This window comes from Palaemon carinicauda, chromosome 17 (genome assembly GCF_036898095.1).
Source record: "Palaemon carinicauda isolate YSFRI2023 chromosome 17, ASM3689809v2, whole genome shotgun sequence".
Classification (NCBI taxonomy): domain Eukaryota; kingdom Metazoa; phylum Arthropoda; class Malacostraca; order Decapoda; family Palaemonidae; genus Palaemon; species Palaemon carinicauda.
Genome location: NC_090741.1, coordinates 63,155,410 through 63,299,588, shown reverse-complemented (window position 1 = coordinate 63,299,588; position 144,179 = coordinate 63,155,410). Strand labels below are relative to the sequence as shown.

The 144,179-nt window shown below is 40.1% G+C and overlaps 3 protein-coding genes across 6 annotated transcripts in view; all 3 read right to left on the bottom strand.

The window, feature by feature from the left end:
• Nucleotides 1–2,370, bottom strand: part of LOC137656824 (NFX1-type zinc finger-containing protein 1-like) — an 80,447-nt gene extending 78,077 nt beyond the window's left edge. The window contains exon 1 of one of the 4 annotated variants that reach the window (XM_068391144.1): nt 2,233–2,370. The gene's annotated coding sequence lies outside the window, so the exon portion shown is untranslated. Of the gene's footprint in view, nt 1–752; nt 981–1,214; nt 1,364–2,232 lie in introns of those variants that run through there. The other 3 variants (XM_068391141.1, XM_068391142.1, XM_068391145.1) reach the window with 3 other exon arrangements.
• Nucleotides 2,371–36,346: 33,976 nt separating this feature from the next.
• Nucleotides 36,347–119,120, bottom strand: LOC137656825 (probable cytochrome P450 CYP44). Its single transcript, XM_068391146.1, has 12 exons — nt 118,999–119,120; nt 113,524–113,624; nt 112,274–112,412; nt 110,491–110,719; nt 103,098–103,288; nt 102,286–102,389; nt 101,617–101,711; nt 96,340–96,514; nt 95,423–95,589; nt 62,043–62,121; nt 44,674–44,836; nt 36,347–37,224 (listed from the first exon to the last, which is right to left on the bottom strand). The coding sequence occupies exons 2-12, from the start codon at nt 113,617–113,619 to the stop codon at nt 37,067–37,069; spliced, it is 1,596 nt and encodes a 531-aa protein (XP_068247247.1). The 5' UTR covers nt 113,620–113,624; nt 118,999–119,120; the 3' UTR covers nt 36,347–37,066.
• Nucleotides 71,462–93,576, bottom strand: LOC137655972 (uncharacterized). The gene is made up of 3 exons (XM_068390172.1): nt 92,812–93,576; nt 85,400–85,933; nt 71,462–71,878 (listed from the first exon to the last, which is right to left on the bottom strand). Exons 1-3 carry the CDS (start codon nt 92,956–92,958, stop codon nt 71,462–71,464), a joined length of 1,098 nt encoding a protein of 365 aa, XP_068246273.1. The 5' UTR covers nt 92,959–93,576.
• Nucleotides 119,121–144,179: the final 25,059 nt, after the last annotated feature.

Below are 144,179 nucleotides of genomic sequence, written 5' to 3'. Positions count from 1 at the left end.
CAAGGGGAACTATCCCAGTAAGGAGAGTAAACAATTGTGTCCGAGTGTACCCTCAAGCAAAATTCTAACCCAAGTCAGTGAAAGACCAAAGTAAAGTGCCTATGGCTCTATCCAAAACTAGATAAAGCTTTTATTTAGAGGTGCCCTTCTCAAGTAAGAGGTGCATAAAATATAACTATTGTCTCTTCCACCGTTACCAAGTGAAAAGTAGCCAATAAACATGTAAAGTAGTTGACAAACTTGTTTGATGAAGACATTTTCAGGTGCATGAGGAAAATTAATGTGTAAATTATAGGACTGACTATTCAGTGTATGAGTTAGCTAAAGAAAAATAACAGGTAACCAGAGATTAAACCTTTAAATTAGGATGGACTTAAACATGTATAAAAAATGTATGAAACATCTCAACAACAAAAATTACCGTTATTAATTTACGTGTTAGGTAATTTAAATAAAAAAAGTTAGTTAATTTAGAATAGTCTCCGTATGGGAAACTAAAATTGCTAAAATTTTCGTAACGAAATAATGCAACTCAAAATCAAATGCCAATGACAATAGTTTATGTGTTATATTAAAAATTATTTTTATTATATGCATTAATTGGACAAGAACTACTAATTCTTCACCGGGTATTGGAAGACCACTAGTAACTACGATATAAATATATTTATAAGGAGATGAATATAACAGACAAAATGCACTGTGATCTTAAAAATAACGAAAAAGGGAAATTATACCCGACACATACTTACATCACAAAAACAATAACCGGTGACAAGGTAGAACAAATCTATTTGTCACTAACAATACCATTAGGGGACATTTAAGAAGAAATACCGGAAAATAAACTGGGCTGATATCACCAACAATGCAATCATCGATTAATTTTCATAGTGCAAAGTCCTTCGTCACGTAACCCACTATAACACAGTAATCATTAATAGGCCTACTTTCTTTTTTAAACAGTGCTGTATAGGTCTAGATAAGCAGCCCTTAAAAGTGAAGTAAATTTCAACACAGGAAACATTTACGCAGTCTTAATTTAGAGAGGTTGTTTATGTTATACGCACATTATAAAGCACAACATTTTTCAACTTCACAAACATATAAACACTTTTAGACGTGACCAAGGTTAAGGCAGTAACAACCTTTACAATATAAACAGTTTCACTATTTAGGAAAAATTCACACTTCGGGAAAATGTTCAGTCTTACGTGCCTTGTAGAGTATGACAGCTCTCCTCACGGCTTTCTAAAACGATGATGGCCGAGTGTCGAGGCTTTATACAAGAGCAGGAGCTCACTGGTTGCGCATGTATGCACGATTGCACGTCCCGTCCCGGGATAATCTGTACGTATTTCCTGACATACGTGTTCGGGACGAACACGTCGTGTGAAATCAATACAGTGTTGCCATTCGTACGATAATTATCGTACATGTACGATTATTTTTGGTCCGGTCCGATGTACGATACATACCTTAGGTATATACAAATGTGTGTGTGTTTAATTAAACAATTATACTAAAATATTTTGAAATAAGTCAATCATGTAACTTCCTAATAATTATATTGAAACTGTGAACGATAATTTTTGGTTGAAAAACGACAATCTTAGGGCTCATGTACGACAATCCAGCCGAAATAATCTGGCAACCCTGAATCAATAGTTGCATCACTCCACGCAGACTAGCGGCAACGTTAGCAACCACAGTCGCTATCGTGTTGCAATGGACAATACGTTATAATTCTGGCGAATACTTCTTTTTCTCGTCGTTAGAAGCAGATTCTTTTAATTTTCAAACGAATACTTTTCATGAAATGTGTCCTTTTCTTGATTAATACATTAGAACAACACTTGAAGTATAGAGAATTTTTCTGATTTGGCAACCGGCCGCCGCGGCTACGGCAACCATTCCGTCAGTGACAAACTTTGCTTTACTTATTTTTTGCCTTAATTAAAATTAAACCCGTATTTTAATTCACCCAAATTAAACCCGAATAAAAGACCGTAAATAAACCTATTATCGTTGTAATAACCCTGAGTTGTGGTGAACTGTTCTCTTTGTTTGTTTGGTTTAATTATGGTGTATTGTTCTATTGTTTGTTTTGGTTGAATATGTATTTTGGGAAAGTTTGGTTGAAAATATAAATGTGTTGACGCACCTGAACAAATCTTGTACAACAGGAAGGACAAAACAAAACTCAATACGTGTAAAATGTGGTAGGCTTACTTGGACTGTGACTTGTGAGATGCCTCAGGTACTTCATCCGTGAGTGTCCACTATCGAATGGGACCTGAATCCTGTGACTGTCCTAAGGGGCGAGAATGGTACAAAGTACATTTCCTTGAACTGATAAGCAAATCCAACGGCTTCGAGGATTGGATATAAGATTTTGGCTATAAAGCCTGCCAAATTGGTCACTCCTGTATAAAGGACGCACTTGGTCACTAATAGGTACCGTATGGAGTATGTATGTTGTCCAATGCACTATTCTGGCCGACGGAGCTGCAGCTCAGTGAAGCAGCTACCAGACTCCAGAGTACCAGTCCTCACTCCTGGGCCTGGCCAATGGCCATGACAGTCGGCACCCATACATTACCCAGTTTGAAATGTGGAATTACTGAATTCTGATTGGATACAGGAAATGGCCTCCGGCAGTTTCCCAGGTCAAGTCGGATGTTATTGGGTCGTTTCAAGTTACCCCGGCCGCCGGTAGGCTGATGAATGATGATTTTGATCGAAATATCTACAATGAAATATGAAAACCACGCGAACGAGCATTTTGATGAACTAAAAAAAAAATCTATCTTTCTGGTAAGTAGACCTGGGGTTTTTATGCACTGCTTTGCTTAATATGATCACTGTTAAAAAGCGTAGATCCCAAATTAACGAATCTAAAAGGGCTAAGTGCTAATGGCATTGGGTATTTCTGGGTGGACACCCATATATTTATAAAAAAAAAAAGAAAGATAATGGAACTTGAGGCACAGAGGAACTGAAGTAAAAGTTAAAATACTTTGGCAAGGTGGGAACGGAGGTGAAGAATGCTTAAAGCTGAACACAACCAAGGTCCAATATAATATTACAAAGATAATTTGGTGAAGCCGACAGTAAGGCAGTGTCCATTCTCAGCGTGCCGAAAACCATCTCCATCTACTCCTCGCCATGATTTCATTTAAATTAATGGCACTAGAATAATCTCTTATAATTTCATTTCTAATCCTGTCCTGTAATTTAACTTATAATATTCTTCTGAGGGCTTTACTCTCGCTAGTGTCCACTACATATGCTGATTAATTAAGCTGTGATCGGTTTAATTTTTGAAAGAGAGCCGCCGAAAGTTCTTGGAGTTTTATTTCTCAACATTCAGTCATCAAAATACCGTTTGTCACTGTTAATTTCAACGGGAGTACATCAGGAAACGGCAAATTGGGTTATTCAAGGTTTGTTGCATTTATTGATGATTAAAATTAGCCCATGTGTACTGATCTGGGAAACCAAACAGTTCCAGTAAGAAACATAACACGTGGAACAGAAATATATTGTAAAGGTAGAGCCTTTTTTTTTTTTTTTTAGAAATGCATCCTCACTATTAATTTTTTTTTTCTTTTGGGCAAGCAAATTTTTTGTAGGAATACTTCCACTTCGATTCAAAATATATGTCGTATAAAATTATAAGTGTAGGTTATTCGAAAAACAAATGCAACCGTTTCTACGCTACCTCCTCACGCATGTCCCTATTCAAGTTTAGGTTTGCAACTGCGCATTGTTGATGGTGGGAGACTTTTGTCTGATCGCTCACAGGAAACCAAGCTAGTATCCAGCAATATTTAAATAATTTAAACCCCACCATTATTCTTTACCAAATGACAAAACACAACTAGCTGCCATTTCACTGTTTTCGTATTTAAATGCATTATATAGTAAAGAGTTATTCGGTCTTTTGGCCAGATTACAATGGATCCATATATCTGGTTACGGCTCATTTTCCTTTATACATACCACCGAACAGTGTGGCCTAGTTTTTCCACATTCTCCTCTGTCTTCATACACCTGAAAACACAGACTACCAAACAATTATTCCTTGTTCAAGGGGTTAACTACTGCACTGTAATCGTACAGTGGCTACTTTCCTCATAGTAAGGGTAGAACAGACTCTTCAGCTATGGTAAGAAGCTCTTCTAAGAATCTAGGAGAAGGGTACTCCAAATTAAAACCTAGGCCTACATGGCTGAGAACTATGAAGCGTGAAGTGGGAGATGATTAGTAGAGAAGTAAAGAGACGCCTGGCGAAATCTAACCGAGGACCTTTGCGTCAATGGGCGCAGAAGGAGATGATATATATATATATATATATATATATATATATATATATATATATATATATATATATATATATATATATATATATATATATATATATATATATATGTATATATAATGAGATGTCATAAATTTGGGGTGGAGATACTTTGACAGATTGTATGAATGATGTCATATCATCTAGTCTCCTTTCTCAGAAATGATAAGCCTATGATACCGCAGATAACAACCTCATGAAGAATACTTGAATTCATTTTCCAATTGCTTCCATGATGTGCCATAGGATGCATACTATATAAAACGCCATCAGTTCTTTTGATTCATTGAAGATTTTAAGAATATGAAATTGCAACCCTAAAATACAGGACTAACATCGTTCAGCTGGCAACTCGCATGTAAACAAAAGATTAGTATTTACTCCTAAATTGGAGTAAAAATTATGGTTTATGGGCAACCAGCCATGTGATTATGATATTCCCAGAAAGTTACATCATGACTCTTGTATTAAACTCGAACACACATTATGAAAGTTACATGGAATAATTTTTAGATTTCAACTATTTCGTTATCTCGCAACTAATCTATTCGAACGTCATTTCCTACTTGATAAGTTATTTACATAGCGAGTATAAACGTTCGAATTCTCAGAACGGCGAGACAAACAAAATCTCTCTCTCTCTCTCTCTCTCTCTCTCTCTCTCTCTCTCTCTCTCTCTCTCTCTCTCTCGCAACAATGTAAACACTTTTGATATCTACGATAGGAAGGATTTCTGACAATGCAATACAGTTTATTTATTAAATCTATTAAATTGTAAAGTTCATTCATTTAAATTGGTATTTTTGTATAGATTTGAAGAATGAGATTGTAGATTTATGAGGTTTCGGGAAATCTTTTTCAAATATGTTTACTGAATTCAATAATCAAACAGGAATTACGATTGGCCAGGGCACCAGCCACCCGTTGAGATACTACCGCTAGAGAGTTATGGGGTCCTTTGACTGGCCAGGTAGTACTACATTTGATCCTTCTCTCTGGTTACGGTTTACTTTCTCTTTGCCTACACTTATACCGAATAGTCTGGCCTATTCTTTACATATTCTCCTCTGTCCTCATACACCTGACAACACTGAGATTACCAAACAATTCTTCTTCTCTCAAAGGGTTTCACTACTGCACTATAATTGTTCAGTTGTCACTTTCCTCTTGGTAAGGATAGAAGAGACCTTTAGCTATGGTAAGCAGCTTTTCTAGAAGAAGGACACGCCAAAATCAAACCATTGTTCTATAATCTTGGGTTGTGCCCTAGCCTCTGCACCATGGTTTTCCACTATCTTGGGTTAGAGTTCTCTTGCTTGAGGGTACACTCGGGCACACCGTTCTATCTCATTTTTTCCTTATGTTTAGTAGTTATGTTTTTATAGTTTATATGGGAGATATTTATTTTGATGTTACTGTTCTTAAAAGATTTTATTTTCCCTTTTTTCCTTTCCTCACTGGGCTATTTTCCCTGTTGGAGCCTCTGGGTTTATAGCATTCTGCTTTTCCAACCAAGATTGTAGCTTAGCAATTTATAACAATAATAATAATGACATGAACGTTATTAAAATTAAAACGTAATTATAGCTTAGCAATTTATAATAATAATATGAAAGTTATTAAAAATAAAATGTAATTAACTGGATTAGGTCCTTATTCTTTAATGCAAATAAGCATAAAACAATTTTCACAATATGGTTGAATATATACAATAAAAATGTAAAGGTTGGTAATAAAAAGCTAAGATTAAATATGTTGCCTAAAGTTAACTATTATTATTATTATTATTATTATTACTTGCTAAGCTACAACCCCAAATGGAAAAACGACGCTATAAGCCCAGGGGCCCCAACAGGGAAAATAACCCAGTGAGGAAAGGAAACACGGAAAAATAAAATATTTCAAGAACAGTAACATTAAAATAAATATTTCCTATATAAACAATAAAAACTTTAACAAAACAAGAAGATAAATTAGATAGAATAGTGTGCCCGAGTGTACCCTCAAGCAAGAGAACTCTAACCCATGACAGTGGAAGACCACGGTACAGAGGCTATGACACTACCCAGGACTAGAGAACAATGGTTTGATTTTGTGCTGTTGAGCTGATTACTCCTTACTGGTCAATAAATTAATAATATGTCATTTTTAAATTATGCATAGACACTTAAATTACAGGAAACTAGTTTCGTCAAATAGATTAATTGATAAATATGAATACAGTATTTAAAATGTGACACTAATTTGACCTTAAAATATATATAGTTATCAACCACTTTTTTACTCTAATCATTTTTTCTTATTTTATAAAATTTTAGTTATGTAAGTATCAATCATTCTAAAATCCATTATTATTATTATTATTATTATTATTATTATTATTATTACTACTACTACTACTACTACTAGCTAAGCTACAACCCTAGTTGGAAAATCAAGATGCTACTGTATAAGCCCAAGGGCTCCAACAGGGAAAAATAGCCCTGTGGGGAATGGAAACAAGGAAACAAATAAAGGATATAAGAAGTAATGAACAATTAAAATTAAATATTTTACGAACATTAACAACATTAAAACTGACATTTCATATATAAACTATAATAAGACTTATGTCAGACTGTTCAACATAAAAACATTTGCTGCAAGTGAGAACTTTTGAAGTTCTATTTATTTAACTACCCGATTCAACTAAATTCTTCTTCCACAAATATCCTTTCTTTTCTACTTTTCACATTTATCGGTGGTATAAATACTAAAGACAACAGTTTTGCAATATATATATATATATATATATATATATATATATATATATATATATATATATATATATATATAATCGCTCTCATTAATCCATTTCCTAGAACTCACGTTCTCAATAACGTATTGTCTCTTTCACAGGTACATTACAGGTATGAGACGTAGCTTTCACGTAAACAGTTCCCAACGAACGAACATTCTGTTCCAGGAACCTCTTCCTTATCTCGAAAGATACTTCTGAATTCTAATCTTATTAACCCTGATGTCATTTCTCTAATTATAAACTAAGTTAAGTCACTTAATCATACCCTAACCAATGTCCTGCAGCACCTTGCTTAGCCTATTATTATTATTATTATTATTATTAGCTAAGCTACAACACTAGTTGAATACTAGTTGGAAAAGCAGGATGCTATAAGCCAAGGGGCTCCAACGGGGAAACTATCTCAGTGAGGAAAGGAAAAATGGAAAAATAAAATATTTAAAGAACAGTAACAGCATTAAAATAAATATCTCCTATATAAACTTTAATAAAAACAAAAGGAAGAGACATGAGATAGAATAGTGTGCCCGAGCGTACCCTCAAGCTACAACCCTATTTGGAAAAGCAGGATGCTATAAGCCAAGGGTTACATTAGGGAAAAATAGCCCAGGGAGGGAGGGAAATTGTTAATACCATATGTAATCAACTTAATTCTAACCCTTTCCACTTTCATATCTTTCAACTCTGCCTCTATTCTATCCTCCTAATAGGTTACAAATAATCTTTAAAATATACAATAATAACTATACACTATGTTAATGCTGTGTAATAAATACACATTCGATTACACATATAGACACTCAAGCTTACAGATTGCAGTACTCTCCTTTAAATTTACACAAACTATTCATATCTATTAAACTACTGTACTCGTATTGTATATGTACAGATATTGTTAAATATAGACAAAACCATTGTTCTCTAGTCTTGGGTAGTGGTATAACCTCTGTACCATGGTCTTCCACTGTCTTGGATTAGAGTTCTCTTCCTTGAGGGTACAATGGGGCACACTATTCTATTTTATTTCTCTTCCTCTTGTTTTGTTAGTTTTTATAGTATATATAGGAAATAATATAATTATATTAATGTTACTCTCCTTAAAATATTCTATTTTTTCCTTGTTTCCTTTCCTCACTTGGCTATATTCCCTGTTGGAGCCCATGGACTTATAGCATCCTGCTTTTCCAACTAGAGTTGTAGCTTAGCAAGTAATAATAATAATAATAATAATAATAATAATAATAATAATAATAATAATACATACATACATACACACATACACCAAGGCACTTCCCCCAATTTTGGGGGGTAGCCGACATCAAACAAATGAAAAAAAAGGGGACCTTTCCTCTCTACGATCCCACCAGCCTGACAAGGGACTCAACTGAGTTCACGTGGTACTTCTAGGGTGCCACAGCCCACCCTCTCCCGTTATCCACCACAGATGAAGCTTCATAACGCTTAATCCCCTAATGCTGCTACCTCCGCGGTCATCCAAGGCGACCGGAGAAAGCAGCAGGGCCTACCGGAACTGCATCACAATCGCTCGTCATTCATTCCTATTTCTAGCATGCTCTCACTCTTCTCTCACATCTATCCTCCTATCACCCAGAGCTTTCTTCACTCCATCCATCCACCCAGACCATGGCTTTCCTCTTGTACTTCTCCCATCAACTCTTGCATTCATCCCCTTCTTTAGCAGACAGCCATTTTCCATTCTCTCAACATGACCAAACCACCTCAACACATTCATATCCACTCTAGCTGTTAACTAATTTCTTACACCCGTTCTCACCCTCACTACTTCGTCCCTAACCCTATCTACTCGAGATACACAAGCCACACTCCTTAGACACTTCATCACAAACACATTCAATTTCTGTCTCTCCGTCACTTTCATTTCCCACAACTCCGATCCATACATCACAGTTGGTACAATCACTTTCTCATACAGAACTCTCTTTACATTCATGCCCAACCCTCTATTCTTTACCACTCCCTTCACTGCCCGCAACACTTTGCATCCTTCATTCGGTCTCTGACGTACATCTGCTTCCACTCCGAACCTGTATGTGGTGAATCATACCTGTAGATTACAGCATTAAGATTTAGATCTGAAGACTGTAGATTACAGATAACCATTAATATAAACTATAAGCCCTTATGTTATGGATTTATATCTTTGGAAAAAAAAATAAAATAACTGACACTAGTTGAAGTATGAGATGATGAAATAAAAGTTGAAGATAGAGATAACTGGCGAAATCTAACCGAGGACCTTTATGTCAATAGGCGTAGGAGGAGATGAACACTAGTTGAAATGAATTTTTTTGCATTTCCTTTCAATGAATTATTCTCCAATGCTATATTCTTCAACTTGACTACTTTCTATCTGTCAGGTAACTCACAAATACGTATCTCTATGCTAAATATAGATGTAAAGCACAACATTCTTTAAGTGGACAAAGGCTTTAAGGAGACTAAACTTACCGTACTTATGACCGGAATCTGTAGGCTACTGTATTCTACACTATTGGAATATCTCGACTAAGGATATAGCACTCATGACCAGACAGTACTACATTGGATCCTTCTCTCTGGTTACGGTTCACTTTCCCTTTACCTACACATATACCGAATAGTCTGGCCTGTTCTTTACAGATTCTCCTCTGTCCTCATACACCTGACAACATAGAGATTACCAAACAATTCTTCACCCAAGAGGCTAACTACTGCACTGTAATAGTTCAGTGGCTACTTTCCTCTTGGTAATGGTAGAAGAGACTCTTTAGCTATGGTAAGCAAAGCAGCTCTTCTAAGAGAAGGACACTCCAAAATCAAACCATTGTTCTCTAGTTTTGTGTAGTGCCATAGCCTCTGTACTATGGTCTTCCATTGTCTCTTGGGTTAGAGTTCTCTTGCTTGAGGATAAACTCAGGCACACTATTCAATCTAATTTCTCTTCCTCTTGTTTTGTTAAAGTTTTTTCAGTTTATATGGGAAATATTTATTTTAATGATGTTAGTGTTCTTAAAATATTTTATTTTTTCCATGCTTCCTTTCCTCACAGGGCTATTTTCCCTGTTGGGGCCCCTGGGATTATAGCATCCTGTTTTTCCAACTAGGGTTGTAGCCTAGCAAGTAATGATGATAATAATAATAATAATAATAATAATAATAATAATAATAATAATATCATCTAGAAACAAATATTTATATCATTAAACTACAAATAGTCAAATCTAGAAACCAAAAACTACTTGATCTAGAGACTAATACAGGACTGTAGTAGCATAATCATTCAAATGTAATTGTAGCTATTAATAGTTGTGTAAACTACAAATCCAACCACAGATTATATGAACTAATTATAGACAAGTAATACTAAAATTACTTTGAATTATTACTACTACAGACTAGAGAAAGTACTAGAGTATCTACGTAGACTAAAACTGTTCCCACTCGCACTACGTGCTCAAGTCTGTAGGTAGACTTGAAAATTTTAAAGATTTTTAAGTCTCTTGGCTGAAGATATGTATCTTGTGCTTCTGTTTATGCTGTAACTGTCATACAGTTTACTCTTTACCTCTTGTGACCTTATTTTGGATGCTGGTACCTTAATAGTAGGTTGGCCAGGCCACTAGCCATTAGTTGAGATACTACCACTAGAGAGTTATAGGGTTCTTTGACTGGCTAGACAGTACTACATTGGATCCCTTTTCCTGGTTATGGCTCACTTTGTCTTTGCCGACACATACATCGATTAGTCTGGCTTATTCTTATCACCTTCTCCTCTGTCCTCATACACCTGACAACATTGAGATTACCAAACAATTCTTCTTCACTCAAGAGGTTACCTACTGTAATTTTCAGTGGCTACTTTCCTCTTGGTAAGGTTAGAAGGGTGTCTTTAGCTATGGTAAGCAGCTCTTCTAGGAGAACACTTCAAAATCAAACCATTGTTTTCTAGTCTTGGGTAGTGCCATAGCCTCTGTACCATGATCTTCAATTGTCTTGCATTAATTTTCAGTGGCTACTTTCCTCTTAGTAAGGTTAGAAGTGAGTCTTTAGCTATGGTAAGCAGCTCTTCTAGGAGAACACTCCAAAATCAAACCATTGTTCTCTAGTCTTGGGTAGTGCCATAGTCTCTGTACCATGATCTTCAATTGTCTTGCATTAGAGTTCTCTTACTTGGGGGTACACTTGAGTGTGCTGTTCTATCTTATTTATCGTCCTTTTGGTTTTTGAAGTTTCTATAGTTTATATGTGAAGGATCTAATTTGATATTGTTACTGTTCTTGAAATATTTTATTTTGAGTGTTTATTCTTCTCTTGTAGTTTATTTATTTCCGTTTTCTCTCCTCACTGTGCTATTTTTCCCTTTTTTGGAGCCTTTGGGCTTATAGCATCTAGCTTCTCCAACTAGGGTTAAAGCCTAGTTTGTACTAATAATAATTCTCAAATCTTTGGTTGCTCTATAGCTTTTCAAATAGTTAGGGAGTTCCCCTAATGAGGTGTATATTTACCTTTGCGAAAGATGTGTATTCAACTCTGTTTATTTATTTATTTATTTGTTTGTGAACAACTATGCACAAAAACTACAGTACCGATTTTGAACTTGGTGAACATGTGAACTTATGAACCAAGGACAAATCTTTTAGATTTTGAAGAAAATACATTGAAGTACAAGTACACAGCAGTGAAGTTAAGAGCAAAATAAGACTGTCTGGCATGGCTATAACATCCTCTCTATGGATTGCCCACCTAGTTTATTATGTTATTTTTATTAATAAAATAAATTTTTGAATATACTTACCCGATAATCATGTAGCTGTCAACTCCGTTGCCCGACAGAATTCTATGGAGGGATACGCCAGCTATCACAATACTAGAAGGGGGTGTATTTACCAGCGCCACCTGTGGCCAGGTACTCAAGTACTTCTTGTTGACACCTCCTCAATTATTCCTCGGTCCACTGGTTCTCTATGGGGAGGAAGGGAGGGTCGATTAAATCATGATTATCGGGTAAGTATATTCAAAAATTTATTTTATTAATAAAAATAACATTTTTCAATATTAAACTTACCCGATAATCATGTAGCTGATTCACACCCAGGGGGGTGGGTGAAAACCAGTGTACAAGATTAAAGGATAGCTAAGTATCCCATATTTCATATAATCAGTTATCCACAATAACAATGAAATAATAAGTACCTGGTAAGGAAGTCGACTTGAACCGTTACTCTGCCTTTAATAAGATCGTCTTCCTTACTGAGCGCAGCGTTCCTCTTGGGAGGCTGAATCAACTCAAAGGTGCTAAAGTATACAGGGCTGCAACCCATACTAAAGGACCTCATCACAACCTTTAACCTTGGCGCTTCTCAAGAAAGAATTGACCACCCGCCAAATCAACAAGGATGTGGAAGGCTTCTTAGCCGACCGTACAACCCATAAAAAGTATTCAAGAGAAAGGTTAAAAAGTTATGGGATTATGGGAATGTAGTGGCTGAGCCCTCGCCTACTACTGCATTCGTTGCTACGAATAGACCCAGGGTGTAGCAGTACTCGTAAAGAGACTGGACATCTTTGAGATAGAATGATGCGAACACTGACTTGTTTCTCCAATAGGTTGCATCCATAACACTCTGCAGAGAACGGTTCTGTTTGAAGGCCACTGAAGTAGCCACAGCTCTCACTTCATGTGTCCTTACCTTCAGCAAAGCAAGGTCTTCTTCCTTCAGATGAGAATTTGCTTCTCTAATCAGAAGCCTGATGTAGTAAGAAACTGAGTTCTTAGACATTGGTAGAGAAGGCTTCTTGATAGCACACCATAAGGCTTCTGATTGTCCTCGTAATGGTTTTGACCTTTAGATAGTACTTAAGAGCTCTAACTGGGCAAAGTACTCTCTCCAGTTCGTTCCCCACCATGTTGGACAGGCTTGGGATCTCGAACGACTTAGGCCAAGGACGGGAAGGAAGCTCGTTTTTAGCCAAAAAACCGAGCTGTAAGGAACATGTAGCCGTTTCAGATGTGAAACCTATGTTCCTGCTGAAGGCGTGGATCTCACTTACTCTTTTACCTGTTGCTAAGCACACGAGGAAAAGAGTTTTTTAATGTGAGGTCCTTAAAAGAGGCTGATTGGAGCGGTTCAAATCCTGATGACATTAGGAACCTTAGGACCACGTCTAGATTCCAGCCTGGAGTGGACAACCGACGTTCCTTTGAGGTCTCAAAAGACCTAAGGAGGTCCTGTAGATCTTTGTTGGAGGAAAGATCCAAGCCTCTGTGGCGGAAAACCGCTGCCAACAAACTTCTGTAACCCTTGATCGTAGGAGCTGATAGGGAGCTTACGTTCCTTAGATGTAACAGGAAGTCAGCAATCTGGGTTACATTGGTACTGGTTGAGGAAAACTGCATTGGCCTTGCACCAGCTTCGGAAGACTTCCCATAAAGACTGATAGACTCTGAGAGTGGATGTCGTCCTTGCTCTGGCAATCGCTCTGGCTGCCTCCTTCGAAAAGCCTCTAGCTCTTGAGAGTCTTTCGATAGTCTGAAGGCAGTCAGACGAAGAGCGTGGAGGTTGGGAGTACCTTCTTTACGTGAGGTTGACGCAGAAGGTCCACTCTAGGAGGAAGAGTCCTGGGAACGTCGACCAGCCATTGCAGTACCTCAGTGAAACATTCTCTCGCGGGCCAGAGGGGAGCAACCAACGTCAGCCGTGTCCCTTTGTGAGAGGCGAACTTCTGAAGTACCCTGTTGACAATCTTGAACGGCGGGAATGCATACAGGTTGAGATGGGACCAATCCAGCAGAAAGGCATCCACGCGAACTGCTGCTGGGTCTGGAATCGGAGAACAATACAAGAGGAGCCTCTTGGTCATCGAGGTAGCGAATAGATCTATGGTTGGCTGATCCCACAGGGCCCAAAGTCTGCTGCAAACATTCTTGTGAAGGGTCCACTCTGTGGGGAAGACCTGACCCTTCCGGCTGAGGCGATCTGCCATGACATTCATATCGCCCTGAATGAGCCTCGTTACCAGCGTGAGCTTTCGATCTTTTGACCAAATGAGGAGGTCCCTTGCGATCTCGAACAACTTCCTCGAATGAGTCCCTCCCTGCTTGGAGATGTAAGCCAAGGCTGTGGTGTAGTCGGAGTTCACCTCCACCACCTTGTTAAGCTGGAGGGACTTGAAGTTTATCAAGGCCAAATGAACTGCCAACAACTCCTTGCAATAGATGTGAAGTGTCCTTTGCTCCTGATTCCATGTTCCCGAGCATTCCTGTCCGTCCAGTGTCGCACCCCAGCCCGTGTCCGATGCGTCCGAGAAGAGACGGTGGTGGAGGACTGAACAGCCAATGGTAGACCTTCCTTGAGAAGAATGCTGTTCTTCCACCACGTTAGAGTAGACCTCATCTCTTCGGAAACAGGAACTGAGCCCGTCTCTAGCGTCATGTCCTTTATCCAGTGAGCAGCTAGATGATACTGAAGGGGGCGGAGGTGGAGTCTCCCTAACTCGATGAACAGGGCCAGCGATGAAAGTGTCCCTGTTAGACTCATCCACTGCCTGACTAAGCATCGGTTCCTTCTCAGCATGCTCTGGATGCATTCTAGGGCTTGGAAGATCCTTGGGGCCGACGGACAAGTCCGAAAAGCTCGACTCTGAAGATCCATACCCAAGGAGACAATGGTCTGGGATGGAACGAGCTGAGACTCCTCAAAATTGACCAGGAGGCCCAGTTCCTTGGTCAGATCCATAGTCCATTTGAAAATCTCCAGACAGCGACGACTTGAGGGAGCTCTTAAAAGCCAGTCGTCTGACGGAGCCGGACACAAGATCATGATACTGCTGCACAGTCTGTAAACTGTCAATCATGGGCAAGCGAGGAAGTACAGTGACAACCCGAATCTGTCTAGACTGTCTGGGTCGTACAGACAACTCCTTAACGGGTTGCTGAGGTTGCCCACTGCGTCACAACAAGTCCCTTCTGTTGGTTGTTGAACGTCTTCCCCGTGACACATTGACTCCGTAAACAAAAAATCCTCTAACAAGGACTAAGCTTGGACTGCATGTCATGCAACACAGCTCAAGGTCTATGGGAGCAGGTGTGGTAACAGACGGGATTAGCGGCTGAAGTGTAACCATTACCTTCCCTGTAAGCATGTTATGCTTAAATAAAAGTCCATAAGAGGTTATGCGGCTAAAGGCTCCCTCCAAATGACAGAGTCCTCAAGGGAATATCAGAAGGAGGGAGAAAAGAACTTTCTCATCTACAGGGACCTTATCCTAGAAAAGCTAAGTTCTCTGAGTGAGGGTTCACTGGTGCAAAGCAGCAGACTAGAAGGCAACGTTATGAAACTGCTTGACAGTCTAGTGAGTTGGCAACAACCCAAGATGTGTTGAGAAGCATGCGGTAAGGTATGCAGAGCATGATGTATGCAGAGTATGCTGTATGCAGAGCATGCTGAATGCAGAGCATGCTGTATGCAGAGCATGTTGTATGCAGAGCATGCTGAATGCAGAGCATGCTGAATGCTGAGCATGTAGGAAGTAGAGCCTGCTGTAAGCAGAGCCTGCTGAAAGGAAAGCAGAGCGTGTGCATGGCGTTTAACATTTCTCAGAAATTCCATGACCAGTGCTAGAGTGCTTAATGCATGCTTGCATGGGGTTTAAACCATGGTATGCTGAACAGCAGAGTCAGAACGAGCTGGAACAACAACAGAGGTTTCCTCAACTTGAGGGAAAACCTGAGGTTCAGACTGCATAGGCTGAACAACAGACGGAGCAGAAGGCAGGTGCAAGGGTGAAGGAGGTTGACTCCTAGCAAGAGTTGCACCCAAGGATTGTACCAGCTGAGCGAAGGACGGAGGCGGAGTAGTCCGTTCCTGTTCCTGAGAGAAGAGTGGAGCATGAGAAGGTTGAGGCTGCGCAGAACAAGGTAAAGTTCTAGCAAGCTGAGGCTCCTGAGGCGCAAGTGCATGGTGTAGATGAGCTTGCCTAGATGAGGGTTGAACTCGGTGCAGCGCTGGTTGAGCAGACAGACTCACGGAGGGGAGAGGTTGTTGTACCCCAACCGAGAGTTGCACCACTGGAGGAGCAGCAAGGGGAGGAGGAGGAAGAGTGTAACTCTCCTGATCCCAAAGCAAGGGTTGCCTTAAAGAAGGCTGAGGCTGAACAACACTGTGAACAGCAAACTCCGAAAGTGGTTCAACATCGTACGCCTGGCAGATGGAGCTGCGACTGGGTGCAGCGAGTGCAGGCGGGTCAGGAGGTTGGTGCACCACCGGTGCAGGCGGGTGCAGCACAGGCTGAACGGGTGCAGGAGGTTGGTGCACCACCGGTGCAGGCGGGTGCAGCACAGGCTGAACGGGTGCAGGAGGTTGGTGCACCACAGGTGCAGGAGGTGCAACACTCTCAGCACGACACTCACGCATCAAGTCCGAAAGCTGTGCTTGCATGGACTGTAGTAGAGTCCACAACATCATACGCCTGGCAGATGGTACTGTGATCAGGCGGAGCGAGTGTAGGAGGAGGGAGTGTAGGCGGAGGCGGTGGAGCAACACTCTCAGCCCGACACTCACTCATCAAGTCCGAAAACTGTGCTTGCATGGACTGTAGTAGAGTTCACAACATCGTACGCCTGGCAGATGGTGCTGCGACCAGGCGGAGCAGGTGCAGGCTGGGCGAGCACAGGTGCAGCGAGAACAGGTGGAGGGAGTGCAGGCGGTGCAACACTCTCAGCCCGACACTCACGCATCAAGACCGAAAGTTGTGACTGTATGGACTGCAGTAGAGTTAACTTGGGGTCGGTAGACACTAAGTTCTGCTGAGGTAAAGCCTTAACAGCAGAGATCTGTTGTGGCAGAACCTTACTCCTCTAAGTCGGAGTGTAATCAACTGATGACTTAGGAGAGTCAGAGCTAACCCAACGACTGCATTCGGGTTGTGAACTTTAACTTCGTACGTCTGGCATAGGTCTGGACTTAACGTTTAAGAAGTCTTGAGACCTGAGACCAGCGTTACTCTGCCTTTATTTTCTCCCCTAATCTCTTCTGCAGACGAGCAAAATAAGGGCTCAATCGTCTGCGGGTGGGAGTGACGGTCTCGGTAAGACACGCCCACAACCACCGAGAATACTTCTGTGCGCCGATCAAGGCCTGCTGAACCCTTATGCCCTTCGACATTGCTTCTCCCCTGGGCTTGGGAGCTTGCAAGAGGTCCCGGACTGGGAGGACGACTGGCGCGCACAAAAGTACCCTCACGCACTAATCACTTATCACTTTGATTTCTGTTTGCACTTATTTCACTGAACTCGAAACTTAAGTGGTTTGTACCTGAAATACGCAATTCTATCCTTTCTCAAAGTTAGTAATTGCGAAAACAGAATTACAATGTAACAGAAAAATCTAATGAAAGATAAATCAGTGGTTGGAAAGAGACTAAACACTAGATCACTCTAGAAACGTTTAGTTTCTTCCCCTAAAGAGACTAGGGAGAAGAGCAAAAATCGATAATGACGTTACTCGTACGCCTGGCAGGCTTGAATGAAACGTTTATCCTCTTTCTCCCTCCGTCTCTATCTCTCTCTCTCTCTCTCTCTCTCTCTCTCTTGACTTAGAACCTGAGAGAAGAGCCCAATCATATATATCGTTAAAACATATTATTGTTAAAGGAAAAAACTGAAAAGTTCCTTTATTAGGATCAAAACCATTAAGTTAAGAAAGAATGAACAAAACGCTAGACACGGTTACTCTTACTGCAACGTGAAACCGTGAACATTCTTTCTCTATCGTAACGATAGAGTGCAAGTTGAACGTTCTGAACGTCAACAACTGCAGAGACAAAACAAAACGTTAGTTCAGCTTTGAAAACAGTACGAGACTGTCAAAGAAAATCTTTCAAACTCTGTGGCGGAAATAGCATAATATGTTAACAGGTAAAACCGAAATGACGGGCTCAAAGTTTATTAACTTCGGTAAAAGACCGCCTATTATTAGGAAGGTCGAATATAAACAAATATAAAAATTAATTTTAATGAGTTTATAATAAAAGGAAGTTAATCGAAGAGGCCTATAAGAGGCGGAGAGATATAAAATAAATCTATAACTTTGTTAAGCAAAATTAAGAAAGAGAGTCTATACTCTCTTAGACACCAACACTTCCGTCTAAGGGAAGGGTCGGCCATTGAAAGGTGAACGAGAGTTCATACTCTCTCGTCACCAAAAATAATCAAAATTAATCAAATTAATTCCAAAAGCTAACTAAGCTAATATAGAAGTTTTCCAGTAAAGCGACAGCCGAAATCAAAGAGAAATACTTCACCAAAGTCGTGAAAATACTCCAAGAACATAAGCGTATCCCAGAACGTCTTGCCGGAAGCACGACAGAGGAATAATTGAGGAGGTGTCAACAAGAAGTACTTGAGTACCTGGCCACAGGTGGCGCTGGTAAATACACCCCCTTCTAGTATTGTGATAGCTGGCGTATCCCTCCATAGAATTCTGTCGGGCAACGGAGTTGACAGCTACATGATTATCGGGTAAGTTTAATATTGAAAAATGTATTTAACAATGAATTATCAACTGATGTATAAATTCAGTTCAATGCCTTTCCTTTTATCTCTCTTAAAACCCCTGTTGTGTAGAATTGACCCAGGCAAGGTAATGAATGGCTCTTATAGTTTAGGTCTACATACTCTACCTACCTACTGCCTTTTTTATTAACGGTTCTTCTTGTCTCTTAGTTTAGGTCTATATACTCTACTGACCTACTGCCTTTTTTATTAACGGTTCTTCTTGTCTCTTAGTTTAGGTCTACTTACTTTACTGACCTACTGCCTTTTTTATTAACGGTTCTTCTTGTCTCTTAGTTTAGGTCTACATACTCTACTGACCTACTGCCTTTTTTATTAACTGTTCTTCTTGTCTCTTAGTTTAGGTCTACTTACTTTACTGACCTACTGCCTTTTTTATTAGCTGTTCTTCTGTCTGGTTTTCAGCTGCTGATTCTCATCTTAACTTAATGGACAGGAACTTGCGGTCCATTAAATTTCTTATTCCTGATCTAGATATTAATCTCTGGCACCGTCGTAGTTCATTATGCATGTTGTATGAGATTTTACATAATTCTGATCGTCCTTTACATTCGGATCTTCCTGGACAGTTCCATCCTGTTCGTAATACTAGGCACGTAGTTAATTCTAATAGTAAGGTCTTCTCCATCATGAGGCTCAATACTACACAGTATTCAAGAAGTTTTATTGCACCTGTAACCAAGTTGTGGAGTGATCATTCTAATCAGGCAGTTGAATCAGTAGAACTTCCAAGGTTCAAACTTGCAGAAAATGTTTTCATGTTGAACAGGCTGACATAAGTCTTTATAGTTTATATATGAAATATCTGTTTTTATGTTGTTACTGTTTTTAAAATATTTGATTCTAATTGTTCATTATTTCTAATCTTTTATTTATTTCCTTGTTTCCTTTCCTTGTTTCCTTTCCTCACTGGGCTATTTTTCCCTGATGAAGCCCCTGAGTTTTTAGAATCTTGCTTTTCCTACTAGGGTTGTAGCTTAGCTAGTAATAATAACAATTAAGAGTGTTATTTAGTGACTTTTATTTATTCATTAGATAAATAAAAGTGATCCAGGGATGTCTTCCACTGGTTTTTAAGATTCATTTGCATTCTAGATGTTCAGTGAAGAGGCATCTTTTAGAGAATAAAGATTCGCCTTCCCTTTGGTTTGTGTCGAGGCTAACAATACAATTTAAAATTTAGATGTTCGGAATGTGCGGATTACGGGGGAACATGTCATGTTTCTAAAAGGGTTAGCGATGAGGATGATATGTAAGAGGAAAGACAAAAGAATTTACTAAAGCCTAGGGTGATCATTATGCACCTGAGAAATGGGGGTTGTCAAAGAGCAGTGAACTTGTAAAATCTACCTTGGGTAAAAAATATTACAAATAAAAGATTATCTTTGGAGTCCTCCACTACTGAAAATACTGTAATTCAAAATTTTGTCTTACCATGAAGATGAAATGGGAGGGTATGGCTGTGTTTGCTTCAATTTTTACCCTTTTATTAAAACTTCACGAAGTGAGCTAGAGAGAACTCGGCTGCGATGTATTACTGTACTTAACTGCGTTATCTTATAGATGAAACCAGGATATGATACGAACCTCTGGAATTAACAGATTTTCTAGGTTAACCTTAGAAATACAGTAATAAACTATAGTTGTAACTGGTAAATAGTATATCATAGATCAACAGGATTCAGGATCAGAAGTGTATTTAGAATACTCTAGATAAGTGGTTTCAAATTTGAGTATATTTGTACATACTGTAGTTATTATGCTCACCTGGTATGTAAGAATTGTTAAACATGTTGTTCCCTGATGCCATCAATCAAACTCCAAAAGTTATTACGGCACATTGCAAACATAACAAATTATAATGTAATTATCCATCACTGGTTTCCAATAACTGAATCCTGTCCCTAGTTGTTCAAAACATCAAATGGTCAGCGGCAATTGTACAACCATGTTGCTCTGTGCTCTTCATTATCTGGCTGTTAATAAAAGAAAAATTACCTTTTCAAGGATTAAATATGGTCACAGGAAATAATGTAATAATATACACCACAAGATATGCAATTAAATGTTCTTCATAAAACACTAAAGAATTTGATATCTCTAAAAATGTTATTTTTATTAATAAAATAAATTTTTGAATATACTTACCCGATAATCATGTAGCTGTCAACTCCGTTGCCCGACAGAATTCTATGGAGGGATACGCCAGCTATCACAATACTAGAAGGGGGTGTATTTACCAGCGCCACCTGTGGCCAGGTACTCAAGTACTTCTTGTTGACACCTCCTCAATTATTCCTCGGTCCACTGGTTCTCTATGGGGAGGAAGGGAGGGTCGATTAAATCATGATTATCGGGTAAGTATATTCAAAAATTTATTTTATTAATAAAAATAACATTTTTCAATATTAAACTTACCCGATAATCATGTAGCTGATTCACACCCAGGGGGGTGGGTGAAAACCAGTGTACAAGATTAAAGGATAGCTAAGTATCCCATATTTCATATAATCAGTTATCCACAATAACAATGAAATAATAAGTACCTGGTAAGGAAGTCGACTTGAACCGTTACTCTGCCTTTAATAAGATCGTCTTCCTTACTGAGCGCAGCGTTCCTCTTGGGAGGCTGAATCAACTCAAAGGTGCTAAAGTATACAGGGCTGCAACCCATACTAAAGGACCTCATCACAACCTTTAACCTTGGCGCTTCTCAAGAAAGAATTGACCACCCGCCAAATCAACAAGGATGTGGAAGGCTTCTTAGCCGACCGTACAACCCATAAAAAGTATTCAAGAGAAAGGTTAAAAAGTTATGGGATTATGGGAATGTAGTGGCTGAGCCCTCGCCTACTACTGCATTCGTTGCTACGAATAGACCCAGGGTGTAGCAGTACTCGTAAAGAGACTGGACATCTTTGAGATAGAATGATGCGAACACTGACTTGTTTCTCCAATAGGTTGCATCCATAACACTCTGCAGAGAACGGTTCTGTTTGAAGGCCACTGAAGTAGCCACAGCTCTCACTTCATGTGTCCTTACCTTCAGCAAAGCAAGGTCTTCTTCCTTCAGATGAGAATTTGCTTCTCTAATCAGAAGCCTGATGTAGTAAGAAACTGAGTTCTTAGACATTGGTAGAGAAGGCTTCTTGATAGCACACCATAAGGCTTCTGATTGTCCTCGTAATGGTTTTGACCTTTAGATAGTACTTAAGAGCTCTAACTGGGCAAAGTACTCTCTCCAGTTCGTTCCCCACCATGTTGGACAGGCTTGGGATCTCGAACGACTTAGGCCAAGGACGGGAAGGAAGCTCGTTTTTAGCCAAAAAACCGAGCTGTAAGGAACATGTAGCCGTTTCAGATGTGAAACCTATGTTCCTGCTGAAGGCGTGGATCTCACTTACTCTTTTACCTGTTGCTAAGCACACGAGGAAAAGAGTTTTTAATGTGAGGTCCTTAAAAGAGGCTGATTGGAGCGGTTCAAATCCTGATGACATTAGGAACCTTAGGACCACGTCTAGATTCCAGCCTGGAGTGGACAACCGACGTTCCTTTGAGGTCTCAAAAGACCTAAGGAGGTCCTGTAGATCTTTGTTGGAGGAAAGATCCAAGCCTCTGTGGCGGAAAACCGCTGCCAACAAACTTCTGTCACCCTTGATCGTAGGAGCTGATAGGGAGCTTACGTTCCTTAGATGTAACAGGAAGTCAGCAATCTGGGTTACATTGGTACTGGTTGAGGAAAACTGCATTGGCCTTGCACCAGCTTCGGAAGACTTCCCATAAAGACTGATAGACTCTGAGAGTGGATGTCGTCCTTGCTCTGGCAATCGCTCTGGCTGCCTCCTTCGAAAAGCCTCTAGCTCTTGAGAGTCTTTCGATAGTCGGAAGGCAGTCAGACGAAGAGCGTGGAGGTTGGGAGTACCTTCTTTACGTGAGGTTGACGCAGAAGGTCCACTCTAGGAGGAAGAGTCCTGGGAACGTCGACCAGCCATTGCAGTACCTCAGTGAAACATTCTCTCGCGGGCCAGAGGGGAGCAACCAACGTCAGCCGTGTCCCTTTGTGAGAGGCGAACTTCTGAAGTACCCTGTTGACAATCTTGAACGGCGGGAATGCATACAGGTTGAGATGGGACCAATCCAGCAGAAAGGCATCCACGCGAACTGCTGCTGGGTCTGGAATCGGAGAACAATACAAGAGGAGCCTCTTGGTCATCGAGGTAGCGAATAGATCTATGGTTGGCTGATCCCACAGGGCCCAAAGTCTGCTGCAAACATTCTTGTGAAGGGTCCACTCTGTGGGGAAGACCTGACCCTTCCGGCTGAGGCGATCTGCCATGACATTCATATCGCCCTGAATGAGCCTCGTTACCAGCGTGAGCTTTCGATCTTTTGACCAAATGAGGAGGTCCCTTGCGATCTCGAACAACTTCCTCGAATGAGTCCCTCCCTGCTTGGAGATGTAAGCCAAGGCTGTGGTGTAGTCGGAGTTCACCTCCACCACCTTGTTAAGCTGGAGGGACTTGAAGTTTATCAAGGCCAAATGAACTGCCAACAACTCCTTGCAATAGATGTGAAGTGTCCTTTGCTCCTGATTCCATGTTCCCGAGCATTCCTGTCCGTCCAGTGTCGCACCCCAGCCCGTGTCCGATGCGTCCGAGAAGAGACGGTGGTCGGAGGACTGAACAGCCAATGGTAGACCTTCCTTGAGAAGAATGCTGTTCTTCCACCACGTTAGAGTAGACCTCATCTCTTCGGAAACAGGAACTGAGCCCGTCTCTAGCGTCATGTCCTTTATCCAGTGAGCAGCTAGATGATACTGAAGGGGGCGGAGGTGGAGTCTCCCTAACTCGATGAACAGGGCCAGCGATGAAAGTGTCCCTGTTAGACTCATCCACTGCCTGACTAAGCATCGGTTCCTTCTCAGCATGCTCTGGATGCATTCTAGGGCTTGGAAAATCCTTGGGGCCGACGGACAAGTCCGAAAAGCTCGACTCTGAAGATCCATACCCAAGGAGACAATGGTCTGGGATGGAACGAGCTGAGACTCCTCAAAATTGACCAGGAGGCCCAGTTCCTTGGTCAGATCCATAGTCCATTTGAAAATCTCCAGACAGCGACGACTTGAGGGAGCTCTTAAAAGCCAGTCGTCTGACGGAGCCGGACACAAGATCATGATACTGCTGCACAGTCTGTAAACTGTCAGTCATGGGCAAGCGAGGAAGTACAGTGACAACCCGAATCTGTCTAGACTGTCTGGGTCGTACAGACAACTCCTTAACGGGTTGCTGAGGTTGCCCACTGCGTCACAACAAGTCCCTTCTGTTGGTTGTTGAACGTCTTCCCCGTGACACATTGACTCCGTAAACAAAAAATCCTCTAACAAGGACTAAGCTTGGACTGCATGTCATGCAACACAGCTCAAGGTCTATGGGAGCAGGTGTGGTAACAGACGGGATTAGCGGCTGAAGTGTAACCATTACCTTCCCTGTAAGCATGTTATGCTTAAATAAAAGTCCATAAGAGGTTATGCAGCTAAAGGCTCCCTCCAAATGACAGAGTCCTCAAGGGAATATCAGAAGGAGGGAGAAAAGAACTTTCTCATCTACAGGGACCTTATCCTATAAAAGCTAAGTTCTCTGAGTGAGGGTTCACTGGTGCAAAGCAGCAGACTAGAAGGCAACGTTATGAAACTGCTTGACAGTCTAGTGAGTTGGCAACAACCCAAGATGTGTTGAGAAGCATGCGGTAAGGTATGCAGAGCATGATGTATGCAGAGTATGCTGTATGCAGAGCATGCTGAATGCAGAGCATGCTGTATGCAGAGCATGTTGTATGCAGAGCATGCTGAATGCAGAGCATGCTGAATGCTGAGCATGTAGGAAGTAGAGCCTGCTGTAAGCAGAGCCTGCTGAAAGGAAAGCAGAGCGTGTGCATGGCGTTTAACATTTCTCAGAAATTCCATGACCAGTGCTAGAGTGCTTAATGCATGCTTGCATGGGGTTTAAACCATGGTATGCTGAACAGCAGAGTCAGAACGAGCTGGAACAACAACAGAGGTTTCCTCAACTTGAGGGAAAACCTGAGGTTCAGACTGCATAGGCTGAACAACAGACGGAGCAGAAGGCAGGTGCAAGGGTGAAGGAGGTTGACTCCTAGCAAGAGTTGCACCCAAGGATTGTACCAGCTAAGCGGAGGACGGAGGCGGAGTAGTCCGTTCCTGTTCCTGAGAGATGAGTGGAGCATGAGAAGGTTGAGGCTGCGCAGAACAAGGTAAAGTTCTAGCCAGCTGAGGCTCCTGAGGCGCAAGTGCATGGTGTAGATGAGCTTGCCTAGATGAGGGTTGAACTCGGTGCAGCGCTGGTTGAGCAGACAGACTCACGGAGGGGAGAGGTTGTTGTACCCCAACCGAGAGTTGCACCACTGGAGGAGCAGCAAGGGGAGGAGGAGGAAGAGTGTAACTCTCCTGATCCCAAAGCAAGGGTTGCCTTAAAGAAGGCTGAGGCTGAACAACACTGTGAACAGCAAACTCCGAAAGTGGTTCAACATCGTACGCCTGGCAGATGGAGCTGCGACTGGGTGCAGCGAGTGCAGGCGGGTGCAGCACAGGCTGAACGGGTGCAGGAGGTTGGTGCACCACCGGTGCAGGCGGGTGCAGCATAGGCTGAACGGGTGCAGGAGGTTGGTGCACCACCGGTGCAGGCGGGTGCAGCACAGGCTGAACGGGTGCAGGAGGTTGGTGCACCACCGGTGCAGGCGGGAGCAGCACAGGCTGAACGGGTGCAGGAGGTTGGTGCACCACAGGTGCAGGAGGTGCAACACTCTCAGCACGACACTCACGCATCAAGTCCGAAAGCTGTGCTTGCATGGACTGTAGTAGAGTCCACAACATCATACGCCTGGCAGATGGTACTGTGATCAGGCGGAGCGAGTGTAGGAGGAGGGAGTGTAGGCGGAGGCGGTGGAGCAACACTCTCAGCCCGACACTCACTCATCAAGTCCGAAAGCTGTGCTTGCATGGACTGTAGTAGAGTTCACAACATCGTACGCCTGGCAGATGGTGCTGCGACCAGGCGGAGCAGGTGCAGGCTGGGCGAGCACAGGCGGAGCAGGTGCAGGCTGGGCGAGCACAGGTGCAGCGAGAACAGGTGGAGGGAGTGCAGGCGGTGCAACACTCTCAGCCCGACACTCACGCATCAAGACCGAAAGTTGTGACTGTATGGACTGCAGTAGAGTTAACTTGGGGTCGGCAGACACTAAGTTCTGCTGAGGTAAAGCCTTAACAGCAGAGATCTGTTGTGGCAGAACCTTACTCCTCTTAGTCGGAGTGTAATCAACTGATGACTTAGGAGAGTCAGAGCTAACCCAACGACTGCATTCGGGTTGTGAACTTTAACTTCGTACGTCTGGCATAGGTCTGGACTTAACGTTTAAGAAGTCTTGAGACCTGAGACCAGCGTTACTCCGCCTTTATTTTCTCCCCTAATCTCTTCTGCAGACGAGCAAAATAAGGGCTCAATCGTCTGCGGGTGGGAGTGACGGTCTCGGTAAGACACGCCCACAACCACCGAGAATACTTCTGTGCGCCGATCAAGGCCTGCTGAACCCTTATGCCCTTCGACATTGCTTCTCCCCTGGGCTTGGGAGCTTGCAAGAGGTCCCGGACTGGGAGGACGACTGGCGCGCACAAAAGTATCCTCACGCACTAATCACTTATCACTTTGATTTCTGTTTGCACTTATTTCACTGAACTCGAAACTTAAGTGGTTTGTACCTGAAATACGCAATTCTATCCTTTCTCAAAGTTAGTAATTGCGAAAACAGAATTACAATGTAACAGAAAAATCTAATGAAAGATAAATCAGTGGTTGGAAAGAGACTAAACACTAGATCACTCTAGAAACGTTTAGTTTCTTCCCCTAAAGAGACTAGGGAGAAGAGCAAAAAATCGATAATGACGTTACTCGTACGCCTGGCAGGCTTGAATGAAACGTTTATCCTCTTTCTCCCTCCGTCTCCATCTCTCTCTCTCTCTCTCTCTCTCTCTTGACTTAGAACCTGAGAGAAGAGCCCAATCATATATATCGTTAAAACATATTATTGTTAAAGGAAAAAACTGAAAAGTTCCTTTATTAGGATCAAAACCATTAAGTTAAGAAAGAATGAACAAAACGCTAGACACGGTTACTCTTACTGCAACGTGAAACCGTGAACATTCTTTCTCTATCGTAACGATAGAGTGCAAGTTGAACGTTCTGAACGTCAACAACTGCAGAGACAAAACAAAACGTTAGTTCAGCTTTGAAAACAGTACGAGACTGTCAAAGAAAATCTTTCAAACTCTGTGGCGGAAATAGCATAATATGTTAACAGGTAAAACCGAAATGACGGGCTCAAAGTTTATTAACTTCGGTAAAAGACCGCCTACTATTAGGAAGGTCGAATATAAACAAATATAAAAATTAATTTTAATGAGTTTAAAATAAAAGGAAGTTAATCGAAGAGGCCTATAAGAGGCGGAGAGATATAAAATAAATCTATAACTTTGTTAATCAAAATTAAGAAAGAGAGTCTATACTCTCTTAGACACCAACACTTCCGTCTAAGGGAAGGGTCGGCCATTGAAAGGTGAACGAGAGTTCATACTCTCTCGTCACCAAAATTAATCAAATTAATTCCAAAAGCTAACTAAGCTAATATAGAAGTTTTCCAGTAAAGCGACAGCCGAAATCAAAGAGAAATACTTCACCAAAGTCGTGAAAATACTCCAAGAACATAAGCGTATCCCAGAACGTCTTGCCGGAAGCACGACAGAGGAATAATTGAGGAGGTGTCAACAAGAAGTACTTGAGTACCTGGCCACAGGTGGCGCTGGTAAATACACCCCCTTCTAGTATTGTGATAGCTGGCGTATCCCTCCATAGAATTCTGTCGGGCAACGGAGTTGACAGCTACATGATTATCGGGTAAGTTTAATATTGAAAAATGGGTGCATTCTCTATTTTGACCTTTGAATCCTAAAGTAACAAATAAAATGAAAGCCCTAAAATTACAGAAAACAATACTTGTAAATGTGTAGAAATCTTTGATACAAACTAAGATTGTAACATTCTAACTATACAACAGTGGAGAAGCATTATTAAAAAAAATTTTAATTCTTTTTATTTTTCACTCTTATTGACCAAATAAAACTGCTACCTTTTGGCTAATGTGTTTGACAGCAAGAAAAGCATTGAGAAACTCAATGTATCTCGTTTTTCAGACACCAAACTCATTTCACTTCTAAATCCCAAAATATTTTAATTAGGCCTTAATGCTTCTAGAGGTGTAGACCAAACTGTTGATAAATCATATTGCAAAGTAGGGTTCTTTCTGCAATTTGTTTCTTTCTACTTTCATGTGTTTATGAAAGTTTTAAAGAAACCGTGTTGTACATTACTTATATAAAAAGTCAAAAGTTACCCAAAAGGAAAGGCATTAGCCATGGTGCTATTTAGTTCAATCTGTAAATGGAAATTTAGGGATCCTCTTCAACAATAACTGAAGTATTTTTACCATAATAGTTCACTTAATTTGATTTTCTCTGTGTTAGGATTAGAACAAGACAGCAAAAAGGAAGGTTGAGGGTTGCCTCTCTCTAGTGAAAAAAACACATCATTAAAACTAACAAAAAACTTTATCAGTGAAAGTCCATCAGCAAGTGGTCATAATGAGACTTGCACCCTAATGAAGTAAAGAAATTAAGTATAAATATTCAAGGCAAATAAGTACAGTATTAAAGTAGTAGGTTGGCCAGGCCACCAGTCTCCCATTGTTATACTACCACTAGAGAGATATTGGGTCCTTTGACTGGCCAGACAGTACTACATTGAATCCTTCTCTTTGGTTACGGTTCATTTTCCCTTCGCCTTCACAGAATAGTCTGGCCTATTTTTTACACATTCTCCTCTGTCATATACCTGACAACACTGAGATTACCAAACAATTCTTCTTCACCCAAGGGGTTAACTACTGCACTGTAATTGTTCAGTGGCCCCATTCCTCTTGGTAAGGGTAGAAGAGACTCTTTAGCTATGGTAAGCAGCTTTTCTAGGACACTCCAAAATCAACCAATTGTTCTTCAAGTCTTGGGTAGTGCTATAGCCTCTGTAATATGGTCTTCAGCTGTCTTGGAGTTCCCTTGCTTGAGGGTACACTCGGGCACACTATTATATCTTATTTCTCTTCCTCTTGTTTTGTTAATGTTTTTATAATTTACATAGGAAATATTTATTTTAATGATACTATTCTTAAAATATTTTAATCTTCCTTGTTTCCTTTCCTCACTGAGCTATTTTCCCCGTTGGGACCGCTAGGCTTATAGCATCCTGCTTTTCCAACTCAGGCTGTAGCTTAGCAAGTAATAATAAGGATAGAGATGTAAATAAATAGTTATCCTCGCTTGAATCATCAGTGCTTCTATGCAACATTTTCCCTCTAAGGAGTCAACTTGAAAAGAGTTTTCTTGACTGTCCTCAGTAATTTCTGCCTCAACTTCCACCTAGTGTAAGTCATCTATGCTATTTTTCTTGATTGGGTCTTTGTACTGGTGTTTATCCTGCTACTTCCATTTCTCCAGCTGTCATGATATTTTATTCATCAGCCATCTCATCTTACAAATTCTCTATCTGTACAGTATTATGATCTGCAGACTGAACTCTTCATGAATTCTAGCATTCTTTAAGCATTTCATTAAATACAATACAATACATACCTATGTCAATGTTGAATATCATAGCTAAAAATGAAAATGGGGATTTCATGTTACCTCCATATAATAGGCTTTCATTTTGTGCAACACAATCATTTTGTGTTCAAAGTATAAGTCCTTATGATATTAACAAATGCGTGGAGTCTTCTACCAGCAATGACTCGGGATTCAAGGCTCAATTTAGGCACCACAGAAATGAAAAACCATTATCTCAAAATAATTTTACTTCATACCATTTTAAAACACTTTCAAAAATATTTATAAGTTTTAAAAATAATTACATCTCTATACAAAGAACATGGCATGGATTCCTTGCATACAAACTGGAAATGCTAAAACTACCATATTCTCAATATTTAATGCTACCCAGACTATTCGCTACTTATACCAACCCATATCAATTAGCTACCTGGTAGTTGCTATTTGCTGAGGTCACAATAAACATTTCACGTAAGTCAAAATTTTATCTATAACTATATTACGATTAATAGCTTGATCAAGCATACATGTACTTTTATAAGCCTTATTTGACCTAAAGATTCCTGGCTAGAACTTCTGGATTAGGTCTACGCCTGCTCTAGAGATTAACCCACCAGCAGAACAAAACTCTAATGCTAAAACATTCCAAGTGGCCAACCATAATGCCTCTAGATAAGTAATAAAGGAAATATTGTGCAGAAGATAACAAACAGTATTACATACGGTGCTGAAAATAACCAATAAAAATCCACAACACCAATAAATAATATTGAAAACCCTACCATACTTCCACACTATCTTTCTGTCATTTACATTATTTGTCAAAGGGTTCACTCACACTATGCTGCTGAGCCACAAAAATGGGATTAAAATAATGTCTTGTTCTTAAGGCCAAATACACAGAACTGGCCCACTCATCAATTTACTACACTCATAATCAGTAGATGAAACTAAAAAATCTTCATTTTCATTTATTAGTTTACAAATATCATAGAAGTTAATACATGTATTTTATCACTATAGCTCTGCTAGCAAAAAAATATATATATGCTACAGTATTTTGAAACTCAATTTATTTCCGCAAGTAACTGTAGCAACAAGAAAAACACTGGTGCTGGACAGGAAGTAAAGTGAACACTTCCCCCAGAAGATGCTTATGAAGAAATGTGCAGTGAAAATCCACATCTGCATTAAATTATTTGAACAACTTTATGGAATCGAATGGTTAAAACCACATTAGATTCAACCAAAAATTTCCATGTACTGCAACTGTAAACTGATGTTATCGCTATATAAAGAGGAAGGATTTTATGTTAAAACAGAAGATTAAAATAGCACTCAAACTCCTTGCAGACTTTAAAGACAAAACTAACGAAATCCCACTTTTTAAGACTAGATTTGTTTGGATTGGCTAACTAAATAGATGGATGATAGTGAGATTTAATTCACAAAGGGTGGTAATATGCGCGCTTCACCACTTTACAATTTTGTCGTAAGGTCTCGGAAACGTATTCATCTACAAGCTGCCATATCAATATTTACTGTGGCAAGAAAAAGATGACGAGGAGCATAGCAAAGAATCTAAAGAGAGAAAGGCAACTTCCAGTAATAAAGATCCACATGCAGACTTTCTTACATCAGATCATGAAAAATATTCAAAGCATGATGGTGAAATTATTAAATTGTGATCCTATGTACTTTCCTATTCATTAATATAAAAGAGCGATGGAAGTAAGTGTTGTATCTTTGCATTTTGCCTACCCAGATTGCATGCGCCATTCTCAGGGAGGCATACACAACCTTTATCCCAAAAGACTAACCCATACGACAGTGGGACTACTCGCTTGGTCAAGCCCATCAGATGAGATTGCATGCCTGGGTAGAGCCAGTGACAAGCTTTGTACTTGAGCCAGAGCATGCAATTTCTCCAATAACAAAGGTCTAGATATCCTATACTGTATTAGTTATGCTAGTGAAGTAAGCAATCTTATTTTAACTACTGTACAAGTATTTCCTAAAACTAGCTACTCTATATATATACTGTACTGTAATGGTACATGTCTGGCACTTAAACATAATATACCATATATATTAATGGTTTGATATTGTAACTATAAATGACAATTGGTAACCTACATAGCAGCACCACAGTATAACTGGGGCAAATTTTAGACGACAGTATGTCAGCCTAATAAGGGGGGGGGGGGGGTTGACTAGATGCAGATATCCCTCTGCAGAAAAACAATTTCCCTATTCAGAACCTTAAACCTTTCAAATACATTCGATGAACTACCAGAGCAGTATCTAAATTTGATCAAGGGTATCTTTTGTATTCTGTATCCCCCCTAAAAGATCTAATTGGACTGATACTCCCTAATTTCCAAGGACAATAGAACATGAGAGATGAATTGACCATGGCATAAGAGCAAAACAAGCACTGCAAGTAACTACACCCATTCAAATAAACCAGTCTAAGAAAAAATAATGTTCATGACTAAAATTGTAATTACTGCCCATTTGCCCAGTGTCCAGTTTTCTGAAAGTCTCCAACACTTGAGTTACAGGTAAATCTATCTATCTATTTATCAAGGCATTTCCCCCAATTCTGGGGAACAGCCAACAACAAACAAAGGAACAAAATGGGACCTTTCCTCTCTCTGCTCCTCCCAGCCTGACGAGGGATTCAGCCGAGTTTGGCTGGTACTGCTAGGGTGCCACAGCCCACCCTCCCCCGTTATCCACCACAAATGAAGTTTCATACGCCGAATCCTCTACTGCTGCTGCCTCTAATTTTCCCAATTCCATACCCCAGTGTAATTACAGGGTTATATTCCTAGTTGCACTTGGGGGATGAATGGTCTCACAGGCCCAAGTGCTGGGCTATGTAGCCCAAATTTAAAAGTTCAATCCATGTGTCTACTGACAGATGGAGTTGCAATGCTATGCAGTTCTTTCCCAACTATCCAATATATCTCATAATATTGTCTTATCAGAGGATATTTTTCCAACCGATATACAGATAGCTACTATAAATCACATATAAAGTTGGGTCCCAGATATAACTTCCAAATGATACCCATGAAAAAAATTATTTCCTCTAGGACAAAAGTTACCATAATCTTATAATCGTATAACCTATGATTAAAGAAAAATGCCTACATCTTATAAAACACTATACATAAAGGAAAAGAGTACCGTAAATATAAAAAAAATCAGTAATGAACCATATTTTGTTGAATTAAGGGGACCGTCCGCCATGGTGTTTTGACATAACTTTCAGGAATCGAAAATCATTTTATTGCTTCTATGTACAGTATGTGTAACATATTGTACATGCTCCCCAGAAGTTTCAGCCAATTATTTTTACAAATAACGAAGATATAGCGGTCTTTAAATGATGACGTCATCCTTACTGTGCCGTCTGCATGACTGAGTTTGACAAAATTGTCTTTGTGTGTTATTTTTGCATATTTATAGCGATTTTTCACTTACGTTTCGAGATATCGTATGTCTGGCGGACATGGAAGGCATTGGTAGAGCGTAGTTGAACGAAATCTACTCCTACGAGAACAGAAGCGAAAGCTTCCAAAGATGTATAGAAGTTATAATGCATACGTTTGTTTACCTGAAGTTCGTATGTACATTGTGTTTTCGCAACGTCCTCGGGAAGTTTATAGCAAGGCCAATGGTACCTAAGGTCATAAAAAGAACAAATAGTCAAATCATTTTTCCAAACAATGAAGATATAGCGGTCTTTAAATGATGACATCATCCTTACTGAGTCGTCTGCATGACTGAGTTTGACAGACTCGTAGTTCTCTCTCTCTCGAATTATTTAAAACTGCCCTTTATACAAAACATAATTCTCACTCTCTCTCGAATTATTTAAAACTGCCATTTATACAAATACTATAATAACAATGTTCAACTCTCTCATAGATTCAAATAATGGTTGATCTCTCTCTCTCTCTCTCTCTCTCTCTCTCTCTCTCTCTCTCTCTCTCTCTCTCTCTCTCTCTCTCTCTCTGTGTGTGTGTGTGTGTGTTTCAAAATCTCGTACTTCTAGCAGAAATGAAATGCATTGGTAGAGGGTAGTTAAATGAAAACTACCAGCCACGAGAACATCAGCCAAAGTTTCCAAAGACATATAGAAGTTATAATCCATGTGTTTATTTACTTGAAGTTCGTATGTAGATTGTGCTTTCACAACGTCCTCTGGAACTTTATAGCAATGCCAATGTTACATAAGGTGATAGACAGAACAAAAAGTAAGTGGCGAACAAGAAAAAAGAACCAAGAAAGAGGGAAACATGAATAAGAGTACAAAGCTGAAAAGTCTAATTGGAAAGGGACCTCTGGTAGTGGTTTCACTCACCCCAGTTTTTATATTGACACCCTTTAAGGGTGAGCGAGCGGGGTATATTCCTGGCATTCCATGCAACTTTTTGCTCTGGTATATTTAGCAGTATTTATACCTTAGAAATGGTGCTTTAAGGAGCATTTCACTGGGCGACACAGGTTCCTCGCCCAGTAATAGGTTTTTCCTTCGCCAAAATCCCTTTTTTACGGTATTAGATTCAATACAAATGGTGTTGTATTAGTGGGGAAAAATGTGCCTAAATATTTTTTTAAATCATGATTTTTGCAAATAAATCAAAGTTTTTGATCAAATGACTTGAAATTTTCATGTGATGAAGGTATCATGTATGTCTAAAACATATATAGAAATGGTGAATTTTGGATCATTAGAAAAAAGAATGGCGGACATAGCAGATGGTCCCCTTAAATGAACTGTTCAAAATTTTTAACAAAATATAAGCTTAGGAAAGCCGAGTATAAGCTTTAAACAAATGCATGCATAAAATCAATAACTAATTTATGTGCATTTATTATGTAATAGGATATTTCAAGCATTACTTACAGTAGCATAAAGAACATCATGTGCAATTATTGACAAAATTTTCTTGTGAAACAGTTACTGCAGCTTCTAAGCTTGAAATTAATTGGCAAGAATATCAGAAGTCAACAATTAGTATACTGTATACGGTTTTCTGGAATAGAATACCGATTTGTATTAAAAAATACCCTCTTTGTTAGTACAGTACTATTGTCATTATTAATATTACTAGGCAAACTACACCATGTCAACATATTTACACTCCTACAGTAGCTTGGGTTAGGCTATAATACTTCAGTATTTTTCTTAGCTAAAATTCTAGTTCTGAGCTCTTCATTTTCCATAAATGAATAAAACGGTGCTAGCTACCATAGAATGGCATAGTCCTGGTAAATCTAACCTGTTGAGATAACTATACAGTACTGTAATAAAAAAAATAATCTCAATCAAAATGACATGCAGTAATAAATGCCAGAGCCAAGCCAAGGACACGGAGCAATGACTCTTCTGGGAAATGTTGCGTCTTACGTCCACTTAAGGAGCAGATATAAGGCGACCTTACAATGGTGGATCAGAGTAGAGTAGTCAAGCCGTCGTCCCATACGAGTACCAGTCGTTTCTCCCATCCTTGCCTTATGGTTCCATGACAGACAACTCATTAAAGTTAAAACCCAAGAATTTATCCATTTATTATGAGTGACTCTTAATCAAATGTTAATATATGTGCTAAAAAGATGATTAATTGTACCAATGTAACTTTGAAATTAGCCTTGCCGTATCCTGCCTCCCAGAGGAATACACTTAGATGATTTCTTATTGTACCTAACTTAGTCTGATAATTAACTGTGAAATGTATTGACAATTCATTCAGGCACCTAATAGTGACAAAGATTATAAGTCAATAGTCTATTTGATTCCATAAAAAATCTTTAGGTAATTCTTTGTAAAGGTACAAATATTCAAGAATTGAGTCACTAGATATTTTAAATGATAAATACTGAAATTTTTTGTTATGAGTGAGGATGACTAACAGACAAACAGGTTGAAAGTTAGGGGAAGTCTATATAGTAACTATCAATGGAATATTTCATTGAGAGTTCTCGAAAATTAATGGAATTTTTAAATTTAGCCAAAAATTTTTTTTTACTAAATTCATACCAGTGGGATATTAAATGTGGAAATACAGTTGCTACAACAGATAATCTAAAGTATTTAGAAAATGTAGTTAATATTCTTATTTATGCAAAGTATGCAACAATACAAATTGGACATGAACACCACTGGACTTAGCTAACAAGTGCTATACTCTTCATCTTTCATTAAGTGTCTTCAACCAAATCTGTAAATCTCAATTATTCTACATTTCTGGAAAAGTCCCTGTCTGGTATTCTACTGGACGGGGTTTGAGACCTGCTCAACCCTGATAGTTTCTAGTTGTGTCTGTAACCTCACCGTCCTTGTTATCTTGCTCTTGCTATTTTGCTCTCACTCCTGCTCTCGCTCTTGCTCTCTCACTCTCTAGCTTTTATGCTCTTGCTCTCTTGCACTATCATTCTACAGCTCTAACACTCTTGCTCTCGCTCTCCCGCTCTCAAGCTCTCTTGCTTTCATTCTCTCGCTCTCGCACTCTTGCTCTCTGTCTATCATGCTCTCGCTCTCGCTCTCTCACTCTCGCTCCTGCTATCTCGCTCTCGTCCTGCTATCTCGCTCTCACGCTCTCTTCCTTTTGGGGGAGCCTATAGGTCTACCTGTTAGTCATCAACAGCAATTGCTTGGCCCTCCTATCCCTAGATTAATGGAAAGCGGGCCTGGGCATCAATCATATGAGCATATTGTCGGTCTCTAGGGCACTGCCTTGTTGCTTGCCTCTGCCATTTATGAGTAACCTTTTAAACCTAACTCTAGAAATTATGTATAATCATTTTGGTAATCTTCTGAGTCTAGAAGTGTCTCAACACTTTTGTTAAAACAGTTTATAATACAGTATTGTATTGTATTACCCTAAGAAGACACAAGAAAACAGGAAAAAGAAAGGGGAGAGACAGTCTTGATTCTAGATAATCAATTAATATTTCAGGTCATAATGTAATTCATCATCATTTTAGTAGGCAAAGGAACAATCAAATACTCAATTGACTAATTCCCTCACTATTTTCATGTTATTAATTCTCCCCAAGACATAAAATTTCACTAATCTTCCCTTATCTTTAAAAAGTAGCATTCTTCTCTCCTTTCTTACAACTTAAAGCTATCTTATTTTACATGGAAATTTTCCTAAGATGAATGCTTAAGTGGTTTCAAAACTGGTAATGTACACAATGAACTATGAATTCCATCTATTTTATGATTAAAAAAAAACATAAGTTTACTCTTCAATGAACCACAGACTCTATCTACTTTTCGATAAAAATAAAGAAATGAGTTTACTCCCAATGAACCATGGATTCTATCTACTTTCCAATAAAAAATAAATAAGTTTATTCCCCAACAAACCATGGATTCTATCTACTTTCAGACAAAAAAATTAGTTTGTTCCCCAACAAACCATAGATTCTATCTACTTTCCGAACAAAAAATAAGTTTACTCCCCAACAACCCATAGATTCTATCTACATTCCGAAAATAAAAATACTTTTATTCCTCAACAAACCATAGATTCTATCTACTTTCCGATCAAAAGAATAAGTTTACTCCCTTGAAATGAAACGAATAGGTAAGGGTGTTCTGGGTGCCAGCAAAACTCTCCACTCTTGTTCAGGAGGCTCGTCACTTGTGGCTTCAATTCGGAACTTCTGCAGCAGTCTACACAGCCCAACGTATAAATCCTGCTCAGCAAACCTACGTCCTGTAAAGTGAAAAGAAAAATTAAGAGACAAGAACCAACATATATGATCAAAGATCAAATTCTTACAGATTTTTCCCTAAAAAATTACTTGGAGGTTCTGCCTACAGTGACCCTTGTAAAGCACTCTACAGACCATGCAGAAAGCTCATTGATGTGTTTCTTTAAACCAAAGTTGCATTCCTTACTATTTTTATGATGTCAAGCTGCAACCTGTTGGAGCCCTTGTGCATATACCATCTTGCTTTTCAAACAAAGGTTGTAGCTTAGCTAATAATAATAATAATAATAATAATAATAATAATAATAATAATAATAATAACAACCCTAGTTGGCAAAGCAGAAAGCTGCAAGTTCAAATAGGGAAAATACCACATAACTGGGACTTTTTACAGTTATATATTTCTTCTGTTCTGTTTCTCCTTTACTATGTAAAATCAACTTATAATTCCATGTCTGCCCTTTATTTAAAAATAAAATCTTTAGTGGAAGTCCATGACGAAGGCCAAAAACTTACAAAATCAATTTCCACTAACTAGAATACCCATGTATTACAAAAAAAAAAGGATAATAGCTATTAAATTAATAATTGTCATAGTAAATATAAAAAGATATACAGTGTACTGCATAATAAAAAATAAAAACAGAACCAGCCATCACAAAAACAGGACATTTTCCACAATACAACACATGAAACTCATGGATAAGATGTACTAAAAATTAAATTTTCTAAAAACACTACATCTCTTTCTTCCTGTCACCCAACCTTTTGATAAAAAATAAAAAATATTGTGGAACAATCACTGCAGAACAGCCTTTAATAATTTCTACACACTAAGAAAATGGAATGTACTACAAAAACACTCCAGTTACAACTACAAAGTAAAATGGAGTTTTTAAGATAAAACAGTTTTATGAATACTTACCTGGCAGTTATATATATATATATATATATATATATATATATATATATATATATATATATATATATATATATATATATATATATATATATAATATATATATATATATATATAGCTTAGTCTCTGACGTTTGGCAGAATTTTTTAAAAATCGCGGCAACCGCCGTGTGGTGGTTGTGCGGTTAGGTGGTTAACAACCCTTACAGGGTGATACTTGGAATCATTCCCGTTTTCTGTTCCTCAGATCATCTTTGCCCGACCTGTCTCCTGGGGGGAGGTGGGTGGGCCTTAAAATATATATATATATATATAACTGCCAGGTAAGTATTCATAAAACTTTGTTTTATCATAAAAACTCTATTTTTATGAATAGAGCTTACCTGGTAGTTATATATATATACTGTATAGCTGATTCACACATTTGGAGGAGGGTGACAGACAGTAAACATGTTGGGGAAACAACAAAAAGTTGTAGAAGAAAAAACACCTTGATTCCTTACCAGCTAAGGTAGCTGACTTCAAAGGTTCCCGCCTCTTGAGTCGCTTTCCCTTAGGAGTGTCAGCCAGGAGTGGACCTGTCATGCTGAAAACAACTCAATCGAGTCTGTCAACGGGGTGAGACCAACAACTTGACTAGACTTCAGAGCTACCTTCGCCCCTTACATTAAAAACTGTAACCTTACTAAAACTAACCACCTAACCTTGCAGAATTGGTATAAACTATCTATCTAGACTGAGGGTACTGTACCACAAGTCGACGTCCTCAGACAACCGTAAAAACACCAACCCACACATAGGTATACAAAAACTAAGGTTGAGGGGGAGGTAGTAACTCCTTTGCCTAATACAAAAGCTGTAGCTACGTATGGGACCAAGGTGTAACACCTTTCAGAATCCACTCTTACCTCTCTGAGGTAATGAGAGGCGAACACAGAGTTGCTTCTCCAGAACGTTGCATCCATAATTTGCCTGACATATTCTTACGATATGCCAGCGAACTGCAATAGCTCTCACTTCGTGAGCCCGTACTTTCAAAAGGCCTAAGTGCTCTTCCTCACACAAGAGGTGAGCTTCTCTTATAGTCTCCCTTAGGAAAAATGACAAAGCATTCTTTGAAAGGGGTATTTGCGGATCTTTCACTGAGCATCATAAGGAGTTAGATGCGCCTCTAACATTCTTAGTGTGAGACAAATAAGCTCTAAGGGCTCTAACTGGACAGAGGAGCCTCTCCTGCTCTTGACCCACTAGATTAGTGAGGTTAGAGACCTCAAAAGTCCTCGGCCAGGGTTTTGATGGGTTCTCGTTCTTGGCGAGGAAGTCAATCCTTAAAGCACATACCGCTCCATTCTGATTGAAGCCCACTTGCTTCTCAATAGCATGCACCTCGCTGACCCTTTTAGCTGTGGCCAGAGCCATCAGGAAGAGGGTTTTCTTCGTAGCACCTCTAAGAGAAGCTTGCGAGATGGGTTCGAACTTCTTTGTGCATAGAAACTTCAGAACCATATCCAGGTTCCAAGATGGGGGCCTTAACTGAGCCTGCTAGTTGTCTCAAAAGACTTCACGAGGTCTTGCAAGTCTTTATTCTGAGACAAATCTAAGCCTCTATGCCTACAGACAGCTGAGAGCATACTCCTATACCCTTTAATCGTGGATACGGCCAGTTTAGCCTCCTGTCTGAGGGACAACAAAAAATCCGCAATTTGACACACAGAGGTAGGAAACTTTGTGCTGCCTACACCAAGCTCTAAAAGTTTCCCACTTAGATTGGTAGACCCTTTGTGAAGAGACCCTCCTCGCTCTGGCGATAGCTTTTGCAGCTTGCGCAGAAAATCCTCTCGCTCTGACAAGCTTCTCGATAGTCTGAAGGCAGTCAGTTTGAGAGCGAGGGGGTTTTGATGATACCTCTCTAAGTGGGGTTGTTTGAGAAGCTTTGGACTTGCAGGAAGGCTTCTTGGGAAGTCCACCAACCTGTCCACCACTTCGGTGAACCATTCTCTTGTTGGCCAGAATGGAGCTACCAGGATCATTCGTCCTGATTCAAGGAGAGCGAATTTCCTGACGACCAGATTGATGATCTTGAACGTGGGGAACGCATATGTGTCCATCCCCGTCCAATCCATCAAAAAGGCGTCTACCGCTATTGGCTCCTTGTCCGGGACTAGGGAGCAGTAGTTGGGGATCCTCTTGTTCTGGTTGGTTGGAGGTGAAAAGGTCTATTAAAGGTCTCCCCCCATAACTTCCAGAGACCCTGACAGACCTGCTGGTTGAGTCCATTCTGTGGGAAGAACTTGCCCTTTCCTGCTGAGCATGTCTGCTCTTACATTCCTGTCCCTGTATGAATCTTGTTAACAGTTCTATCTTGTTTTCCTTCGACCATAGAAGGAGCTCCCTTGCTGTTTCGAACAGAGACAGAGAGAGAGTTCCCCCTTGCTTACTGATGTAAGCTAGAGCCGTGGTGTTGTCCGAGTTGACCTCCACTATCTTCCCTGACACTGAGTCTTTGAAGGCCTTTAGCCCTAACAGAATGGCCATCAACTCTTTTCTGTTGATGTGCCATCCGGTCTGACTCTTTTCCCAAGAGCCTGAGACCTCCTTGCTTCCTAGTGTTGCTCCCCATCCTGACTCCGACGCGTCTGAGAACAACACTAGGTCTGGGTTCTTCTTGTACAGGGAGATCCCTTCTCCTAACAAAGCTAGATCCAGCCACCAAATCAGATGATCCTTGACTTCTGCTGGAATGGGGAAGAAAAAGAAGTCTTCCTGTGTCTTCCTGTTAGGATAGGAAGTGTTGAAGAGGTCTGAGGTGCAGTCTCCCCAAAGAGACACTGTTCGAGCGAGGAGAGAGTTCCCAGTAAACTCATCCACTCCCTCGCTAAGCACCTCTGTCTCTTCAAGAATTCTCAGACCTTCTCGAGGCACTTGCTCTGCCTCTCCTGGGAGGAAGAAGCCCGAAAATGAACTGAATTCAGAACTATCCCCAAATAAAGAATAGTCTGATTCGGCTCGGTCTGAGATTTCTCCCTGTTGATGACGAGACCCAGTTCTTGAGCCATCATGAAAGTCTTTTGTAGGTCCTCCAGACATTTTCCTTTCTACTGTGATTGTATCAACCAGTCGTCCAGATAAAAGGATACCATTATCCCCTCTTGATGAAGCCAGCCTGCCACATTCGCCATTACCCTGGTGAAGACTTGAGGAGCAGTGCTGAGACCGAAGCAAAGTGCCTTGAACTGGAAGCACTTGCCCTGGATCATAAATCTCAGGTATTTCCTTAAAGTCGGATGGATGGGGACGTGAAAATAAGCGTCCTGTAAATCAAGAGACACCATCCAGTCCCCTGGACGTACTGCTGCCAGCACAGACTGAGTCGTCTCCATGGTAAATTTCGTCTTTTCCACGAAGACGTTCAGCGAGCTGACATCCAGAACGGGTCTCCATCCACCCGAGTTCTTGGGTACCAGAAACAGGCGATTGTAGAAGCCTAGGGAAGATAGCTCCAGAACTGGTTCTATCGCTCCCTTGTCCAGCATCTGGTCGACCAGATCCAGAAGGGCCTTTTGTTTCACTGCATCTGCGTACTGAGCCACTAAGGCTAGAGGAGTATTTGAAAGAGGAGGCTTCTTCAAAAGGGGGATCTTGTATCCTTCCTTCCTTGATGACCGAGAGGGACCAGGTGTCCACCCCTCTTTTCTTCCAAGCCTGCCAAAAAAGCGACAGTCTTGCACCTATCGTTGTCTGGAGGACTTGCACTTCATTTCTTGGAGCGAGATCTAAACGAACCTCTATTTGTCCTTCCTCCCATCTCCTGCCTTCTTCCTCTGAAGTCTGATCTCGAAGGAGCCCTACCTCGAAAGAGCTGTTGGAATTTTCTCTCCTCTCTCTTCAGAGACAAAGGAGTGACTGGCAATGGTTTACGAGCCGAGCGTAATAAGAGGTCTTGAGTGGCCTTTTGCACAAGAAAAAGCGTAATATCTCTGACAAAGGACTCAGGAAAGAGATGTTGTGAAAGGGGGGCGTAAAAGAGTTCAGACTTCTGCGCAACAGTCACATATCTCGAAGCAAACGAACATAACAGGGCCCTCTTCTTCAAAACTCCTGCCGAAAAGAGAGAAGCCAACTCATTAGATCCATCCCTAAGAGCTTTATTCATGCATGACATGATACTCGTCAGGTCTTGTGTTCCCTTCATTTGAGTGTTTTCCTGGCCAGAGTCCCTAGAGACCAGTCCAAAAAACTAAAAACTTCAAACGCTCTGAAAATCCCTTTGACGAGGTGATCAAGCTCAGACATTGACCACATAACCTTAGCCGAGTTAAGGGCATGCCTTATAGCAGAATCCACAATACCAGAGAAGTCACCCTGGGAGGAGGCAGGAACTCCCAGACCCAGAGGTTCTCCAGTCTCGTACCACATGCCCGCCTTCAAAGCAAGTCGAGCTGGTGGAAAAGAGAAGGTGGTCTACGCTCCTTCATCCATTCGTCCACTTTAGCGAGAGCCTTCTTAGCAGAAATAGAGAGCTTCATCTTGATGAAGGCCGACTGTTTCTTGGCCTTATTCCCGCTAAACTGTGATTGAGGAGAACGAGGGGCAGAAGGTTGAAACTCCTCCCCATACAGCTCAAGGAGGGAGCGAGAGAGAACCTTGTAATCGCCAGCCGCGTCCACAGGCTTGTCTTCGTCCTTCGAGACATCATCAAGATCCTGTCACACCTCTACTACATTTTTCGTTCGAGTAGAAGGACGCGTCCTGTAGAAGAGGGCTGCAAGCAGCCTGACACCGAGAACCGCTTGCGTCCTGGCGCCGAGCGCTGGTATCGTCCTGGCGCCGAGCGCTAGAAGAGTCCTTGAGGCTGTAGGCGGATGCATCCTGGCGCCGAGAGTAGGAAGCGTCCTTGCACCGAAAACTGCAATCGTTCTGGCGACGAGAAGCGGCATCATCCTGGAGAAGCAGGCTGGAATCGTCCTGGCGCCGAAAGCGAGACGGAATTGTCCTGGTGCCGAAAGCGAGAGACGGAATCGTCCTGACGTCGAGTATCGCCAGAGTCCTGGAGGCGAGCAGATGAGGAAGAAGCGCGGTACTGTGCATTTGACGAATCGCGCAGAGGTTCCCTTGGAGAGGAACTCCGTTCCCTCTTAGAAGCTGATTTCTTGACAGGTAACGAGTCGTCCTTACGTCTGTCCGACTGGGAGGGAGGGCGGCTAAAAGCTTGAACTAAAGAGAAAAGTTGCTCTTGCATAACCGTCATAAACGATTTAGCGACTGCTGCTGGATCCTGCGGTTCCGAAGGAGAAGGCTGTCGAGTAGCGCTGGTAGAAGAAGGATCTTTTGCTGGTCTTTCTTGACTTTCGTCCCTTGGTTTCGTCCTTTGTACCCAACTCATCCTCCGAAGGACAAGGTTCGTGGCTACTAGAACAGGGAGAGTGAGAACGAGACTGTTCAGTTCGGTTCCACCTCCTCTTAGTCGGTCTCGAAGCCTCATACTGCCATTTGCGTCTGGGAGAGGGGTTCGGGGAAGACACCATCACATCCGACACACCTTTTCCATGGCAGTCAAGAGCAGCCTGGGAAAATGCAACAGGACTGTCTGAGGCGACGGCTGACCGAGGATACGTACCTCTCACCCCATTCCGGTTGTCGACGTACCTTCTCCCTTGGTCCTGGGAGCTTAGAAGAGGTCTAGACCTAGGGTAATGACAGGTTCGATCAGTCGCCACCTCCACTACACTTTCACAAGCACTAAAATCACTCTCACTCTTACCTTTTAAGGCCGCAAGTTGATCTTTAATAGTCTTCAACTCGGCCGCCATCCTGGCGTACCGAGGGTCATCCGCAGATACAGATCCTGTAGAAGGGGCAGGAGTTACTACCTCAGGGGAAGGATCAACTTCCTAAGAAGAATTAAATAAAGGTTCAATGGAAATATCCAAACTAGGTTCACTAGTAGACTTAGATTTAGATCTGGAAGCTCTCCTTACTTTTTCTAGCTCTAATTTGCACACATAGCGCTTCATAGCTAACCAATCTTTCTCACTCAAAATCTCACATTCTTTACACCTATTATCCAGTGCACAATCAAAACCCCTGCAACCCAAACAAACCGTGTGAGGGTCTACCGAAACTTTCGGTAACCTTACCTTGCATTCCTCATTCACACACACACGAAAATGAAGTTTCTCACTCATATTAAACAAATTCAAAATATCAGAATAAACAGAAACATGATTGCCAAATCCCCAAATCAATGTACTTCACCAAAAATAAGTCCGGTACAGCGACACAGGGAAAGCGAAACGAAAAACTCTAATGGCGGACCAACGATGCTGTCGATCCGGCCGGCAGAGATGATCTGAGGAACAGAAAACGGGAATGATTCCAAGTACCACCCTGTAAGGGTTGTTAACCACCTAACTGCACAACCACCACACGGCGGTTGCCACGATTTTTGAAAAATTCTGCCGAACGTCAGAGACTAAGCTACCCCGGTATATATATATAACTGCTAGGTAAGTTCTATTCATAAAACTACAAACCTGCACACATCCGAGTTCCAATACTAAAGGGCGTGAGTATATAAGGATCAACCACTGGTTCTTCGCTACCCTCTCTTAACCAACGGTCAGGTTGAAAACGTTTTGGATTTTTGAAATATTGCTCACTCTGCAACCACACATATGGATTCAAATCCACGTGAGTCTGAAAATAAAATTTAATACATGTGACTACAGAAAAGCTTGTACAACAAAAGTGCAGGAATAAAAAAAATACAGTACATATCTTAATAGTAGATAAAATAAAAGAAACTCTAAGCAGAGGATAATGAATATGAATCTGTCAAGGCTTTACAATACTGTATCTTAATATACTATTTAATTTTCACTAAAGCTCACCGAGACCTTTTAAATACCACTATCATTATTATTATTAAAACGAGGAAATTTACCAGCTCAATGAGTCAAGCTCGACTCTTAAAGACCTACCGGTAATTCACTGTACTGAAAACTACAAATTTTATACAATTTCTATTTTTCCTAGTTATACAAACAAGAGTCATTTAATGGGGTAATTACTGATCATGTTTTCTACAACCGGTTCAATCAAAACTTTGGTTGGGTTCATCATGCTTCGTGCTGGGTAAACACAGCACAGGCAGAGGGAGCAAGCGGGAGGTTGCTCACAGCGTCTCTTAACACCCCTTACCTGGTCGAAGACTTTCGCCCCGCAAGGCTTGAGGCAGGGCCTTTGGTAAACGACTCAGGTTTGGATAGCTAGGCAAAATACAAATTATATAAAATTTGTAATATATTCCTATGCAAATACAAACTTCCAAGTCATTTAATGAAAGTCTTCCTTAAGAGGGAGGAATCTCTGTTAAGAGATACAGCATACCCTTCCTCTCTGAAATTACTATAAGTAATAGGAAGAGATCAACAAAAATCATATAGGACAGTGTGACTGGCTCGAAAAGAGGTAAGGCTAAACTTCCGATTTTAAGAGATAAAGACTTCTTTGACCTAGTTACTAGTAACAATAGTAAAAGATCCAGGAGAACCGCCAGGGAATATTGAAGTCAGCTCGCACTAGGCAAGGTTGATCAAAGAATAATCTTCAGTACTGTAATATGAACATTAAGTGTTACATAATAAATGACAGGACAATTTAGTACGACAATGAATACTACTTAGATTGCGACACACTTAGCTGCTTTGGGGTGAAGAACCCCAGGACAGGTTTCAAGTGAATATGGTGTCGTTTCTTCTTCCGTGGCCTTTCTAGCCAAGAGAGTAAAGAATCCTGTTCTAGTTAGGTTATAGCCCTAGTACCCATTGAAAGAATGACCACAGACCTGAATGTGCCTGTACAAGGTAATAATCCAGCAGTGTGTATTAGTATCCCCGAGTTGAGGAATGTAATAAAGCGTGGTCTTGCTGAACATTGAGGTTGCGGCAAACCCACATGTATCACATGCTCAGGGGATGTCACTAGAGACACTTCCCTTGAGGGTATGTAGGTTTTTATTCTGTTTCCTTTTCAAACAAGGAAATAGATCTAAATGTCTTGCATCAGAAGGAGACTGAGCACCTGAATGCATTGCCTCAGGCCATGCAAAACGCTCACTACCAACATACCTCAGAAGCTATGTAACTAAGCGATATGTTAAACATTAAGGTTGTGGCAGATCCATCTAAATCATTTGAGCAAGAGGGGGATTTCCTAGTAACACTTCACCTGAGGATGCAAAGGATCTTCTGATATGATATGTTTGTAGTGAAAAGGGAGTCCACAACTACACTCTTCCGGAGCGGAGAGAGCCCTGAACCCTACAAGGAATGGGTGCAGCCTGTTCCAGCTATTGTTTTATTAGAAACTCGCACTGCTTTATGGAAGAAATCATCTAGCTGTTCATGCGGTTCGAAACTCTTTGAGAGAGACTGTCATGAAACAGTTTGTCTGGGGTCCCTTTCATGAGATTGAATCATTCTTGAGTCAGAGGTAGGAGCAAGTGGTAATACTGAAGTCTTGGCAGTAGAGGGGGGGAAATCTTTGCTGACCCCCATCCCTAATGCTAGTAGATATCAAGTTGGTTCTCTGTTCACAGGGATATCTATGTACGGGACAAAGAACTTATTTCTGGCCACTGGAGAAGGTTCTAAGTCTCTATAGTCAGAGATGTCAGAAAACCTGAGTTATTCCTATGCTTTAAGACAAGGTCATGAAAGTTGTAGACGGTGTGTTCCTTTTCAGACTCTGGGAGTTGAACTCACCCAAGTACCGGTATTAACCCTTCAGATCTGATTCTTCTACTAAAAGGAGAATGAGATTGTAAACATCCCAGAAATCTGGAAGGCAAAATCTGCAAGAGTTCTGGCACGACCTTTCCCGATCTGATTCTCATATGAAAGGAGAATGAGATCATCACAGGAAATATAACCTTTCTGTCGTTAGGATCCCAGCACAGGCAAGTTCTTACCTGTGATATGAATATCTTGCTGGCAAGAGGTCAAAGTGAAGGTAATTGCTTCCTAACTAGAGCTCTCCTGTACAATATAGCGAGGATAAACTTAAGAGGATTAAGGCAGGCCCTTCCTCCTCACTCAAAGGAAATGGAAGGGGAAATACTCTCATGCGACCATTTCTTCCACTAATGGCCCTGATAACGAGGTCGTCAATAGTTCCTTTAGGTAGGAAAACCTAACTTTCAGGCTGTAGCCTATTCAAAGACCTTTAATCAGATCTCAACTTCGAAGAAAGTTATAGGAACTGATTTCAAGATGTCAAACACCCTTATTACAAAAGACAGTGCACTCTTGGAAACCCCTCCATACTAGAGTTAATCTAGTATGGCTTCTATATATAACAAGGACAACCTTTTTGCTGATGTATTCTTCTCTGGGAGGACGTTAGGTTAGGATTCTTACGTGACCTTTCAAGCCAACTTATGCGATTGGTTTGAGAATAAACCTTCACTCAGTCCAACAGTCTCCGTTGACTTATCATGAGACCAGGTCCTTAAGAGTTTCCTTAAGCAAAGGAATGAGAGGTATCCAGCTGACTCCCTCACATCTCTTGATCTTATTTTAGAGATGAGGGAGGAGGACATTAGTCACTATCATAGTACTGGCTGACATTGAGATAACGAGCAGTTCGGCATGATGAATGATTCATAGTAGGGATATCATTCAAGGTCCAAGTATGTTAAGAGGAATAGGGAACATAGTTCTTATATTCCCTTCCTAAATAGTACTCATAGGTAATCACAACTGAATCTACTCGGTGCCGTCTCGTCTCTTCTTGGGGAACATCTAAATTTTACCTCTCCGTGGACCTCCATCTCAGGCTTCTTTAATGAGGTAGTTGTAATTACTGCCCTTAGATCATTATTTCTCTAGGAAGTCTTATAGTCTCCTTATACTAAGAAGGAAGTGCCGAAATCCTGTTTTACCTCATGAATGGAGAAAACACGAGGGCAACTTTCAACTTTTCCATGGGTAAAATCTCCAGGTGCTATGTCCCCCCCCCCCCCCAATCATGTCCAGGTCTTTTAACCAAGGGGGGTTCTGTATAGATCTTATGAAGCTAAACATCATTCGTACCGGGGATACTAAGGTAGACCTTGTTTCTCGGGACAGGTAATATCTTCCCGGAGAAAAAGGTACCGACAACAACCGTTTCAGAAGCGAATAACTTCTGCATGGAACAGATAAAATCTGTCTGCTCATAGACCAACTTCTGGTCATCATTGGTTGGGGTTGTCTCCCTACCAAGTGGAGCAGGTAGGGCCCGTTTCATAGGGTAGACTTCCTGTCTTTTCTTGACAGTAATATGTGCTACAACTCGTAGCTTCATTTTGAAAGGTAAACTCTTAACGACTTTCCTGGAGGTTAATTGGCCAAGTAAAGTGGGAGGTACTTCAACCTGAGTAGCCCATACTTCTGTAGCAAACAAAATTACAGCTATGCCAAAAATCACTAAACTAAAAGAGAGGAAGAAGGGCAGGGAGGAGAGGTGAAGGCCCAAAGAAGCTTCCCACCTTCGTGCACGGTTGGGGGACTTGCGCCAGGTTCTACCGCTGCCCGTGATTAGTATAGAATACTCTTGAGGAAGAGAATACAGTATCTAATACTGGGGCTAACAATGATGGGTGCCTGCTTCAACACCTATTCAGTGGAGGATTACCTAAACGAACCAAAATAAGGAATAAACCGTAGGGAAAAGAGTAGGAGCCCTATTCTGGACATGACAATCTCATGTCCAGAGGTAGGACCTAACCGGTATCGTTTCCTCCTCAATACAAAATCTCTTCTCCCTTGTGGTTCCTGTGGTAAGTCTAGGAGCCCTCTTACACTAGTAAGGGCTATTGGGTCTTTGGTTTCTATCCCCATGGGGAGAGGCTCTCGATCCCCTGGCTCGGGTGATTTGAACTCTTGGGTACCTGTACCTGTATATCTTAAACAGGACTCTCTGAAGGCACTGTACAGCAGGTCTACCCCTCGTTGTTACTTCTCTTCGTTAAGCTACTTGTTTTCGTTTAGTGATTCTAGTTATGACTGACTCAACTTCTGACTGGGAAATCAGATATGGGGAGTTAAGTAAGTCTGAATTCCTCAGATTCAGTGTCTCACCCGGGGATAGTTGTTCCGCGCATATGGTTACGATTGCGTCACTTCTTATCAGGACACGATTTCCCCGTACGGGAACTGTCTGAATTTAGCAGGAATTATAGAGGTGTAGTTCATCCTTTAGCCAAAATTAAAAAATATTCATAGGGTATGCTGATCTCTAAGATCTTCCTTCATTGCATGGTAGGATATTGCTCTAGATCAATGGTTGAGCCAAGAACAACCATGTATCGCAGACATGGCTGCTAGCTCCATATCCCTTATTTCTGGGCCTGAAAAGACAGAAGAGAATGCCGTCACGTCCTCTGTTTGGGCGAATGGTACTAAGTTAGGCAAATTCTCTGGTAACTGCAAGAGCAGAAGGCACCCGAGAGGGTAAAAATATCCTTTAGCTCCGGCAGGTTCAGAGGTGGTAATTCTGGAGACCTGTTAGCTTAAAGAGAATTTTCCGGGGCTTAAACCTGATTGCTAAACAGCTTAAAGAGAATTTTCCTTGGCTTAAATCTGATTGCTCAATATGTTTAGCGCCTATTCTGTCAAATCGAGAACTCCGGGCCAAAGTTGGGTTTATAATTCTGGGCCTGCGACTGACTCCTGACTTCCTGATTGTCTTCCATGACAGAATTGTCTGAGGTAGATTTTGTCCTGTTCTTTAGATGAAGGATGATGTCATTAATCCTTTTATCAGGGTTGACCAGAGGACCATGATCGACTCGAACATCATCCCTTTCTTCATTCGTAAGACCATTACGGTGAGGTAAGAAAGCGGAGGCGGGTATGTTGAATTCCTTTTCTTGTTCATCCTGTCCCATTTTGGGATGTACTTCTTCCCTACCTGGTGACTTATAAGTAAGGGGCTTATTACAGAAAGGCTTCTGTTTCATCTTTGGCGCAGGCCTCTTCTGCAACTTTTAATCAGGTTGACTTCCAAGTCAGACTGTACCACTGCAGGTGTAGGGTAAAAGTCTCTTTCCCTGCCTTCACTTTCTATACGTGAAGGGGGGATTCCTGAAAAAATTTATCATTCTATGCTTATCAAGCCTGTTCTTGGGGCCATAATTTTGGCAATCAGCCGAGATTTACAGAGGGATCCTCGACCTTACTGCACTGCCGAGAAACATAAAGCTAGCATATGACCTGTCTTCACAGGGAATACCCTGGGAACAATAGTTGGCTAGTATTGCACATGAAAAAAATTCTTCAATAATGGCAAGGTTGCTGAGCGTGATGACGTCTTCATGCGTTGAGATGGTGGCGCGTACAACGTAATCTGGCTGGATGAATCTCCTGCTTGAATCTTAACAAGCATAGGTATCGGTGACCCTTTTACCTGACTTTCCTACTCTAGGTGGGCTGAAGGAAATGCGGATTTTTGGGAAGCCTTGGGGCGTGACTGCAGGTAAAGCGGTCCGACCGCCCCTTTTATAAGCTTCTCGGATCGCTTAAGACTTTTTAGAGGAGATCTCAGCTTAGGGGCCCCATTGTCATATGGCATACTTGGCTCCTGAGAATGTGTTGGGAAATGAGGGCTCTCCTCATCCCACACTGATGGGTTTTGACTTGATAAAAAAGCTTTCTCGACTCTAGGTTCCCTCCAGCGGGATTTTCTAACAGAACACGTCCGATCATTGATCATCCTGTAACATGAGCTAGGACTTCTCAAGTTCTCGTTGTGCATATTCGATACTCTTGATGAAGGTCTTTTGATGCCATTGCTTCAGCTAGTTCTCGACATGTAATATTACAGTACGCCCCCGCCATATGACATTACTGTAATCCGTTCCGGAGTTGGTATCGTATGGTGAAAATGTCGTATGGCAGGCAATAGAATAGCTAATGCGTGCAAAACCCCAGGTAAAAACATTGAAAATTAGTATGTAACAAAATAGTAAAGCACTGTACTACAGTATACTTATATATAATATACATGTACTGTGCAGTATATAATTAAAAAACATTACAGGATAAATAAAAATTATATACTGTACAATACTGTAAAGGAAAAATTAAATTTTATTTACTTTTGGAGTGACGTGACTTGAGCTGATAGTGGCTGGAGGCAGAGGGGGGAGGAGATGGTAGATATAAAAACGTATCAATGCTAATTATGTTATGTACACTTAATAATAAATTTATTCTTACTATTAAACATGAAGTTTTTATGATAAAACAAAGTTTTATGAATACTTACCTGGCAGTTATATATACATAGCTAATTATCTCTATTTCGGCAGAATTTTTCTAAAACTAGGCAACCGCCTTGTGGTGGTTGGGTGGTAACACCCGTCAAAGGGTGGTAGGAGGAATCATTCCCGTTCTCTGTTCTTCAGTTCATCTATGCCCGACCTGTCTCCTGAGGGGAGGTGGGTGGGCCTTCGAATGTATATATAACTGCCAGGTAAGTATTCATAAAACTTTGTTTTATCATAAAAACTTCATTTTTACGAATAGAACTTACCTGGCAGTTATATATACATAGCTGATTAACACACTTGGAGGAGGGTGATAGACAGTAACATCGTTGGGGAAACAACCAAAAAAGTTGTAGGATAAATAAACACCTTGATTCCTTACCTGCTAAGGTAGCTGACTTCAAAGGTTCCTGCCTCTTGAGTCGCTTTCCCTTAGGAGTGTCAGCCAGGATGTGACCTGCAGTGCTGAAAACACTCAATCGAGTCTGTCAACGGGGTGAGACCAACAATCTGACTAGACTTCAGGACTACCTATTGCCCAAAATAATAAACCGCAACTTTACCAAACCAACCACCTAACATTTGCAAAGTAGATAAAAATGATCTAACTAGACTGAGGTGACTGTACACAAGTCGAAGTCCTCAGACAACCAATAAAAAATACACCAACCTATGCACAAGTAAACAAAACTAAGGTTGAGGGGAGGTAGTAACTCCTTTGCCTAATACAGAAGCCGTAGCTACGTATGGTCCCAAGGTATAACATTTCTCATAATCCACCCTCACCTCTCTGAGGTAATGAGAGGCGAACACAGAGTTGCTCCTCCAGAATGTCGCATCCATAATTTGACGGAGCGACATGTTCTTGCGGTAAGCAAGCGAGGTCGCAATGGCCCTCACTTCGTGGGCTTGCACTTTTAAAAGTCCGAAGTGTTCCTCCTCACACAAGAGATGCGCTTCTCTTATCACTTCCCTCAGGAAAAAGGATAAAGCGTTCTTGGAAAGGGGCTTTTGAGGATCTTTCACAGAACACCACAGGGAGCTAGAAGAGCCTCTCACACTTTTTGTGCGAGACAAGTAGGTCTTGAGGGCTCGTACTGGACAGAGCAGCCTCTCTTGCTCCTGACCCACTAGGTTGGTCAAGTTAGGAACCTCAAAGGTCCTCGGCCAGGGCTTAGAAGGGTTCTCGTTCTTAGCGAGAAAGTCTAATCTCAAGGCACAAACTGCCCCATTCAGATTGAAGCCTACCTGTTTTTCAATTGCATGGACTTCACTAACTCTTTTAGCTGTTGCTAAGGCCAAAAGAAAGAGGGTCTTCTTGGTAACCTCCCTAAGGGGAGCCTGTGATATGGGCTCAAATCTCTTGGTGCACAGAAATTTAAGAACTACATCAAGGTTCCAAGAAGGGGGCTTTAACTGGGTCTGCTTGGTCGTCTCAAAAGACTTCAAGAGGTCATGTAAGTCCTTGTCTCGAGACAAGTCCAAGCCTCTATGCCGACAGACGGAAGAGAGCATACTTTTGTACCCTTTGATAGTGGACACAGCTAGCTTAGCGTCCTGTCTGAGGTACAACAAGAAATCCGCAATCTGGCTCACAGAGGTAGTGGATGAGGAAATCTTGTGCTTCCTACACCAAGCCCTAAAAGTCTCCCACTTGGACTGGTAGACCCTCTGCGAAGAGACCCTCCTCGCTCTGGCGATAGCTTTTGCAGCTTGCGCTGAAAAGCCTCTCGATCTGACGAGCTTCTCGATAGTCTGAAGGCAGTCAGATTGAGAGCGAGGGGGTTTTGATGATATCTCTCGAAGTGGGGTTGTCTGAGCAGATTTGGACTTGCAGGGAGGCTTCTTGGAAAGTCCATCAACAAGTCCACCACCTCCGTGAACCATTCCCTCATCGGCCAGAACGGAGCTATCAGGATCATCCGTCCCGAATCGAGGAGGGCGAATTTCCTGACTACCAGATTGATGATCTTGAACGGGGGAAAAGCATAAGTGTCCATCCCCGTCCAATCCATCAAAAAGGCGTCTACTGCTATTGCCTCTCTGTCCGGAACTAGGGAGCAATAGATGGGGATCCTCTTGGATAAATTGGAGGCGAAAAGATCGATGAGGGGTCTCCCCCACAGCCTCCAGAGACTCTGACAGACCTGTTGGTTGAGGGTCCATTCTGTGGGAAGGACCTGCCCTTTCCTGCTGAGCATGTCCGCCCTCACATTCTTCTGTCCCTGAACAAACCTCGTCAGCAGGCTTATCCTGTTCTCCTTCGCCCAAAGAAGGAGCTCTCTTGCTGTCTCGAAGAGAGACAGAGAGTGAGTCCCTCCTTGCTTCCTGATGTAAGCAAGAGCTGTGGTGTTGTCTGAGTTGACCTCCACAATCTTCCCAGACACCAAGTCCTTGAAGGCCTTTAGCCCCAGAAAAATGGCCATCAGCTCCTTGTTGTTGATGTGCCATCCCAGCTGAATTCCTTCCCAATCGCCTGAGACCTCCTTGCTTTCTAGTGTTGCCCCCCAGCCTGACTCTGATGCGTCTGAAAACAACACTAGGTCTGGGTTCTTCTTGTGTAAGGAGATCCCTTCCCCTAACAAGGTTGGGTCCAGCCACCACTTCAGAAGAGTCTTGACTTCTATTGGAATGGGGAAGGAAAAGGAGTCTTCCTGCATCTTTCTGTTCCATGTCTTCGAAAGAAAGTGCTGAAGAGGCCTTAGGTGGAGTCTCCCCAGAGAGACAAACAGTTCGAGGGAGGACAGAGTCCCCAGCAAACTCATCCACTCCTTCGCTGTGCATCTCTTCTTGTCCAGGAAAGTTCTGACTTTTACGAGACACTTGGCCTGTCTTTCCTGAGAGGGAGAAGCCCGAAAAAGAACTGAATTCAGAACTATCCCCAAATAGAGAATAGTCTGACTCGGTCTGATCTGAGACTTCTCCCTGTTGATGACCAGGCCTAGATCCTGAGCCATCATAAAAGTCTTCCGTAAATCCTCCAGACATTTCTCCCTCGATCGTGCACGAATCAGCCAATCGTCCAGATAGAAGGATATCCTTATCCCTTCCTGATGCAGCCAACCTGACACATTCGCCATTACCCTGGTGAAGACTTGAGGAGCCGTGCTGAGACCGAAGCAAAGAGCTCTGAATTGGAAGCACTTGCCCTCCATTACAAACCTCAGGTACTTCCTCGAAGTCGGATGGATGGGGACATGGAAATATGCGTCCTGCAAGTCGAGGGACACCATCCAGTCCCCTGGACGTACTGACGCCAGCACCGACTGAGTCGTCTCCATGGAGAACTTTGTCTTCTCCACAAATACGTTGAGCGCGCTGACATCCAGGACGGGTCTCCATCCGCCAGAGTTCTTGGGGACCAGAAACAGGCGATTGTAAAAGCCTGGGGAGACTAGATCCCGAACCGGTTCTATCGCCCCCTTGTCTAGCATTTGGTTGACAAGGTCTACTAGAGCCTTCTGTTTCCCAGGATCTGAGTACCGGGCTACTAAGGCCAGCGGAGCATCTGCGAGAGGAGGTTTTTTCAGAAAGGGGATCTTGTATCCTTCCTTGATGACTGAGAGGGACCAGGTGTCCGCCCCTCTCCTCTTCCAGGACTGCCAAAAACCTGACAGTCTTGCGCCTACCGTCTGGAGGAGACGAACTTCATTTCCTGGAGCGAGGTCTGAAAGAACCCCTGGTAGATCTTGGTCCTGAATCTTGCCTTCTCCCTCTAAAATCTGATCTTGAAGTAGTCCTGCCCCGAAAGGGCTGCTGGAATCTCCTTTCCTCCCGTTTCAAAGAAGAAGGAGGGGCTGCAAAGGGCTTACGAGCAGAACGAGATAAAAGGTCTTGGGTGGCTTTTTGGGCCAGAGAACGCGTAATGTCATTAACCAGAGACTCGGGAAAAAGATGTTGAGAGAGGGGGGCGTAAAGAAGCTCAGACTTTTGAGCATTGGTAACAGACCTAGAAGCAAAAGAGCAAAGCAGAGCTCTCTTCTTTAGGACCCCAGCTGAGAACAGAGCAGCCAACTCATTCGCCCCATCTCTGAGGGCCTTATCCATACAGGACATAATGCTCGTAAGGTCCCTAGATCCATCCATCTGTTCAGTTTTCCTTGCGAGAGTCCCAAGCGACCAGTCTAGGAAACTAAAAACCTCAAAGGCTCTAAAAATACCTTTGACGAGATGATCCAGCTCCGACATTGACCACATGACCTTGGCTGAGTTGAGAGCATGCCTTCTAGCAGAGTCCACTAAACCAGAGAAGTCACCCTTGGAGGAGGAAGGCACTCCCAGACCCAAAGGTTCTCCAGTTGCATACCACATACCCGCTCTTGAAGCAAGACGAGCTGGTGGAAACGAGAAGGAAGTCTTAACTGTTTGTCTCCGCTCCATCATCCAGTCATCAATCTTCGAGAGAGCCTTCTTTGCGGAGATAGACAGCTTCATCTTGATGAAGGCCGACTGTTTCTTGGCCTTCTTTCTGTTAAATTGGGACTGAGGAGATTGAGGGGCAGCAGGTTGGAATTCCTCTCCAAAAAGTTCAAGAAGGGAGCGAGAGAGAACTTTGTAATCTCCCACAGCATCGGCAGGATTATCATCGTCATCAGAAACATCCTCGAGGGCCTGATCCACATCTGCAATATCCTTCGAAAGAGGAGAATCCTTAGAACCCGACAAGGGCAAATCAAAGGCATCATCCTGCAAAAGACGGGTTGCATCCTGGAGTCCCGCGCTAGAAGAATCCTTGGAACGAGAGGCAGTATCGTCCCGAAGAGGCAGGGTGGTATCGCCCTGGGACCGAGAACGAGAGGCAGAGTCGTTCTGTCGTCGAGAGCGAGAGGAGGAATCGTCATGGCGGCGAGAATGAGAGGCGGTATCGTCGTGGCGTCGAGAATGAGAGGCGGTATCGTCGTGGCGTCGTGAACGAGAGGCGGTATCGTCGTGGCGTCGAGAACTAGGGTCGGTATCGTCGTGGCGTCGTGAACGAGAGGAGGTATCGTCGTGGCGAAGCGAACGAGAGGAGGTATCGTCGTGCCGAAGCGAACGAGAGGAGGTATCGTCGTGTCGAAGCGCACGGGAGGCGGTATCGTCTTGGTATCGAGAACGAGAAGCAGCTTCGTTCGATAAGGTATCGTCCCGGTATCGAGAACGAGAAAACGTATCGCCCTGGTATCGCGAAGAAGTATCGCCTGGCGCAAGCACACATTCCTCATCCTGGCGTAGAGAGGGAGAAGTTCTCTTTAAAGAAGAACTCCGTTCTCTCTTAGAAGCAGACTTCTTAATCGGCAACGAGTCGTCTTTACGTCTGTCAGACTGGGCGTGAGGGCGGCTAAAGGCTTGTACTAAAGTCAAAAGTTGTTCCTGCATGACAGACATAAAGGATTTAGCAACATCATCTGGGTCTTGCGGATCCGAAGGGGGGGGCTGACGAATAACACTCGTATCTTCGGCAGCAGGCTTCGTCCTTTTCACAGGCACGGAGTCGAAATCATCCTCCGACGGACAAGGTTCATAACTGCTAGAACCGGGAGAGATAGAACGAGACCGTTCGTCGCGGTTCCATCTCCTCTTAGTAGGTCTTGAAGCTTCATACTTCCATTTACGTCTGGACGAATTCGGAGAAGAAAACAACACATCCGACTCGTCTTTCCCGTGACGGTCAAGAGCAGCCTGGGAATAGACAACAGGACTGTCTGAGGCGACGGCTGACCGAGGGTACGTACCTCTCACCCCCTTTCGGTCATCGACGTACCTTCTCCCTTGGTCCTGGGAGCTTGGTAGAGGTCTAGGCCTAGGGGTATGACAGATTCGGTCGGTCGCCACCTCCACTGCACTAACACAAGCACTTTCACTTTCCTTACCTTTAAAGGCCTCCAGCTGTTCTTTAATGGCCTTCAACTCGGCCGCCAGGCTAGCGTACCGAGGGTCATCCGTAGATACGGAACCTGTAGTAGGTGCAGGAGTTACTACCTCAAGGGAAGGATCAACTTCCAAAGAGGAATCAATAATAGGATCAATAGATAAATCTACGCTAAGTTCGTCTTCCTTACCACTAACAGACTTAGACTTAGACCTAGAAGCTCTCCTAACTCTATCGAGCTCTAGCTTACGCACATAGCGCTTCATAATTAACCAATCTTTCTCATCCAAAACCTTACATTCCCCGCACCTATTATCAAGGGCACAAACAAAACCCCTACAATGAGAACAAACAGTGTGAGGATCAACCGCCATTTTGGGAAGTCTCACCTTACATTCCTCATTCGCACAGATACGGTAATGACTCTTTTCACTCATAATGAAACACAGCAAACAAAAAAACTAAGAGAAAACAAAATACAACGATCGCCAAAACCCCAAATCAGAGTACTTCACCAAAAAAAGCAGACTGGTACACCGAGCAGGGAAATCGAAGAAAAAACTCTTAATGACGGACCAACGTGTTATCGATCCGGCCGGCAGAGATGAACTGAAGAACAGAGAACGGGAATGATTCCTCCTACCACCCTTTGACGGGTGTTACCACCCAACCACCACAAGGCGGTTGCCTAGTTTTAGAAAAATTCTGCCGAAATAGAGATAATTAGCTATGTATATATAACTGCCAGGTAAGTTCTATTCGTAAAAACTTAAAATTAAAAATGCTTTTCTTTATTATTTTTGTCTGAAATTTTTTTATGATTTTTTTTTTTTTAGAACTTGAAAAATTACTCTTTTTTTAGCTTTTTTGATAGAATCACTATTATCATCTTTGCTTTCTGACACTTTTCTTTTGGAGAAATATCTATCCAAAGAAGCCTGTTTCTGACAATTCCTCAACATATTTCTAAAATGACTCATACACTTGTCATTAACACTCTCCATAAGACGACTTGTGTGAAGTTTTTCTGGGTGTTTCTTTCCAATGAAACTCGTATGGTTTTCATACCAACCGATAACTTCCCTTATTTCTGCCGATGTCGTTTCTTCAATCTCCCCCCGTCCTCGCCACCACTAGAGCTGTGCTCTTCTTAAATGATGGTCAACTGCATTGCCTCTAACTCCTTCAAGTCGTAGGCTCCTCCCTGTGCTCCTCGATAAGGTTATGGACGTCAGCCTCATCGACAACAAGCCTCATGGACCTCCCGATTGAAATTATTTCCTCAACATCACCCTCAGGGGAAGGATCATCAACGGCCTCGTCTTTGGTTGAGGGATCGAAACCTTCAAAGTCTCGTTCTGCCACAACAGCTGGCCACAGTTTCTTCCATGAGGAGTTCAAGGTGCGCCGTGAAACCTCATTCCAAGCTTTGTCGATCATCCTCAGGCATTGAACGATGTCAAAATGCCCCTCCCAAAATTCACGGAGGGTGAGTTGAGTGCTTTCGGTCACTTCGAAGCATCTTTTGAACAGATGCTTTGTGTAAAGCTCCTTAAAGTTGGCAATCACTTGCTGGTCCACAGGCTAGAGGAGAGGGGTGGTGTTCGGTGGCAGATAGAGAACCTTGATGAAGGAGAAGTCACGATGAATGATGTCCTCGAGGCCAGGAGGGTGAGCAGGGGCAGTGTCCAGTACCAGGAGACATTTGAGAGGAAGATTGTTCTCTTCTAAAAAGTTCTTGACAGCAGGACCGAAGCAGACGTTTACCCACTCAATAAATATGGTCCTCGTGACCCAGGCGTTGGCATTAGACTTCCAAAATACCGAGAGCCTCTCCTTCGTGATATTTTGTGCCTTGAAGGCACGAGGATTCTCTGAGTGGTATGCCAGTAGGGGCTTAATTTTTAAGTCACCACTGGCATTTGCACAAAATGCGAGGGTAAGTCTGTCCTTCATCGGTTTATGGCCAGGAAGTTTCCTTTCTTCAGCTGTGATATATGTACAGCAGGGAATTTTCTTCCAGAAAAGGCCAGTTTCATCACAGTTAAAAACTTGCTGAGGAATGTAGCCTTCTCAGGAAATTACTTTCTCAAACTTCTTGAGGAATTCTTCTGCTGCTTTCTTGCCGCCTCTCTATGCCTGACGACTGAGTGAATACCAGTCCTCTTCCTAAAGCGATCAAACCACCCATGAGAAGCCTTGAACTCTTGGGGGGATTGTTGCGACGTTCTTTCGTCTCCGCCGACTGAGTGAATACCAGTCCTCTTCCTAAAGCGATCAAACCACCCATGAGAAGCCTTGAACTCTTGGGGGGATTGTTGCGACGTTCTTTCGTCTCCGCCGTCTCTCTGGGCTTCCACGAGATCGGCAAAGATGGCGCTCGCCTTGTGCGAAATTACAGATTGCGTGAGTGTATCACCAGCGATTTCCTTCTCTTTAATCCATAGAAGGAGGAGTTTCTCCATCTCGTCGTTGATTGAGGTCCTTCCACTGGCAAGGACAGTCATGCCTTTAAAAGACTTATTTGCTTTAATGCCTTCCTTATACTTGATAATTGTACCAATCATAGACTGGTTACGGCCATACATACTAGCGAGGGTAACGATGCGCATGACTTCTTCATATTTCTTTATGATCTCCAGCTTCGTTTCCATAGTAATCATCATCTTACTTCTCCCTTTAACATCACTAGCAATCTTGGGACCCATGGCTAACGAATTAAAGTTATAATTAAGCACTAAAATGCACAAAAAATACGATATCGCAAGCACTCACACGAAACGCACACGAGATTCTGAACTGAGCGGTCATATAACAAAGAGAGAGAGAGAGAGAGGCAGCATCTCTCTCAGGCATTGTGGGAGGGATTTCGACCAATAGCGTATCGGCATCTTAGTGTCGCCGTGACGCCGACCAATAGCAGACCAGCTTCTTAGTGACGTATGCAGTGACGTATGAGCGTGGTGGTAAGCTAGTGACTCGCACAGTCGTGCGCGTAAAAACCGCCAAGTGTGAGTTTTGGAATTCGATGCCGTAAGGTGGGGAAAAATGTCATAACAAGGGGACGAAAAAACATCGTATTCCACACCGTAACGTGGAAAAAACGTAAGCTAGGGACACCGTACCCCGGGGGTCTACTGTACAAGGAAGTTCTTGTCGCCTAGGAAGATTGTTCTCTAACTCTCGTCAGGAAGAAATTCAGTAATTAAGAAATCTCTTTCAGATTCCTATGGCGAGAGGCAAGGATCTCTCGCTGGGAGACCAATCCTCACAACAATTACATAGAGATTCTCTAGAACCTCACTTATCAAGACAAGAGGCAAGTATCGAGCGGGTCCATGTCCATCTGGCCGTAAGGATGCTACACACGTAGCTATCCTGTCTGGGCAAGGATCTAAATACTGCAATTTAAAGGACACAAGCACTCACTTATAACTCACAGTTGATGAGTAGACACTCAAATGACCGTGAACTATAAAAAAACACAATACAGGAATGCTACACACCAAAAGGGTAGGCGTGTTGAATGGCAAAGGCTCGATCATAGAGAGAAAGTGAGAGATGAGCCTCTTCACTTCGCGACCGGTAGTGTTGTGAAGAAACGCTGAAAGCAACCTCCCATTGACTCCCTGCGCGTGCGGTGTGTTCACCCAACGCAGAGCATGACACAACCAACGAAAAATTTTGGTTGAACCAGTCGTAGAAAACAAAATCAGTAGTAACTTCATTAAATGACTCAGAAGTTTGTATCTGTGCAGAAATAATCACTTATTAGCTGCAATCTCCTCATCAACTTCAGCAATGATGAAGGATTCCCATACCTGCCTCTCCTTCCCCAAGGATTCTTTCCATAGCTAAGGCTTGAGAACAGGTGAAATTAAAAACCCAGCCAAATTAATAGTTAAGGTGTTTTAAACATGTTCTCAAATGAGTTGTTGTTATTGTTATATTAAGAATACGTTTATCTCTGAGGCTTAGTTCTAGGCTCTAATATGGCTTGCCCAAGATTTTTTAATAAATGATGTAAAAATGAATACGGTTTAAAGAGGTTGGATATCAAGGTGGTATGAAATTAAATGGATGAAAAGAAAGACAGAATGTGGGTTACTGTGGTAAAGAAATGTGCTGCGAAGAACCTGTAGTTGCACTGTAGGATGTTAAAAAGTGAAAAGACATTAGCCGACCTCATTTGACATTGAAACCTCAACGGTAATGTCATAGAACCTTAAATGGTTAAGACTCCTTAACTTGTAAAGTAATCATTATTTTGATATTAACAAATCACTATCTCATTTTCAGGCTCATATGGATCATTCAAAGATTCCGTTCTTCAGTGAGGTGAACATTGGAGCAAGCAAGGAAATCTCTAAAGGAGTTTAGCTGCCACTGGCTTCAAAAATATTGAAAGGAATAAATGCCTTGTGTGACGAAAACCAAGATTATCAAAATTGTACACCGGATACAAGTAATCTAGAGAGAATACAGCAAAGCCAGTCATAGGCTCAACACAATACAAATCAATTCAAACTGGAAATGATAATCATTGCTTTTTAGTTATATCGTTTTATGAGAGGAATACATGGAACACAAAAAGTGCCGCAATCATAAAAGGATAAAATTTTGAGCAAAAATAAAAAGGAAATACACCAATAACAAAATGATCAAGACTGATTTTGGGGTGAAAAGGCTTTTACAAATCCTGTTGTACTACAGAAAATTTGACTTAATCAGTCATTACTCACCCCTGCAGGAATATGATAGCCACCGAGTACCAAATCCCTCTGAGGTAACCTCTGCACACTCTCTCCAATGGGGTAAAACCTGAAAGAACAAAGAAAACTGCTCGCAAACTGTTTTAATTGTTTTATATTATACAGTAGAGACTTTCATTAAACTTTAGAAGGAAGTTTCAAATGCTCTTTTTCTGAGATAGCATAACGGGCAGGTAACACTTACATACATACATACATATACCAAGGCACTTCCCCCAATTTTGGGGGGTAGCCGACATCAAACAAATGAAACAAAAAAGGGGACTTCTCCTCTCTACGTTCCTCCCAGCCTGACAAGGGACTCAACTGAGTTCGGCTGGTACTGCTAGAGTGCCATAGCCCACCCTCCCCCGTTATCCCCCACAGATGAAGATTCATAACACTAAATCCCCTACTGCTGCTACCTCCGCGGTCATCCAAGGCACCGGAGGAAGCAGCAGGGCCTACCGGAACTTACACATCATGTATGTCAATTTATTTGTTACTTGTCTATTTCATTTATCACTAAAATAGGGATGGAAAAGGAAGGGCTTCAAGCTGATAAGCACTTCAGGACATTGAAAATAACTTTGACCCCCTGTAATATTTTGAATGCTCGTTAACAACACTTACTAATCCTGAATTATCTTTTGTAGATCTTTAATAAAAACAGGCTTTGAAAATTGGATATTTGTACAACCAAAACCTTTTCTTGATTTTCTGCACATGCTATCACAATCATAAATTATATACATATAATACAGTAACTGCTATGAACTCAAATATATGTAGAACAATCAGTGTTACTCAATAGATGTTCATCCTATCCATGAGCAATGCTTTCTACAGGACATATATTTGGCAATATTAGGTGTGGAAAATTCTTGTTGATCACTAGTGATTATTATTCATTTAAAGGCAGAATCACATTATTGAATTCGCCATACAGTTTTAGCTCCCAAGTTGATAGACTACTAGGAAAAATTGCCAAATTCAACATGTATACTACTTGTTCATGCTAGTCCAGATTAGATGCCAATAGAGAAACAAAGAATGCTGAGCTTAGGATAATTTTAATATTACTAAGTTATAGCACTTGCAATCACCAAAAGAAATAACTCACTTTGGAAGTCGATAACTTTATATAAGAGAAACCAAGTTCACAAGAGAGAAACTCTTGGAGTCGTAAGTCTAACTTCCCTAAGCTCGATTCCAACCCAATTGACACTAATGCTGATCTGATGTGTCGCTTGAACTTCAACATATTTTTCATAGTTTGAATTTTGCAACACATTTCATATTCGAACAATTATACCTCCAAAATCAATTTAGCAAAATTAAACCATCATTTAACAATTATATCCAAATGACATTTTCTTTCTTTTCGCTGTTTCAATTTTCCGTTTTTGTAATTTTATTTACATTTCAAACTTAAAACTGTATGAATTTGCTACACTAGCTGTCCATAAAAATAACAAAAGGTCTGAACAGCAATGACAACATTAGATAATTACATTCTACTTATCTTTGACAGACACAATTATTTAAATTCAACTTTACATCATACAAACCAAATCAACAGTGTAAATTTAATCTAGGTTAGGCACTGAAACAAATGCAAAATGAAGCTTAATAATCCCTCTGGTTAAACCTACTATACGTACAGTAATAGCAAAAATAATGGAGAATAGCCTATTCAACAGCAGTCATTTTGTTCATGAAAATCTCTATAAAAAAAATGGGAAGGAAAGGAGGCTTCACTTATTCTCCTTTGTGATTGCCTATCTTTGATGACAACTTCATGGAATAAAACAGATTGTGAAATTATTTGATACTTCTCTCTAGCTGTTCCCATACACATCTGGGGGTCTATTATAAGGTCTATAATAAGAAATTATTAACTAGTGATGACAAGGAAATTTTCGAAATTTTTCTTTAATAAATCTTGGGGTCTATTATAAGGTCTATATTACAAACATTAACCCAGTGATGACAAGGAAATTTTTCAAATTTTCATTTAATAAAACTGAGGTAAATGTAGAGTGGAAAAAAGCAGATATGAAATGTATTCACAACTGAAGTAGCAATCTTCAATTGTACTTGACTACATCTCTATTCTAATACCACCCTAAGTTACAGTGCAGTCAAACTGATGAAAAGAAAAAAATAAATTTCCAAAAACGGCCTCTAAAAACAGAACTTTATTAATAAAACCTTCATTTCTATACTCACCTGATGTTCATATTGCTTTTTCTCCAGATGCTCTGTTTATCAACATTTGCCCACCAAAGTTTTATAAAAAATCTAACCATTTTCTTTCCTTTAAAAAAATACATAAACCTAGTAAAATAATAAGACAATGTAGCTTTTAATTATTAAAGGTAAGTAGCACAGTAACCCAATCTTCAGTTTTCTCCGTAGAAGTCTCGTCAAAACATGTATCTCCCCGACCAGATTACGATAAGTTGACCATTATGAGGAGTACAACATCTTACAGTCCCTCACAGGAATTATGCTCCAAGTTGGTGTTTAAGGAACCAGAGTGTATACACTTCGCAGTGGTAAAGCTTCTATGTTTAAACAGAGACTGCTGTTGTTGCTCATAATGGTCGAGGAAAGTTGATAATGATAAAACATTTCAATACTCACTAGGCAAGTTAGTGATGAAGCTTGGGGTTTTAACTTCTCGTGGGCAGTAAATCTGTCTTGCCAGCAGAGTTACTTACACTAACCTAACTTCCATGGTTGGGTTTAGTGGTCCTAATCCCATAATGTTCCTTCAGTGAGGGTTCTGAATATTCACTGCGCCATACAGAATAGAGTTCCTCTAGTATGAGTCTCGAATTCTTGAATCACTTTCGTCCTTTCGCAGCTTAACCGATGCATTTCTGCATAACTAGTCACTCTATTAGACATCTAGATTGCGAGGCAGAAGACCAAATGAGTAGCTGGATCTTTACATCACTCCTCTTGCTAAAGGAAGTGCTTTTAAACAATATAGTTTTAATTTGGGAGGTAGTGTTTCATATCATAGATGCTCTTAATTTTTCTTTTTATTGGTGACATATCAGATCAGCTACTTGATTACATCACGTGACCACTCCAGATAACATTGCATTTTCATTTGCTTGCAAGCTCAGCCACTAGCTCATCGTGGGTTCCCTTTTGTGGAGTAATTTCTAACACCCCTCTTTTTATCATCCATACTAGTCTGGCTAAAAAAAGAATATTTATGCGAACTAAGGAGTTTTTAATTTGCAAGAATGACATTTTCAGTAGATGCATGTTGGTTCAGATGTTGACAGCTAACTTCTGTTACTTGTTCTGAAGTGAAGATAATTCAGGAGATAACATTAAGTAAATCAGTAGTGTACACTGTAGGTTACACACTTAAAGCAATAAATAATGTCTGTTCTACACTACAGTACTACAATTTGGATGAAGAATGTAGCAAACTTTATATTACAGTAACCATAAAAATTTTTATACAACAGGAAAAAGTTTTTTTATTTTCTGATGCATATGACAATTTCTACGAAAATTGTATTACTCCTAACATACTTACCATGACCCACTCTTTCAGGATACCTGGAGCTTAGCTAGCTCCCACGGACCAGGAATTCTACCCCACCCAACAGGCCTTATCCACCCTCTGAGCGCGCAGCCTCAACCTCTCTCGTTTACCCATAATACACCAAGAAGAAGCTCACGGAAAGAACCTGCCTACTTCAAAGGTCTCGATTCCACTCCCAAAAACTTCAGATCTCGACTCCTACAGAGAGGGACTAACGTGGGGAAGGATGGGCGGGCAGTAAACTGAGTGGTTTGTGGTAAGTATGTTAGGAAAAATACTACTTTCGTAGAAATTGTCATTTATTCCGACACTGTCTTACCACGAACCACTCTTTAAGGAGACTCAGAATTAGGAGGAGGGTACATGGGACCCGGGCACGAGAGGTGCAACTGTAGGTCGAGAAGAGGGGGGTAGGCCTGTCGAGAAAATAATTCACCAATTAAGGTAAAAGATAAAACTAAAAATAAGTCAGAGGAACACTCACCAAGACAACGTATTCTTGTTTCCTCGTCCAACGCATGATAAGTAAGGGGAGGGGATAGGGATACGAGATGCTCTACCCTTCACCGTTCAACATGGAGTATGCAATGCACAGGTTGCTCTTAGATCCTCTGTTGAGCAACTACGACCGGGCCAAGCTTGAACCCTTCCTGAGACCTGAGGAAACAGTCCTTGAGGTAGTGTTCCGTAAAGGTCGATTGCCTTCTCCACACGCAAGCTCACAACACCTGACCGACTACCATGTTCTTCTCAAAGGTCAATGAGGAGCCAATGCCCCTAATGTCGTGCGGCTTGGCTGATCCAGGTGGGGGCTCCCCTTTCATCGAGTATGCCCTACGGATCATCTCTCTTAACCAGAAAGAGATAGTGTTTTTCGAGACTGTCTTCTTCACCTTCCCCATAGCCACGAACAAGTCCTCATGTCCGGGGCTGGGTGTCCTCAAAAGATACTTGCGCACCGCTTTCACCGGGCACAATAGCAAGTCTTCTGGGCCATTTGTTCTGGGTATGGCGGGGACGGAGAACGCCTCGAATCAGGGTCTGCCACCGCCGGGTTCTGTGTCTTGGCTAGGAAGGAGGGGACAAGGCTAAACACCAACTCCTTCCAGCTGTAAGAGTGAGAGACGTCCGCTGAAAGACCATGGAGCTCACCCACCCTCTGGAAAGAGGCCAGGGCTAGGAGGGAATCCATCTTCAACTTGAGCTCCCTGTCTGCGATCAGCCACAAGGGCTCAAAGGACAGCTTCTTCAGAGTCGAGCACCTTGAAGATGTTCCACGTGGGGCCTCGGGGACCGTTGGAAGTCCCGAAGACAAAGATGTTCCCGACACACTGGGAACCGTCGAACAGGAAGACGGAGGACGAGACGAACTGCCCTTCCTCGAGGCCAACTGTCCTTCTTCGGCTTCTTACATTTCTTAGTGGCCATCTAGACCAACTGAACCTTGTTCCAACCAACACACTCCTCACACGTTCCACTAGGAGAACCCACCCGGCCCCGGACATGAGCTACACAGAAGGTGAGGATCAACCTCTACGTGTGAAAGGAAGGCTGCACACATTTTCCTATTTACACCTGGGCAATGACGCTGCACACACAGACTCCATATTGAACAAACAAGCAAGGGAATGAAAGGGAACAGGGTAAATGAAGTTAACACACGCACTAACACAAGGGAAAAAACTAAGGTCGCGAGAGTAAGCTGGAGAGTTGGCTTCACGCGACAACGACCAGCAGTGGAATAGAGACCTTTAACCTTGGTAGGTTCTTTCCGTGAGCTCCTTCTTGGTGCATCATGGGTAAACAAGAGAAGTCGAGGTTACGTGGTCTGAGAGGGGAGATTAGGCCAGTCGAGGTGGGGAAAATTCCTGGTCGTGGGAGCTAGCTGAGCTCCAGGTATCCTTAAAGAGTGCTTTGTGGTAAGACTGTCAGAACAAATAAAATTTTTAATCGAAAAAAGGGATTTTGACGAAGGAAAAATCTATTTCTGGGCGAGGGACCCGTGTCGCTCCGTGAAATGCTCCTTATAGCACCATTTCTAGGGTATAAATACTGCTAAATATACCAAAGAAAAAAGTTGCATGGAATGCCAGGAATAAACCCAGTTCACTCGCTCTAATTGAGTGTCGGTATAGTAACTGGGGCGTGTTAGAACCACGACCAGAGGTCCCTTTCCAGTTAGTCCTCTCCTTCCTCAATATCCCCCGATACTACGAGGTGCCGTTCTACCTAGCTATACATACCTTAGTCTTTAAATAAGATGTTTTCAGCGTGAGGCCGAACGGCCATTGAAATCATTAGGGAGGTTGTTAAACGATTGATGGTGAGCGCCAATTGTGGGAAGATCAATTTGACCTCTTGGCTCAGAACTAAGAGGGGTGGCTGAGGAGGGAAATCTAACTTATAGGACTCAGGTTTGTATAGCTAGGGAAAATACAAATTAGTGTACAGTACTTTTAAAATTTGTTATTCGTTCTACAAACCTTCCATCCTTTAAATAGGGGGACTTGCTATTATGTGGGGTGCAAGTTCCCCAAGAACTAAACTACATTTAGTTGGTTCTTTTTCTTCCTTGGAAATGTCAATCTACCCAGTCCCGTAAGGGAGCGAAGGAGATGACTCTAGCAACCCCCTATCTGTTTCTCATAGACTGATAGGGCCTGTCCTGACCAATTGTATGCCGTCAACTGACGATTCAGGAACACTAAGCCTAGCATATGATAACCAATGGATTGGTATAAATTTCACCACCCTTCCCCTTGTTAGGGAGGATGGAGGAGATACTCCTTAAGATTGAAGAATGAGCTCACAAGTTCATCTTACCAATATTGTCAGATCCAGTGAGTAAGGTTTTTGACAGCTTCGCCTCCAAGAGAGGAGACAGAAAAAATGAAGAGCCAATCACTCTTCCTTTCATTCCAGACTTACTTCTATACTTTACCAATGAAAAGATGCTTCATCTCCCATGTGGTAGCTGGGCTGGCTAAATAACTACTTGAGCAGTCACCACAGGACCAAACACAAAAATATAAACGGACTTGTGAGTAGGCTCCCATATGTAAAAGGTTATGTAGGTGGTTTCCAAACCTCAGGCTTTAACACCTGGCCAACTGAAAGGGTCCTCTTGAAGTCTTGGGTGGGGCCCATACCCGTGCCTTCATGAATTCTGGTCCAAGCTAGTACCTTGATGCTCTCAGCAGTCGAGGCATAGGCTGTATGGATTGTCTGATGAAGCCACATCATGTTCTTTGACACCTCTTTCTTGGTCCTGCCAGTGATAGCGAAGAATTCCAGACACAAAAGTATCTACTCTCCATCACTACCAGACACTACGTACAGAGGGGATGGAGGTCTCAAACTGGAGGTCATGCACAAACGGGTTCTGAGTTTTGGCCACAAAGCAAGGCACAAAATTAAAGGAGACCTCCTTCCACCCCTCAAGGAGGGGGACTTAGTAAGATGCCGATGCTAAGGCTAGTAAAAGACAGTCTTAAGAGCCCTTACGTGTACGGGGTACACGTAAGGGCCTTGAGAATAAGGGTCACATCCAACTCCGGGGGCCTGAGATCCCTGGTTGGGTAAGACTGCTCGAGGCCCATCATGAGCATGAAAAACTCCTATGAGGAGGAAAGGTTTATACCATTCAGTTGATAGACTATGCCCACAGCTAAACGGCAGCCTTTGACAGATGAAACTAGAGGCGCTTCTCTAAGAGAAGAAAGACGAAGAAATCAATGATCTGCGCTAGAGTTGCTACGACCGGAGAGGTATCCCTTCTACAACACCAATAGCAGAAGATGGCAGGTACCTTTCGCACTGAGGAGAAGCTGGATAGCCTCCAACATGTGAAGTTCCAGCGACTTATGGATTGGTGGTACCTCTGAAGATAAGGCAGACAGAGAAGTGTGAACCACTGTGGTAGCTCTCTAGGAACTTCAACTCGAAACGCAAACAGTTGAGGATGGCACTCAGCTTGATGCCATCTGGGTGCCACCAGGGTCATCCTGAGTCCTGGTGTAATCAACACTCGGATGATTAGCAGATAAATCAGGCTGAATGATGGAAAGACGTACGCGTCCAAGTGATCCCATGGAGCGGGCTCTTGGTCCGCTTCATCCTTCCTTCGCCTCCGAGGAGAGGGAGAGCAAGAGGTCATGATGAATTCAATTGGTGTCAACAGACAATTGTCAACCAGGGTTATCATCCCAGGTGACAGCAATGAGTCTGAGGCCAATGGTAACCTCAAGAGGAGTCTCTTGCCACTTTTGATTTTGCCATCGCAGATTATCAAGCCTTGTAAGCATGATGTCTAGGTCAGAAAATTGAGGCATGGCTCGCTGAGGAGTTCATGCCTTTGTCCTCTTCGGCAAAAGATCTATCGAAAGATCATCTTAGCTGTCACGAGACTTGTATCTTTCCAAAGGAGACCTCTCATTATACGCGTAGGCTTGTGAAACCCATCTAGGTGATGTTTGTTTGGGTGATGATCAAACAGGTGCATCAGGTTGAGATGGGTGTGGTTGAGGCGGGTGTGGTCGAGGCAGGTGTGGTCGAGGCGCATGTGGTTGGAGTACGTGTTGGTGAGGTGCATCTAGGAGAGGCTCATCTGGTTGAGGCACGAGTTGGTTAAGCATGTCTGGTTAGGTCTCGTTGGGGAGAGGCGCATGAAGGTGAGGTGCATCTAGGTTCTTCAACCTCTGGTGAAAAGGAGTTAGGTAAAGATTGCCACTCAACCTTGGGAGCATGATCTGGAGAGCTAGAGTGCACAGGAGAAGGAATTCTTTCTTCAGTAGGAATGATGGTCACGAGTTTATCGGTCTGCATACTCAGAAGCTAGGTCAATCCTCCTCCTGCCATGTTTCCCACAAGGAGGGTGACCACTCCCGACAGTTATCACAGGGGGAGACCTAACTGCAAGAGTGTCCTCTTGTATGGCACATAAGGTGAGGATCTGTTTCACTGAACTCATGAAGGTGCCGCAGGTCTTGTCTAGTACCCCCAGACACTTCCACACATCAGTTGAGATCCTCACAGAAGTTCCAAAATCACTAACACACTAAAAAAAAAAAAAAATTGAGTTTGACAATATTCCAGCCAGTGGGAATGTCCATTGACGACTGCTCTCAAAGTGACTCCTCGGTGAGTAAGCAGGGTGCGGGGCTTCCCCGCTCACAATCGGTAACTACCGACCAACTGTTCAAGTGTTGTGTATTCCCGCTTAGCATTCATCTTTCCTATGTAAAGGATGAATGTTTGCATTTGTGCCACAACAATGATAAGTTCAATTGAGGGCGCAACAATAGGTCTATACTTGTTGCGGCTAAAAACAGTGACGCTCTGACAGGTGGAGAGGTGGGGCTTCTCACCCGTGCTCACTACATATCATTAGCTATCTTGTTAATTATTTCAAAACCTGTTCCATCTCGCCCTGAAAACATTTCCCTATTTAAAGGATGAAAGGTTTGCATACACGTAGGAACAAACAGTATTTGCAACATATAGTCATCCTGTTTTGTTCTATGCCTTGTGAATTTGATAACTACTTTTAAATTCAAATGTGTATACCTGGCAAAATGCTGAAACTTTATACAGCACCATTTTTCATGAAAAGCATAGATTGCCCATGTCACCTTTAATGTTTATGGGTTCCTATCATACATGAGAAAAATACCTGCACATGTATTACTTTATACTAAAACAAAACACATGAATATGAATAGGAAAATGAATTACTTTTGATAAGAAAATGACAAAAAAGATGTAACATTAACTTCATGCTCACCATTCTTCCTAAGACTCATCTTTTCAAATACAATTTCCAATCATGTCACTACTGTTAAACCAATCCAGCAGTTTTATTCAGAGATGTGTAACACAACACAGCTTTTTCAACTTCCCATTTTGGGATCATAGGAAAGTTTCTAAGTAACTCTTCAGTTAATTCGCTTTGTTTAAGCTTCAGTCTGTTTCTGGAATCCACAACTTTTCCATCAGAATCATTAACCCTTGACTTCGATGAAGGACCTGGAATGCTCTCCTCTCGTTCTTGTCCCAAATATCTAATAAGTTGTTCATTCTTTACAGCAATCATTTCTGTTTGACTAAAGTACAGAACGGCATGTAATTCTTGAAAATAGGACGAGGTTGCTTGATAGACATAGATGCTCCTCATTGAGAGTTGGAAGCAACTAAGAGGCTTAGGAACAATGCGAAACGAAAACATAGGGAGCCAACCGTCGTTGTTGACGCACTTCTGCAATGAAAGATTACCCAGTAATTAATTATCATATAATATTTTACGAAAAGAAATTTTAAAAGTAATTTGTATTTTTTCTAGCAACACAAACCTAAATCCTTCAAAATAGGGGATATATTCAGCAAAACTGGAACAGCCGTTGGAATAGTTAACGAGGTAATTAACGACAGGTTGTGAGCATGGGCGAGTAGCACCACCCACCCATCTGTCAAAGACTCTGGTTGAGGTGGGAAGTTTAACCTTAAAGGACTCACATTTGTATAGCTAGGAAAAAGAAAAATTTTTCAACCTTTTTATTTACTCGTACATACTGTATATACAAATCTTTCGTTCATCAAAATAGGAAGACTGGCTTATTGGTGGATAGGAAGTCTCCCATGAATAGAGCTGATTAGTTCTTTTTCTTCCCTGGAAATATCAGCCTCCATTGAAGATGACTCCAGCAACCGCCTATCTGCCTATCTGCCTATCATGGGAATGAGTAAGCTGATAGGGCCTGGCCTGTACTTGGTAAATAACTGGCACATGGTCAAAGGAGAAATCCGTTTGCCTGTAAGGGAGAGCAGCCTGGAATAAAATACCAGGCAAATGATGATCCATCAGTTTTGCCCTGGTAAAGGGAGGATGAGGAAGAACTACTTATTAGAAATCTAGTCTAATAAGAATGGAGCTCAGAAGTGTAGATTACTAGCACCAAATCAGATCCAGCGAGTAACACTACAATAGTTTTTACCCCTTTTAGGAAAGAGGAAGTAGGAGAGCCAGTCAGTCTACCTTTCATTCCAGACTTGCCTCTAAACTACCATAGACAAAATGCATTCTGTCCTGTGCGTGAGCTGGGTTGGCTACACAACTACTTGAGCATCCACCACACGACCAAGATTATGGGACTTGTAGGTATACTCCAGTAGGTAAAAAGGTGTGAAGATCGTTTGGAGTTTCTAAACTTGTGCTTTCAACACCTGGCCAACTGCAAGATTCCCCTTGAAGGCTAAGATGGGGCCTAGATCCCTAGGCATTGGAAGTGAGAGCTCTACAGATTGTCTCACAAAGCCAGAAAGAGAGGAAAATCAACAGTACTTTCTTGGTTTTGCAAATAGAAGGGAAGAAGTGTTAACACTCAGGCCTGAAGTGTCAAGTTCTCTTGGGACAAAGAAGTATCTGTCAATTACTACCCAACACCTTGTATAGGGAGGGGATGGAGAAGGTCTCAAACCTAGGGTCATGTATAGACAGGGTCTGAGTTTTAGCAATGAACTCTTGTCCTGACTAAAAGAGACCTAAGAATAATTGCATGTCCGGAGATGGAGAGTCAAGAGGGAATCTTCTGGTGAGGCTTTCATCATTTAACCAACAGGACAAATCATCCCACACCACCTGTCTCACTGAAACAGGATGATTCGGTCAATCTCCGGAGGTTGATCAGTGACTCTTCAAACCTTACTAAAGGAATCTCTGGTGGAGGCGTCTGTATGGAACAAGGTTCTCCAGCAAGATGTGACTCAGAACGCTCTGCCAGCACTGAGCTAAGAATACTGTCTAAGACGGAAAAGGTTGCAATACCCTTCGGAGCTTGCTGATGTGTTCATCTGATGGAAAGAATCTCACTGCTGCAGCGTCTATCAGCATGTCTAGATACTCCAACCTTTGGTTGGATATGAATTTTGACTTCTCTCAATAACTCATAATCTTGCTTGAGGATACACTCAGTCACACTAGGTAAAGACCTATTTCCTTATTTCCTTTCCTCACCGAGTTATTTTTCCTATTGGAGACCTAGGGTTATAGCTTAGCTAGTATATCTATCTACCAAGGAACTTCCCAAATTTTTGGGGCTAGCCAACATAAAATAAAAAGAACAAAAGGGGTCATTTCTTCTCTTCGCTCCTCCCAGCCTGACAGGGGATTCAGCCGAGTTTGGCTGGTACTGCTAGGGTGCCATAGCCCACGCTCCCCTCTTATCAACCACAAATGGAGCTTTATAAGCTGAATCCCCAACTGCTACCACCTCACAGTCACCAAGGCGACTGGAGGAAGCAGCAGGGCTTACCGGAATTGCATCAAAATCGCTTGCCATTCATTCCTATTTTTAGCATGCTCTTTTGCCTCTCTCACATCTATCCTCCTGTCATGTAGGGCTTTCTTCACTCTATCCATCCACCCAAGCCTTGGCCTTCCTCTTGTACTTCTCCTATCAACTCTTGCATTCATAGCCTTCTGCAGCAGACAGCCATTTTCCACTCTCTCTACGTGGCCAAACCATCTCAACACATTCATATCCAGTCTAGCTGCTAAATCATTTCTTACATCCATTCTTACCCTCACTACTTCGTTCCTAACCCTACCTAATCGAGATACATCAGCCATACACCTCAGACACTTCATCTCAAACACATTCAATTTTTGTCTGTCATTTTCATTCCCCACAACTCCGAACCATAAATCACAGTTGATACAATCCCTTTCTCGTACAAAAATTGCTTTAAAATGACAAATTCGTATGTAATTTGTATTTTTCCTAACTATACAAACCTTAGCTATTTAATAGGGGTATTACTTTCGGCGTAGCTGAAATGAAGAGCCATTAATTTTTAACAAGGGTTTACTACCCACACCTCTAGTTAGCGGGGGTAGGGGAGGGTAGCTTGCTAACCCCCCCTCTCACACACCTGTGCTTGAGCTCACTTTGCTTGGAGGTAGGACTTCAAGGGGGATAGGGCTGGCAGGCAAGTTTGGTTAAATAGCTAAGGTTTGTATAGTTAGGAAAAATACAAATTACAGTATCTACGAATTTGTCATTTGTTCCGTAACTGGAATACAAACCACGCTATTCAATAGGGGTGACTCATCCATTAGGAAGGGTTGACGTCCCAGCCAGTCTGACTTTTGGCTTTGCCCAGGGGCTCGTTATTTAAGTGTGTAAGCACCCAAGAAATAAGGAGTCCCTGCACCTCGCTAGAACCTTGCTACGCAAGGACTGCGGCCTACGCAAGCTGTGTGTGAAGGTATGAAGAAGTGTAACTTGTCCTAGAAAGTTGTTCTGAAGTTCTTTAGATGGAAACTTGTAGACTAGGACTTTCCCAATACCACCTCGTCAGGGTATGGGGACGTAACAGTATTAATCTTAATACTAGGAACACAAAGGAGCATGGTTTACCTGCAGTGGTTTGAGGTCAGCTATGCAGAGAACCCAGGATGCTGCTTTCCCCAAGAGAGGGGATGATGAAGAAAAGAATAAGGGCCAGTCAAACCTTTTCATTCATGCAGACTAAAACTGGGTAACAAATGCCCTCAACCTTCTGCTACTTGTCCAATAAGGAGTTTGAGGTTTTAACCCAGCTGTTGTGCAGCCACCACAGGGCCAATAGCGAACGTATCGAGTCTCCTGTGGGTCACGTCTTGCAGGTAGTGGGATGTGAATGTTGTTTGACGTTTCCACACCCCAGCTTGAAGAACCTGCATAACTGAAAAATTTCTTTTGAAGGCCTGGGACGTAACTATGCCCCTGACATCATGTGCTCTAGGGCAATGTGATGGAGGAGGGTCTGGATTCAAGGCCGGGTCAATGAACCTACAAATCCATGCAGAGATGGTGTTCTTGGTGACCCTCCTTTTAGTCCTTCCTATGCTGATGAATAGTGCAAGCACATGAGGACGGGCTGCAGCTGTTCTTTTGAGGTACAGCCTCAAGCTCCTTACTGGGCATAGTAGGAGATGGTCTGGGTCATCTCTTACAGTGCGGAGACTAGAAATCCGGAAGGAGTCGAATCGAGGATCCGCCACTCCAGGATTCTGAGTCTTAGCAATAAACTCAGGGACGAAGCTGAACGTTACCTCCCCCCATCCCCTTGAATGGGCGATGTCATACGAGAGACCGTGAAGTTTGCTAACTCACTTGGCCGCGGCCAAAGCTAGCAGGAATACCGTCTTCCAGGTTAGGTGGCGATCTGATGCCTGAGAGCAGGTAAGTTCATAACTACGTATGAGTAGAGAAAGTTCTAGCGATGAGGAAATGTCCAATCCTATCAGCCTGAAGGCTAGACTTAAGGCTGAGCGATAGCCTTTCACTGCCGAGACTGAAAGGCGCATTTCTTCACGCAAATACACGAGGTACTCCGCTATTGTTGGATTAGTGGCATCGAGAGGAGAGATACCCCTTCCACAACACCAACCACAGAAGACTTTCCACTTTGCTTGGTAGACTGCTGCCGAAGACTTTCGCAGGTGTCCAGACATCCTGACAGCAACTTGTTGTGAAAATCCTCTCTCAGAGAGGAGATGCTGGATAGTCTCCAGGCGTGAAGTCGTAGTGAACCTACGGCTTTGTGGAAGATGTTGGCATGTGGTTGTTTGAGTAGATTGTGTCGTGGAGGGAGTTCTTCGTAGCTCCTTTAGGAGTTGCAGAAGGTCCGGAAACCATTCCGCATGATGCCATAGCGGAGCTATGAGGGTCATTGAAAGATTGACCGATGTTCTGGTCTTGTTGAGTACCCTCCTCATCTGACAGAATGGGGGAAAGGCGTAAATGTCGATGTTGTCCCACCGTTGTTGGAAAGCATCTTGCCAGAGAGCCTTGGGGTCTGGGACTGGGGAACAGTACAGCGGGATCCTGAAGTACAGGGCCGTTGCGAAGCGGTCCACAGTCGGAGAACCCCACAAAGTCAGGACTCTGTTGGCTACTAGATGATCCAAAGACCACTCAGTACAATACTCACTATCTGAGATGCTCTGCTCAGGTTGTTGGCGAGCACATTCCTTTTGCCCGGAATGAAGTGTGCCGATAGTGGTATCGAGTGGATTTCGGCCCATCTCAGTATCTCTACTGCTAGATGGGAAAGTTGCTGTGAAAAAGTACCTCCTTGTTTGTTGATGTAGGCCACTACTGTGGTGTTGTCGCTCATCACCACCACAGAGTGACTTGCCCGGTACTGTTGGAACTGTTGAAGGGCCAGAAAGACGGCCTTCATCTCTAGGAGATTTATATGGAGGTACTTTTCTGACTCTGACCACAGGCCTGAGGTCATGTGGTGCAGCACGTGGGCCCCCCACCATTTTTTTAAAGCGTCCGACAACAGCATCAAATCCGGGGGGGAGGACGAGAAGGTCCACTCCTTTTCGTAGGTTCTCGTCTGCCACCCACCACTGGAGATCCTTCAGTTCCGCAGGTCCCATAGGGATCTGGATGTCCGAGAAGTCGTACGCTTGATTCCACCGGGACTTGAGTCACCACTGGAGGGACCTCATCCTGAGGCGACCGTTGGGAACTAGACGGGCCAGCGATGAAAGGTGACCGAGGAGAGTAACCACGATTGGGTTGGAAGTTCTTCTTGTCTGAGAAAAGGGCTTGCTCTTCCCTCTCCTGATCGAGGAGGAGGGAGCATGCCAGTCCCAGTAAGTGTGAACAGGGTATCTACCCCTTAATCACCAGCCTATGGGCACTGGCAGAGCACTTAAATAACGATCTACAGAGTTGCCATTTTCTCAACAAGGGATACCATAGTAACTTGCTCAGGACAGAGCGCAGCAATTCCACACACCAGATACGAAAGGAGAAGGAGGGCACATTATGCACATGAAATAATTTGTTACTTTAAACTCTGATAAAATAAAACAATACTTTATGGGGTCTTATAAACGGAAAAATTATATACAATTACTACTAGACAGTAACCAAAGCAACCCATGCAATATTTGAATAAATTTACATAGAAGTAAAGAAAAATGACAAATTTGTAGATAATTTGTATTTTTCCTAACTATACAAACCTTAGCTATTTAATAGGGGTATTACTTTCGGCGTAGCTGAAATAACGAGAGTTTACTACCCACACCTCTAGTTAGCGGGAGTAGGGGAGGGTAGCTTGCTTCCCCCCCCCCCTACACACACCTGTGCTTGAGCTCACTTTGCTTGGAGGTAGGACTTCAAGGGGGATAGGGCTGGCGGGCAAGTTTGATTAAATAGCTAAGGTTTGAATAGTTAGGAAAAATACAAATTATCTACGAATTTGTCATTTGTTCCGTAACTGGAATACAAACCACGCTATTCAATAGGGGTGACTCATCCATTAGGAAGGGTAGACGTCCCAGCCAGTACTGGCTTTTTGGCTTTGTAAGGGGGCTCATTATTTGAGTGTGTAAGCACCCAAGAAATAAGGAGTCCCTGCACCTCGCTAGAACCTTGCTACGCAAGGACTGCGGCCTACGCAAGCTGTGTGTGAAGGCATAACGAAGTGTGACTTGTCCTAGGAAATTGATCTGGAGTTCCTTAGATGGAAACTTGTGGACTAGGACTCTCCCATTACCACCTCGTCAGGGTATGGGGACGTGACAGTATTAATTTGATACTTGGAACACAAGGAAACATGGTTTACCTGCAGTGGTTTGAGGTCAGCTATGCAGAGAATCCAGGATGCTGCTTTCCCCAAGAGAGGGGATGATGAAGAAAAGAATAAGGGCCAGTCAAACCTTTTCATTCATGCAGACTAAAACCAGGTAACAATGCCCTCAACCTTCTGCTACTTGTCTAATAAGGAGCCTGAGGTTTTAAACCAGCTGTTGTGCAGCCACCACAGGGCCGATAGAGAACATATCGAGCCTCCTGTGGGTCACGTCTTGCAGGTAGTGGGCTGTGAAGGTTGTCTGACGCTTCCACACCCCAGCTTGAAGGGCCTGCCTCACTGAAAAAATTCTTTTTGAAGGCCAGGGACGTAGCTACGCCCGACATCATGTGCTCTAGGGCGACGTGACGGAGGAGGATCTGGATTCAGGGACAGATGAATCGCCCTGCAAATCCATGCCAAGATGGTGTTCTTGGTGACCCTCCTCTTAGTCTTCCCTGTGCTAACGAATAAGGCTGGCACATGAGGACGAACTGCAGCTGTTCTTTTAAGATACAGCCTCAAACTCCTTACTGGGCATAGTAGGAGATGGTCTGGGTCATCTGTTACAGAACGGAGACTAAAAATCCGGAAGGAGTCGAATCGAGGATCCGCTACTCCAGGATTCTGAGTCTTAGCAATGAACTCAGGGATGAATCTGAACGTTACCTCACCCCATCCCCTTGAATGGGCGATGTCATACGAGAGACCATGAAGTTCGCTAACACGCTTGGCCGAAGCCAAAGCTAGTAGGAACACCGTCTTCCAGGTTAGGTGGGGATCTGAAGCCTGGCGTAATGGTTCATAGGAAGGTCTCTTAAGAGACTTGAGGACTCGAACCACGTTCCATGGAGGTCTCACTTCCGACTGAGGGCAGGTAAGTTCATAACTTCGTATGACTAGAGAAAGTTCCAGCGAAGAAGAAATGTCTATTCCTTTCAGCCTGAAGGCTTGACTTAAGGCTTAGCGATAGCCTTTCACTGCCGAGACTGAAAGGCGCATTTCTTCCCGCAAATACACAAGGAATAGTGGCATCGAGTGGAGAGATACCCCTTCCACGACACCAACCACAGAAGACTTTCCACTTTGCCTGGTAGACAGCTGCGGATGACTTTCGCAGATGTTCAGACATCCTGACAGCAACTTGTTGCGAAAATCCTCTCTCAGCGAGGAGATGCTGGATAGTCTCCAGGCATGAAGTCGTAGCAAAGCTACGACTTTGTGGAAGATGTTGGCATGTGGTTGTCTGAATAGATTGTGCCGTGGAAGGAGCTCTCTCGGTAGCTCCGTTTGGAGTTGCAGAAGGTCCGGAAACCATTCCGCGTGATGCCATAGCAGAGCTATGAGGGTCATCGAAAGATTGACCGATGTTCTGGTCTTGTTGAGCACCCTCCTCATCAGACAGAATGGAGGAAAGGCGTAAACGTCAATGTTGTCCCACCATTGTTGGAAAGCATCTTGCCAGAGAGCCTTGGGGTCTGGGACTGGGGAGCAGTACAGTGGAAGCTTGAAGTTCAGACCTGTTGCGAACAGATCCACAGTCGAAGAACCCCACAAAGTCAGGACTTTGTTGGCTACTAGATGATCCAAAGACCACTCGGTACTCACTATCTGAGGCTCCTTCCCAAGTCTTGTCGAGGATTTTGGTACCATCTTCGAGTCCTTCGACTCCTAGATGATCCAAAGACCACTCGGTACTCACTATCTGAGACGCTCTGCTCAGATTGTCGGCGAGCACATTCCTCTTGCCTGGAATGAAACGTGCCGATAGTGGAATTGAGTGGACTTCGGCCCATCTCAGCATCTCTACTGCAAGATGGGATAGCTGCTTTGAAAAGTGACCACCTTGTTTGTTGATGTAAGCCACTACTGTGGTGTTGTCGCTCATCACCACCACAGAGTAACCCGCCAGGTACTGTTGGAATTGTTGAAGGGCCAGAAAGATGGCCTTCATCTCTAGAAGATCTAATGGAGGCACTTTTCTGATTCTGACCACAGGCCTGAGGTTGTGTGGTGCAGTACGTGGGCCCCCAACCTTTCTTTGAGGCATCCAAAAACAGCATCAAATCCGGGGAGAGGACGAGAAGATCCACTCCTCTTCGTAGGTTCTCGTCCGTCACCCACCACTGGAGGTCCGTACGTTCCGCAGGTCCCATAGGGATCTGGATGTCCGGGGAATCGTAACCTTGATTCCACCGGGACTTGAGCCGCCACTGGAGGGATCTCATCCTGAGGTGACCGTTGGGAACTAGACGAGCCAAAGAAGAAAGGTGACCGAGGAGACGTAACCACGATTGGGCTGGAAGTTCTTCTTGTCTGAGAAAAGGGCTTGCGACCTTCCTCAGCCTTGCTATCCTGTCGTCTGATGGGAAGGCTTTGTGGAGATTGGTGTCTATAACCATGCCTAGATATACCAGTCTTTGAGTGGGAAGCAGAGAGGACTTCTCGAGATTCACCATGATCCCCAGATCCTGGCAAAGTCCCAGAAGTTTGTCCCCGTGTTGAAGAAGGGATGACACCGAGTCTGCAAAGATCAGCCAGTTGTCCAGATAACGGAGGAGACGGATGCCGATCCTGTGTGCCCACGAAGATATTAGGGTAACCACTCTGGTGAAAGCCTGCGGTGCTGTGGAGAGACCGAAACACAGCACCTTGAACTGGTACTGCTTGTTGTACTTCCTTAAAGACGGATGGACTGGGATCTGGAAGTACGCGTCCTTCAGATCCAGTGTACACATGAAGTCTTGCGGTCTCACTGCTAGTCTGACCTTGTCTGCGGTCTCCATGCTGAACGGAGTTTGTTTGACAAACTTGTTCAGAGTCGAGAGGTCGATGACTGGTCTCCAGCCTCCAGACGCCTTCTTTACAAGAAAGAGTCGACTGAAGAAGCCTGGGGATCCGTCGAGGACCTCTTGGAGAGCGCCCTTCTTCAACAGGGTCTCGACTTCTGCCCGAAGGGCTTGCCCCTTTGCTGATCCCATGGCAAGGGAGCTCAATGACACTGGATTTGTCGTCAGGGGAGGTAGAGATGTTGTGAACGGGACGCGATATCCCTGACTGATTATGGAAATCGTCCAGGAATCGGCCCCGAGTTGCTGCCACCTGTCTGCGCAACTTTGTAGGCATCCCCCCACTGGTGGACATGCAGACGGACTCCCAATCCTAGCATTTGCGGCCTCGGCTGCTCCCTCTAAGATTCTTACCTCCTCTGAAGGACTTTTTGCCTTTCCTATCCTTGATAGGAAAGGGCTTAGACACCACTGTCTTCGCTGCTGCCGTCGGTTTTGTGGTCTTGGTCGGACGGGACTGCTGGGGTGCTGGAGGCTTATAGGGCTTGGATGTCAAAGCCCTATGCAGGAGGGAGTCTTGGTGGGACTTCCTACACCTCTCAGCAGCCTGTTCCACATCCTTAGGCTCAAACAAATTCGTTCCTTCTAAGAAAGAATGCCTGAGCCTATTTATCTCGGTGCTAGGGACCTGCTGATGGAACCTCTCAGCCACCGCATCCCGACGTTTCAGGATGGTGTCTGCCCACAAGTTCGAGACTTGTTGGGCCAGAATCTCGATCGTGCGAGGGCCTGAGAGGAGGAACGTCTCCATAGTTTTCCTGGTACGTTCTTTAGAGAAGTCCTCAGAGCGTATCAGGATACCTAAGGTCCCTAACCAGATATCCAGCCACGAAGTGGCTTGCATAGCACACTTCGCAACCTTCTCCTGGTTAAGGATCTCGGTTGCCGAGAACGAGACCTACCGGTTGGAGAGTCTCTCAAGAGGGACTCCCCTGGTAAGCTCTTCCAACGAATGGTGGAGAGGAAGAGCTAAACAAGGCTCATCCAAGATCTCGAAGTACAGTACCTCCTTTGCTGTACGCAAGGAGGTGGGAGAAGCTTGTTCCCGGCACTGGAATGGTTGGAGGAGGACAACTCAGAGAGCTGAACAGCGATCTTGTCCCTGGTACTCTTAACCCCCTGAGACCAAGGCAGAGCCGCACTGGTCTTAGAAGGTTTTTGAGTGCCAAATACGCGATCCAAGACCGTGTCTTTGCCCTCTCGAGGAGGGATCTCTGGGTCGGCAAACCCATTGAGAGCCCTCATAAGAGTCAGCACCAGCCAAAATGCATGCTCTGAATCTTGTAGTTCTCCTCCAGATGCTGGACTTGCAGCGAAGTCTCCTGTCCCCAAAGGCTCTTCTTGGGGAGATTCGCGGACATTCTCCGAGTGGCTAGCTGGCTCCGTCCTAAGTCTTGTCGAGGATTTTGGTACCATCTTCGAGTCCTTCGACTCCTTCCTGGGAAGGATGTAGGACTCTAACATAGACAGTGGCAAGTTCTTTTCAGCCCCTACCTGGGATGACTTTTCAACGCGAGATGGGGTTTCCCTCATTGGTGCGATGGGGAACGTCCCACCTCACGTGACTCCCCTGAGGACGGGAAGTCCTCGTCCGACAGGGAAGGAAAAAAAGTCTGGGGGGGGTGAAGGAACCTGCCTCGAAGGCCTGCGAGGAGTCAACTTAGCTCTCGGAGAAGTCACGGCGTCCGGAACTCCTCTTTTTCTCTTCAGAGGGGTCGAGAAAGCCAAGGATCTGTGGCCCAACTCAGAGAGAACAGGCTTGAAAGCCTGCATAACTGCTCTGATTAGCGGTCCGAACCATGGCTGTTGACAGACAGCAGCACTGTCAGACACTCCCTCTGGAGGGACAGAGATCGACGGATCCCTGGGAGAAGTTTCCATAGTGGGGGTTCGCCCGAAAAGAAGAAGAGATCCTGGACCTTTCTGGATGTTTCCCCTCCGCCGCAGTGCCCGCTGTTATGCGCTTGAGGGGAGGGGAATGCAGCAATGGCGACCCCGCCGTGCGCTGTCCAGCAGCCTCGCGGGGGGGCGTGCAATGGCGCTCGGGCGATGGAGAATACCAAGGGTCGCGCGCGGGAGACTGCTGATGTGCATGCGTGAGCGCGCGGATACGCAGGAGAGCGACGGCGCGCAGGAGACCGCGGCCACTCAGGAGAGCGCGCAGGAGACTGATTGCGCGCGCGTGGGTGCGCAGGATCAGGACGTTGAAGACGCTTGCGTGCGGGCGAAAGTTCGCGCGCCCAAGCAGATGTCGCAGAGCGCGCGCGTAGGAGAAACACCACTGGCACTCGGGCGCGCAGTTGGAGCCTGCGCGCGTGGGCGCACGTCAGTATGGTGGCGCGCAACTGTAGGACAGAATGGGCACGCGCGCGTATCATCACGGGCGCGAGACGGTGACTGCGCGTGAACGCGTGACAGCGAGCGCTGAAGAGAGCAGTTGGCGCGTTGGCGCGTAGGAGAAGTCTTTGACTTCCCGACAGCACCCAGATCCGAAGAGCGTGGGCGCGCAGGAAAGCGCTGGCGCGTTAGCGAGCGCTGACGAGTTGGAGAGCGCTGACGCACAGGAGGTTGATGGCACGCTGACGCGCAGGAGGTTGATGGCACGCTGACGCGCAGGTGAGCGCTAGCGCGCTACCTCAGGCAAAGCCTGGCGCGCAGAAAAACGTTAGCGCGCATGTCCATCATGGCGCGTAAGGGACGTACAGTATGCTCGCGATGGCGCATACGCCCTTGATGCCCCGTAACAGGGTTCGATGCCTGACAAGCATGTAAGTCAGGTTTCGTAGCCGCGTAGCACTCATCAGCTCTAAGGAACGGCAACGGCAGGTCAGCAGGTCTGTCGGGTGGAAGGTCGACGTGTCCTTTGAAAGGACGACCTTCCACCGAAGGGGATCGCGAACGATCCGCTGAGAGGTCCAGGACCATAGCAGGAACAGTCGGTGAACGCTGACGAGGCTCCTCTGCGGCGGACTGCAACGGAGATGATGAACCAAAGAGGCGGCTCCTCACCGCAGGTGAAGGAAGGCCTCTCTGGCGAAGAGGAAGGCGAGCCTTGCGACGGATGCGCCCTCTGGGGGCCGTTGGATCAGCAAGCAGACCTTCTGCAATCCTCCGAAGAGGAGTCTCTGTAAGTGAACTCCCCCGAGGGGGAAGAAACACCAGCAGGAGAGACTGTTGGACTTAGTTTCTCCCTCGTTGGTTGAGCAGGAACGGGAGAAACTAAGCCTTCAGCTACAGCGGGATGTGAAGAGGCAGAGGTATTAGGAGATACCGCTTTGGATACCTCTGACACCACAACGTCGACAATTGACAGAGGATCAACCTCTGCCAAAGTAGGCGATTGCTTGACGCGGCACCCAATCGGATGTAGTCAAGTAATGCTTCCTTGGAGGGCGAACCCTCGAGCCCCAAGGAAGACCAAAGCTGAAAAAGATTGGTTAATGACACATCCTCCCCCGGGGGAAGAGGTGGAGCTGCCTCGCTAGGGGAGACAACGCCATCTCTCGAACCCCGAGTTTGGAAAACAGAACCATGGTCTACGCTACCACTCGACGATCTCTCGAAAGAGACCGCTCGAGTGGGAGCTTCGGAGGAGGTTTGGGCAACGGAAGAAGAGTCCTTAGGTTTTTCTCCTTTCAAAGAAACCTTCGAAGGAGAAAGCTCCCACTTGGACTTCTTCTTACGTCGCCGAGAAAACCTCTCCCAATGGGAAGTAGACCACTCCCTACACTCACCACACTTTTTATTACTTTCACACCGTTGACCTCTGCAGTAAGGGCAAAGGGTGTGAGGATCTGTCTCGACCGCCGACATGAATGTTCCGCAGGGGCGGTCGGGTAATCCAGGACAGGTGCGCATAATCGCAAAGGCCAACTTCACACACAAACCTGTCAAAGAAAAAGCAAAAAAGCATTAATGGCTGCCAAGAGAGAGGCGAGGATGAGATAGGACACGTACGTCTACCATCCGAGCCGAGAGCAAAGTGAGCTCAAGCACAGGTGTGTGAGGGGGGGGAGCAAGCTACCCTCCCTACCCCCGCTTACTAGCGGTGTGGGTAGTAAACCCTCGTTAAATTCTAATGGCTCGTCATTTCAGCTACGCCAAAAGTAATACCCCTATTAAATAGCGTGGTTTGTATGTCAGTTACGGAACAAATGATGATGTGCAGTATACTAAATCTTCATGAAAAAGTTCAATCACCATAATAAAACCCCTTGGTGACATAAAATTACAACAAAATATGGTAGTAGTCAAGAAAAAAATTTATAAAACGGAAATCATTGGACACTTGCCTTTTCAACTTCATCCAAATCGTGACCTCTACGATGCATCCTCAAATAGCGATGGCCTCTTTTTATTATGCAGTATTCCAAGCCACAGTCAAAATAAACCTTTCCTAAATCATTTTTCAGGTTTATGGCTCGAAGAGTAGGGTATCCACATCCAACATCAACTAAATAAAGGAACTTCTCAGGTACTTTGAATAAACCATATCTTTTAATGTAATCTTTTTCACTATCAACTGCGTCGTAATTGTAGTAAACGCTCCCACGGTTTCCAGTTCTACTCCTTGTAACTATGCTGTTTTTGTTCACAGGGATATCACCATAATGAATGATAGTGAGAGCATGTACACCTCTTCCCTCGCCTGCTATATAATCGGCCGAAACGTTATATGCCGTAGTGCCGAGAGATGATAAAACAGCTGCAAAAGCAACATTGAGAGAGAGACACAAACCACCTTTACCCTCAACTATGATTTCCTTGTAGATCTCTTCCCATGTAGGCACAGAATCATGTGAATCTTTGCTTAAGAATGAAATATTCTGTGAAAAAAAAAAAAATGTTATGTGTTACTTATAAAACCCATGTTTATAGGAAAACAATTGCAACAAGAAGCTTTCTTTTAAAGTACTCATTCCACACAAGAACAGCATAGCTCTCCATTAATTTAGTTATTTAGTAAAGCATCATTTTAATCAGAACAGAAATTTAATTAAGCCACTAAACAAAATATCAACGCTAATCTAGCTGACTCAATACTTTTTGAAATCCAATATTAAAAATTGGCGTTGAACAAATTCAAAGAAGTGAAACTACTAAGCAAGACTAGACCAATTGGAATTGACAAGTCCAAATGGCACAGATGAAAATATCGCAAGTTTCTAACCTTTACACCTACTTTATTCTTCTCGTATAGGATTTCTACCCAGGAAATTGATGACAAAATCTAAAGTTATTTAAAATATTTAGGATACACCTAAAGAAATATCAAGCCTACTCTCTTAGTTTAAATAAGAACATCATGATAAATAACTAAAGTATTCCTGAAATTACACAAAATTCTAACTAGGCTTAAAGAGCCATAGCCTCTGTATCATGGTCTTTCACTGACTCTTGGGATAGAGTTCTCTTCCTTGAGGATACACTCAGGCACACTATTCTATCTAATTTCTCTTCCTCTTGTTTTGTTAATTTTTCATAGTTTATATAGGTAATATTTATTTTAATGTTCTTACTGTTTTTAAAACATTTTATTTTTCCTTGTTTCTTTTCCTCACTGGGCTATTTTCCCTGGTGGGGCTCCACGGCTTGTAGCATCTAGCTTCCCCAACTAGGGTTGTAGCGTAGCAAGTAATAACAATAAAAATAATTATAATAATAATAAAAATAAATAATAATAATAAAAATAAATACAGTAATAATAATAATAATGATGTGTATTGTAAAGTGTTTTGAAAGTTTATGACAATAACTGATGAAAAACCCGTAGTTTTTGAGTTACGATAATTGATTCACAACTACTGTACCAAAAACTACAAGGTCCAATACCATAACTCATAAACCATGAGATACTGCCTATTATTATCTAACATACCTTAAAATACACCAAGTAACAATTCAACTTTATATCATTAATACTAATTTGTTGCAATTTGGCAGTTTTTGGAAGTCAGTGGGTTGATTACTATAACTCAAAAATTATGGGTTTATGCCAGTTATCATAAAAAAAAAGTTTAAACACCATAAAACATACTGTGTACTAGTGTTATTTTTATGTTACAATTATTGTACCATTTTATAATTTTACTGCTTAACATACTATATGGAGAGGAATGTTCATATGAGCATACATTTCTTGTAAAGTGTTCAAATATTCACTTCTATATAATAATAGAATTACAACATATTCAGATTTGTATTGATTCAAAATCCTTTACGATCACTAGACCAAATATCCACGGTAAAGCATGGTATTCTATAAGAGGTTAGGTTAAGTTTGATTATGAAAAACCATAGTGATAGGACAATTAATAATAATTCATCCAGGTATGCTAATAATTTGGAATAAGTTATCAATGTTCTTGTAAAGATGCAATTGGTACAACTTCACAAGAGCTGGAGCCTTTGTATAACAACGGACAGGACCTCACACGTATATAGAACACCACCTAACCTAAACTTTCCCACCCAATCTTACCTATGAGTCGTGTCCTTACCTACTTACCTAACAGACAGATAACCACCTCTTGGATCACCGTATATTTAGTGATATGGGATTTATGGGGCATGGCCATTTTTATACATATACTTACTTACTTTTTACTTTTACTTTTAGAGGTTTATTTCTCGCCCTCCATCAAACACTAAAGGTCTGTTCAGGCGGGCCTTGGTGTATGAAAAAATAATTCCTTTCCAGTTAATATTTTGCTCTGTATCGTTATCAGTTATTTCGCTAGCATTTGTATTCAGGCTTAATAGTTTTCAGGTCACTATTATAACACTTTCTAAAAAGATAAGTCTTCGGGTTTTTCTTGAAGGCAGCCACATTTGTGCTATTCTTGACATCGAGTGGAAGGTCGTTAAAGAGTCTCGGTGCAGCATAACTGAACGTTCTTCCTCCTATTGCATGATTCACACTAATTTCGAATAGTCTATGTGGGTCATCTGCATGTCTAACTCTTACAGTGGCGCTGGTAGCTTCAGGGTAGGGGACCAAGCAATCACGAAGATATTTAGGCTTATCACCTGTAAGTGCTTTGTGAGTCAACAAGCAAATTTTAAATTCAATCCTAGCCTTAACAGGTAACCAATGTAGATCGATCAGTGCAGGAGTTATTCTCTCCCGAAATTTAATGCCTTTTATCAGTCTAGCCGCCCGGTTTTGCACATTTTGAAGCTTCCTTAGTAGTGTATTGGGCAATTTGTAGTACAGAGAATTGCAATAATCAAGCCTTGATATTACATGACTCATCACTAAAATTTTTGTACTGCCCTCTGTTAAATATTTTCTAATAAATGCTATGTTTCTCAGGTGATAGTTACACACTTTCACTGTGTTCACAATTTGGTCCTTCATTGACAAATTACAGTCTATCAGTACACCCAAATTTTTCACAACAGGCACAATCCCAACATCAGCATCACCAATTTTTATACTTTGAATTAACTGGTAATTCTTCAAAGCCACCCTTGTGCCAAAGAACATACATTCTGTTTTATCATCATTTAATTTGAGCTTTTTCCTCTGCATCCATGTTTTTATTTCAGTCATTATCTCATCAATTTTCTTCCCTGTATCTTGTGTTGTCGAAATTGAGAGGTAAAACTGAGTATCATCTGCATATAGTTTAAAACCCACTTTTTGTTTTTTCAAGATGTGTGATAGCTCGATAGTATATATGTTAAACAAGATAGGGCCCAGGACACTACCCTGTGGTACACCCTTCATAAGTATTCTCTCATTGGATCGGTTTCCAGAAACTTCTACAATAGTCTTCCTGTTCACTAAGTAACTTCGCAAAAATTTCAGTGCTTCCTGAGTCACTCCAATAGACTTTAAGTCGTCAAGTAAGTATTCGTGCACAACAGTGTCAAAAGCAGCACTAAGATCTAACATAATTAAAATTCCACACTTTCCCCCATCAAGAAGACCTATCATATCATTCATTATTGAGCACAAAGTAGTTTCTGTAGAATGATTAGCTCTGTAGGCCGATTGATTTTCCGGGAATACCTCTAACTCGTCAATATGCGCCCATAATTGCTCACTTATGACTTTTTCAATAAGCTTTGACATGTAGGATAAATTTGAAATGGGCCTATATGAATTTAGCTCGTTTACATCACCTTTCCCTTTGTAAATTGGTTTGATCAACGCAGTTTTTTCACAGCTAGGAAAACAGGATTGCGATATACTTAGGTTAATTATGTTCAGGTAAATATTATATACGACTTGTTTGTTTGGAGCTTCACTTATTGAACTGTTTGGGAAAGGGTCGTTTCCACAATATGTATTCTTCATCTCTCTCATAACCTTTAACAAGTCGCACATATCTATCTCCCTAAATTTTATTAACTTCTTTCCCTCCTTCACTGGCATAGCTGACTGTCCTTCCAAGTGATTTTGGGGGAAGCCTCTATAGATTTTATCAATTTTTTCACTAAAGAATATAGCAAAACTCTCTGCACAAACATTGTCAGGCAAGACATATTTTTTCTTTAATCCCATCAAATCATCAAGGTTTTTGTGAAAGTCCTTCATGTTATTAGTTTTTTTACATTCGCCGTTGTAGAATTTTCTTTTTGTTTTTTCTAACAGGATGTTATAGTCATTTCTGGCCTTATTATATAGATTTCTGGCTTGTAAGGATTTGGCTCTTTTCCATCTACCTTCCATCTTACGTCTGTGTCTTTTTGCCTTTAATAGCTCACTATTTATACCATCTAACATTTTCGCGTACCACTACTTGTTTGTTTCTTTATGGGACACATGGTATCGTACATTTTTCCAAAATTGTCGTTGTATTTCTTGGTATAGCACCCAACACATTCTATGTCTACCATATGTTCACATTGTTTGTTCACACAAGACATTTGCGCTACACTAGCTTCAATAAAATTCTCAGCATCAAAATTTTCCCGTTCCCTATATGTGATCCATTTTTTCAATACTCTGGTGCAATTTATATTAACATTAAAGGTGATGAGTTTATGTGTTTTTGAGATCTCAAAGTCTGGTTCCACTTCAAGGTTTTTTATTAGGTCTGAGTCTTTTCCACATATGACCAAGTCGAGTGTATGACCACCTACTGACGTTGATACCAAAACACTGTTTATTAAATTAAACATCTCAAATACTTCCTTGAGTTCTTTAGCCTTATTATCATTTTCATCATCTACCCAACAGTTGAAGTCTCCACCAATTAATGTATTTTTAATATCGTCCACCACACCCACAAGAATACTAAATTCTTCAATGAATGTAGTCATATTACTCGCTGGTGGTCTATATAATGATATTATATTCAATACCTTATTGTTTCTTGTCAGTTTTAAACAGATATATTCAAACGTTTCAAATACCATTTCATTCATGATAGAAACCCTAGAGAAAGTTTTCGACACAAAAGACACCCACTCCTCCTCCAATTTTGTCCTTTCTTGGTACGTGATAGAAATCATGAGTACACGGCGTCATCTCCTGAATCTTTGAGTTATCACTAATATTTCCCTGCAACCAAGTTTCCGTTAATAAGCATAAATCTAATTCCATTTCGTTAATAAGATTTCTAATCTTTAAGGTTTATTATTCCCCACCGAGTTGAATATTTTTTCAGACCACACTTAACCAATGGGCTAGACTCCATGATCGGTTCTATTTTTTATCCTGGTAAGCTCCTCCTTGTATACTTTACAGTTATCATCATATGTCTTATGATTCGTATCATTGTAATTCCTCATTGTGCAGTTATGACACTTTTAACGTATTTACAGTACAATCCGTGGTTCGATGATCCTGGCTACACTTGGCACATACCTGAGTCTTGCTACAATTTTTCAGCAGTATGACCCAAATTCTTGGCATTTTATAACACTGAAATACATTGTAGGGAATCATAGATTTACAGCATCCTCCAAGCGTGGTATATACTCTATCATCTCTTTTACGGAAGACTTTCCTGATAGTTGGACTACACTTTATAATGACGTGTAATTTACCGCTTTGTCTTGATTTAAACTTCCTGATCAATTTAAAAGTCTTCTTCATTTCACATATATCGATTCAACCATTCATTCTTCTCCATTATACTGGCAATTATATCATCTTCATTTTCATCAATATTGCAGACCTTGATCTTCGGTTTAAGTAGATCCTTTTTATCTACTTCTACCTTAATGTCATTCTTGACCTCTTCTAAGTCATTTTTAGCCTTTTCTAACCCAGTTTTATCCGCAAAATTAACTACCAAGTGGCCTTGTTTAGAGGTTTTGACCTGTTCGACATTCGTGGTTATCTTCTTCATGATAGTTTTCTTGATATCTGAAGCCTTCTTATTTTCCTCCGTAGATTTTATAACCAAAGTGTTTCTTGATTTCAACTTACTTGCATATGTAGTCTTGGTCACATTCTCTTTTTCGTATTCCATAAGTTTCTCTTTCAGCTCGACAATTTCTTGACGCATATCCATGTATTGAGCAGTTATCATATCCATAAAACCAGACATCTGTTGTTGTACATTTACCTTCATCTCTTCTATGATGATGCTTAGTCTCGTCATGTCATCAACACATGCAGACTCAACACATTTTGGACATTTATAAATGATGTTCCTGCTTTTTAAAAGAGTACTTGTACCATCCCTTAAATTAGAGCAAGCTACTTCATCATGGTACCATCTTCGGCATTGATCGCATTGCATCCCATCATCGACATAGGACTCACAGTGCCCACACATGCCATGATTGCCTCCGTCATCACATTCTTCATAAGCTGCTGCCATTATACTTTTCTCCCTTCCTGTGAGTACCGCGTCGATTTCAGTCACAAATAGATCGAGATCATTCACGGGAATACGTCTTCCTTTTCGTTTTCTAAGGAAGGACATATTGAATCATTTTTCAATGAACTTTTCAAGTAGCCCCACCCCAACGCAAAAATGCTGGGTCAGGCCTTTCACTACAGACCTCACATACAAGGAAACCACTGATTTTTAGCACTATATTTCACTAATATCAACACTAGCAAACACCCACAAAGAGATTTTTCATAGTATAAACAACGAGATACACAATGATTCCGTTTAAAGCCAGATTCGATACAGAGCACTGAAACACACGTCCACACCCGCGGACAGATAAAACTTCTGCTAGCCTACATCTGTACTGTTGTTCCATAATAATACCACAGTTTTATTAAAGTTACAGATGAGACAAGCTATTCTACTAGAAAAACATTCTTTTAGGAAAATGCCCATTTTCTCCGAAAATGAAACTTAATTTGGTAATATTACGGTAGAGTCCAACGGTAGTGGGAGGGACTCTACCATAATATTACCCTTATTTTCACGGCAAATAAATACTTATTCATAATTTTACCATATATTCAATTCTAGTTACCTCTGGGGGTGTATGTATGGTAGCAGCCACCTGAATGTATTATTATGTCTAACTTAGAATACAGCAGTGTAAAGGGGGGTCGCGGGGGGTCACAGAGGGGCGTAAGCCCCCGCCTTTTAGGTAAGCAGGTAAGGACACGGCTTGTAGGTTAGGTTAAGGGGGAAAGTTTAGGTTAGTTGATGCACAGTCTTGATCAACGCATGAAGAACTGGCCGCTGATATACAAAGGCTCCTACCTTTATTTTATTACTTGATAAAACTTGTCAAACAAAAACTAAAATATAAAACGTTGATAAATACTTACTTGAAATGGTATATGGCGCTGGAATGCTCGAACTAGCTCGTTTATCCAGTCTAAACTTGGAGGGTAGCAAGAAGGAAGATCTATGCGAAGGACCCGCGATATAAATTCCTCCGATTCTTCTCTCGAGAGTCTAGGTTCACTACACATCTTTAGAAGTACTGTACTGTACTGTATTCTAAGTCATAAAATATTCCTAGTAGTTATCCAATGTATTATTCCAGATATAAGGATGTTTATCTTGATCTGCCGGTGAATATTTAAAGCTAACTTCAATCACACTGATTTGGACTAAAATAACAATTTTAATAAGTTTTCAAGTTGAATTGGATAAAACTTTTGCTATTCATAAATACATGCATCCTTTTTCAACCTGGCAGAGATGTGTGTTTCTTTTAAATGACTTAATTCCAGTACAGCAATGTACTCGTTTGAACAAACTCCTCTGTTTTCCTTTGCAGTGTTGCCAGATGGGTTAGTCTAAGAATCCCCCAAAACAACCCTCCAATATCCCCATTACTCGAATATATTTTCTGATTATGTAGGCTTTACTAATATAGAAATTACTCACTATTAAGGATTACTCATCTTTGTTTCTTCTTAGTGGAGATTTGTACAGAATATCCCCATTTGACACAACAAATCCCAAATCTAGGGATAAATCCCCACATTTGGCAACACTGTTCCTTTGTTTACATACCACACACAAGAACTTTACTATCGTACCAATGGGTAAACGTTGTTGTACTGGGCGATAATTTTGTAATGTGTAGGGAATATTGAATTAGGTAACTAATTTTAAACATTTTAGGGATTGGAATGGATTAATACATTTCATATGTGTGAGAGAGAGAGAGAGAGAGAGAGAGAGAGAGAGAGAGAGAGAGGAGAGAGAGAGAGAGAGAGAGAGAGAGAGAGAGAGAGAGAGCCTACCCATACAAACACATGCTGTATTAAGTATATGTTGTTTATAAATATAAAACATATAATTCACAAGATAGGTTAATGTATAAATCTTAGCAATGGCAACTACGGATAAAGTAGATTTAAATACTATATGAGAGAGAGAGAGAGAGGAGAGAGAGAGAGAGAGAGAGAGAGAGAGAGAGAGAGAGAGATCCTAACTACATGATGCCAATATGCCAAGCTTATGATTATTTCCTCACATTTAGTTTACAATATAATAAAATATCTTGTAATACTTATCATCCAAACTGTTAAATAACATTAAAATAGCTCTTCAAAGCCTTAAATAACCCTAAACTATTTACCTCTCATTCAACGTGAAAACCTAAGATGCAGCCCATAATGTGGTTATGGGAAAACACCTTGCATGGAACTAAGAGTAATTGCTATAAAATGGATTTTGAAGCAAAGAGAAAAATCTATTTTTGGGTGAAATGGCCATGTCGTCCTGATGGAAGGTTCCTTCAGGCAGCTTTTTAAGGGATATTTAGGTAGCTAAATATCCCTTAGAAAGCTACCTAAAGGAACCATCAGGACGACATGGCTTGAGCCCCAAAAACATTATAAATACTTACTATTAATCAAATTAAAAATAAAATAGGCCTACCCATAACCACTTTTTAAATATAATAAAACAGAAAAATAACAGTGGTAAATACAGTCATTACTGTACAGTATATGAAATAGTCAATTGCATTTTGCAATTTTAATAGCAAACATTAAGTTAGGGTCACATAGTACACTCATTATCTACCATTATTCACTAATATTGTATACCACCATCAATTTTCAATCTACTGGTCAATTTATTTTTTTTTCTTTTAATAATTACCTATCAAGACACCAGCCTACAGGGAGACACTTACTAGTAATGCATTGGATGTCCAAAAATATGCATATAAAACTGATAAAAAATGCAGAATGTAATCAGGAAATACATGGATGGGAATCAAGCAGTATAGGAAACAATGAATGAGTTAAAAGAGAATGGATATCAGTGACAAACAAGAACATAGAAGAGCTAGAGAATAAAATACTATACATACAGATCAGTGAAACATAAAGCAGTTAAGGAGTTGAATGGCAGGACAGGATTAGAAATGAAACTATAAGAGAGATTGTTCAAGTGCCATATGTGGATGAGTTCATGAGTGGTAGATGGAGATGGTTTGGGCGTGCTCTTTGAACTCCCCAAGAGAGATTAGTTCACCAGACGTTTAACTGGACTCCACTAGGCACTAGAAGAGTTGGAAAACTCAGGCCTACATGGCTGAGGACTGTGAAGCGCGAAATAGGAGATGATGAATGGAGACGTATTGAATTAAGAGCTCAAGATAGAGATGACTGGCGAAATCTTACCGAGACCCCTTGTGGCAATAGGCATAGGAGAAGATGATGATGATGATGATATGATGATGAATTACCTTCAAACAAACAAGACAACTAATGTAATAATACAATAGGGCACTGAATCACAAGTTAAATATACACCAAATGTAAAATGAAAACGTGTCCAAAAACATAACATAAAATATAACAAGAAACCTGCATCATATCTTCCTTCTAAAGTTCAACAAACCTTAAAATTACATATAAAGAATCACAACCACCAAGATACAATCATAATTCAATAACATAATGAACATACCTGAAGACCTCCTTAACAAATGCTTTCAAATATTGCAGTTTGCTAATTGTATGGAAAGTGATGGGGGCGTCAGGATCCACATGCGTCATGATTTCTCGATACAAACAGTCCTGTGCTTTCGGGTTCAACGACAGGCAATGCAGGTTACCCAGGAGAGTTGGTGCTGTCTATAATATATGAAAAATATAAATTGATTAAATTACTACCACTATAAGAATAAAAAAAATAATATTGTTGATAGGCTTATCCAAAAATCATCCTACAATTATACAAAATATTATCAATTATATTGATGTTATCAAGTAGTACTCGACTCGGTTGCTATCACCCATCAAATGATGCGGGGAATTTTGATTATTAAACTTAAAGCGAAAAAAATTACACATTAGAAACTTTCCTCCATGAAGCAAGAAAAGTTTTAGATTAAATGTTTGATTAAAAGACACTCTGGCCAAACTTCTGAGCTAGTATTCATGATGTTCAATAAGCCTGGTTATTGAACACTGTTCCTAAACACTGGTGGTATACACGTTTAACAAAAGATTGGAAAATAAATGACAAGAGAGCTGGAAATTAAAATTACAAAATATCATCAGTAGCGTACTATGAATATTGTACCAATAAAGACTTCACAAGTATTTAATACCAAAATGGTAATGGAAGTGGCCTAAAATAAGATTTTCAGAGTCACTGGCTTGGGTTCAGTTTTAATCAAACATTTCAAATAACAACCCTCCACAGTTCAAAAACGGATAGTGTCTTACTCAGCATATCCTGAGAATCTATCTAAAAGTAAAAAAAGAGGAAATTTGTCTGAAAAGAGTGAAATGAAGTAATGTAGTAATTCATAATATAATTTCGAATAAAAGGATAATCTACCTTATTTCAATAATAAAACAAATTCAGCTGATAATCACCGTTGAAAGTCCATCTGAAAACAATGACAAGGTAATCACAACGATGTCCTTCTCTGACAATTCTTCACGAGACATAAGATAACTGAGAAAATTGAACTTTCCTTCTTCAAGTCTTCCTTCCTCTAGGAGACTGCTCAGCTCGTTCATTGTTTCAGTGATAAACCGTATCGAGGCTCTGTAAATAAATAAAATTTATAATAATAACGATATTGCAAAATAGCATATATAAAATGTTTGGCACATATATAGAACCATAAAACGGACTTTGACATTGGAAAAATCTATTTTTGGGTGAGATAGCCATATCGTCCTGGTGGGAGTTCCTTTAGGCAGCTTCCTACTGTATAATATTTCTGTGAGTGATATTACAAGAGAATTACCGTCAGGTATCTCGGGGTTCTAAGCCCCAGAACGACTATCTGAAGATATCGTGTATAATCAGGGACGTATCCGTAGATAACCATAGATATCTGCACCCCAAACAGACTTAACCCAGTCTAGGAATCTAAGGAGGAGGATAGGTGAGGAGCCACTACATATCCTCTCCCTTCATAGTACTACTCGTCCCAGATAAACTCATTCTACTTTTCGCAGCTTAGTTTTTTGGCTGACAAGCGCTGAAAAAGAATGTCTATGGGACATAGATAAAATCAAAGTATGAACATTACTTAAACAATACAGTACAGTACAGTACTTCAAAGTGCGTACTGCACTGTAGTTTAATTACACGTACTTACAAGAGAGAGAGAGAGAGAGAGAGAGAGAGAGAGAGAGAGAGAGAGAGAGAGAGAGAGAGAGAGAGAGAGACTAGTATTGCGAATAAGTTCAAGTATAAGTTCAAAGTTAATTATCCCAAAATTATGCAGTGCACTACGCAATGTATTATTATTATTATTATTATTATTATTATTATTATTATTACTGGCCCATCTACAACCCTAGTTGGAAAAGCAAGATGCTATAAACCCAAGGGCTCCAATAGGGAAAAATAGCCCAGTGAGGAATGGAAATAAGGAAATAAATAAATGATGAGAACAAATTAACAATAAATCATTCTAAAAACAGTAACAATGTCAAAACAGATATATTACTATTATTACTATCATTACTTGCCCAGCCACAACCGCAGCCGGAAAAGCAGGACGCTACAAGCCCAGGGGGCCCAAACAGGGAAAACAGCCCAGTGAGGAAAGGAAACAATGAAAAATAAAATATTTTAAGAAGAGTAACAACATTAAAATGAAAATTTCCTATATAAACTATAAAACTTTAACAAAATAAGAGGAAATTATTATATACGGTTTCTTATAACAGGCTTTTATACCTGCTGACTTTTCTTAAAAAATATCATTCTTTTTAATATACTCATACTTACTAGAATGTGAAATATAAGTGCACATAGCATACTCACAAAGATAGTGTTCTAGAACTTTCAAATATTAAAAAGAACGATTGCTTCACCACACTTCTACTGTTACACTTTCCCAAATTTTCTCAAAAACATTCGTCTCTGCCTTCTAAACACAAATAGTAATGAAGCTGTGTAGTCATAGTGGGTCTGGCATCGTGGTTTAAATATTCCATGGTACTAAGATCTGCTTAATATTTTAAATGAAATTTAGATTCTTTGCGAAATCTCACAGTTAAGACTGGTACGAGAAGCTTTTCAAACAACCTGTGCTTCTTTGCACCTGGCCCTCCCACCATCTTGCTCCCTGCACAATGCCATTTCTCTGGCTGACTCTGTCTCAGTCTCCAAGCATCATTCCTTGCCAAAGCATCTCCAACGTGCATTTGTCAAGCAACAGCTTCCAAGTTATGTAAGGATTTATGTACTGTATTGTGTATATAAGAGGACATATACATGTAAACCTTATGTTCAATACTGAATACTAATACTGCGCCTTAACGAATGCAACATGTGTCAGGAGATTTCACTGCCTAGAACTTCATAAACAGTTAGTGGTGTTGTACAGTTTTTTACCTTTTTATTTTTTGCTGTTACAATTGTCTTAGGAAAAATATCCATACTTTTATTAAAAAAAAAAAGTAAAAATGTATTCACAGTACAGTATTTTATACAAAATACCGTACTCCACGTAGATACAGTCTACATATTACATGATGAGTTGGTAAGGTTGTGAGGCAACGTAGCAAAGACACCTATCACTTACGAGTGATGTGTCCTATCACTTGAAAAAGAGATACTCCCAGTCAAGGATGGATAAACGTGCCATTATGACCCTAGCTTCTGGTTCAGAATCAAAGTCTTCTATTATTTGGTTGAACAATGGACTTAACTCTTATTTGGTTAAGATAGAAGAGGGACAGTTACTCGTTGATGAGCCTGATATCTGTCTGGGTACCTATTTTTGTTTCTGCCTCAGAAACTCCTGAATGGTATTTTTATGCTACACTTGCTTTATCCACTGCTTCCGTTTCTGGTAATGAGGCAACGTTAATTGTACCTTTGCATTCAGCTACTGCAAATCCTATGCCATACGTTAACTTTGCTGATCCAGCAGTTCCAAATGAATTAAATATCTTCAGTTACAGTACTGTGATTTTGGTGCTGTTTGCTACTCGGGAAGCGCCTGTTGCACATGCCGTTCCTCTTGTGCCTGTGACTCTCCCTGCTCCTGCTACCTATGTTGCTCTAGTGATTCAAGCAAAGCCACTGCCAGCTACCACTGCCTCTTCCACTTTACTGACTGGTGACTGCATATGCTACGGATTTACCTCCAGCTGGTCCGCCTTTACTGCCTCCCAGGTTGCATGTTTGGATGGACCAAGGCCAATATAGAGGAGGTCGGGCGGAGAGAAATGCCCGAGGCAAATTAGCGGGCCTCATCTGCCCAGAGATGAGGCCCGAAAGACAAGATCGTGGTTTGTTTTGACCGCATGGGGGTGATTTGAGGGCCGCTGAGAGAGGTGAGTCACTGTAAATCTCCTCACCGCCTGACCTCCTCTATATTGGCCTTGGGATGGACCTACTCTCTCAGCCTCCGAATTAAAGGTTATTCCATTTCCAGCCTCTGGTTAACAAAAATCAAGTTTTGCACGAGAGTCCAACACCTTTGGCCGTTCAAGCAGATGTGCAGACACATCCTAGGAGGATCATTCTCACAGAGAAGTCAATTAAAAGCTGAAATTGCTATATTGGTGTACATTCCAACCCCAATGCATACCTATGCAGCTGAGTTTGCTAGTCAAGCACACATCAATTGATCATAATCGCAACCACAATGCCATCATACACAAGAAACTTTTAATTCAGACTCTTCAATGATAGAAGCTCTTCCCCCTATAGTAACTCAAAGAATGGGACAAATTCTTAGCAATGTGGCAGTGCCATGCCTCAGTAACTTCTGTCATAGAAGGGGGTGCTTCTTGATGTCTTGATAACTCGTTTTCTCTTGTAAATCCAGACATAACTAGATGTGATAATCATAGTCCCTAGGACACCCAAAGACAGGAAGATCTCAACAACGCTTGCTACATCTGCTCCAAGCATCAAGACCCACTTCCCCTGTTTCATAGTGTTCTTTTAGCCATTGCAACCTAACAAGGAATCATTAGCAGCAGATTTTAGAGTGAGGGATAGGATGGATGGTCCAATCAGTCAGCTTTCCAACTTCCTAATTGCTATTGCAACAGTGGCTGGATATCAAGATTTGCATGGAGTATTGAAGAATGCTAAAAGGTTATGGCCATTTGATGAAAACTTTACACAGTTTCTCCTTATCCGATTACACCAAACTAATGTAACCTTTTCAACGTCTGACAATGATATAAGAAATAATTCTTAGGGACATTCCTCATTACCAACTAGTAGGAATGGGTCCTTAAAGCCATCAACTTTTTACCCACAGAAAATTTCACACAAGTAGTCGCTAAAGCCAGGAGAATCATGCTTTCTCTTGTAACAGAATAAATTCTGTATGTCCATATGGTGATTATCTCCTGGCACACACCATTACGAACAAGCATGACAGAGCCATCATAGACATTTCAGATCACCAGCCCTGATCAAACATTAGAGTCATGAAGGGCTTGAATCTTCAACTCATTCATTTCTTCCCAAGTTTTGGTGAAGGTCCATTCCATATGAAAAATAATCACTGTATTCTGCAGCCATAATTCAGAAGTAGGTTGTCCAAGGCACCAGCCACCTGTTGAAATACTACTGCTAGAGAGTTCTTTGGTCCTTTGATTGGCTAGATAGTACTACATGGGATCCCTTTATGGTTATGGCTCATTTTTCCTTTGCCTACACATACAATGAATAGTCTGGCCTATTCTTTACGCATTCTCCTCTTTCCTCATACACCTGGCAACATTAAGATAACCAAATAATTCTTCTTTACTGCACTGTGATTGTCCAATGGCTATTTTCCACTTGTTTAAGGTAGAAGAGACTCTTTTAGCTATGGTAAGCAGTTCTTCTAGGAGAAGGCACACCAAAACTAAACCATTGTTCTCTAGTCTTGGGTAGAGCTATAGCTTCTGTATCACGGGCTTCCTTCATCTTGGGTTAAAGTTCTCTTGCTTGAGGGTACATTCATGCATATTATTCTATGTCTCCTTATTTCCTTTCCTCACTGAGCTATTTTTCCTGCTGGAGCCCTTGTGCTTAAAGCATCCTGCATTTCCAACTAGGGTCGTAGCTTAACTAATAATAATGATTATGATGATAATAATAATGATTATGATAATAATAATAATAACAATGTTTAATCTCTAGAATGCTCCTGAAGAAAAATATCAGGCTTTTTGTTTAATGTATCAGTGAAAATACACGAAACCTATATAGTGCATCCCCCAGAATTATTTATTATCCTGCCACTGGTTATCTTATCCTACAACCTAATTCCTTATAGCCTTCATAAGAATCTATTTTCAAATTCTACCCAGTTCCTATCCTTTACAACTGAACTAACCTAATTCCTTATAGCCTTCATAAGAATCTATTTCCAAGTTCCTATCCATCACAACTGAACTAACTTAATTCCTTATAGCCTTCATAAGAATCTATTTTCAAGTTCCTATCCATCACAATTGAACTAAGTAATTCCTTATAGCCTTCATAAGAATCTATTTCCAAATTCCTATCCATCACAATTGAACTAAGTAATTCCTTATAGCCTTCATAAGAATCTATTTTCAAGTTCCTATCCATCACAACTGAACTATACTATGACTTTTATTCATTTATCACTATTGATCTTATATCACTCAAAGAAAAATGTGCTGTACAGAAAAGATTAAAAACCTTACCCATAAAAGAAATCTTCAATGGCATGCAACTTATGGTACTTAGGAGTCTGGAAGAAACGATACAGTCGCAGGGAAAATTTTAACTCGGCAGACAACTGAAAAAATTAAGATAGTAGAACAACCGAATATTTTGTGTTGAATTCAACTCCAACACATAAAAAATTAATACTTGGTTCATTAGTCAGTGTTAGATGTAGATTAGATTTTATGTATATTATATTATGTATAGGTTCTTAAATCAACACTGCTTCGTTAGTAAGATAAATAGTCAGGTACTATTATAAAATATGTTTCCCATCCTGTCACTACTATCACTACTAGTAAAAATACCAATAACAACACAAAATTATTAACCATTTTAGGGTAGACTACGAGACAACAATGCTAGTGATAAAGAAAATTTAACATTATAAATATTATAGGAAAATACATATATATTACCTATCCACGTGGAAACTGGCTAACCAAATTATAAGCAGGATTTTTATAACAGCGTACGATATGAAAACAAATATATTAGACAATTCTTTATGTTTATCCAATGTCTTAAATGTGATTAAAAATAGTATCTATTCCAAAAATAAAAAAAAATAAAAATGTGTATATCACTAATAAATTGCAAGTGTCCCTTGCACATATTTTCATTTCAACCGAGTGCGGTAGACCTACCTTGAAAATATCGATGTTTGCTTCGACCAGTTTATGTGCTAGTTCTCCACTTTCACCATTACGAAAACTCCCGAGTGATTTCTCAAAACAGCACATACCAGCAGCTAAGAAAAGCCATTACATTATAATTGAACTATCAAACTTTCATACTGCAAATATCTTGAAATTCAAAGTCAGTATCAGTGTTATATAATTTCAAAACATGTACTGTACCGTACATACCCGACATTACAGTACTCAGATGAAATACTGCACTGAATGAATTAGAAAATTCAAGTTGTAAATAAAGCAAATATTTCTTACTCTTATATCCAAGTTGGCAACTCTAGCTGAGGCTCTACCCATTATACTCAGAGGGGAAACAAGATGATTTTGCCCATTAGAAACAATAAATAAGCTTAATACAATGCATTATATTGCCTTACCATACTCAGCTATCCACACAATACTTGAAAGGCATAACTATAATCAATTCTTTTTAGTGAGGCAGATTTGCACCCACTCGGATGGGTGCCCTTCTAGCTCGGAAGAGTTTCCTGATCGCTGATTGGTTGGACAAGATAATCCTAACCAATCAGTTAGCAGGAAACTTTTTTCCGAGCTAAAAGGACACCGCTGCGAGTCAGTGCAAATGCCCCTCATTAAAAAAAAATTGAGTAGGCCTATAATGAATTTCCCAAAAGATACTTTCATCGGAAATTAAATGCAAACGGGATACAATAGCATAACCTCTGCTGGCCTGAAAAAAAAAGATTAAAGATATGTACTTGTATATATGAATTTTAGTTAAAATACATAACATGTACACTCACACTCAAGTATCCATTTTCCAACCAGTAAATGCAAGTCTGTGACAACTCCATTGCTATCGACAGCCTTCTGAATTTGATCCACGGCTTGTCTGGCGACGCCATCCTGCAGGGGATAGTAATAGCCAACCTCCTTGGGACGCAGCATCATTTGCCGAACAGCACGGCGCAACTTAAACCAGTCTTCGCCATTTCTGAAAAGAATGTACAGAGTATAGGAATTATTATTATTATTATTATTATTATTATTATTATTATTATTATTATTATTATTAACCAAGCTACAATCTTAGTTGGAAAAGCAAGATGCTATAAGCCCAAGGGCTCCAATAGGGAAAAATAGCCCAGTCAGGAAAGGAAATAAGGAAATAAATAATTGATGAGAAGAAATTAACAATAAATAACTCTAAAAACAGTAACAACGTCAAAACAGATGTGTCATATATAAACTATAAAAAGACTTATGTCAGCCTGTTCAACATAAAAACATTTGCTGCAACTTTGAACTTATGAAGTTCTACTGATTCAACCACCCGATTAATAAGATCATTCCACAACTTGGTCGCAGCTGGAATTGAAACTCCTAGAATACTGTGTAGTATTAAGCCTCATGATGGAGAAGGCCTGGCTATTAGAATTAACTGCGTGCCTAGTATTACGAACAGGATAGAATTGTCCAGGGAGATCTGAATGTAAAGGATGGTCAGAGTTATGAAAAATCTTATGCATAATGAACTCATTGAACGACGGTGCCAAAGATGAATATCTAGATCAGGAAATGAGATTGAAGGAGATCACTTTCCTAAAATTTCCTTCATGCTCCATACTAGCAAGCTGATGACTTCCTAAATCATTGGTATTTTGGTTCTCCTTTCCAAAACTTAATGAACGTCAAAAGACTATAGTCAATTCTTTTTAGTGAGGCAGATTTTCACCGACTCGCAGGGGTGGCCTTTTAGCTCGGAAAAGTTTCTTGATCGCTGATTGGTTGAACAAGATAATTCTAACCAATAAACGATCAGGAAACTTTTTCCGAGCTAAAAGGGCACTGCTGCGAGTCAGTGCAAATGCGTCTCATTAAAAAAAATTGAGTATAGATTTCTTCACTACCATGTATTGTCATGAATTCTTAGAGGAATCTGTAAATTTCCCTTTCCTTCTCTTTATATTATACTCAATTTTTTTTAATGAGGTGCATTTGCACCGACTCGCAGCGGTGACCATTTAGCTCGGAAAACGTTTCCTGTTAGCTGATTGGTTAGAATTATCTTGTCCAACCAATCAGCGATCAGGAAACTTTTCCGAGCTAAAAGGGCACCCCTGCGAGTCGGTGCAAATTTGCCTCGCTAAAAAGAATTGACTATATTTACAATGATTTATACAAATTAATTTAAGAGACAAATAAACCCCATTCATAGTCCTATTACAATTAACGAAGCCTTTCTTGTATTAAGAAAAAATAATCAAGTTACTCTAGAGTTTTACTGTATTCAAATTCAAACTTCTACTGTACTGTAACTTCCCAAACCTGTAAACAAAATACAAAAAAAAACAAAAAAAAGGATAAAGTGACACCTTAAATAACATCCTAACTATTCCAAACCATAATCCTTTTAGTCAATCACATAGTAACTTTTCGTGATTGCTTGGTCCCCTACCCTCAAGCTACTAGTGCTGCTGTACGGGTTAGACATGCTGATGACCCATATAGACTATTCGAAATTAGTGTGAATCATGCAATAGGAGGAAGAAGTTTTTGTTATGCTGCACCGACTCTTCAACGACCTTCCACTTGATGTCAAGACTACCAAAAATGTGTCAGCTTTCAAGAAAAACCTGAAGACTTATCTCTTTGGAAAGTGTTATGATAGTGATCAGAAAACTATTAAGCCTGAATACAAATGCTAGCGAATACTGAAAAGATACTGAGTAAAATATAAACTGGAAAGAAATTATTTTCACACATCAAGGCCCGCCTGAACAGACTCTTAGTGTCTGATGGAAGGCGAGAAATAAACCCCTAAAAGTAAAAAAGTAAAAGTAACTGCCCAACAATTAACATACTTTTTTTTCCATTTGTATGTGGTAAGTACGGTTGCCTTCTTTTTGAAGGCCTTTGCTTTGGCTTTGGGGTAGAACGTAGTCCCGATCGGTTGCCCTGCCTGACATCGCTTATGTTCGTGTGTCCGCTAGCACTAAATTTATCTGCACTTTACCCATATTCTGAATTCATACATTTCAAGTCAGGAAGAGAAACATAGGTTGGGATGAAGTTTAAAGCACACAGCCATCATCCACATAAAAAATAAAAGGGGGCATCACTCAAGAAATAAGAGGGGAAACAGTTACAGCATCCTTCGTGTGAACCTTCTTTTCAGTCTCTAAAGGATGCTGGAACTGTTTCCCCTCTTATTTTCTTGAGTGATGCCCCCTTTTTTTTGAGTGACACCCCTTTTTATTTTGACATTTGGTAGTCTTTTTAGCAAATGTCAAAATAAAAGGAGGTGTCACTCAAGAAAAAAAGGGGGCATCACTCAAGAAAATAAGAGGGGAAACAGTTCCAGCATCCTTTAGAGACTGAAAAGAAGGTTCACACGAAGGATGCTGTAACTGTTTCCCCTCTTATTTTCTTGAGTGATGCCCCCTTTTTTTCTTGAGTGACACCCCCTTTTATTTTGACATTTGCTAAAAAGACTAGCAAATGTCAAAATAAAAAGGGGTGTCACTCAAAAAAAGGGGGCATCACTCAAGAAAATAAGACGGGAAACAATTCCAGCATCCTTTAGAGCCTGAAAAGAAGGTTCACACGAAGGATGCTGTAACTGTTTCCCCTCTTATTTTCTTGAGTGATGCCCCCTTTTTTTCTTGAGTGACACCCCCTTTTATTTTGACATTTGCTAAAAAGACTAGCAAATGTCAAAATAAAAAGGGGTGTCACTCAAAAAAAGGGGGCATCACTCAAGAAAATAAGACGGGAAACAATTCCAGCATCCTTTAGAGCCTGAAAAGAAGGTTCACACGAAGGATGCTGTAACTGTTTCCCCTCTTATTTTCTTGAGTGATGCCCCCTTTTTTTCTTGAGTGACACCCCCTTTTATTTTGACATTTGCTAAAAAGACTAGCAAATGTCAAAATAAAAAGGGGTGTCACTCAAAAAAAGGGGGCATCACTCAAGAAAATAAGACGGGAAACAATTCCAGCATCCTTTAGAGCCTGAAAAGAAGGTTCACACGAAGGATGCTGTAACTGTTTCCCCTCTTATTTTCTTGAGTGATGCCCCCTTTTTCTCTTGAGTGACACCCCCTTTTATTTTGACATTTGCTAAAAAGACTAGCAAATGTCAAAATAAAAAGGGGTGTCACTCAAAAAAAGGGGGCATCACTCAAGAAAATAAGACGGGAAACAGTTCCAGCATCCTTTAGAGCCTGAAAAGAAGGTTCACACGAAGGATGCTGTAACTGTTTCCCCTCTTATTTTCTTGAGTGATGCCCCCTTTTTTTCTTGAGTGACACCCCCTTTTATTTTGACATTTGCTAAAAAGACTACCAAATGTCAAAATAAAAAGGGGTGTCACTCAAAAAAAGGGGGCATCACTCAAGAAAATAAGACGGGAAACAATTCCAGCATCCTTTAGAGCCTGAAAAGAAGGTTCACACGAAGGATGCTGTAACTGTTTCCCCTCTTATTTTCTTGAGTGATGCCCCCTTTTTTTCTTGAGTGACACCCCCTTTTATTTTGACATTTGCTAAAAAGACTAGCAAATGTCAAAATAAAAAGGGGTGTCACTCAAAAAAAGGGGGCATCACTCAAGAAAATAAGACGGGAAACAATTCCAGCATCCTTTAGAGCCTGAAAAGAAGGTTCACACGAAGGATGCTGTAACTGTTTCCCCTCTTATTTTCTTGAGTGATGCCCCCTTTTTTTCTTGAGTGACACCCCCTTTTATTTTGACATTTGCTAAAAAGACTAGCAAATGTCAAAATAAAAAGGGGTGTCACTCAAAAAAAGGGGGCATCACTCAAGAAAATAAGACGGGAAACAATTCCAGCATCCTTTAGAGCCTGAAAAGAAGGTTCACACGAAGGATGCTGTAACTGTTTCCCCTCTTATTTTCTTGAGTGATGCCCCCTTTTTTTCTTGAGTGACACCCCCTTTTATTTTGACATTTGCTAAAAAGACTAGCAAATGTCAAAATAAAAAGGGGTGTCACTCAAAAAAAGGGGGCATCACTCAAGAAAATAAGACGGGAAACAATTCCAGCATCCTTTAGAGCCTGAAAAGAAGGTTCACACGAAGGATGCTGTAACTGTTTCCCCTCTTATTTTCTTGAGTGATGCCCCCTTTTTTTCTTGAGTGACACCCCCTTTTATTTTGACATTTGCTAAAAAGACTAGCAAATGTCAAAATAAAAAGGGGTGTCACTCAAAAAAAGGGGGCATCACTCAAGAAAATAAGACGGGAAACAATTCCAGCATCCTTTAGAGCCTGAAAAGAAGGTTCACACGAAGGATGCTGTAACTGTTTCCCCTCTTATTTTCTTGAGTGATGCCCCCTTTTTTTCTTGAGTGACACCCCCTTTTATTTTGACATTTGCTAAAAAGACTAGCAAATGTCAAAATAAAAAGGGGTGTCACTCAAAAAAAGGGGGCATCACTCAAGAAAATAAGACGGGAAACAGTTCCAGCATCCTTTAGAGCCTGAAAAGAAGGTTCACACGAAGGATGCTGTAACTGTTTCCCCTCTTATTTTCTTGAGTGATGCCCCCTTTTTTTCTTGAGTGACACCCCCTTTTATTTTGACATTTGCTAAAAAGACTAGCAAATGTCAAAATAAAAAGGGGTGTCACTCAAAAAAAGGGGGCATCACTCAAGAAAATAAGACGGGAAACAATTCCAGCATCCTTTAGAGCCTGAAAAGAAGGTTCACACGAAGGATGCTGTAACTGTTTCCCCTCTTATTTTCTTGAGTGATGCCCCCTTTTTTTCTTGAGTGACACCCCCTTTTATTTTGACATTTGCTAAAAAGACTAGCAAATGTCAAAATAAAAAGGGGTGTCACTCAAAAAAAGGGGGCATCACTCAAGAAAATAAGACGGGAAACAATTCCAGCATCCTTTAGAGCCTGAAAAGAAGGTTCACACGAAGGATGCTGTAACTGTTTCCCCTCTTATTTTCTTGAGTGATGCCCCCTTTTTTTCTTGAGTGACACCCCCTTTTATTTTGACATTTGCTAAAAAGACTACCAAATGTCAAAATAAAAAGGGGTGTCACTCAAAAAAAGGGGGCATCACTCAAGAAAATAAGACGGGAAACAATTCCAGCATCCTTTAGAGCCTGAAAAGAAGGTTCACACGAAGGATGCTGTAACTGTTTCCCCTCTTATTTTCTTGAGTGATGCCCCCTTTTTTTCTTGAGTGAAATCCCCTTTTATTTTGACATTTGCTAAAAAGACTACCAAATGTCAAAATAAAAAGGGGTGTCACTCAAAAAAAGGGGGCATCACTCAAGAAAATAAGACGGGAAACAATTCCAGCATCCTTTAGAGCCTGAAAAGAAGGTTCACACGAAGGATGCTGTAACTGTTTCCCCTCTTATTTTCTTGAGTGATGCCCCCTTTTTTTCTTGAGTGACACCCCCTTTTATTTTGACATTTGCTAAAAAGACTAGCAAATGTCAAAATAAAAAGGGGTGTCACTCAAAAAAAGGGGGCATCACTCAAGAAAATAAGACGGGAAACAATTCCAGCATCCTTTAGAGCCTGAAAAGAAGGTTCACACGAAGGATGCTGTAACTGTTTCCCCTCTTATTTTCTTGAGTGATGCCCCCTTTTTTTCTTGAGTGACACCCCCTTTTATTTTGACATTTGCTAAAAAGACTAGCAAATGTCAAAATAAAAAGGGGTGTCACTCAAAAAAAGGGGGCATCACTCAAGAAAATAAGACGGGAAACAATTCCAGCATCCTTTAGAGCCTGAAAAGAAGGTTCACACGAAGGATGCTGTAACTGTTTCCCCTCTTATTTTCTTGAGTGATGCCCCCTTTTTTTCTTGAGTGACACCCCCTTTTATTTTGACATTTGCTAAAAAGACTACCAAATGTCAAAATAAAAAGGGGTGTCACTCTAAAAAAGGGGGCATCACTCAAGAAAATAAGAGGGGAAACAATTCCAGCGCCCTCTTGAGCCTGAAAAGAGGGTTCACATGATTAAATAAAATTCATTTTCCGTAGAAATCTACAAAATTCGTATCAATACGAACATTAGCCCAGATACTTAAGTTATTACTTTGTGGTTAGGCAATAGTTTTGTTATTCATATAACCAAAAGTTACTTGGAAGTTAGGCTAAAACTCAACCTTGTGGAACGATCTTCTTGATATGGTTGAAACGGTGGAACTTTAGAAGTTCAAATGATTTATGGTTTGTACAAGAAAGATCTATTTCAGTGTTGTTACTATTCTTAAAATATTTTATTTCAATTATTCATTACTTCTCTTGTATTTTATTTATTTCTTTATTTCTTTTCCCCACTGGGCTATTATTAATATTACTAACTAATCTACAACCCTAGTTGGAAAAGCAAGATGCTCTAAGCCCAAGGATTTCAACTGGGAAAAATGGCACAGTGAGGAAAGGAAACCAGGAAATAAACAAACTATAAGAAAATTATTAAACAATTAAAATAAAAATACTCTAAGAACAGTAACAATATCAAAATAGATCTTTCATATGTAAACTATAATAACTTAAAAAAATCAAGAGGAAGGTAAATAAGATAGCCCAGTGTGCCTGAGTGCACATTCAAGCAAGAGAACTCTACCCCATCACTGTGGAAGACCATGGTATAGAGGCTATGGCACTACCCAAGACTAGAGAACAATGGTTTGATTTTGGAGTGTCCTTCTCATAGAGGAGCTGTTTACCATAGCTAAAGAGTCTCTTCTACCCTTACCAAGAGGAAAGTAGCCATTGAACAATTACAGTGCAGTAGTTAAACCCTTGAGCAAAGAAGAATTGTTTGGTAGTAATAATAATAATAATAATAATAATAATAATAATAATAATAATAATAATAATAATAATAATAATAATAATAATAATAATAATAATAATAATAATTGTTTGTTAATAATAATATTATTATTATTAATATTATTATTATTATTATTATTATTATTATCATTAATAATAACAATGATAATAATTGTTTGGTTACAATAATAATAATAATAATAATAATAATAATAATAATTGTTTGATAATAATAATAATAAAAATAATAATAACAATAACAACAATAATAATAATAATAATAACAATAAGATAAACTTGTTTGGTTATAATAATATTAATAATAAAAATAATAATAATAATAATAATGATAATAGTATGGAGACTCACATGTTTCCAAGCCCAAGAGACATATCTTTCTGTTTCCGGTAAAACTGAGTCGTTTCCTGCAAGGGAGGTACGTGGGGCGTCCTCCCATCAGTTTCGTATACTTGTCGGATATCGGACGGATCAAACAAATGAATGATGATGTGCGAACCAAAGGCTTCTCGAACAACTGGGCCGTATTTCTCAAAGAGATCACAAACGTCTTTATGGTACGTCGGTAGCTTTTTGATACCTGCGAGAGGATGTCATCTTTTAAAATATGCTAAAAATTAGACAGAGATCATATACATCTTTATGGTATGTTCATAGCTTCTTAATATCTGCGAGAGGATGTCATCTTTTAAAATATGCTAAAAATTAGACAGAGATCATATACATCTTTATGGTATGTTCATAGCTTCTTAATATCTGCGAGAGGATGTCATCTTTTAAAATATGCTCAAAATTACACAGAGATCATATACATCTTCATGGTATGTCTGTAGCTTTTTAATACCTGTTAGGGGGTGTCATCTGTTAAAATATGCTAAAAATGACACGAATAATAATTAACAAGGCTTCAACATCATTGTGTCAGTTATGACATTATCTGAGAACTAGAAAATTTCTAGATATTTTATACGTAAAATTGAAATCAAATTACTAAATTAAAAAAAACAGAAACTAACTTTTCTTCTTTAGCCTTCACATATACTGTACCGGTAATTGTATCAAAAGTTATTTTATATTTCTCAAGCAAATGAACTAGCATCTTTATCAGCCATTTCTAATTCAAAGTACGGTCACGGTCAAAGTCCCAAGCCTTGATGTCACTTGACATGATTCATAAATATAAAGATATGAAGACTCATCTTTTCAAAATCTCACTTTGCAAAGCAGGTACAATGATGGGGAGAAAAATATATGATCTCATTTGCATTAAAGTTTGATGACTATATGTTGTAACAAATTTTAATGACAACTCCTCAGACATGTTAGAGGAGTTGAGATTACCATAAGACAAAAAGGAATGGGCAGATAGACATAGTATTCTACTTTTGTATACTTTGACTGAACTCCTTTCAAGCTTACAGGAGTAGCTATAATGAAAAGTTATGCGTGGTAGATAAAAAGAGAGGCACACAGAAGGAAAATCAGCACTTTGACCTGACTTTCTAGAGGGTCAGCATGAATATTATAACATCCTGTAAACAAACAGTGGAATGCCAGACAACATGGATATGGGATTACTCTAAATATCCCAAAATACTGTGAGTGAAAGTTTTTGCTACCAATCATTAAAAAAAGTACAGATACCAAAAATGCTATAGTTTAATTACTTACCTCGAGAAAAAACAACACAATTACCTAATGCATCCAAAAACAAAATAAAGGCCATAACTACTGTAGAGTATATCTAAACAATATTACCAATTCATTATCTCTATAAGAGATTATATGTTTTTCTTAAAATCATGTATACTATCTGATGTTCCATCAAGACATAAAAATACAATTCTAAACCCAAAAATATCAATATTATCATCACTAGAGTATCTAAGTCATATTTTCACCTTAGAAGAGTTGTCTTCAGTCTTGGGCACTTTCTACCCAGTTCCCAATTGGTCTAGGTCGTATTCCATAACAACTTTTCATTATTTTCTGGGCATTTCTGTAGATCTTTCTCCTGATAATTCTATATCTATTACTGCTCTGGCTAACTGTCCCTCCTCCATTTACTTCACATTACCCAGTATATTGTACTGTATATTCCAATTACAATGTCATCAACATTAATAAAACTTACCTAGCTTGTAAGGCAACAGGGTACCCAAAATTGGTAACCTTGGAGGACCAGGGATCGCTGAAAAAGGTTTAATCTCTTGCACCCACTCATTGGCAACACTCGGACTGACACTGCTAGACCATCTGAACTGATGGCCAAACTGAAAAAAAAAAAAATAATCAATGTAAATTACAAGCATTAAAATGATTAGGTATCTTTATCAATGTAACTTACAAGCATTAAAATTACGAGGCATCTTTATCGGCGTAATTTACAAGTATTAAAATGAGGAGGCATCTTCATCAATTTAACTTACAAGCATTAAAATGATGAAGTATCTTTATCAATGTAACTTACAAGCATTAAAATGATGAGGTATCTTCATCAATGTAAATTACAAGCATTAAAATGATGAGGTATCTTCATCAATGTAACTTACAAGCATTAAAATGATGAGGTATCTTCATCAATGTAACTTACAAGCATTAAAATGATGAGGTATCTTCATCAATGTAAATTACAAGCATTAAAATGATGAGGTATCTTCATCAATGTAACTTACTAGCATTAAATGAGGAGGCATCTTTATCAATGTAACTTACAAGCATTAAAATGATGAGGTATCTTCATCAATGTAAATTACAAGCATTAAAATGATGAGGTATCTTCATCAATGTAACTTACAAGCATTAAAATGATGAGGTATCTTCATCAATGTGACTTAAAAACATTAAAATGATGAAGCCTATTTATCAATGTAGCTTGCAAGCATTAAATGATGATGTATCCTTATCAATGTAACCTAAAAGCATTAAATGATGAGGCATCTTCATCAAAGTAACTTACAAGCATTAAAATGATGAGGTATCTTTATCAATGTAACTTACAAGCATTATAAATATGATGTACCTTTGTCAAATGATGAATGATACTTGATGAGAAATAAATGAATTGTCAAGAGTACAGGGACACCAGAAATAAATATACCTGGTGTATCTTATAATCTCTATTGACTTAAAAACTATCTGATGGTATGACAAAGAAGAAGAATCTGAGCCTTGCAGCTTGGCTATAAAAAGTACTATATCAATACTGTATCTCATACCATGAACATTTTGGCTTTACTTTTATATCTGTCCATAGTACCATTTTGCTAATTCTTAAGTTATAATAGAAAATTTTTCGAGTTATCTGAGAAAGATTCCATAGAATGGAAGGAAGCACATAATTAACAAGAGATTTTAACACCATATGAATTAACAATAGCTCACCTCACCAAACTGTAGATTTTGTTTTAGTGATGCATAGGAAATGGTTGAAAACGGCTTCCTATGCATGAATGACCGACATACAGCTGATCCCTTCATTGTACCTGCAATAAAAAAATCATGTATCACAAATTAAGTCATTTGTATTCTTCCTAACTATACAAACTTGAGTTATATATTAAGAGCTCGCTTTCAGCAAGGCTAGTTACAACTATTAAAACTTAACCAGATGGCAGTGCAGTACTTAGATGAAGAGGAGGCGGCCGACCGGTCACCGAGCTCCTATTTTTATCTAAAGGTCTAGGACTTGCAGGATGGTTGATGCAGGATACGTAACTCAAAAGAAAAAAAAATGAAAATTACTTTAATTCCTGAACCTAGTTGATGGAGGACTTCTATGATTCATAATGACTTGTGTCACTGGCAAGTTTATGCCATTTCTACTCGTTTTGTCGGTCTCGATGGTCGAAGCCCTATCCTTTTAACCCTGGTCCTATCTAAGGCCCTTTCCTGGGAGACAAACAAACAAGCAGACATATGGGCACAAAAAATATAACCTCCGAACTTCGTTGGCGAAATAATAATAATAATAATAATAATAATAATAATAATAATAATAATAATAATAATAATAATAATAATAATAATAATAGTCTTCTCCTACGCCTATTGGCAATAATAATAATAATAATAATAATTCAAAAATTATTATCTCATTTAATGAAGCTGAAACAAGTAAACAGTCTCATATGATCAATAAAATTCAGTCACATAGGTCTAGCTTAGGATTTATACGATGCAAATCAACTTTAGTAATAGATTTTACTTAATGTATTCTAGCCCTACCATATAACTATTAACCCCAAATATTAATAGGGTCATAATTGATATTCATTTCGTAAAAGTTTACCAGTAAGATAAAAGATATTTTAATAAGAATAATTCGAGTTCGGTTTTATTATAGTTACGGACGGAAAAAGCTTTTCAACTAAAAAATCTAGTTTTTCCTATAGAAAAATGTCCGTCTTTTTTCGAAACTGACTTATTTTCACTACAGATCAAAAACTTAATTATCTAAGAATTAATCAATGGTAAGCAGCTCTTCTAGGAGAAGGACACTCCAAAATCAAACCATTGTTCTCTAGTCTTGGGTAGTGCCATAGCTTCTGTACCATGGTCTTCCACTGTCTTGGGTTAGAGTTCTCTTGCTTGAGGGTACACGCAGGCACACTATTTTACCTCCTTTCTCTTCCTCGTGGTTTGTTAAAGTTTTTATAGTTTATATCGGAGATATTTATTTTAATGTTACTCTTCTTTAAATATTTTATTTATAACTTGTTTCCTTTCCTTACTGGGCTATTTTCCTTGTTGGAGCCCTTGGGTTTATAGCATCCTGCTTTTCCAACTAGGGTTGTAGCTTAGCAAATAATAATAATAATAATCAGCTTCGCAGCTCAGCATGTATCGTTTGCCAGTACACGGTTCCTGGTTCCTTATTGCTCACTCCGCAAAATAAGTTTGCGGGCACTCTATCACATTATAGATTATTATTATTATTATTATTATTATTATTATTATTATTATTATTATTAAATGCTAAGCTACAACCCTACTTGGAAAAGCAGGATGCTATAAGCCCAGGGGCCCCAACAGGGAAAAAGCCCAGTGAGGAAAGGAAATAAGGAAAAAGGAAAAATAAAATATTTTAGGAATAGTTACAATATTAAAATAGATATTTCCTATTTAAACGATAAAAACTTTAACAGAACAAGAGGAAGAGAAACTAGATAGAATAGTGTGCCCGAGTGTACCCTCAAGCAAGAGAACTCTAACCCAAGGCAGTGTAAGACCATGGTACAGAGACTATGGCACTACCCAAGACTAGAGAACAATGGTTTAATTTTGAAGTGTCCTTCTCCTAGAAGAGCTGCTTTCCATAGCTAAAGAGTTTCTTCTACCCTTACCAAGAGGAAAGTAGCCACTGAACAATTACAGTGCAGTAGTTAACCCCTCTGGTGAAGAAGAATTGTCTAGTAATCAACAGTGTTGTCAGGTGTATGAGGACAGAGGAGAATCTTTAAAGAATAGGCCAGACTATTCGGTGTCTGTGTAGGCAAAGGGAAAGAACTGTAACCAGAGAGAAGGGTCCTATGTAGTACTGTCTGGCCAGTCAAAGGACCCCATAACTCTCTAGCGGTAGTATCTCAACGGGCGGCTGGTGCCCAGGCCAACCTACTACCTGGGTGCAAAGCTTTTAAGCTTATTCTTATCATTGTTATTAAGCTTATATTATCTGTGCCTTAAATAAATTAATATCATAAGGAGGTTCTCAATCTTTACTTTTATTCTATTCTACCTTGAAATTAGATAGGATAACACCTTGCTATCATCAGTTTTGGCAACCTATTGTGGTAATCAGTTTGGACTTCTTAAACTCTTCTTTTATATGCATTGCCCTACCTATAAATGCAGCCAGATCCCTGCTAGGATTTTTCAGCGTACCTAAACTTATTTCTACATTCTTTAGCTGTTCTTACTTTGGGCATAAAAATAAATGTTCAGTAGTGTCTTCTTCCTCTTTGCACAAGTCACACAGTTTGGACTTCTTCAATTCTTCTTTCAAATGCAGCCAGAACCCTGCTAGGATTTTTCAGCGTACCTAAACATGTCTAGGAGTTTGCTGTTTGTTTATATTTTACGGCGAGCGCACGGCAGAGCAAAAATCATTAGATTCCTTAAAGATAAAAAATAAGAAATAAATACTTCTTAGACGGTCTAATGGGTTTCCGGTTGAAATGAAAGTCAAATTCAGTGAAAGCACATTATTAACTGCAGAAAAAAAAAGCATTTTTTTTTCTGTTCAAAAAGTTGTTTCGTCCGTAACTATGATTTCACCTTAAATTCAATTTATTATTATTATTATTATTATTATTATTATTATTGTTGTTGTTGTTGTTACTTGCTAAGTTACAACCCTAGTTGGAAAAGCAGGATGCTATAAGCCCAGGGGCTCCAACAGAGAAAATAGCTCAGTGAGGAAAGGAAACAAAAATAAAATATTTTAAGAGCAACAAGATTAAAATAATCATCTCCTATATAAACTATAAAAACCTTAACAAAACAAGAGGAAGAGAAATAAGATAGAATAGTGTGCCCGAGTGTGCCCTCAAGCAAGAGAACTCCAACCCAAGACAGTGGAAGACCATGGTACATAGGCTGTGGCACTACCCAAGATTAGAGAACAATGGTATGATTTTGGAGTGTCCTTCTCCTAGAAGAGTTGCTTATCATAACTAGAGTCTCTTCTACCCTTACAAAGAGGATAGTGGCCACTGAACAATTACAGTGCAGTAAGAAGAAATTGTTTGGTAAACTCAGTGTTGTCATGTGTATGAGGACAGAGGAGAATATGTAAAGAATAGGCCAGACTATTCGATGTTTGTGTGTAGGCAAAGGGAAATTGAACTGTAACCAGAGAGAAGGATCCAATGTACTACTTTCTGGCCAGTCAAAAGACCCCATAACTCTCTAGCGGTAGCATCCCAATGGGTGGCTGGTGCCCAAAATCTCTAGCCTTATATATTATTACTACTAACCTGGGTCTATCTTGTAAATTATAAGAATGGAGAACGTGAATTTCGCAGTGGGGGGGGGGGGGGGGGGGCAGATTCCAAGCTCCGCCTTGCACTCTCCACTAAACTGTGATTGTGGGCACACTACTAGAAGAAGCGTAGAAAGTGCAAAGCGCTGCAATCTGCGGAGAATTCATTATCATTAGTTACCTCCTGCACCGACAGTACAGCTCCCATACTTTTACTTCTAACTTCAAGGACCTGTCTAGGGGGATGGGGGGGGGGGGGGGGGTCAACGAAATGGGTAGCCTAGTAGGGGCCTCGTCATGGGTTAACACAACGCTGTGCCCAATTACATTTGGGGTTACTCCAAGATTTTTTTTATAAAGATCCTAAATATACTATGACGTATATATGTTATAAATTGTAAGATTGTATGTATTTCATAATAAAAGAAAAAATATATATTACTTACAAGACGTACTGTATAACCGCGTAATAACTGTCTACAGTAATATATCTACTTTATCTGTGTAACCCCCCCCCAACCCCGGGGTTATCTTTCGATGATATTATCTTTGAAATAGTCATATCAGGATAGATATAGATACTTTACTTTAATTGCTTCTTGTCTGGTCCTCTACACTACAGTGTTGCCAGATATGGGGATTTATCCCTAGATTTAGGGATTTTGGGTGTCTGATGGGGATGTATTCTGTACAAATTTCTATGAAGAAGAAACAAAGATGAGTAAATCTTTATATTGTTGCAATTAGTTTGCTTGCACTTGCATTAATTAAAGCGAGTAATTTCTGTATTAGTAAAAGTCTACGGGATCAGAAGAAAACATTTGTGGAAATGGGGATTTTTGGTTGGTTTTGGGGGATTTTTATCATGAGTTTTGGGGATTTTTAGACTAACCCATCTGGAAACACAGCAGGGGGTAACACTGCTCTCTACAGGACTTCCACTGTCGTTTTATGATGTTCATTCGGGACTCAGGAGCATTTAACATTTCACAATGCGTATTGCTCGCTTTCTGTTCAATCGTCACTATCGAAGCACTCGCTAAATAAGAAAGTCTTCAGTTTCCCCCTTGAAAGCCTTAATCAAGTTGTTTGATATAGGCCTAATCTACGGAAGAAGATTGTCCTTATTTTGATATACCTGCAATATCAATTCCCAACCTTTCCTTACTAATACCTTAAGAATACGTTAAGTAGTAGGTTAGCCAGGGCACCAGCCACCCGTTGAGATACTACTGCTAAAGTTATGGGGGTCCTTTGACTGGCCAGACAGTACTTCATTGGATCCTTCTCTCTGGTCACGGTTCACTTTCCCTTTGCCTACACATAAACTGAATAGTCTGGCCTATTCATTACAGATTCTCCTCTGTCCTTATACACCTGACAACACAGATTACCAAACAATTCTTCTTCACCCAAAGGGTTAACTACTGCACTGTAATTGTTCAGTGGCTACTTTTCTCTTGTTAAGGTAGAAGAGACTTTAGCTATGGTAAGCAGCTCTTCTAGGAGAAAGACACTCCAAAATCAAATCATTGTTCTCTAGTCTTGGGTAGTGTCATAGCCTCTGTACCATGGTCTTCCACTGTCTGGGGGTTAAGAGCTCTCTTGCTTGGGGTACACACGGGCACACTATTCTATCTAATTTCTCTTCTTGTTTTGTTAAAGTTTTCATAGTTTATATAGGAAATATTTATTTTAATGTTGTTACTGTTCTTAAAATATTTCATTTTTCCGTGTTTCCTTTCATCACTGGGCTATTGTCCCTGTTAGGGCCCCTGGGTTTATAGCATCTTGCTCATCCAGCTAGGGTTGTACCTTAGCAAGTAATAATGATAATAATATACAAAAATAGTAAGGCTGCTTAGGCCTATACATACCAATTGCGTGAACAATCCTAAAATGTATCCTACACTGCGGAATTACGTACGGATACTATCACACTATCACTCACTATAAAGATTATGAACTTAAACATCTACGTCGTCACCAATCACAGCACCAAGTGGTCCACGAGGAATCATCGTGCAGAGTTCGTGCTTAATTTCAGTTTTTGTTATCTGATGTACCCAAGTGCCAAAGACGAAAACAACCACATACATCTCGTTTTCTGATTGGTTGGCTGGGAGGGGTGTGTTGGCTTCGCGTGCTGTGATTGGTTATATTCTTATCTGACAATAATAGATGGATACTTTCTAGATTTAATTGTGTGTGTGTGTGAACTATTTTAAATAAAAGGTAACAGTGCTATTACAAACACAAATTGTTAACTGGCCTAAAGATATATATATATATATATATATATATATATATATATATATATATATATATATATATATATATATATATATGAGAGAGAGAGAGAGAGAGAGAGAGAGAGAGAGAGAGAGAGAGAGAGAGAGAGAGAGAGCTAACTTATAAGAAGAAATGGTCAGTACATATAATGGGAATGACAGACAATGGAAGGACATTAAGAATAACACAATAGGTCCCTAGAGATTATAAAAGAAGCAGAGGAAGGAAGAGAAGACGATGGATTGACGAACTAAGAAAGTCTACGGGTGTGGACTGGAACAGAAAGACCATAAACAGACGCAAGTATAGGGACATGTCTGAGGACTTTGTTCTGTAGTGGACTAGCAACGGATGATATATATATATATATATATATATATATATATATATATATATATATATATATATATATATATATATATTATTACTAACCAAGCTACAACCCTAGTTGGAAAAGCAAGATGCTATAAGTCCAAGGGCTCCAACAGGGGAAAATAGCCCAGTCAGGAAAGGAAATAAGGAAATAAATAAATGATGAGAATAAATTAACAATATATCATACTAAAAACAGTAACAGCGTCAAAACAGATATGTCCTATATAATCTATTAACAACGTCAAAAAAATATATGTCATATATAACTATAAAAAGACTCATGTCAGCCTGGTCAACTTAAAAACATTTGCTCCAACTTTGAACTTTTGAAGTTCTACTGATTCAACTACACGATTAGGAAGATCATTCCACAACTTGGTAACAGCTGGAATAAAACTTCTAGAATACTGTGTAGTATTGATCCTCATGATGGAGAAGGCCTGGCTATTAGAATTAACTGCCTGCCTAGTATTACGAACAGGATAGTATTATCCAGTGAGATCTGAATGTAAAGGATGGTCAGAGTTATGAAAAATCTTATGCTACATGCATAATGAACTAATTGAACGACGGTGCCAAAGATTTATATCTAGATCAGGAATAAGAAATTTAATAGACCGTAAGTTTCTGTCCAACAAATTAAGATGAGAATCAGCAGCTGAACACCAGACAGGAGAACAATACTCAAAACAAGGTAGAATGAAAGAATTAAAAACACTTCTTCAGAATAGATTGATCACCGAAAATCTTGTAAGACTTCCTCAATAAGCCAATTTTTTGTGCAATTGAAGAAGACACAGACCTAATGTGTTTCTCAAAAGTAAATTTGCTGTCGAGAATCACACCTAAAATTTCAAAAGTCATACAAATTTAAAGAAACATTATCAATACTGAGATCCGAATGTTGAGGAGCCGCCGTCCTTGACCTACTTACAATCATACTTTGAGTTTCGTTAGGATTCAACTTCATACCCCATAATTTGCACCATGCATCAATTTTAGCTAGATCTCTATTAAGGGATTCACCAACCCCAGATCTACATTCAGGGGATGGAATTGATGCAAAGAGAGTAGCATCATCTGCGTATGCAACAAGCTTGTTTTCTAGGCCAAACAACGTGGCATGTGTATATAGTACGAAAAGTAATGGGCCAAGAACACTACCCTGTGGAACACCAAATCTCACATTCCTATACTCACTATGGTGCCCATCAACAACAACTCTTTGAGATCTATTACTTAAAAAATCAATAATAATGCTAAGAAACGACCCACCCACTCCTTGAGTTTGAAAACAAGGGCCTCATGATTAACACGGTCAAAGGCACCACTAAAATCAAGGCCAATCATACGAACTTCCTGACCACAATCAAGGGATTTCTGTACAGCATTGGAGATTGTAAGAAGGGCATCACATGTTCCAAGGCCTTTACGAAAACCAAATTGCAAACTAGGGAGTAGATGATTACCTTCAGCAAACCTATCAAGACGTTTTGCCAGAAGGCGTTCAAAAACTTTAGATAATACGGGAGTTATGGAAATTGGGCGGTAAGCAGTGGGACTTGAGCTACCACAAACACATTTACATAGAGGAGTAACACTACCAATTCTCCAACAAACGCTAAAAGCACTATATATATATATATATATATATATATATATATATATATATATATATATATATATATATATATATATATCCTGATAAAGAGTAACAGTGACCACGCTTAATAGCAGCTTCATTTTAAAGATTTAAAGGCCACTCATAAATGCAGAGGCAAAGGCAGTGAGAAAGCCCTAACTAGCAGGACAATGTCCTAGAGATTGACCATGCATACATATGATTAGTCCCCTCTCCACCCAAGCTAGGATCAGGGAGGGCCAGGCAATGGCTTCTGATGACTCGGCATGTAGACCTATGGGCTCCTTAAACCACCCCCTCTATAGCTCATACGGATGGCGAGGTTACAGACACCAAGGCCTACAGACCTTGACAGACACCATAAAGAAACTATGGAGTTTGAGCGGTACGCGAACCCCAGTCCGGCAAGCGTTAGACAGCACGTTTCCAATAGAGTTGTAGCTAAACAGGTTGTTTTATATCTCCAGCAGGGGTTAGTGGATTAACAGTCATGCAGCAGAGAGAGAGAGAGAGAGAGAGAGAGAGAGAGAGAGAGAGAGAGAGAGAGAGAGAGAGAGAGAGAGAGAGCATGTTTTCCATAGGATATTAGTCGTTAACCGTAATAATCGTTAAAAGCGATATAGATTGGGAAATGACTGACTACGCGATGGAACTGAAATATTAAAATTTAAATTGAAAATCAACAGAATTAAATGACCAGAATAGGTTCTCTATTTCTGAATAAAAAAAAAATGAGTAACAATTCTAAACGTGACCCATCTAAAAAAATAAACTCAATAAACTTAGTAATTAGAATGTGACATTAGTAGGCCTAATTATCCACTTGAAAAAAAAAAAAAACTAAACCACACTATCATCGTTATAGCTATGTTAAAGTTTTCAAATCTGACTTCAGAATAAGCATATTTTGAAGCACGTATTGTGAATGTACACACACTAGGCTATAACTTCGAAATTATCGTTCAAAAGAACTTAAATTAGTTTTGGCGAATGGCTGAACTAATGTTATAGATCTAGCACAATAAAACCAGCGTATTTCTATGCCGTGCAATTTCAAAGATTATATTTGTTGAGTCGTTACTGAACTTTGCACGCTTTTCTTCGTGTTAATATTGATTATCGATTATTCATTTAGGTTTTACTAACGTCCCTGGAGTTTTTTTTTTATGCTAATTGTGATTTCAGTAAAGTTTGTAAACTCTCAAGCATCGATTATCTAAAGAATTTCTCTCTCTCTCTCTCTCTCTCTCTCTCTCTCTCTCTCTCTCTCTCTCTCTCTCTCTCTCTCTCTCTCTCTCTCTCTCTCTCTGCAATGTCATTACTTTTTCCATGAAAATCTAAGTCACAGTTCGTGTCCAATATGGCGTTCGTGCGTTACAGTATTAATAGACCATTGAACGCTTTTAATAATCTCTCACATTCTGAAAATAACAATGGAATCGTTATTACGTTCAAATTACATTACATGTCAGTGTAATCTCTGAAATTGAGTTGCCATGTATTATATTCCAATCACAAGTTTATATAGAGTTTGGATTAATGAATTTGGGTTTTCATGGCCAGGCGCTGGGGACCTGTCAGGCCATTCAACGCCCAAAGAAATATCCTGCAGTTGTAATATGATGTGAGAGAATAGATTGGACAGAAAGAAGGAAGAAAGGTGGAAAAGGAGGAGGGGAAGTCGAAAGCTATAAAACAAGTAAAGCTAAGGACAGAAAGAGATCTGCAGTGCTAATTAGCTCCCTATGGATTAGCTTCTGTAATACATTGCTACATTTCTCTGTTTAGTTGTTATCAAGCACATTCCCTTATATATCTCTAATGAAAACGAAACTGCAGTACATTTTAGCCACTAAATTCTGACTGTTTTGGTAATATCAAGTAGGCCTATGTGCAGTAAAGGTAACTTGAGAAGTTCAAACTTACATGTAGCAAATGTTTCTATGTCGAACAGGTTGACATATGTTTTTCATCACAGTTTACATATTAAAGATCTATTCTAAAGTTGTTGCTTATCTTGGGATATTTTATATAATTTATTCATTACTTCTCATATATAGTTTATTTCCTCATTTCCTTTCCTCACTTGGCAATTTTTCCTAGTTGGGGCCCTTAGGCTTATAGTCATCTGCTTTTCCAACTATAGTTGTAGCTTAGCTAATAATAATAATAATAATAATAATAATAATAATAATGAACTCCCCTACATGATACTTCTTATAATAACAAAACAGCAATTTATACTAGCCATTGCATTCTTTAATCTGATTAGTTAATATCAGGTAGGCCTACATACTGTACAGGTACATTTCCCTTACATGATACTTCTTAAGAAAAACGAAACTGCAATTCATTTTAACTAAAAATATTCAGTTCTCTATATCAGGTCCAAATGAAGGTACAGATCCATTTGAACAGGCTACCATAAGTCTCTCTTCATAGTTTATATAAAAAAAAGATATGTTTTAATGTTGTTACTTTTCTTACTATATTTCATTTTAATTGTTCATTACTTCTCATATAGTTTATTTATTTCCTTACTTCCTTTCCTCACTGGACTATTTTTCCCTGTCGGAGCCCATGGACTTATAGCAGTAAATTTTTCAAATTAATTCCATCTGTGAGCATACGGCTAACAAGTCCCTTCTAGGATTACATCAAATGGATGTTTGTAAACATATCATCATCGTTATTTCTGTTATTTACCATTATTACCATCATTATTATACCAGATGAAAGACGATACGATATCTGGCCTTCGCCTTCTCTCTCTCTCTCTCTCTCTCTCTCTCTCTCTCTCTCTCTCTCTCTCTCTCTCTCTCTCTCTCTCTCAGCCATTGACCCAGCCCATCGTAAATGTCTCCAGTTTGACAATACCAGGATTTACGTTCGTTCCTCTCTCTCTCTCTCTCTCTCTCTCTCTCTCTCTCTCTCTCTCTCTCTCTCTCTCTCTCTCTCTCTCTCTCTCTCTCGTTTTGAAACCAATTGTCCAATTTAACTCAAACTTACTGTTGTGAACATTAAAAATGAGAGAGAGAGAGAGAGAGAGAGAGAGAGAGAGAGAGAGAGAGAGAGAGAGAGAGAGAGAGAGAGAGGGGCGTTATACGAATGAACCTATTGCTTGAGATTATTATTATTAATATTATTATTATTATTACAAGCTAAACTACAATCATAGTTGGAAAAGCAAGATACTATAAGCCCAAGGACTCCAAAAGGGGAAAATAGCCCAGTGGGGAAAACAAGGAAATGAATAAAACTACGAGATAAGTAATGAACAATCAAAGTAAAATATTTTAAGAACAGTAACAACATTGAAATAGACCTTTCATATATAAACTATAAATAATAATAATAAAAAAACAAGTGGAAGAGAAATAAGATAGAACCGCGTGCCCGAGTGTACCCTCAAGCAAGAGAATTCTAAGGCCATGGTAAATCAACTGCTGATATTAAGTGATTAAAACATAATCAAGTAAAGAAGTTCTTATATTTCAACGAAGAATATCCATACGTATGTATATAATATAAAATTTCTGCATAATTCCCTTTTGATATTTATTTTAAAAAAATTCCCTTACGTTTCTTTATTGTTTATTCATATGTCAGGCCTTTCGAAATTATATATATATATATATATATATATATATATATATATATATATATATATATATATATATATATATATATATATATATTAATTACTAAGCTACAACCCTAGTTGGAAAAGCAGAATGCTATAAGCCCAGGGGCTCCAACAGGGATAATAGCCCAGTGGGGAGAGGAAAAAGGGAAAAATAAAATATTTTAGGAGTAACAACATTAAAATAAATATCTCCTATATAAACTATATAGACTTTAACAAAACAAGACGAAGAGAAATTAGATAGAATAGTGTGACCAAGTGTACCCTCAAGCAAGAGAACTCTAACCCAAGGCAGCAGAAGGCCATGGTACAGAGGCTATGACACTACCCAAGACTAGAGAACAATGGTTTGATTTTGGAGTGTCCTTCTCCTAGAAGAGCTGCTTACCATAGCTAAATATATGAATATATATATATATATATATATATATATATATATATATATATATATATATATATATATATATATATATATAAATAAATAAATAAATATATATATATATATATATATATATATATATATATATATATATATATATATATATATATCTAATAATTTCGACCGCTTTTTCTATCGATCTATAATATGGCGAGTCGCTCTGGCGTGCTGGCATGTGAGCCTAGGTCAGTATAGGTCTATTTATAGTAAGGATAACTCCTTAGGATGTGGAAGGAGGGAGTCCTTTCATATGTTGCTTATGCTATTACGTGTAACAGGAAAGATTTATTGGGGGAAATAATATAGGAATTCATGGTTAAACATTCCATAGGCTCTGCGAGGGATTAAACAATATAAGGAGTTAGATCAGCCTAGCAAGAAATTGACTTACAGTAAGAATGATTAAAATACAAAGTTAACGGAGGAATTAATAACTTTTGATTAATTTAACGTGTTATATTCAACGGTATTCTATATTTTGATTTGATGTGGATCAGAATACTCTATGGGGCAGAATACGGTCATCATGAAAATCGTGATAATTTGGATTCAACTGAGAAGGAAACTCCAAAATCAAACCATTGTTCTCTAGTCTTGGGCAGTGCCATAGCCTCTGTATCATGGTCTCCCACTGTCTTGGGTTAGAGTTTTCTTGCTTGAGGGTACACTCGGGCACGCTTTTTCATGTTATTTCTCTTCCTCTTGTTTTTTTTTTCTTTCTTTTTTGAAGTTATAATAGTTTTGATAGGAAAGATTTATTTTAATGTTGTTACTGTTCTTAAAATATTTTATTTCAATTGTTAATTTCTTCTTTTGTAGTTTATTTATTTCCATATTTCCTTTCCTCACTGGGCTACTTTCCTTGTTGGAGCTTTTGGGCTTATAGCATCTTGCTTTTCTAACTAGGGTTATAGCTTAGCACGTAATAATAATAATAATAATAATAATAATAATAATAATAATAATAATAATAATAATAATAATAATACGGAAAGATGAATGTCAAAATTAAAGAAAACCCGTAAAATTATTTTGATTTCTGTTCAATGGTCGATATAGCATATTCCCATTCCTTTGTGATAAGACCGTTAAAGGAAAAGAGACTGGAACGTTATTTGAATTCTTCCGTACGTTTTTAGACCTATCCAATTGATAGATTAGAAGGAGGTAGTGTTTTTCGGTGTTTAAAAAGAGGACAGGGATGGGAAAGATGGTAGGTAAATTTAAATCAGACATAGACTCCTTTAAGGAAGGACTGGAACGTCAGGACCTCGTGGTTTTTAACTTGAGTCTGAAAGATTAACTTGAGTCTGGTCTAAAATGACTTCTAGAAGGGGTAGAAACACGTTCTCTGGATCAATATGGGGGTTTTTGAGGATGGTGAGTCCAATAGTAACATTTTCAACACCACCTGGGGTCATCTTCAAGGTCTAAAGGTCATTTATCAAGGTCAAATTTGTGAATTTTGGTCATTTTTGCTCGTTTTTTGTGTGTAACTCATAAATGGTGAGAGATAGCTGATTATAATATGAGGCAAGTCTGCAGAGCTACAGACTTGCCTCTTATTATAATCAGCCATCCCTCACCATCTATGAGTTATACACAAAAACGAGTAAAAATTACCAAAATTCACTATTTTGACCTTGAAATATGACCTTTTGACCTTGAAGATGATGAAGATGACCCCAGGTGGTGTTGAAAATGTCACTATTGAACTCACCGTCCTCAAAAAACCCCAATTTTGACTCAGAGAACGTGTTTCTAGCCCTTCTTAGAAGTCATTTTAGTCCAGGACTCAAGTTAATCCTTCAGACTCAAGTTAAAAACCCCGATCAGGGGACGTTCCAGTCCTTTCTTGAAGGACGATATATGACAATAGATATTAAATTCGGACAGCTCTGCAGACTTGCCTCATATTATAATCAGCTATCTCTCACCATTTATGAGTTACACACAAAAAACCAGCAAAAATGACCAAAATTCACAAATTTGACCTTGATAAATGACCTTTAGACCTTGAAGATGACCCCAGGTGGTGTTGAAAATGTTACAATTGGACTCACCATCCTCAAAAACCCCCATATTGATCCAGAGAACGTGTTTCTAGCCCTTCTAGAAGTCATTTTAGTCCAGACTCAAGTTAATCTTTCAGACAAGTTAAAAACCCCGAGCAGGGGACGTTCCAGTCCTTCCTTAAAGGAGTCTATGAAATCAGGCATAAAAGAACCAACACAATTAGATATAACAAAGTTTGTGGCAAGATAAGAGATGTATGAAGTTATAATCAGATCGACACTTGGTTACTTCCTCCTGTCTTGCGTTGGCTATTATTATTATTATTATTATTATTATTATTGTTATTATTATTACTTGCTAGGCTACAACCCTAGTTGGAAAAGCAGAATGCTACAAGCCCAGGGGCTCCAACGGGGTAAATAGCCCAGTGAGAAAAGGAAACAAGGAAAAATAAAATATTTTAAGAACAGTAACAACATAAATATCTCGTATATGAACTATTTAAAATCTTAACAAAACAAGAGGAAGAAAAATTAGATGGAATAGTGTGCCTGAGTGTACCCTCAAGCAAGAGGACTCTAACCCAAGGTACAGAGGCTATAGCACTACCCAAGACTAGAGAACAATGATTTGATTTTGGAGTGTCTTTCCCCTAGAAGAGCTGCTTACCATAGCTAAAGAGTCTCTACTACCCTTACCAAGAGGAAAGTAGCCACTGAACAATTACGGTGCAGTAGTTGACCCCTTGGGTGAAGAAGAATTGTTTGGTAATCTCAGTGTTGTCAAGTGTATGAGGACATAGGAGAATCTGTAAAGAATAGGCCAGACTATTCGGTGTATGTGTGGGCAAAGGGAAAGAACCGTAACCAGTGAGAAGGGTCCACTGTAGTACTGTCTGACCAGTCAAAGGATCCCATAACTCTCTAGTTTGTGACAAGACAAGAGACGTATGAAGTTAGAGTCGAATCGACACTTGGTCCCTTTCTCTTATTTTATATTGGTTTTTAAGGTTTGAAAGCCGCTCATGAATGCCAGAAGCAATGGACGACACTGCCCTTGTAGAACAATGCTCTAGAGACTGACCATATACACATATGATCGGCGCCCAAGCTCCCTATCGATCCAAACTAGGACCAGGTAGGGCCAGGCAATGGGTGCTGATGACTCAGCAGATATACCTATAGGCTCACCCAAATAGTGCATCCTTAGCTCACAAGGATGGTGAGGGTGCAGACACTATAGAAACTATCGAGTTTAAGTTGTTATATACAGTGCTAATGACACAGACTAAAAAAAAAAAAAATAATGACATTAACAGATGCTAAAACATCTACACAGACTTCTATTCGACTATAACCGATTATATACTCTTAATTTGGGCGAAACTGTCTAAATTTATTCTAGACAGAACACTAAGTATATACGTAAAGGTGTAAAATACTTATATCAATTACTGTTCAAGTATTTATGTTCATTTACATGTGGAATTCGATAGATTTTTTTTTCTTTTTGTACGAGTGATTCTAACCCCCCCCCCCCCTCTCTCTCTCTCTCTCTCTCTCTCTCTCTCTCTCTCTCTCTCTCTCTCTCTCTCTCTCTCAAATATTCCTTTGCCGATGTTTTATGTCAACGAATTTTTCAACGAATGTTCCTTTGTTCAGGGGTTAGTGTGTGTGTGCGCGTGCGCGCAAGACCTGTTAATAAAACGAGCACCATCTCTCGCTTCATGCCTATATAATGCGTTCTATTATATTCAAACCAATGTTCAAACAAGCATTTATAAAATGACTATTGGATGATTCCAACATTGCTTTGGTTTGCTTCCATCAAAAGCCAGCCTGACACTTGCACGAATTTGTGGCACGCATTGGCACGCCTTTTGTCGTGAACTGGCGTGAACGATGCGGGAACTGGCGTGAACATGTCGTGAACAGTGCGGGACGATGCGGGAGGATGCGTGCCAGTGCGTGGCAATTAAATGAATGGATTTATCCCTACTTCCTTATAATCATCAAAGAAAAAATCTGTATAATGACAATATATTCTTTTACCTCTCCCCTTTCCTTATTTAATTGAGAGAGAGAGAGAGAGAGAGAGAGAGAGAATAAGCTTCAATATTTTGATGTATCATTTATGACTTAGGGAACATAAAAACTGATAGCTCTCTCTCTCTCTCTCTCTCTCTCTCAGTATAGAGTTTGGGGAAGGATGTAGGACCTGGGAGGCGGTTTGGACAAAACCATAAAAATTGACATATATACTAAATATATTATCACTCGTGGGCCTCCTACTCTCTCTCTCTCTCTCTCTCTCTCTCTCTCTCTCTCTCTCTCTCTCTCGGTATTATTATCAGCAAGGATTTGAAGTTCACCAAACAGAGCATAAAAGCTGAAAAGAAAGCACAAAACATATTAGGTTACATAAAGAGACAATTCAAATACAGAGATATATACACTGTAGGCCTACTACAGCTGTAGGCCTATACAGATACACCATTAAATAAATACATTTCAAATTCATCTTTTCCTCTCTTTTATAATATATTAAAAACTTTTCCTTTATTCTCCCACACAATCTACAACTTTACCCTTTGAGTAAGTCTATCGGCAAAATTGTTATTCACACTTACACTAACGTAGGCCTAGGCGTGAATCCAAGGAATTTGCTCTTGATTTTTCACTAACTTTTACCCCCGACTTGGCCACGACCCCCGACTTGGCGTGGCCAAGTCGTGAACTGGCGTGAACGATACGTGACAATGCGGAAAGATGCGTGAACGTGTCGTGAACTTGTCGTGAACTAGTCGTGCCAATGCGTGCCATGTCGTGAACGTGGCGTGAACTTGTCATGAACTATGCGTGAACGTGTCGTGAACTTGTCGTGAACAGTGCGGGAACCTCCCATTGCGTGCCAGAAATTCGTGCAAGTGTCAGGGTACCCATAGTCTCTATCTATTCTATCTTTCGGGTTTTTGCGTTTGTAATACCTCGTGTGTTTGAATGTACTTTTGATGGTATACGAAAATTTACGTAGAACTAGTTATACAACTTAGACAAAACCAGGACCCATACAGTGGACAAAACACTAAATATTAAAACTGGTGTGTGTATATATATATATATATATATATATATATATATATATATATATACATTATATATATATGTATATATATATATATATATATATATATATATATATATATATATATATATATATATATATATATATATATACTTTATATATATATATATACAAACACAAAATGCAGCCATTTCTAATCCACTACAGGACAAAGGCACGCTGGCAACTGCGGATTGGTGATGGTGGAAGACATATTTCTAATCGCTCACTGCATACCAATCTGCTATGGGTACCCCTGGCTAGTACAGCTTTGCTGATATACTGTATATGAATAAATGTGTTATTATGTAGGCTACTTATCTGTGCACATTTGAGTGTTTATATGTGTATACGTGAACTGTTTTTTTAAATGCAAGAAAATTAAGTTAATAGAAACTTAATAATGTAATCCAGATATCGAAACTCGATTGCTACTAACACCAAATTAAAAGAAAAGAAAAAACTTCACACAAATGTGGTAAAATTATATAGACCCACAATTGTGCAACTTGCAATATTAACGTGTATGCATCTTCATCCTGTTTTCCAATTGGCGAGTCAGTCGCTTATAAGGTCTTCTCCTCTTCTTGTTCTATTATTACCATTATTATCATTTGCTAAGCTACAACCCTAGTTGGAAAAGCAGGATACTATAAACCCAAGGGCTCCAACAAGAAAAATAGCCCAATGAAGAAAGAAAATGGGTAACAATTAGAAGAAAAGTTTAAGAACAATAACAACATCAAAATAAATCTTTCATTTATAAAGTACAAAAACTTGAAAATAACAAAAGGATAAAAATTTCAAAATAACAAGAGGAAGAGAAACAAGATAGAATAGTGGGCCCGAGTGTACCCTCTAGCAAGAGAACTCTAACCCAGACAGTGGAAGACCATAGTACAGAGGCTATGGCACTACCCAAGACTAGAGAACAATGATTTGATTTTGGAGTGTCCTTCTCCTAGGGAACCTGCTTACCATAGCTAGTCTCTCTTCTGCCCTTACCAAGAGGAAAGAGCTACTGAACGATTACAATGCAGTGACCCCGTTACCCCTGGGGTGAAGGAGAATTGTTTAGTAATCTCAGTGTTGTCAGATGTATGAGGACAGATGAGAATATGTAAAGAATAGGTCAGAATATTAGTGTCAGGGAATTCCTTAGACATTTTTCCCTGGTAAAGATAGCACAGCTTATTTCTGATTAGGTATGGTAAAACAAATTCAGAAATTTAGAAATAACGTTTAATTACAAATTATAATATATTAACACCACTATGGTTTATGAAATTAAAGATAGAGTATTGAAATAAGAAAATAAATAACGAACAACAAAAATATTAATTATCTGTCTGACACCCTTTTAATATCAATTACAAAAATAATAAATCACCAAAGGTCTTGTTACGAATAAATACCTCAACAATTGCTCAAGAAAAATAAACCTTACAACACAGAACATAACACAAGTCACTGTTCATGGGTCTCTATGACATTTCATCATCATCATTTCAGCCTTCAAAAGTCCTTTGTTGGATGTAGGCCTTCCCCAGGTTTCTCCACAGACTTCTATCGCAAGCTATTCTGTGCCACTGTTGCTTATGTTGGTCTAAGTCATCTCGCCAGCGGGTTTTTTGTCTTCCTCGGTTTCTTGTGTATCCTCGGGGTGTCCAGAAGGTTGTTCGTGATGTCCATCGGTTGTCTGTCATCCTGGCAATGTGCCCTGCCCAGTTCCATTTGAGCTTGCTAATGGTTTCAAGGATATCCATTACTTTATGACATTTATCATACGCTAAATAACACACCAATTTGGATTTCGGATTCTGAGTCACCTATATAACGTATGCTTCGATGTAACAGCGGGAACCTGTGATTATAGTTCGAGTATTTCCAAAAAGTGCATCTATTGGTCCAGGACTGTTTCCCCAAGGGTCGAGGATTACCCTAGCTGAAAACAAAAAGGAAAGAAACATAACTTGTGAAATTTAACTACACTTATGATTAATAACTTAATTCGTAAAGACTTAATTAAATATGCACTTTGACAATTTTAAACACCTTTAAAGACAAAAACTTTAAAGATAAACATTTCACAAAAACTGATATAACAATATTTCGTATAAACACAGGCAATTAATCCACTTACTGCACGGCTAGGTGATTATAACGTGACTAAAGAAAATAGAAAATTTATTTTTCCAAGTCTATTATGGAACTGAAAATACGAGGACAAAATCGTTAACAGAAACTTCGCAAATACTGTAACTTCAAATCCAGTCAATAGATGGTGTTACTAACATTATGAAATTCCCTTACAATTAGGTGTATGTGTAGACAAAGGGAAAGTGAACTGTAATCAGAGAGAAGGGTCTAAAGTAGTGCTGTCTGGCCATCTTCCCAGTCAAAAGACCCAATAACTCTCTAGTGGTAGTATCTCAACGGCTGGCTAGTGCCCTGGCCAACCTATGGATATTCTAGCATAACGCAAGTTGCTCCTCCCAGTGGGCTCTGCGTTAATAAAATCAATCATTCCAGGAACTCGTAAATTCTTCCACTATGACATTCGATTCTCTGGAATGACGATAGCAAGAAGAAGAAAGACCTCGCGTAGCAATGTTGCCAGAAACATTGATTTCGTATTCGCCAGTGTCAGATTCTTGGCCACACGATTGCAGTATTACCACTCAAACAGTAGTCTATGCGAGACTCCGATCATAGTTAATGACTAACAGTAGTCTATCGTTACGATAATGAAAATTAATGTTCAAATAGTCTTTTCTGGTCATATACTTGTTACATTACAAAATACATTTTGAGTGTATATGCATACACGCATACATACTGTACATACATGTGTGTGGGTGTGTGTGGACTGGCACAGAAAGTCTATAAACAGACGCAAGTGGAAGGACATGTTTGAGGCATTTTTTCTGCAGTGGACTAATAACGACATATACTATATATATATATATATATATATATATATATATATATATATTACTTTTTTTCTGAGCGGGGATATCTTGACGTGGTGAAAGGGTTTGTGTATAGCCATAATCAGCAAAATTGTACTAGTCAGGGCTACCCATACTAGGTAGGTTTGCTGTGAGCGATTAGACTTAGGGGCCTAAGTGGTGATGAAAATGGCCAAACCCCAGACATGATTATCATGTCTGAGGTTGTAGTTTGTGTGTGTGTGTATATATATATATATATATATATATGCATGTGTGTGTGTGGGGGGGTGTAATTTAAAGAACTTGCACTACGTAATAACAGCGTTATCACCAAAAGTGCTTGCTTTGTTTGCATGAGAGCGCATGTGAGCCCACCCATTAACATCTACGCCAAGCCAAGTATTACACTATGTCGCCTTGTTTAAAAGTATAGCCAATACGAAGATCTACATTTATTTGGATACTGGTTAATGTACACAACAAGGTCTATTAGAATATTCTATATAGACCTTGGTACATACCGGTCTCGTATTTTGTTTAGTCCCATCTCGATATAATCCACTGATTTGAGCGCGTTCGATTAGTTTACCCTTATCTTTATTATCAGTATATATCTTTTCAATCGATAATCCTTCGCTAACGTAGAGAGTACTCTTGGTGATACTTTCAAGATTCTGATCTTCATGATAATTTGTTGGACAGAAACATGTGGTTTGTTTAATTTCTCATCCTTGTTCTTGATATTAATATAGTAATAGTCTTGCATCTTCGGTCAGTTAGTTCTTCATGCATGTTACAAAAGATTTTTCATAATACTGACCATCTTTCGCGTTTAGATTTTCCTCTCAGTGTAGGGGCTGCAACTTCACCATCCTTGTGAGCTAAGGATGAGGGTTTAGGGGGCATATAGGTCTACGAGCTGAGTCATCAGAAGCAATTCCCTTGCCCACCCTGGTCATAGCTTGGATGGAGAGGGGGCTTGGGCGCTGATTATATTATCATTATTATTATTTGCTAAGCTACATCCCTAGTTGGAAAAACAGGATGCTATAAGCCCAGGGGTTCCAACAGGGAAAATAGCCCAGTGGGGAGAGGAAACAAGGAAAAATAAAACATTTTAAGATCAGTAATAACATTAAAATAAATATCTCCTTTATAAAACTAAAAACTTTAACAAAACAAGAGGAAGAGAAACAAGATAGAATAGCGCGCCCGAGTGTACCCTCAAGCAAGAGAACTCTAACCCAAGACAGTGGAAGACCATGGTACAGAGGCTATGGCACTACCCAAGACTAGAGAACAATGGTTTGATTTTGGAGTGTCCTTCTCCTAGAAGAGCTGCTTACCATGGCTAAAGAGTCTCTTCTATACTTGCCTAGAGGAAAGTGGCCACTGAATAATGATTGTGTAGTAACCCCTTGGGTGAAGAAGATTTGATTGGTAATCTCAGAGTTTTCAAGTGTATAGGGACAGAGAGGAACATGTAAAGAATAGGCCAGACTATTTGGTGTATGCGTAGGCAAAGGGAAAACGAACCGTAACCAGAGAAAATAATCCAATGTAGTACTTCCTGGTCAGTCAAAGGACCCAATAATAGAGGAAACTAATATATGATAAAAGTAAATCAAATCATTTTCAAAATCTTCGAACCAAGGTCTAGGCTTTATACCTTGCTTTGAACCATATTTGGATAAATCGAAAAAATATCATATAAATATTTTTATAATTGTGTAGCTAAATGGATTTGCATAACTTTATGTAGTGAAGATTATTCTCATTATTCACTTAATAAAAGAAATATGTATTTGAAATTTTATGATATATAATTTCTTTATTGATTTAAGTTTCTTCATAATGCAACAAGTGATAAAGCATTCAAAATGAGAGAGAGAGAGAGAGAGAGAGAGAGAGAGAGAGAGAGAGAGAGAACCAAGGTTTACAATCGCTCTTAGAAAAATACAAAAAAAAAAAACTTGATTTCCACTTGTAAATTATCATATTTGCTTGAGAGAGAGAGAGAGAGAGAGAGAGAGAGAGAGAGAGAGACTAATTAGGATCCCCGCCTGTTAATTATGCTCTTGCCTTCGTAATATATAGCTGTAATCAATACTGTAATGTGGTTATACACCGGCGTCCAGTACACTACAATACCATAGTCCCTTCATGACTATTCCCGCGCGCAAGAAATTACAGTAGAACCTCGACTTCCAAACACTCGACGACACGTATTCGACTTACGGACATCAGCCTTACAAATGTTCGACTTACAAACACAAACCCAATTGAAAATAACAAAGATAAGGAAATACTGCAATAAAACAATATAATATGATTTAGTACCATAAGCAAAACAACAGTTATAATAACCTGATTATATATTTTATATGAAACCCGACTATTTGTTGACTTTTGTAGCCTGAAATCATAGGCATGGAATTCAGGTTAGGCCTATCCTAGGCTAAAATTTAAAAAAATTCACCTTACTAATGAATATGTGTATTAATCCACAAGACAAATGAAAAACTATTAAGGAGGGAAGAGAGAAGGTAGAAAAACTGGATAGGACACATAAGAGATTTTATGGACGAAGGTTTAAAGGCCACTCATGAATGGCAGAGGCAAGGGACACTGACTTTGCCCTGTCAAACCAGGACAATGCCCTAGAGACTGAATATACATACATATGATCAGCAACCAAGCCCATCTCCAATCCAGCTAGGACCAAGGAGGGCCAGGCAGTGGCTGCTGATGAGTCAGCAGATAGACCTATAGGCTCCCCGAACCCCGCCCCCATCCCTAATTCACAAGGATGGTGAGTTTGGAGCGACCAGAGGAACTAACGAATTTGAGTGGGACTCGATCCCCAGTCTGGCAATCACCAGTCAGGGACGTTACCACATCATCTCCCACTTCACACTTCATAGTCCTCAGCCATGTAGGCCTGGGACTTCAAACTCTTCTAGTGCCTTGTGGAGCCCAGCTGAACGTTTGGTGAACTAACCTCTCTTGGGGAGTGCGAAGAGCATCCCAAACCATCTTCATGTACCCCTCACCATAATCTCAACCACATATGGCACTCGAGGAATCTCTTATAGTTTTATTTCTAATCCTGTCCAGCTATTTAACTCCCAATATCCTTCTGAGAGCTTTGTTCTCAAATCTACAAAATCTGCATAAGTAGTGGACCAAAAACCCGGGGGAACCTGAGATATCATTCCTTCAGTCGGTATTACTCCCATCAACTAATCAACTCATTGCTATCTGTTAGGCAAAACTCTTATATAGGCCTACTACTAAAACAGGATCAACCAACTCTCCTCTTGGTAAGTGAAAATGAGAGCCTCAGGGCTAACTGTATAGAAGCACAAATCAAATGTAGCCGTTTCTAGTCCACAGTAGAACAAAGGCCTCGAACATAGGTAGTAGGTAGTAGGTTGGCCAAGGCACCAGCTGCCCGTTGGAATACTACCGCCAGAGAGTTATGGGGTCCTTTGACTGGTCAGACAGTACTACGTTGGATCCTTCTCTTTGGTTACGATTCTTTCTCTTTGCCTACACATACGCCGAATAGTCTGGCCTATTCTTAACAGATTCTCCTCTGTCCCCACACACCTGACAACACTGAGGTTACTAAACAATTCTTCTTCGCTCAAGGGGTTAACTACTGCACTGTATTTGTTCTGTGGCTACTTTCCTCTTGGTAAGGGTAGAAGAGACTCTTTAGCTATGGTAAGCAGCTCTTCTAGGAGAAGGACACTCCAAAATCAAACCATTGTTCTCTAATCTTGGGTAGTGCCATAGCCTCTGTACCATGGTCTTCCACTGTCTTGGGTTGGAGTTCTCTTGCTTGAGGGTACAATCAGGCACGCTGTTCTATTTAATTTCTCTTCCTCTTGTTTTGTTAAAGTTTTCATAGTTTATATAGGAAATATTTATTTTAATGTTGTTACTCTTAAAATATTTTATTTTTCCTCCTTTCCTTTCCTTACTGGGCTATTTTCCCTGTTGGGGCCCCTGGGCTTATAGCATTTTGCTTTTCCAACTAGGGTTTTAGCTTAGCAAATAATAATAATAATAATAATAATAACATGTCCTTAGTCATGTCTGGGGTTTGGCCATTTTCATAAACACGCTGATCACTGCAGATAGGTGATAAGAAGAGGCTTCAGTCTGATCACTCTCAGAAATCCAACCTACAGTACTTTGAGTGGCCCCAAGGCCAATATAAAGCTCTATATTGGCCTTGAGTGGCCCTGACTATTACAGCTTTGCTGATCATTGCGGTACACAAGATTATATATATATATATATATATATATATATATATATATATATATATATATATCTGTAACTATATCTATCTATCTATCTATTTATCTTTCTATATATATATATATATATAATATATATATATATATATATATACATATATATATATATATATATATAAATCAACACTTCTTCACACATATAATATATATATATATATATATATATATATATATATATATATATATCTATATATATCAACACTTCTTCACACATATAATATATATATATAAACATATATATAATATATATACACATATATATAACTATGTATATATATACATATATATATATATATATATATATATATATATATATATATATATAGATAGATAGATATAGATAGATAAATAGATAGATAGATAGATATAGTTACAGATATAGATATATGTATATATATATATATATATATATATATATATATATATGTATATATGTATACATATATATATATATATATATATATATATATATATACATAGTTATATATGTGTATATATTATATATATGTGTATATATATTATATATGTGTGAAGAAGTATTGATTTATATATATATATATATATATATATATATATATATATTTATATATATATATATATTATATGTGTGAAGAAGTATTGATTTATATATATATATATATATATATATATATATATATATATATATATATTATATGTATATATAGACATATATATATATATATATATATATATATATCTATATATATATATATATATATATATATATACTTATATATATATATATATATATATCTATATATATATATATACTTTTATATATATATATATATATATATTTATATATATACATTATATATGTGTGAAGAAGTATTGATTTATATATATATATATATATATATATATATATATATGTATATATATATATATATATTATATGTGTGTGAAGAAGTATTGATTTATATATGTATATATATATATATATATATATATATATATATATATATATATTAAGAAGTGGGAAAAGGGAGTGTTAAGAACTAAAATTTTCTAGCTTAAAAACTAAGAATTAGTCCCTTCAGGTACGAAGTACCACCATATGACATGTTAAGAGGAAAATTTGTTCGCCTTCCTTCATGGCATATCTCTCTCTCTCTCTCTCTCTCTCTCTCTCTCTCTCTCTCTCTCTCTCTCTCTCTCTCTCAGGAGAATAAACAGGTGTCTTTCTGCTCATCTTCTAAATGAGGATATGACATCAGAGGAAATGCCGAGACTCGGTCTTGTAAAAAAGGGAAAATAAAAACGTTACCAGTGTGGCTCATTCGTGTCATTTCTCGATACCAATTTGGACTTGGAAGAAGTTTTGAATTTAAGCCATACGGCCAGGAGCTGGAACCTAGGAGGACATTCAATGCCCAAGCACTTCTGGGATGGGTGGAACACCGCAGTTGCACTGTGGAGTAAAAATGCAAAGGTTGAACAAATAAATCGTTGGCACTTCAGAAGTTCAAGCCTGCAGCGAATGCTTTATGTTGAACAGGCTGACATAAGTCTCTCTTCATAGTATTATATATGACGTCTATTTTAACGTTGTCCCTGATCTTGAAATATTTTATATTTGTTCAATACTTCACGTGTAGCTAATTCATTTCCTTATTTTCTTTCCTCACTGGGGCCCTTGGGCATATAGAGTTGTTGGGTCCTTTGACTGGCCAAACAGTACTACATTGGATCACCCTCTCTGGTTATGGCTCATTTTTCCTTTCCCTACAACTATACCGAATAGTTTGGCCTATTCTTTCCACATTCTCTTCTGACCTCATACACTTGACAACACTGGGATAACCAACCAATTCTTACTTGCTCAAGGTGTTAACTACTGCAAGGTAATTGTTCAGTGGCTACTTTCCTCTTGGTAAGGGTAGAAGAGACACTTTCGCTGTGGCAAGCGGTTCTTGTAGGAGAGGGACACTCCAAAATCAAACCACTGTTCTCAAGTCTTGGGTAGTGCCATAGCCTCTGTACCATGGTCTTACGCTGCCTTGGGTTAGTGGTTCTCTTGCTTGAGGGTACACTTGGGCACACTTTTCTATCTAGTTTCTCTTCCTCTAGTTCTGTTAAAGTTTTTATAGTTTAAATAGGAAATATTTATTTTAATATTGTTACTATTCCTAAAATATTCTATTTTTCCTTATTTCCTTTCCTCACAGGGCTATTTTCCCTGTTGGGGCCCCTGGGCTTATAGCATCCTGCTTTTCCAACTAGGGTTGTAGCTTAGCATTTAATAATAATAATAATAATACCAGCCACCCGTTGAGATACTACCGCTAGCGAGTTATGGGGTACTTTGACTGGCCAGACAGTACTACATTGGATCCTTCTCTCTGGTTACGGTTCATTTTCCCTTTGCCTACACATACACCGAATAGTCTGGCCTATTCTTTACAGATTCTCCTCTGTCCTCGTATACTTGACAACACTGAGATTACCAAACAATTCTTCATCACAAAGGGATTAACTACTGCTCTGTAATTGTCCACTGGGTACTTTCCTCTTGGTAAGGGTAGAAGAGACTCTTTAGCTATGGTAAGTAGCTCTTCTAAGAGAAGGACACTTCAAAATCAAACCATTGTTCTCTAGTCTTGGTTAGTGCCATAGCCTCTGTACCATGGTCTTCATTGTCTCGTGGATTAGAGTTCTCTTGCTTGAGGGTACACTCGGGCACACTATTCTATATCGTTTCTCTTCCTTTTGTTTTGTTAGTTTTCATAGTTTATAAAGGAAATGTTTATTCAAATGTCATTGTTCTTAAAATGTATAATTTTTCCTTGTTTCCTTTCCTCACTGAGTGTCTAAAAATGACATTTATTCCCCTTGAATCAAAATTAATCTTAGTTTTACGAGTATTCGTTTTCTAATGTATTTCTCAGTTTCTATGAATATATGTTTGAAATGTGATTATTTTACTCCACAGAAGTAGTTTTATTATATTAACTATATCAATGAGTTTGTATGAATTAGTATAATAATATTTAAAGTAATAAGCTAACTTTCTTGCAAATTTTATCCATCTAGATCAGATAAAATGACGTATCATCCCATTGGTGTCAAACTTCTTCCTGTGGAGATTATATATATTGTTTGATTATTGTAAGGACACATGCCAGTAATTTAAACTTGACTTCTGGACGAAACCCCCTTTTTTTTGTATGTTGGGTTACAATTAAATCACTTGATGTTTGTAACGTAACCCTTGCAATTTGTAAATGTGACAACATTGTACTATTTCCGAGTTCTCTTCCAGGGTGGAAATGTGACACGGGCGGGCTTCTACCAGCGGACTCCAAAAGGCAAGTAATTAGAAGATAATCTCCTGAATCCGACCACCATCATCACCTCGTGAACCATCGCATTGTTGCAGCAATGTTCTTATAAGAATACTCTGTAACCCCGTTTGATATTTGTTTAATTTTTCTATCAAGTAACTAAATTTTGTTCATTTGTGGTAATGTTAATGTTCGCTCTTTAACGTAACTCTGATGATTTTGTTTGTGTACTTTAAATATTAAATATATGTCAAACTTTTTAATTGAGTCTTTGTGAACCTGTGTGGCATCACCCCCAAAAGAATTAGTGCATGAAATATAGTTTTGAATCAAAGGTAAAGTAAACGGCAGATGTATCCTAAGTAAGTGTGTTTCTCAGTTATGTAACTTGGCCTCGTGCGAAGTTGGTGCACGAGGGTTTACAGGTAAAAAAGTTAATTTATGTGGTTGTAAATTCCCCAATATTTCACCATACTGAGCTATTTTCCCTGTTGGAGCCCCTGGGCTTATAGCGCCTTGCTTTTCCAACTGGGGTTGTAGCTTAGCAGGTAATAATAATAATAATAATAATAATAATAATAATAATAATAATAATAATAATAACTATTAACCTTAGCATATATTAGTTTATACCTTGAATAGTGAGGAGCTATACAAATATTCATAAAAATGAATTTAATCTAGGCGGTATATAATCACATGACAAGTATAGCTTATTCTTCAAGCACCTCAACATTTAAAAATAACATTACAGCAAAAACTGTAAAAAAGAAAAAAAAATATCAATACAGGTCTAAAGCTAGGAGCGAACGAGGATCACTGAACCATGTTCAATAAATGAAAGAAGATTGAATTTTATAGCCTCGTTTTATTTTCATGGCTGTTCCACTTTCACTTTTTGTCATGCACGGACAATGATCCGCGCGAACGCCACTTGCAATTACTCCATGGCAGAGTTGCCAGGTTTTCTAAATATAGAAAAGGCCAACTTCTAATCTACTAGTTTCAAAAGGCCAACCTATTGGTAGAAATAGGCCAAAAGTATAGCAATTAAGGCCAACCTTTTTTTATGATGTTACTCAAGGCCAACCAATTTAAAAAAGGGCCAAATTTGAGGCTTTTGGTCTGAAAAAGGCCACCCTGGCAACCCTGCTCCATGGTCAGCTAGGCGCAATGTTACCAGATATGGGGATTTATCCCTAGATTTGGAGATTTGGGGTGTGCATTCTGTACAAATTTCTATGAAGAAGAAACCAAGATGAGTAAACATTTATATTGTTCTAATTAATTTACTTACACTTATATGTAGTGAGTTATTTCTATATTAGTAACGCCTACATGATCAGAAGAAAATATATTTGTGAAAATGGGGAATTTTTGGGTTGTTTTAGGGATATTTCATCACGAGTTTTTGAGGATTTTTAAACTAATCCATCTGGCAACACTGGCTAGGCATGTGGTAGCTAGGACTAGGAGACACTTTACTTTCGACTCGCTTCATGAACATTGTGCATTTCACTTGATACTGAGTAGTTTCAAGCTGGTCTTTGCATACTTATTTACTTCTCTGCAGAAAGAGATTAAATGTTTGCAAACGTAAAGAGATCATTTTTATAATAAACAACTAAATTTAATTGTAAAATCATTAATATAGATAAGAATTTGCAGATATATTCTACGTTTACCTAAGTGAAGGCATCGTGTTTATGATTGACCACTGATAAACAATTAAAATTGAAAGTAAAAAGGATTAATCTAGGAAAAAATGTGTAATATTGTTAGAAATGTTCATGATTTTTATAAAATCGTATCATTTTTATTATCATCATAATTATAATTTGTTAAGCTACAACCCTAGTAGGAAGAGCAGGATGCTATAAGCCCAGGGGCCCCAACAGGGAAAACAGCCCAGTGAGGAAAGGAAACAACTAACAAAATTAAAATAAATAATTTCTAGTGTATATAAACTATAAAAAAAATTCAACAAAACAAGAGGAAGATAAATAAGATAGAGTAGTGTGCCCGAGTGTACCCTCGAGCAAGAGAACTCTAACCCAAGGCAGTGGAAGACCATGGTACAGAGGCTATGGCACTACCCAAGACTAGAGAACAAAGGTTTGATTTTGGAGTGTCCTTCTCCTAGAAGAGCTGCTTACCCCATGGGTGAAGAAGAATTGTTTGATAATCTCATTGTTGTCAGGTGTATGAGGACAGAGGAGAATGTGGAATGAATAGGCCAGAATATTCGGTGTATGTGTAGGCAAAGGGAAAGTGAACCGTAACCAGAGAGAAGGATCTAATGTAGTACTGTCTGGCCAATCAAAGGACCCCATAACTCTCTAGTGGTAGTATCTTAACGGGTGGCTAGTGCCCTGGCCAACCTACTACCTTATATTTTCCTTGTTAACACACTGGCTTTTACAGTCCATTACTAAAGGAATGAAAAATGGTTGGAATAGGTCTAAAAGCAAGGGTCATAATCCTTACTGGATTTAGAAAGGCCATGGCAGTAAAAAAGGACAAATTTATCTCAGAAATTAATATTCCAGGATAAGCTTTTATTATTATTATTATTATTGTTATTATTATTACCACTTGCTAAGCTACAACCCTAGCAGGAAAAGCAGGATGCTATAAGCCTAGGGTCCCCAACAGGGAAAATAACCCAGTGGGGAAAGGAAACAAGGAAAAATATATCTTAGTAACAGTAACATCATGAAAATAAATATTTCCTATATAAGCTACAAAAACTTTAACAAAACGAGAGGAAGAGAAATTAGATAGAATAGTGTGTCCGAGTGTACCCTCAAGCAAAGGAAGAACTTGTCTATGTAATATGACATCAAAAGACCAAACCGCCATATTAAGTTACTCGCAAAAGCAACGCCCAGTTTGGTTCAAGCTGACCATTGGCAAATGTTATCTGATAGGCCTA

Bases quoted from the DNA above. Each gene is read 5' to 3' on its own strand.
- LOC137656825 (XM_068391146.1), bottom strand. From the start codon at position 113,619: ATGAAGGGATCAGCTGTATGTCGGTCATTCATGCATAGGAAGCCGTTT. The intron at 110,720-112,273 runs GTAAGTTTTATT...ATCCTCTCGCAG, and splicing joins CCTGTTGCCTTACAAGCTAG to GTATCAAAAAGCTACCGACG. The intron at 44,837-62,042 runs GTGAGTAATGAC...TTTTATTTTCAG, and splicing joins GCTATCATATTCCTGCAGGG to ACTCACGTGGATTTGAATCC.
- LOC137655972 (XM_068390172.1), bottom strand. From the start codon at position 92,958: ATGTGTAGTGAACCTAGACTCTCGAGAGAAGAATCGGAGGAATTTATA. The intron at 85,934-92,811 runs GTAAGTATTTAT...TTTTTTTCACAG, and splicing joins AGCGCCATATACCATTTCAA to AATATTTCATTCTTAAGCAA. The intron at 71,879-85,399 runs GCAAGTGTCCAA...CTTTCATTGCAG, and splicing joins ATTTGGATGAAGTTGAAAAG to AAGTGCGTCAACAACGACGG.